General features: G+C 47.2%; 11 protein-coding genes, 1 long non-coding RNA gene, 3 other non-coding genes and 2 pseudogenes across 19 annotated transcripts; 8 read left to right on the top strand and 9 right to left on the bottom strand.

Annotated features, from left to right (window-relative positions):
- Window positions 1-21,375: 21,375 nt before the first annotated feature.
- On the top strand, window positions 21,376-25,562 carry LOC120663008 (YTH domain-containing protein ECT1-like). The gene is made up of 9 exons (XM_039942047.1): window positions 21,376-21,458; window positions 21,900-21,943; window positions 22,042-22,165; window positions 22,265-22,329; window positions 22,541-23,005; window positions 23,364-23,903; window positions 24,012-24,224; window positions 24,486-24,632; window positions 24,937-25,562. The coding sequence occupies exons 1-9, from the start codon at window positions 21,428-21,430 to the stop codon at window positions 25,150-25,152; spliced, it is 1,845 nt and encodes a 614-aa protein (XP_039797981.1). The 5' UTR covers window positions 21,376-21,427; the 3' UTR covers window positions 25,153-25,562.
- Window positions 25,563-26,037: 475 nt separating this feature from the next.
- LOC120663032 lies at window positions 26,038-28,250 on the bottom strand. Its single transcript, XM_039942063.1, has 7 exons — window positions 27,775-28,250; window positions 27,298-27,352; window positions 27,083-27,157; window positions 26,905-26,996; window positions 26,694-26,775; window positions 26,491-26,574; window positions 26,038-26,377 (listed from the first exon to the last, which is right to left on the bottom strand). Exons 1-7 carry the CDS (start codon window positions 28,098-28,100, stop codon window positions 26,258-26,260), a joined length of 834 nt encoding a protein of 277 aa, XP_039797997.1. The 5' UTR covers window positions 28,101-28,250; the 3' UTR covers window positions 26,038-26,257.
- Window positions 28,251-30,942: 2,692 nt separating this feature from the next.
- LOC120663023 (2-oxoisovalerate dehydrogenase subunit beta 1, mitochondrial-like) lies at window positions 30,943-35,323 on the top strand. The gene is made up of 13 exons (XM_039942060.1): window positions 30,943-31,380; window positions 31,608-31,719; window positions 31,921-31,956; window positions 32,620-32,679; window positions 33,133-33,190; window positions 33,300-33,397; window positions 33,664-33,753; window positions 33,851-33,919; window positions 34,002-34,088; window positions 34,500-34,595; window positions 34,685-34,762; window positions 34,878-34,964; window positions 35,039-35,323. The coding sequence occupies exons 1-13, from the start codon at window positions 31,184-31,186 to the stop codon at window positions 35,072-35,074; spliced, it is 1,104 nt and encodes a 367-aa protein (XP_039797994.1). The 5' UTR covers window positions 30,943-31,183; the 3' UTR covers window positions 35,075-35,323.
- Window positions 35,324-38,466: 3,143 nt separating this feature from the next.
- LOC120663042 (NADPH-dependent aldehyde reductase-like protein, chloroplastic) lies at window positions 38,467-39,931 on the top strand. The gene has a single exon (XM_039942074.1). The coding sequence runs from the start codon at window positions 38,766-38,768 to the stop codon at window positions 39,573-39,575; it is 810 nt and encodes a 269-aa protein (XP_039798008.1). The 5' UTR covers window positions 38,467-38,765; the 3' UTR covers window positions 39,576-39,931.
- A 224-nt stretch (window positions 39,932-40,155) lies between these two features.
- On the bottom strand, window positions 40,156-42,401 carry LOC120663014. The gene is made up of 2 exons (XM_039942054.1): window positions 41,219-42,401; window positions 40,156-40,451 (listed from the first exon to the last, which is right to left on the bottom strand). Exons 1-2 carry the CDS (start codon window positions 42,309-42,311, stop codon window positions 40,351-40,353), a joined length of 1,194 nt encoding a protein of 397 aa, XP_039797988.1. The 5' UTR covers window positions 42,312-42,401; the 3' UTR covers window positions 40,156-40,350.
- A 1,315-nt stretch (window positions 42,402-43,716) lies between these two features.
- LOC120694987 (probable CCR4-associated factor 1 homolog 9) lies at window positions 43,717-45,000 on the top strand. The gene is made up of 3 exons (XM_039978320.1): window positions 43,717-44,028; window positions 44,146-44,427; window positions 44,485-45,000. Exons 1-3 carry the CDS (start codon window positions 43,717-43,719, stop codon window positions 44,998-45,000), a joined length of 1,110 nt encoding a protein of 369 aa, XP_039834254.1.
- Window positions 45,001-46,163: 1,163 nt separating this feature from the next.
- LOC120694986 (gibberellin 20 oxidase 3-like) lies at window positions 46,164-47,494 on the bottom strand. The gene is made up of 2 exons (XM_039978319.1): window positions 47,013-47,494; window positions 46,164-46,800 (listed from the first exon to the last, which is right to left on the bottom strand). The coding sequence occupies exons 1-2, from the start codon at window positions 47,492-47,494 to the stop codon at window positions 46,164-46,166; spliced, it is 1,119 nt and encodes a 372-aa protein (XP_039834253.1).
- A 1,177-nt stretch (window positions 47,495-48,671) lies between these two features.
- LOC120662992 (zinc finger A20 and AN1 domain-containing stress-associated protein 9-like) lies at window positions 48,672-51,576 on the top strand. Of its 2 annotated transcripts, XM_039942032.1 has the most exons (3): window positions 48,725-48,814; window positions 49,677-49,726; window positions 50,598-51,576. In XM_039942032.1, the coding sequence occupies exon 3, from the start codon at window positions 50,611-50,613 to the stop codon at window positions 51,100-51,102; it is 492 nt and encodes a 163-aa protein (XP_039797966.1). In that variant the 5' UTR covers window positions 48,725-48,814; window positions 49,677-49,726; window positions 50,598-50,610; the 3' UTR covers window positions 51,103-51,576. The 2 variants fall into 2 exon arrangements, with proteins under 2 accessions (XP_039797974.1, XP_039797966.1); XM_039942040.1 differs by lacking the exon at window positions 49,677-49,726 and having other exon boundaries at window positions 48,672-48,814.
- A 735-nt stretch (window positions 51,577-52,311) lies between these two features.
- On the top strand, window positions 52,312-54,039 carry LOC120662985. The gene is made up of 2 exons (XR_005670242.1): window positions 52,312-52,964; window positions 53,155-54,039. It is a non-coding gene; the product is annotated as an uncharacterized LOC120662985 (long non-coding RNA).
- Window positions 54,040-57,025: 2,986 nt separating this feature from the next.
- Window positions 57,026-59,117, bottom strand: LOC120662975 (putative cytochrome c biosynthesis ccmC-like mitochondrial protein). The gene has a single exon (XM_039942019.1). It carries the CDS (start codon window positions 58,076-58,078, stop codon window positions 57,356-57,358), a length of 723 nt encoding a protein of 240 aa, XP_039797953.1. The 5' UTR covers window positions 58,079-59,117; the 3' UTR covers window positions 57,026-57,355.
- Window positions 59,118-66,642: 7,525 nt separating this feature from the next.
- Window positions 66,643-69,233, top strand: LOC120662947 (zinc finger A20 and AN1 domain-containing stress-associated protein 9-like). Of its 4 annotated transcripts, none has more exons than XM_039942000.1 (3): window positions 66,678-66,771; window positions 66,963-67,098; window positions 68,489-69,233. In XM_039942000.1, exon 3 carries the CDS (start codon window positions 68,502-68,504, stop codon window positions 68,994-68,996), a length of 495 nt encoding a protein of 164 aa, XP_039797934.1. In that variant the 5' UTR covers window positions 66,678-66,771; window positions 66,963-67,098; window positions 68,489-68,501; the 3' UTR covers window positions 68,997-69,233. The 4 variants fall into 4 exon arrangements, with proteins under 4 accessions (XP_039797927.1, XP_039797934.1, XP_039797944.1 ...); XM_039942010.1 differs by lacking the exon at window positions 66,963-67,098 and adding an exon at window positions 67,439-67,729 and having other exon boundaries at window positions 66,695-66,771; XM_039941993.1 differs by lacking the exon at window positions 66,963-67,098 and having other exon boundaries at window positions 66,643-66,771.
- Window positions 69,234-79,246: 10,013 nt separating this feature from the next.
- LOC120696343 lies at window positions 79,247-79,327 on the bottom strand. The gene has a single exon (XR_005684120.1). It is a non-coding gene; the product is annotated as a small nucleolar RNA R12 (small nucleolar RNA).
- Window positions 79,328-79,706: 379 nt separating this feature from the next.
- LOC120696405 lies at window positions 79,707-79,793 on the bottom strand. The gene has a single exon (XR_005684176.1). It is a non-coding gene; the product is annotated as a small nucleolar RNA SNORD24 (small nucleolar RNA).
- An 86-nt stretch (window positions 79,794-79,879) lies between these two features.
- LOC120696342 lies at window positions 79,880-79,963 on the bottom strand. The gene has a single exon (XR_005684119.1). It is a non-coding gene; the product is annotated as a small nucleolar RNA R12 (small nucleolar RNA).
- Window positions 79,929-80,162, top strand: LOC120662936 (annotated as a pseudogene).
- Window positions 80,163-80,919: 757 nt separating this feature from the next.
- On the bottom strand, window positions 80,920-84,202 carry LOC120694985 (annotated as a pseudogene).
- LOC120662928 (protein PYRICULARIA ORYZAE RESISTANCE 21-like) lies at window positions 83,809-85,519 on the bottom strand. The gene is made up of 3 exons (XM_039941979.1): window positions 85,369-85,519; window positions 84,771-84,849; window positions 83,809-84,684 (listed from the first exon to the last, which is right to left on the bottom strand). Exons 1-3 carry the CDS (start codon window positions 85,384-85,386, stop codon window positions 84,221-84,223), a joined length of 561 nt encoding a protein of 186 aa, XP_039797913.1. The 5' UTR covers window positions 85,387-85,519; the 3' UTR covers window positions 83,809-84,220.
- Between the last annotated feature and the right edge of the window lie 52,699 nt (window positions 85,520-138,218).

Here is a 138,218-nt window from a genome sequence, read left to right as displayed (position 1 = left end):
CCGGTGGGCTGCAGCCGCCGTTCGGAGATGTACCCCTGTCTGCTCCCCAATTTGTCGCGAATCGGCCTCCCACCGGCTACCTTCTGGACCCGGCGGGGCCTTGCGCCGCCGGCTCCTGTGCCACCCCGACGAGGCCCTGCTCCACCAGCTGCCGTGCCGCCATAGCGAGGCCATGCGCCGCTGAAGACCCCTTCCCGGCGACTCCAGATCCCGCGGCGGCGGCGCCCCCCAACCCCCCCCCCCCCCCCCCCCCGACCAGATCCGGCGTCGGCGTCCACGGATCGAGAGGCAGAGGCACGGATCGAGAGCGGTAGCGCCATGGCTCCCAGATCCCGGCAGCGGCGGCGTCGGAGGTGGGCGACGGCCGCGAGGACCCCGGCGGCGTGCGACGGGACAGGGCTCCTGGCAACGCGCGGTGATCCCTGGCCCCCAGTGGCGAGGACCCCGGCTTCCCTGGCGTCAGCCGCCCGGAGGACCCGCGCCGGCCGCCGCCCCCTGGATCTCGGTGGCGCTCCTTTCAGGCTGAGACAGCGGGCCATGCAGGCTGCACCGAGCGGCGGCGACGGCCCCTGCAGCGGACGACGCGAAGCTTCAGCCGCCGGCCACTCCGGCGCCGGTGTTGCCGACCCGGCGGGGCCTTGCGCCGCCGGCTCCTGTGCCACCCCGGCGAGGCCCTGCTCCACCAGCTCCCGTGCCGCCATAGCGAGGCCATGCGCCGCTGAAGACCCCCTCCCCCCATCTCGCTGGCCTGATTCATTCAGGTTGAGATGCGTTTCTTTATCTGCTAGTTGCTTGTTCTTGATCTCGCATGTGTAGGAGCTTAATTTTATTTTCAAAACTCTTTTTCCTTTTCGTTCTAAAAAAACTCTTTTTCCTTTTATATTTTCCATTTGCACAGATAGATCTTGCTGCAATTGAGATCGAGTACACATGCAGGTCTGTCAAACAACCACGAATTCAGCTTTTAACTGCAATATCGATAAGTAATATATGATAGAAAGCTGGATTATTTCTTTTCATGTGAAAGCACGTTGAGCCCAGATCTCATTTGGCCTTGCAGCTTGCTATTTCTGCACAACTATTTAGATGCATTGGTACTTGAATCTGGACTATTTTATTTATCTACTCTTAGTTTATCTCACTTCTGCGCTATCTGAAACATGAGGAGTTGTTGCATCTCAGTGTTGGTTTTGGGCCTAATCTTCCAGGGCGTTGTTGGTGCAGTAATGAAGCTAACTGCTGGTGCTGGTACCATGTTGTGGATATCTATCATCTGGGAAGATTGGCTAGGAGTATCTTGTGCTGTGCTGCCTTTTGTTTAGGTGCCATGGTACTCGTCGGCAAGCTTGGCTAGGCATCAGAGGTGAACTCTATTCTTTTGTTGAGGCAAAGGGAGGAGCTGGGGGACACCACGGCGGCGGCCGGCGAGGGGCCTAGGCATGGCCGACGGGGAAGAGGTGAGGGCAAGAGCACCTTCGGTTTGCATGGAGAAGAGACAGGGAAAGGATGAAAGAACGTTCGCCCGTAGAAGCTGCGAGAGAGGAGTTTTTGGATGGCTAGTGTAAAATATTTTGTTATAATTATATAACTAGGTGTACAGACAGCGCATTTGCGCGGCTAGTATTGAAAATTCAAAAATTTGCATGTCGTTGTGTCCTTACTTAAAGGTTGTACTATTTTTTTACCATACATCATCATGTTCATTATCGTTAATTATGTCTTATTGTTGATTAAAACAATTCAACTATGATCTACCTATAATAACAATTTGAGTTGTTGAGCTTTAATAATAGGGAATGTATTAGGTGCAAATCAGCCTCTCCGTGCAAACTATGAAAACTTCAATCTGAGCTATCGGATCAGAATCCAAGCGATGGGCGCAAGGGGTGGGAGGGGGATTTGCAAAAGTGTGATTACCCAATCCAATGGTGGGTTCAGATTGTAAAATTACTCAATCCCTCGTGCCCCTTGGATGTCGATCCAATGATACAGATTGAAGTTTCCAAAGTTTTTACAAATAGATTGGTTTGTGCCTAATACATTCTCTTAATAATATTATGCAGATAATTATTCTTATTTTCATTTTATTTTGATTGATTGTTGTTAGCTTTAGTTTTTATTAATAGTATATATTTGTAACTAATACATAGCTAAATGGTATTTTATATTTAATTTTTCATAATGGCATTGGTGGGTGATTTTTAATTAGGCACAGGGGTATTTTAGGCTAATTTTTATCGTAATGGTAGTGGTGGGTAATTTTTAATTTTCTATTTTTCTCTGATTAATGTGGGAATTTCTAGGCCTTGAGAGCGAACGTGGAGGCTTCGTTTGTTGGCCAAATAATAAGATAATAGATTTTGATTCAGATTTAGGGGTTATTTTAAATTTTAATAATGATATAATTGGCTAATTTATATACAAATGTAGGGGTTATTTTACATTATTTTTATAATGACATATGTGGGTAATTTACACGAAGATTAGGGTGTTACTTTATTCTTTTTATAATAGCAAAAGTAGGTAATTTAGATACATGTTTAGGGTTACTTTAGTCTATTTTTATAATGGCAGAGGTGAGTAATTTATTAGGAAAGATAACAGATTCAACGACTGTTATGATTAGAGTTGTCATATTGATGGCCAGATATTTCCGATTTTTGTGAAATTTTTTAGAATTTTTCTTTTCTTGAGTGTCCAACTAGAATTCTAGATGGCTTCATGTGAAGGCTTCAAAAGAATTTCTAATTAGTAATGGTAAGATGCCAGTTTTCTCATAGTGCCACTAGCACATCTTCTGTGGCACGCATGGGTATTTTGATTCTGGCAATATGGCATCCAATCAGCTTATTATAGTCCTGTGACGATATTAGAGGTAGCGAAAGAAGAATTAGGGGAAGTAAGCAGGAACTAGAGGAAGGACGAGACAGATTGGCGAGGAAGCCACGAGGACAGCTTCTATAAGTTTGTTACAATAATGTTCGTGTCTCTTTCTGCTCATCATCTCTGGAAAACTCTCATGAGCTCAGAGTGTTTCAAGCCCACGCACCTCCTGTGCGCCTGTTGTTGGGCTGGACGGCCCGGTTGCTGCGACGCGGCGCAGGCCCAGGTGGGGTGCTCACCGGTCCCAGTCTTTGCCACTTGCATCCATCAGATCGGCACTTCGGCCACCCATCTGATCCTTTGTCGCCCTTGAACAGTGGTCACTCTCAGCGACTGTCCTCTGGGAATCCAAAGATCTCTCCATATGCGTACTTTCATGCCATCTCCTATTCGCCAGAGATCACGCCTTGCTTCAAAAGCTCGAGGCCGTGTAAACTAGCTTGCCAAGTAACCGAAGGATTAGAGCAGAATGAAGTGTCGACCAGACACCCACTGATCAACTGATGCGAGGCATTAAGCTTGTCATGTTCACGTGTATGCACAGTCCACTGATCTGATGCACAACCTGAAATCCAGTTCCCTGATGTATCCCAATCCCATCTTTTTTTTTGGTGACATGTGGCCTTGTCATGAGTGTTTGGCAATGGTACTGAGCAACCTATCTCCCTCAAGCTAAGCTACATATATAAGGAGCAATATATGGACTGAATGGGCATCTGGTGTGGTCTATATATGAAAATCTTGAAAAAGGCATACATTTACGTCGTGCAAATAAAATCGCTCTCTCAAGCAAAGAAAGTCATACATTTATGTGGAGACATTATTTGCACAAAGCAAGAAAAGTTGTGCTGGCTGTGGCGGCGGCAGCAGCTGCTGTAGCTGCAACTGAGGGGTTGTTTGCTGCAGCTGCAACTGAGGGGTTGTTTGGTTTTAAGGGATAAACTTTAGACCATGTCACATAAAAAAATTAATATTTAAAAGTATTAAATGAAACCTAATTACAAAACTAATTGCAGAACCCTTGGACTAAAATGCGAGACAAATCTAATGAGGTATATTAATCCGTGTCGGTACCCCAGAACTGGGGTATCCTCTCTTGCTGTGTCTAGGCAAGGGCCTTGTAGTTATCCTTGGCTACGCCCAAACAGCCGGACCCCTGTGGTCCGGAGTCCTGTTTCTCTCGACAACGGCCCCGGACCTGTCTCACAACTGGGAGAGGTCCGGGAAGTGCCGCGTGTCCCTGGAGAGGCGGGCGCTCAGCCCAAACAGCTTGGGCTCCGGACCTCCCGTGGAGCCCGGACCCCCACGGAAATCCCGGACCCCTGATGGGGTCCCGGACCACCTATATAGTAACCGGACCCCCCACTAAGGAAAGAAGTCGACGCCCTGCCTCGGGGTGGTCCGGAGCCAACACGTGTCTACAAGTACGGACACATGTACAAGGCCGCTTGGTCTCCTTACTAAGCCTCACCCAACACAGCATTCATTGTGGTAGGTGGACGTCCGCATTGATGTAGCAGAAGCCGAGGCGATTATTTGGCCAGGGGGCACTATTGATCGCGTATTACCAAGATAGTGGAGCTGCTGGCGCCGCTCACGCCGCGCCTGCCAGTCTGCCATAACAGATGGATACGACGGCTCGGCTTCGCCCATTATGACGCCTACATAATAGCCTCAGCAGGCCACGCCGCAAGCTACGTTACTCCAACGGGCACCTAGCTGACGGGACAAGAGAAGACCCCCCTTCGTCAGAGAGTCAGCAGGATGTAAAGCATATCGGAGGAAAGATTCGCTACCACTGTAGCCGTTAAATTACTCTGCGCAGTACGCTGCACAGTCACGTTGGGCCCACCTGTCGGGGAATCAACGTCCTATGTATCCGCTCCCCTTGGTCTATAAAGGGGGGACCGCTAGAAGAAAACCCAGGCTGGGTGAAGGCCAAGGCCTGAAAGAGGATAGGTTCACACACAACCAAGAACAATACATCTCCCAGTGGACGTAGGGTATTACGCTCCGGCGGCCCGAACCACTCTAAATCGTGTGTTCTTGTGAGCTTCCTCCCAAAGCTAGATCAGCCCAATCGCCAAGGTACTTCCCAGAGTCCTCCCTCACTGGGAATAGGCGGGTGCGCTCCGCCACCCGGCTGTGGGTACCCTACAAATCCCTCAACAATCCGTAATTAGTGAATGGTTACTGTAGCAAATCGTGGATTAATTAAACTCATTAGATTCGTCTCGCGAATCAGCACTCATCTGTCAAAAAAATATTTATAAATAGATTTTATTTCATACCCCTAAATGATAAGATTTCTTTTGATGTGATAGGAGCTTAAAAAAAGTCTCTAGAAAACAAACAAACAAACAGCACCTGAGCCATTCGGCTTCTCGTCGAGCCATCGCAGGCACCTTTCCGCCTCGGGCACGAGCCCTCTGGTGCCGCCCCTCACAACCGGACCGACGAGCCACACGCGGTGGCCGAGCGTCGTGTGGTGAGGGCGGCGCACTTGACGCCGTGAGAGGAGAAGATGACGGCCATGTCAGCGACTCGAATGAGGTGGCCCAGCGCGACAAACGGGAAGAAGAGAAAGATGCAGTGGCTGCTGCTCATCGTTGGAATGGAAGCTTGGGATGCTTGCTTGGCAGCGGCCTTCTTTGGAATCCAAAAGTTTATTCTTTGCTGCCAAAATTGGATATATTCCTTTACTTCCCTGGGATGTCGAACCAGTTACTGCTCCATATGAATCCTCTGCTGCATGCAGGATTTACAAAACAGAGCTGAATTTACAAAACTGCTCCATACGAAAAGGATTGAATTTACAAAACGGAGCTGAGCCGTATTAAATTTGCGCAGCTGCATGAGTGTCCTCTTCGTGGGGGATCTACAAATCAGAATAGGACTGATGATACGATCGCTCACCGACTGCATACTTGAAGATATTTCTAATTTCTTTGTACTGTCTATATTCATGTTATTAGACGAACGGTGACACCGTGACAGACCAGACGGAACGTTGTGACTCTTGACGAAAGGAAAGAAGTCAAATTACTATCAAACCCTTAACGCCATTAACTGGATTTTTATAAATGCCTTCCATAGATCAAGCCAGAAAAAATTTATGGTGAAAGTACCTCAAAGTAGTAATCTTTGGTACTTCACAATCATTGTAACAGAGTTTTTTTTTTTACGATGTTTGTGAAAAATAAGAGCCATCCATTGGCAGAATTGTATGGTGGTTAAAAAATATGGGACAAAGTATTACAATAGTGAGCCCGAATTTTAATTTAATTTTTCATCTTTAATAAAGGGTATAAGGGTAATTTTTCTATGTGATCAATAAGTTCGGCAAAGCCTTCATGATGTGCAGCTTCAGTTGCAGCTGGACTTGCAGTCAGCAGATGTCCATTCAAGCACTGCACTCATATTCAGACTTTCCTGGCCCATGTGATGACTGCATTGCTCATTCATTCCACAAGCTCATATGTGTGGCATGCCGGGAGCTCCACTTGTAGAAAAAGCAGCAGGAACCGGTTCTGAATCTAGCGTCTGTACCGGGCAAGAAAAGTTACTTGCTGTTCGCGTGTATACACACGGCTCACGGCTGCTGCACTTGCCCTTCAAATCACATTTCCTCATGTCTCTCAATCCCATCGATGTTGTCTACAGGTCTGTGTCCATGACTATGTACATGTGACTAGTTGTGAACTGTGATCGAGATTGGAGAAACCTACTATCTAGTAGCTAGAACTGTGCCCTCGTCAAGGTCATGGGAGTAATACATGGCTCTCTTCTGCCCAACCGGCCAGCTGCAAGTTCGGCTGGCTGCTTATATGGACGAGCCTCCTCCACAACAACTGCAGAGGAACCGGTTCCCGTTTATATACACGATGGACGCATTTATCTTTCACTTCGGTCCGGTAGTTTAGTTTCTTTATTGAGTCAGGGAAGGTCAGTCTGAGCTGGACCTCTTAAGTCTGAACCCGTATTATAAACTTGGTTGGGTCTCTGATACGGGTATTGTATAACATGGTAACTTTACCAACTACTCCAATCCTAACAATAGAAAATGAGAAGACAAAAGTGAATTATAGTCCTTTTACTTTAAAAACAGTGAGGATTTGAAGAAATATATATCTTTATATTCTCCTAAAATTACCATTAATTATGCTCCATTGTTCATTGAATCAAAATAAAGCTGAAATGATGCTGTATGGGTATGGTCTCCATCGCTTTCAAGCTGCATATATGATAAAATGTAACAAAGTTTAGTTCTCAACTTGTAAAAGGATTGATCAAAACAAAAGTTGGAGATATGGATCATTTGCCCCTCACTACCCCATCGTAGTTCTGCTACTGATCGATAGAATGTGCATGTTCAGGGTCATACCAAAGTTTTCGAGTCCCTGGTGCGAAACAAAAAGAATGTGGCCTATATTTAGAAAATACAAAAAGTAGCCTAAATATATTTGAATTTGATCATATAACTTCACTGACAAAAAAAATCTATCAAGAGAACCCTTCTATTCAAGAGTACCATGTGTGTGTATAAGTGTCTATGTCGATGTACTATACATAGGAAAGGAGTCCATGAATTTTGTGGAAGAAAGGAATTGAACTAGCAAATTTGCGAAATCAATGCGACATTTTCACCAGAAGAGAAATCAATGCTGACATTTTTATCAAAAGCCAACCAAAACAGATCTGCCTCTAGGGACTCAGAGCACCGCTCTCATCATCTGATTACTACATTGATATGTATGTGGTAAGCACGTCACTCATCGTGGAGAGACATCTGTCATACGTTTGTACCTCGAGCAGCTGTGCAGTGGACTCGTTTCCTTCCATTTTGCATGGCCATGGCAGATTCACTTTGGCCCTGTTTGTTTCCAATTATAATCGGCTTATCGGTGGAAATAAGCGATAGTCCTACTAAATGTCTCGCTTATTTTTGCTTCTGTGGTAATCCGCTTTAGAGATTTGAACTACGAGAAGCGAGAAATTTTTCACATCTCTCAGCCACGCTTATATTATAAGCTAAGCAAAAACAAATTTCAATAGGATTGCTAGAAAGTGGTCTTCATGATATTGCAGTTACCTCAGCAGTCAAGGTCCATGTCATGTTCCCTGACTTAAAAAAGGTCAATCATTTTGCCCTAGAACAAACTTTGATTGAGGTTCTGTATCCTTTTAACGTAGTTGAACATAAGATACAGGAAAAACTTCCATTAAGACAAAGTGGAAACAGGACATGCATATGTGAGTATATCACAGAATGGATATAAGGTGGACATAGCAATAGATTGTTTGATTATTTTTGGACATAAGCATACTTTTTTTATTTTGAAGTTTCAGTTCAATTCTTTATTAGCCTGGAGATATTCAACAATAGTGTATCAGTAATAAGAATCTAATGGACCAGGTAGAAAACCTGCTTGCTTAGATGCTTATGTCCTCTTTCATCATAATCATTTTATCTCCAACATCAAATGATGTGTCCACTGGTTTACTTACCACATGGAAACCATAGTTCAGACGGCAAATATATCACCTGTGGACATGCTACCCACAGTCCAATTCAATTGGCGGTACATACGTGAGGCAGCCTATTTAATGTTCAGACTTTGGCCATAAGATAAATATTTAAATATTTAGATGTCATGAATATTTTGAGTACCAATCAGTTCTAAACATGCAAAACCATCAGATCATCTTGTAAGAATCGATGGACCAAGAGGGGGGGGTGAATTTGGCCTTTTTCAAAATTCTAAAGCAATAAAAGCAACCTTAACCTATGCAATGCTAGTGAGGCTCAATTCACCAACCGGCTAACTAAGCAAACTACACAAGCTTCTAAAGAAAAGAAACTAAGTAAGGTAGAGCTAAGTTATGATCTCTAATGTCAAGCACATGAAAAGTTGCATGAAAGTAAATGCTTGAAATGAAAGAGTGGGCAAGAGACAACCGGATTTTTCCCGTGGTGTCGATGTGTTGGCACACACCCCTAATCCACGTTGTGACACTCACTAAGAGTCTTGTCACCTCCCATGTCACCGAGACTTGGGCGCTCACTAAGAGTCTCCGTTCACCATCCCGGCGTGGTGGAGCTCAAGCCACGTACACACTTCTTCGGGCTCCCACAATCCTTGGCAAGCTCCGGAAGAAACACCTCCAATCACCAAGATCGTCTAGGTGCTGCCAAACACCAAGAGTAACAAGCTCCTAAGCCTTCACTTGACCTACACTCAGTTGGCCCTAGCTTAAGCACACTTGCTATACTTGCAAAGGATGAGTTCTTCAAGGTTGAAGCACAAACTAAGCACTAGATCTTCTCTCTTTTGCTCAAAGCTCTTTCTCTTCTTCTCAAGGGTGGCCTCAGGTTTTCAAGGTGTCAAAGGCAACTGAAATGAGCCAGGGGGTACCCTTATATAGAGTGGAGGAGGTCACATAGCCGTTGGAAGTTTTCTGTAGAAAAACCGTGACCACCGGAAGAACCGACGGTGTAGAAAGTATAGGCATCGGTTCAACCGGTCTCTCTATGTCCAATTAGTAACCGTTGGAGTTCTGACACAGTATCCACGCTTGCGTCATTGCACAGGTGCATGCTCCGTAGGGATATCGGTTCAATCGGTGCTGAAGAGGTTCACTGATCAACTCAAACAAGCGTTCTGGAACAAAGTACATCCAATGCACCGGTGCTTTGATTCTGAAGCGTCGGTTCAACCGGTGCTAAAGAGAAGTTGAAGTCCACCAAAACATGCTCTCTGGAACAAAGTACTTCTAATGCACCGGTGCTTTTCTTGGGACCATCGGTTCAACCGGTGCTATAGAGTTTTTGACTTGATTTCTGCCTGCTTCCAGAGAAGATAGACCGACAGAGCATCGGTCCTTCCGCCATGCATCGGATGCTCCGATGCTAGGGCACCGGTTCAACCGGTGCTGCTGTTTTCCATTGTTTTCAGCTGTTTTGACTTGGATTCGAATGTGACTTTGATTGTTTCTTCTTCCCCGAGTTGTGTTGACTTCTATTGACCATATTTTGCTGTTTTTGAGTGAGTGTGCAAGATTTCTAAGGCCAACTCAAGTTTGATCAAGCTACTAACTCATGAACCCCTCTTAATAGTACGATCAAGAACTAGAAACTATAAAACATAACTAAATCAAGTATCCTTCAACTCCTTGTGACACTTGAGACTAGAAAGGTCCTTAATCTTTCAAATTGAGTCCTTGGTACGCATGATTGTTTTGAATTGAGGGGTCTCCTTTCATATTTCATATGAGACTAATCCAGTTATTGAGCTTTCCTTTAAAACACATGTTAGTCACATACGGTTGTCATAAATCACCGAAACTTACCATTAGCATCTATCGGCCTAGATGCGCTACAATCTCTCCCTTTTTGTGATTGATGACAACACAAAGTAGAGATACATACTATAAGAAATTGAAAGCGAAAAACAAGCATGCATTACTTGAAATAAAGCACATGTAGGGACATGTCAACACAGAGCATACACAATATCCAAAAAACATGTCCATACACAAAAACCATGAAGATCCAAACACGCCACAAACCACCAAGCTCCCCCTATCTCTACTCCCCCTATCTATCTCCCCCTTTGTCAACAAAGCACCAAAAAGGAAGGCGATCTAATCTTGAGCTGGAGAAGGCGGGGTCTTCCGGCTGGGTCCGGTGGAGAACTGAGCGGCGGAGTCGTCGGCGTCGTCGTCCGTCTAGTCGTCATCGACCGAAGAGGACTTCTGCTCGACCGGAGTCGTCGGAGCAGCAGAAGTAGCTGGTGTAGCGGTAGAAGCTGACGCGGCGATGACCGTGGAGTCCGTCGGAGGAGCAGACGTGACGGGAGTCAGGTCTGGCTGAGTAGGGCGCACGACGGACAGACGGAGCACCTCAGGCTGTGAAGGTGACTCGAAAGTGAGGGACTGAGCCGAGGGGTGCTGGAGCTGGTGTAGAACCTGCTGCTGCCTGAGGAACTCTGCACGCTGCTCGGCTGTCCAGACACTAGGCTGTGGAGCAGGAGCCGGAGCAGCAGTAGGAACAGGACTGGCAAACAACCCGGTCTGAAGAAGTGGTGACATCGAGAAGGATGACAGAGGTGTCTGCACAAATCCGCCAACAGGTGGAGGAGGAGAAGTGGGGTCGAACTGGAGCTGCTGGGGTGTAGGGAGCTGAGGCTCAGGCAGTCCAGTGTGACGGTACAGCTGTCCGAAGCATCCCGAGAAGAAGGTAAACATCTGCTGTTGGATCTGGGACTGCTGCTGAAGCTGTAACCTCATGGCCTCCTGCTACTGCCGAATCCCCTCAAGCACTAGAGTCTGGGCCTCCTGCTGGCGAGCCTGCTCGGCTTGCATACTCAGCTGAGCTGCAGCAAACCGGTCCTGCTAGTCAGATAGCCTCTGAAGAATAGTAGCGAGTGCATCGGGCTGAGTGACCTGAGCAGTGGTGACTGGAGGAGCAGGGGCTCGTGCTGCACCGGAGGATCCTGCCTCATCATCATGAGCTCCTCGAGGGACTGTAACAGTGGGAATGAAGTCCTCGTCATCCTCCGAGTCCTCTGAGTCAGTGATCAGGTAGTGTGGGAGCTGGGCCTCTGCTGCTGCTAGTGAAGCGTCCTCGGCTTTCGGATCATCTGCAATTCTGCCCTCAGCCAAGATACGCTCATCCAGAACCCGCTGTGCTCGACGCTGGCCTCTCGAGCCACGACGACCGTCTCGAGGAGTAGCAGGTGAGTAAAAACTAAAGTGTGTCCTTGACTGCTCCAGCTCATCCATATGCTCATTCTGACTGAGCTGAGCAAGTATCCAGCAGATCCAATGAGCAAAAGGATGGCGACGGTGAACTGTCATCCCATCCAGAATCACATCCTCTAGCTCGCAGATAAAAAAGTCGACGAGGTCAAAATCTCGTCCTATCATGATATAAAGTAGAAGCCACTGCTGCAGAGCTGTGATCCCCTCATTGTATCCAATCCGAAACAACAGACTCTTACTCAAAGCTAGATGTACTGAGTGAGCTACGTGAGTAAGTCTGTCCGGGGTCCTCGGTGTGCCAGGCAGGAAAGGCTGCTCAAAGAGAACGCTGATCTCCTCGTCAGATGGGACGTGAGACTCATGAGGACGACGAGGAGGCACCGTGCTGCCATAAGCCTGATAGTGCACGAAGTGTGGCTCCTCGGCAATCTGAACTCCAAGCAGTGTAGCTAGACGTGCTCGAGTCAATCTGTAATGCCTCTGCTGGAACATAAAATCTATGAACTGTCGGTCCTCCTCAACAAATAGGGTGGCGTAGAAAACGCGAACCCACTCTCTGATGTACCGAGACCTCTCATTCAGTAGAGCTGGCAAACCCTCATATCTCTCAAACAAGGGGAGGATAGGAGTGCCTCCTGCTGCCACGCGCATAGCCACCCAGTGGAGCATTTTGTGCTCACTGATCTTGATATCCATCTGGGTATAAGCGTGGTAGAAAGACTCCTGGAGCAGAGTGTGAAAGCGACGGTCAACTCCAATATCCCTCTGCTCGGGAAACCACTGCTCCGGGGTCACGTATCTCAGTCTCTTGACCCTAGGTCCTGGAATACCCCTGAGATCAAATAGCTCAACCTCGGGCAGCTCCTCACCACTGTCCTAACCTCCTACCTGAGTGTCACTGCCGGTGTGCTGCTGCTGCTGTGCATGACCTGCTCCTCTCTGAGTACTACCACCTCGAGTCCGTGGACGAGTACGGGACTCAGGTGAGGTCTATGCTGTCTGAGTACGTCCTGAGCGACGTAACTGCTGCTGTGGCTCCCCCTGAGTCTGAGGATCTCTGATCCGAAGTGATCCCTGCCTGTCTGCAGCATCTGCAACTGCCCCAGCCTGCTCTCGCTCGCGGTCCTCACGGGTGCTCTTCTTCTTTTTCTGCACAACCACCTTGCCTTTTCCCTTCTTGTCACCAGCCATCTGACATGGAAGCATAACAAGGATTCGATTTATGACATGAAATCCAGTGGATAACCTCTGAAAGAACATCCTAATATGGATCTCATCAAATCAAGAGTCAAGATGTGTGTGTGAGAGGCAAGGGTCATATGTGATCATGTGTGTAAAGGATAGGAAAACGAAGATACACCACATGCTAGAAGAGCAGCACTATACCCTTGCAAATCCAAGACTCGGTCGAGAAGAAATCGAAGAAACAGCCTAAAAGGCAATTTCTCGAACACCTTGTGTGCACTTGAATCAAGGGTGGAGAGAACTTGAAAAGGCCTTGAATGCACGCGCGTGGGAGTGTGAGGAGGGTGTGCTGGCGCTGCAGGCGACGGCGCAAAGGAGCAGTAGCGGCGTACAGGCGGCGTAGACGCGGAGTTGGCGGCGCGAGCGTGGCGCGGGCGCGTGCGAGCGGCGGCGAGTGGGCGCGCGGTCTGTGGCGGAGCGGCGCGTGAGAGGTGGCGGAGCAGCGGCGCAGGGGACTAGCAGCGGCGGTGGCGTGGAGCGGTGAGCACAGGCGCGGCGGCGGCGGTGGAGCGGGCGTCTGAGCGCGGTGGTTCACGTGGGAAGGAGGAGAACGTGAGGCTGACATGCGGGGCCCGCGGAAAGGTTAAGTGAAATAGGACGTGCGGGCCCGCCAACCCTAAAGCACCGGAAGTTCCGATGGTTCAGAGAAAAGAGCATCGGTGTAATTACCGGTGTAACTTTGACCAGATCTGATTGAGAAGAAAACATGGTCAACAGGGGCACCGGGAGAACCGTTACTAAGGCATCGGAACATCCGATGGGCGTCGGTGCAATGGCAGGAGTAAGGTCCAGAGACACTGCAAGGGCCATTTCTCCACGCAGTAGCACCGGTTGAACCGATGCTGAGGCGTCGGTTCATCCGCCAACCATCGGAAGTACCGGTGGCCTTCGGTGTAACGGTCGGGAGTTGTTCCAGAGGCGATGCAGAAACCGAGCCACGAAGACTTAAGCACCGGTTGAACCGATGATGCGAAAAACCAGGCGTCGGTTTAACCGGTGGTTAAGGAAATTTTTTGCTGAACTACTAACTCTACTTCTGATCCAAATTTTCAAAACCAAAGCCATAAACACCCAATTTGGACCATTTTCGAGAGACAGCCTCACCCCTCAAACACTCATACTACATGCTCGCAAGCTTTTACATAAACATAGGCAAATTAAGAACTAAGCGAGGATTAAGCACAAAAACCAAATGTATAAGCCACTTTGCCTATGAACTTAGTGTAAGGATCACCGGGGTGTCCGACCCTAGAGGGGGAGGGGGTGAATAGGGTCGCTAATCGCTTTTCTATCCTAGGGCTCAATCTAATTGCATAAGATAAACTTAACACGTCCTACACATGCTAGTTATTACTAAGGTTTATCTATGCTACCCTCTACTTACCCCAAAAGACTTGCCACCTATAGCCAATTCTAATCAAACTAACTAGGAAAGTAAAGGTAAGCAAGAAAGAGTAAATGCGGAAACATAATGCGGTAAGTAAAGCGGTAAGGGAGAGGATATGCAAACTCCCGTGAAGACACCAAGACACACGATTTAACGTGGTTCGGTTAGGACACCAAAGTCCCTCCCTACATCCACGGCCACTTGCTCACAAAGAACAAGTGTGATACCGAGTCTCTTCGCTTGATCACCGTCTTGCCACGCCTCCAAGGCTCCCGACAAGTAAAGGCTAAGTGACGCCAAGTCACAAAGACGAGGTCACCGCCACCGTCTATCTCGAAGCGTCACCACGGCACCGTCTTCACTATCTTGGAGCTTTAACACCAAGTAGGGGCCTCCTTCCCCGCACAAAGTGTCGTTGCCACTCCACACCAAGTCGGAGGGTCACACGACGTGTACACAAGGTGCTTGCCGCAGCAAGGCTTTCTCTCAAGCTAGTTCTCTCAAGAACTAAGCCTAAACAAGCACTAAGCACTCTCACAAGTGTGCTTAAGCCTATATGATGTACAATGAAGCTCTATGGTGGTTGGAGATGATCTTTAGCTCTTGTATACTTTCTTGAACTCCAGCACACACAAATGACCCGGCCTTGGGGGTATATATAGGCAGCACAAGCAAATATAGCCGTTGGAGAAAAGCTGACAGAAATGTGCTTAACGCCGGTTAATCCGACGTACCCCAAAAGCCATCATCGGTTCAACCGGTGTATGTAAACTGCCACTTAAAAAACTAGCCGTTAGCAATTAACCGGTGTATCGCCGGTTTAACCAATGCAATCAACCGGTGTATGTAAAATTAGCGTCGGTTTAACCGGTGATTGTAACTTCTTCACGTTCCTCCAAAAACCACCTCTCTGGACAACTGAACCGATGCAATTGACCGATGCATCGTCGGTTCAACCGGTGTATGTAATTTCCTCGGTCTTCATCTGCCAATGCACCGACGTATATAATTTCTGTAGCGTCGGTTCATCCGGTGTAAAACCCTAGCCCGCAGACCTTCTCTGTGATTGCACCGGTGAGTTCATTTTGCCATACGTCGGTTCAACCGGTTTAACAGCGGAACCCCCGTAGGGGCGGCCCTTCGGGCCTTGCTACGCCTCTCTTCTCTTTGTCATCACTTGAACCTAAAAGCCTGAGAATAGTCATCTTAACAATCATATTAGTCCAAGTGTTGTGTGTGTCATCAATCGCCAAAACATTATATTGAAATATGGCATGAGAGGCCATTTTTGCTACACTTAGAGATTGAAACTTTAAGTTCGATAGGATGTGACTCAATAGGCATGAAAGCGTAACATTGATCTTATCACCCTTGTAGAGATGATATATCATATTTAGCATGAATTCTTTCTCGAAGTGTGATTTGCTCCCTTGTGATGCTACTACCGTGATGCAATGCCAATGCAATGCTTAGAAATAAACATGGATGCATTCTATATGACTAGCACATGCATTGCACAAGTTTAAATCTATCTTGTCAAGTTTGAACCCTTGGCAAGCTTCTTCATGATGAACCATTCTTCATGCCATGAGCGAAACGAAGACCACCGGCTCATGCAAGACCCATGTTCATCACTATCTTGACAAGGTTAGACAAATGTCCTATATGAATGCAATTTTCTATATGACAAGGCAACTTACATGACGTTTGCCGCATCTAATACATTAAGCTCATTCCTTAGCCTAACAAAAGTACTCTCGTCTAAAGGTTTTGTGAAAATATCCGCCAATTGCTCCTCGGATCTCACACCTTGAAGAGATATGTCTCCTTTAACTTCGTGATCACGCAAGAAGTGATGGCGAATATCAATATGCTTTGTGCGAGAGTGTTGAACCGGATTTTTGGCAATTTTTACGGCACTTTAATTGTCACAAAGGAGCGGGATCCTATCTAGTTTCACACCAAAGTCCAAAAGGGTTTGCTTCATATATAGGATTTGGGCACAACATGCACCGGCCGCTATATATTCCGCTTCCGCGGTGGACAAAGCCACGGAATTTTACTTCTTACTCGACCAAGAAACTAGAGAACGCCCAAGCAAGTGGCAACCCCCGGAGGTACTCTTGCGATCCACACGGCTTCCGGCAAAATCCGAATCCGAGTATCCCAAGAGATCTAAGCTAGCGCCTTTGGGGTACCAAAAGCCTATGCTTGGGGTGTGCTTGAGATACCGAAGGATCCTATTCACAGCCGAGAGGTGTGATTCCTTTGGGTTTGCTTGAAAGCGGGAACAAAAGCACACACTAAACATTATATCGGGCCTAGATGCGGTAAGGTAAAGCAAAGACCCTATCATAGAACGATAGAGGGATTGATCAACCAATTTACCGTCCACATCCAAGTCGAGATGCCCATTTGTTGCCATGGGAGTCTTGATTGGCTTGCACTCATCCATCTTGAACCTCTTCAAGATATCTTTAGTATATTTTTCTTGATGGATGAATGTCCCTTCCTTCATTTGTTTGACTTGAAAACCAAGGAAGAAGGTTAATTCGCCAATCATGGACATCTCGAATTCCCTAGACATCATGGTAGCAAACTCATGGCTTAGTGAATCATTAGTTGAGCCAAAGATAATATCGTCAACATAAATTTGACAAATGAAAAGATCCCCGTTGACGTCTTTTGTGAACAACGTTGTGTCCACCCTCCCGATCTTGAAGCCTTGCATGATTAGGAAGTCACGAAGCCTCTCATACCAAGCCCATTGAGCTTGTTTGAGCCCATAGAGTGCCTTGTGCAACCTATAAACATGGTTAGGATTCCTCGGATCTTCAAACCCGGGAGGTTGCTCAACTTAAACAAGTTCGTTAATAACGCCATTTAAGAAAGCACTTTTCACATCCATTTGATACAACTTAATGTTATGATGTGAAGAGTAAGCAAGAAGGATGCGGATAGCTTCAAGTCTTGCGACCGGAGCAAAGGTTTCACCAAAATCTAAACCTTCAACTTGAGAAAACCCTTTTGCCACAAGTCTTGTTTTGTTGCGTATCACCACCCCATGTTCATCTTGCTTGTTTCGAAAGACCCACTTGGTGCCGATGATGTTCTTGTCTTTCGGAGGAGCTTCGAGGACCCAAACTTCATTGCGGGTGAAGTTGTTCAATTCTTCTTGCACGGCCATCACCCAATCCGAGTCCTCAAGTGCTTCCTCTATGCTAGTGGGTTCAATACAAGAAACAAACGAGTAATATTCGCAAAATGAAGTATGCTTAGAGCGAGTTCTTACTCCCTTGGAAGGACTACTAATGATTTGACCAATTGGATAATCCTTGGAGATGCGGCCATGCTTCACTAGCGGTACTTGCGTGGATCCTTGTTGGGGTGGATCTTGTGTGACTTGTGCTTGTGGTGGAACACTTTGCTCTTCTTGTTCTTGGACTTGGGGTGTTGGCGTTGGCACATCTTCTTGAGGTTGTGTATTATCTTTGTCTTGATCTTTATTCACTTGGGGTGCCGTAGAGGTGCTTGGTGTAGATGAGGAAGGTCCTCCCCCTTGATCATTGCCTTCATGCACCTCTTCCGGCTTGATATCCCCAATGGACATCTTCTTCAAAGCTTCATCAATCTCATCATCACCTATATTATCATAGCCAACAACCTCCTCTTGGGAGCCATTAGATTCATCAATCTCCACATCACATGTTTCTTCAACTAACCCGGAGGTTTGATTGAATACTCTATATGCTTTGGAGTTTGATGCATAACTAAGAAAGAAACCTTCATCACATCTACTCTCAAACTTACCGAGCCTTTTCTTCTTGTAAATGAAGCATTTGCAACCAAAGACTCGAAAGTAGGATATATTTGATTTCCTCCCGGTGATGAGCTCATATGGAGTTTTCTTGAGGAGTCGGTGGGGATACACTCGGTTGGATGCATGACACGCCGTGTTGATTGCTTCCGCCCAAAACTTCTCGAACGTGCCATAATCATCCAACATTGCTCTTGCTAGGGTGATGAGTGTCTTGTTCTTTCTTTCCACCACTCCATTTTGTTGAGGCATGTAGGTGGCGAAAAACTCATGCTTGATGCCCTCTTCATCGCACCATTCTTCAATCTTCATATTCTTGAACTCGGTGCTGTTGTGACTCCGGATCTTCACAATTGGGCAGTTGTACTCCCTTTGAGCTCTTCTTGCAAATGTCTTGAAGAGTTCCGGAGTTTCACCCTTATCGCCTAGAAACATAAGCCAAGTGTAACGTGAAAAATCATCAACAATTACTAGGCAATAGAGGTTACCACCAATGCTCTTGTATGTAGTTGGACCAAAGAAATCCATGTGAAGCAGCTCGAGCGTCTTGGAGGTAGACAACATCGTCTTGATGGGATGATGTGTTGCGACTTGCTTCCCGGCTTGACATGCTTTACATAGCTTATTCTTGTCAAACGTGACATCCTTCAAGCCGCCGAGGAGGAGGGGGAAAGGAGGACGAGGTCCCGCGGCGCCGCGGCGCCGGCGCCGACCTCGGTTGCCCTTGTCGGCGGCGGGTAGGAGGCGGTGGGAAGGAGGAGGAGCGGAGACGGGTATGGCGACGCGCGAGCGGCGCTCTGACGGCGGCGGGAAGGAGGAGGGGAAAAAGAGGAGGACGGCCCGCATGGCGCCGGCGCCGAGCTCGTTTGCTGCGTCGGCGGCGGGGAGGAGGAAGGAGGAGGAGGAGGAGGAGCCGGGGATGGGGATGGCAGGGAGGAGGAGAGGTGGGTCGGCGGCGGGGAGGAGAGCAGGGAGCACGAGATGGCGGTGGGAGGAAAAAGATGTGTGAAGATTTTTACCGCTACAGTACTGCGAATGTCAGCCGCAGATTTACCATCGGACGCTGTAATTTTTTTTTACTATCGTGGCCACGCCGAGAGGCCACCGAGCCGAGGGAATCATATATAGGCCCTGTTATCCGACCCTGTAAACCCCGTAAACACAAAAAAACGTTACATCAAATATTTCGACACATACATGGAGTACTAAATGAAGTCTATTTATAAAACCTTTTCCATGGATGGGCTGTAAACACGAGACGAATCTAATGAGCCTATCCTGGTTATTAAAACGACGTTTTCACGACGTGAAACGACGTTTTCACGAGAAAACGTTCTTGTGAAACAGACGTTTAAACGTTAAAACGTCCGTTTAAACGTTAAAACGTCCATCGTTTCATTAAAATCTACCCTCCATTCGTTTCGTCGATTTATCGTTTTAATAAGCTTGGAGCCTATTTAATCCATGATTTGCAATAGTGATGCTACAGTACCATCCACTAATTATTAATTAATTATGGATTAATTAGCATCATTAGATTCGTCCCGCGATTTACAACCCATCCGTGCAAAAAGTTTTATAAATAGACTTCATTTAGTACTTCAAATTAATAAGATTCCTTTAAAAAAATTTTGCAACGGAACTAAACACTACCATAAGAATATGACCACAGGAAAGGTCACATACTCACAGTGTCATGGTGTGTCATGGCTAGGGTTTTAATTTCCGACCGGTCTCCGGTAACCGCCGGGCTCCGGTACCGGTATACCGGTCCGGTTTGGCCGGTTACCGGTCGGAACCGGTGGAATTCAAATTTGAATTCAAATGGCGCAGTTCAACCGGTTCGTACCGGTATACCGGCTGGTTAGACCGGTATACCGGCCGGTTTGACCGGTTTACCGGCCGGTTTGACTGGTAACCGGTCAAATTCAAATTTTTTTCTTTTTTGGTTTAAATTCAAATGCCCACAAAGGATACTAAATAAATATTTGTATAACATATTTTAGTCTAAATGAACCCTCCAACCCTCTTTTGTACTATTTTTATATTGTATTTGTATACTTTTGTATGCACGTTTTTTTGTTTAACTTTAAATCCCCGTAAACTATACTAAATGAACGAATTTTTGAGAAAATTTTACTCCATTAGATTCGTCGCACCTTGAAGTATTTTTAAGAATTTTTTAGAAATTTTTCATTTTTTGAATTTAGATTTAAATTTTAAATTTAGACCGGTCCGGATCGGACCGGTTCCCACCAGTTAGGTGAACCCTGCTCATGGCTTTCACTTGAGATGCTAGCCACCTCAACTCCCAACTTTATTTGCACACCTTCCACATGATGGAAAAAAATACATAGCTCCCACCATCACGCAAATTGATAGCAGTGTACATACTGCCACAACCATGTGGGAGGCAAACAAATTAATTGCTGCAGGTTTTAATATGACGACAGAAGATCGGTGAACTTGAATTTCTTGATGTTTTTATTAACTATTTTCACCAGGTTTATTTTCCTAATTCGAGGTACAGTAAACAATCTTTTTTTAAGAAAATATCTTGTCTTTTTTTTGAGGTGTTAGTAATCCTGTGGCTGTGAAGTCACATTTGTTGGGCTCCTATTTTCCTCCAAGCTAAAATGGCCAAAACAGATGCTTCGAGGCCTAGTGAGTTGACTAGTCAACACGAGGCCAACTGCTAGTGAACAAGACAGGTGGCCATCAAGTTTGACCGAGGGGTTGAAAAGGAGAATACTGCTACTGGTACTTTAGGGCTTTAGGCCTTAGTATTAATCATCTTTTGGGTGTGAGAGAATAACAAAGAGAATCAATTTTATTCTTAATCAGAATTATTGTTGCCCAAATGTACTAGAAAAAATGCATTTGGCAATATTTCTAGAACGTTCCACCTTGTGGGTTGAGTGATTATGGATCCATAGACATTTATGTTCCTATTAAGTCATCTTTTCCTTGTGAGATGTTGCTAAGATATTCTACAAATCATATTAATTAAGTAAAATAAATATCATTTCTAGAATATAAACACGTACTGTCGTCATGGCACGTTATTATAACATAGTTGTTAGTTTAACTAAACTATTATAATTTCTTTAGTTCCAATCTTTTGAAAATATAAAAAAATTGGGTGAAAAATTTCATCATCATTGATTATTGTATAGAAGAAGAAAAATAATAGAGAGCAGAAAAAGGATAATAATGATAGGGGCGATCAGATCTGGGCCGCTAATTATTTAAGAGCAGCCCTCTCGGTTCCCTCCCTCTCTTTCCCCCCTCCCCGTTTTGCCCCCACCCAAACCCTAGCAAGACCTCCCAACATGGCCGCCGCCGCCACCGCCGCCGCCGACCGTATCCTTAAACCCTACTGTGATTCCTCTCTTCCTCCGTCGTTCTCTCGTTTTTCTCGGTTCAGAGTTCTTGATGCTCGCGCGGATCTCGCGGTATCTGGCTTTCGCGCCTCCTTTCCTCAGTGTTTTTGAGGGGTTTTGCTCGTGGAAGGTTCGAATCTTTTGGGCTCTGTGCGTGGTTTGTTTTCGGGTGAGGCGGGGTTGTTGGTGCGTTTGATCCCCCCGTTCGTGTGTTTCTCTGCGTTCCTTGCCGCGGCGATTGAATTCGGGATCGATGCACTAATGTTTGGTGGAAAAAATGGATTTTTTTTCGATGTTTGAGGCTCTTGCTCTATCGGTGATGTGATTCATGCGTGTTTCGTTGGTTGGAGCATGAGTTGAGTGGTGAAATCCATTTCCCGATGTGTTGGCTTTTGGTTTGCCTTGACCTTTGTTTCTCCAGAGGCTCTGGACACAACTGGCGACGTCTTGGCGACCAAGGAGAAGGTAAGGCCCGCGCGAATTCCTCCGACCACCGAGTGATCCTTGACTTTCTGTGTGCGTGGATTGGAATTTAGGCTGGTTGATCTGTGGTGTTGTTTCAGGTTCCGGCGAAGGGCGTGGTGGCGGCCGTAGGGAGCCTGCAGCAGGAGGTGGAGACTTTACAGGTGCAGGACTACAAGGACGCGAGCATGTACTATGGTGCTTACCCAGCTTACGCCTACGGAGGTAATGATCTTTTGAGCTCTCAGTGTTCGGGGCTTGAAATCGTAGTGAAATGTTATGCAAGCAGTTTGTTCATTCTCCTTGTTTTTTGATAATCTGCAGCCTATGGTGGCTGGGGGGATTACTCCACATACTTGAGCCATGAGGGAGCACAGACACCAACTTCTGTGAGTGAATCTTCTTTGTTTGATATATTGTTTGGGGGACCTAAGGATCTAATTGTCATGTGCTTGGTCCTTCGAATGCATTCAGATTGAATAATTCTCCAAATTATGTTTTTCAACTTTGGACTCAATTCGGATTGAATAATCCTCCTGATTTTCATGTGTTTGGGTGTATTTGGATTGATAATAATGCTATATTCATTGGAATGTGTAGGGTGCCTATGCTGATATGTACTATGGCTATGCTCCATATGGTGTTGCAGCGTTGGGGCATGATGGTCAGATTTATGGGTCTCAGAATTACCAGTACCCATCGACATACAACAAGCAGCAGAATTCCACTGACAAGCTGTCATCCAATGTTAAAAGTGAAAAGGTCACTCCATCGCCACAAGGGGATGTCTCCACTAACGGCATTGATGGGGTGAAGAGTCTGAAAAATTCGAACTCGTCCCTGAAGTCAGACCGGCCAGTTTCCAATGGTTCGTATGGCCGATCTAGTGCTCGTTCTGGTAGCTACCAGAACCAGACTAACTGGTCAGCCTATCCGTATTACAGTAGCGAGATGTTCTCTGACAAGCAGCAAAAACTTCCCAGCAATCGCAATTCAACCGCTTTCAATACTAAAACCAAGGGTCAGTCTAGGAATCAAAACACGAGACAGTATCCTCATCTCATGGTAAGCTTTGTTGCTCTTGATGTTTACTAAAATTGTTTTAGTTTGGTTCATTCAGGATAGAGTTGTTGTGCCATATGCTGACTTTATTTTGGTTCAACTGTTTTATTAGTATATTTTTTGGTTGATCCTACTCATGATATTTGCTGTTTCTTGGTTAAGGAGTGTTAACTTTTTGGGGGTGCTTTTCCATGAATCTGTTTGTTAGTTATCACTGTGGGCTTGGCATTGCATTGAGTTGCATGGCCAACTAGGTTCTGTAGTGGTTGTGTTTCCTGATCCCAAGCAACTGCTGGGATTTACTATATTGGAGTTTAATAAACCTTTGTAACCATAAGATTATTTCTTGTTGGGCCTGCAGACGCCAACTTCACCAATGGGATCCCCATCGATTTACTCAGCTAATGGAATCTATGGGTACGACTCATATGGACCTGGCCTTTGGTATGGATCGCATATGTATAGTTCTGGGTTATATGGTGGATGGAATGGGCTGTATGATGGAAAGTACAGGCCCAGAAGCAGAGATAATGGGTACTATGCTTATGGCAATGGAAGCCTAGATGGTTTCAATGAGCTGAAAAGAGGGCCAAGAAGTGGTCTGTACAAAAGTCAGCAATGGCTTGGAGCTACTACTGAAGTGCCTGCAAAAGAGCAGGACCTTCCGGCTACTAATGGCTCACATGCTGCCGTGAAGAATCAGTATAACCTGCCTGACTTTGCGGAAACATACTCAGATGCTAAATTCTTTATTATTAAATCATACAGTGAGGATGATGTTCACAAAAGCATTAAGTACAATGTGTGGGCTAGCACCCCCAATGGTAATAAGAAGCTTGATGCCGCTTATCAAGAGGCTAAAGAAAAATCATGTGAATCTCCTGTCTTCCTTCTTTTCTCTGTAAGTAATATATTTCTTTTTAAAGTAACTCATAACTTTTTCTATTGATGCTCTTAAATTCGAAATTATTCACTCTGCTAATGCTTGCAACATGTTCTAATTTTCCAGGTGAATGCCAGTGGTCAGTTTGTTGGCCTCGCTGAGATGGTGGGTCGCGTTGATTTTAACAAAACAGTGGAGCATTGGCAACAGGATAAGTGGACTGGTTGTTTCCCTGTCAAGTGGCACATTGTGAAGGATGTTCCAAACAGCTTGCTGAAGCACATCATTCTCGAGAACAATGAGAACAAGCCAGTGACAAACAGCAGAGATACACATGAGGTTAGAAGAACCACTGGCCAATTTTTGTTTGAACCCCAGTCTGGGGCCTGCAACAGCAGTGGACATTACCATTAGAACTTCATCATAGAAATGGTGTAGGCCAACCTATACTTTTCATTTTGATGCTTTTTTATTTGCGTGTTGCACTATTTGCACCACTCAATCACTAGCACAACCCTAGAATCAAATGCTTGATACTTTTAAATTTACTACTTGTATCTTGCCTCATTGGGTTTTGTGTTTCTTTTGTGTTGATCACAGGTGAAGCTTGAGCAAGGCCTTCAAGTGCTTAAGATTTTCAAGGATCATGTCTGCAAGACATCCATACTGGATGACTTTGGCTTTTATGATAACCGTGAGAAGATGATGCAAGAGAGGAAAGCAAAGCAGCAGCAGTCACTGAAGAAGGTATGGAGTAACTTAGCTTGCTTTAACTGATGACTGCTTTATAAGTTCTACGCCGATACTCAAATTCTGTAGATTCTTATACAAGATGCTCAGATGTGCTTTCTACAAACTATTTGAATGCACTGTGTTAATGATGAGCATATAATCAAAATACTAATTTTCTTTCTTGCCTTAAATATGAAAGTAACTTTCCAATGTATTTCATGTTTCCTGGTTAGTTCTTTTTTATTAAAAATAAAATTCGGATCATTTATAAAACCCCACCATTATTATTTATGTAGCTGACACTAGAGTGTGGTTCTAGGTCATCGATGTGAAGCTGCCAAATGCTGCCGATGCAGAGAAGAAAAGTCTCGAAGGGGAGACTGTATCAACTGAACTCGCTAAGGTTGAGGTTGAAGTTTTGAACAAAGAGCCTTCACTTGACAAAGGAGAGAAAAATGATGCAAAAGGAAATGGTGTTGCCCCAGAAGATCTGAAATCTCCAACTGAGAAGTTGGCAGGTGCAAATGGCTGCTAATTAATTTAGTCATCGCCTCAGCCATTGCTGGTGGTATGGGGCAAAACCTATAGGTTGTGGGGTTTGAGTTTGAGGCAATTTGAGATCCCATTAAGCTTATTTCTTGTTCCTGTTTCCTACTTCCCCATAGCTTGTTTCATAGGAGCTAGAGGTTTAGCTAGTTGCTTGTGTTTGGCGATAGTTGTGGTCTGTGTTCTGGCATATCAGTTATTTAGGAATAGAAGGATGATTAACTGGGTTTTCCAATGACGGATCTTGGGTTTGAGGAAGTATTCTCATTTACTTTCCACCTGTTTCTGAATTTAATTTCCTACCTCTCTGGACAAGTTTAGCTCTTTTTATGTTGGCTGGTGTGAGAACCTGAGATGAACCTGGGAATTTAATCTAGCAATTTACATATCATTTGTTAATGTGAAAATTGTCTACAACTAAAAGGGCGTACTCAGTGCCGTAGGCTTCCCGCACTGTGCGGGGTCTGGGGAAGGGTTGTCTACTTGTCTTTAAGCCCCAAGCCTTACCCACACAAATATGCAGAGGCTGGGGCTCGAACCCGGGACCTTCCGGTTACAGACGGTAGGCTCTGCCGCTGCACTAGGCCCGCCCTTCCGAAAATTGTCTACAACTCTGCATGCGAAATTTCTGCAATCTGTCGCACTTTGTTATTGTGCAACCCAAAGCAGGTTGAGATGATTTGGTTGTAATTTTCCTTCTTTGCCAAGTGATGTACTTGCAATTTTACTAGCAATGCATATGTTAAATGTATGCATTGCATTTATGATGTGATTTATGATGTTCGCTTATGAGTAGATGCAACATTTAGTTTGATAAGCATTGGGGCTTTCCCAAGTTGTTAGGCTGGTTTCTGCACCAGCTTCACTGTGTACATTCTTGCAAACAGTTCTGTGAGCCTTTATTGCTGACCATTGTCATGTACAGAACTTGCCATGGAATGGGGGCATGATATATTAGTCAGTTTGATGTTTTCCTACTGCGAATTATTGACATGTACAGAAGTTATGATAGAGTAGATAATTGAGACTTTTGGCTGCGCATGCCTAGTAATATTACAACCAGATGGCTGGTTGATCAGGTCTGGAGCTCCTGATTATGGAGATGGCCTGGAGAGGTACTGCAGCCACACTTCAGGCAACCCCTGGCTCCTCCTGAGCGTCCTGAATGCGGATTTCGTCAAGGGCACAGCCATAATGTCGTACTCCTGGGGTGCCTGCAGTGCAATTGACCAAGAATTATTGTTCATCCACATTTGCAGTTGATTGCTGCTGTACATAACTTTGGAGCAATCAGAGGATTAAAGGGAGAACGTCTCATACGTCATACCCTGGGTATCTTGCGCAGCTTCATGTTTGCCTGCTCCAGTGTCTTCTGACCCTTCCTGGAGTTGCATCTTGAACAGGCAGTCACCTGAACAATTCAAAAGAAGCATAAACATACAACTTATAAGAATTCTAAATTATTTTCCTTGATATAGAATTCAGAAACCCCAGTCAAATGAGTTTAGTCGAAGCACTGGATTTGCGTACCAAATTTTCCCATTCCCATTTACCGCCACGTGAAATAGGAATGACATGGTCAATAGTCAAGTTGTCCCGAGAAGAGCAATATCTGCAGCGATTGCGGTGAATCAGTATCTGATCACTAGGGAAAAAAGAGAGAGAGAGGACTTTCTTCACACAATGCGACGTAAATCCTAACATCCCTTCTATCACACAAATTTTGAGCCATGAAACTTACTGACAGGTGAATTCATCCCTGAAAAGAATGTTTTTACGGCTAAGGCTTTGCTTGACTCTTCTTCTCTTCACTACCTGCAGGAGCTGTGGAACCTGAAGAACAGAGAAGGAACATGGCAATGAGGAGATAACACCAACAACTCAAGAAACAGAAGCCATAATATATATGAGATACACACCCTTAGAACTGCAGGGATGTAGAAGGATCCGCTAGGCGAAGAGACTGTCTGATCGTAGTACTCCAGTACATCGGCCTGCATAGCTAAAACGATCATCGCATTATGTGTCGAAAATGTAAAAGAAAAAAAAACATTGCATACAATTCGATCAGCATAGATCTGAATGAGGAACAAGGAACGACGATGAAGCATATGGTGGTATCAGGGAAGCTAACCTTCTCCATGAATTCCAGGCAGATCGCGCGCTTCCAGCAAACAACATTGACAGGCCTGCAGGGCATAGTTTCAGAACTCTTCAGGATCATAGTGCAGAAATAACTCTGAATTTATTCGTAAAATAAAGAAAAAGTCAGTGACTACTTATAAGGACATTGGAGCAAGAAAGGCCCCAAAAAGTATGGAAGAAAACACCAGTATTTTTAGTAACTTTAAACCATAGAAGCTGATAAAGATTTCACAATTTTGATTTGCTAGTTGCTACCTACAAGGATATAATAATCCCAACAGTATTTTATATGATTTTTTGACCCATATTTTGATGAAAAATGGTTGAAAATTGTGGACTCTAGACTAATGTCAGATATGTGGACCCAGAAATTAAATGATACACAAGCTATATGATCAGATGAAGATCAATTTTTGTGGCAAGTGACAACTGACAACAAAAACAAAAAAAGTTCTACTACGGCTACCTGTAGGAGATATCAAGAACCAGGCCCCTGAACCCGGACAGCTCGTCGGCGGCGAACTCCTCATCTCCGCCGTCCACGATCACCACCTCCGCCGCCTCCTCGTCCTCCTCCGCATCGTCCTTGGTCGGGCTCCGCCCGCCGGCGGACCTGTTCCTCCCCCGCGCGCGCGCCAGCCACACCGGCGGCGCGGGCCTGCTTCCCGCGGCGCCAGCGCTGCTGCACCACAGCGCGCCCTGTGGCCCGCTCCGGGAGCCCAGGCAGGGCCGCCCGAGCGGGCCGCGCACGTCGCGGCGAAACGCGAGCGGCGCCGCCACCTTGGCCGCCATTGCTCGATCGGGCGCGCTCGCGTGTGATCGCGGGACCGGAGGTGAGCGAGTCGTTGAGCTCGTTTGATCTTTATGTTGCTGCTTTGTTTGTTTGCTGGGTAGAAGGTGGGAGAGAGAGCTTGGAATGGAGTGCAGGGGAGGTAGAATGCCCAGAGCCACTGGTTCTTTCGGATGCATGCAAGAAATATCTCTCTCTCCCTCCTAATTTTTTTTGTGACCTGTTTTGTGGCATTTTCTCTAGATGAAAAAAAGGCGGTTTTTCTTCACTTCAGAAGCCGGGGATTTAGATACATGAAAATAGAGAGAAAACTACAGAATTTTGGCATCGCGTAGATTCCGCCGCACTTCCATGATGCGTCTTGAATTAAAAATGATATAAGATCTCATGAAAACATTGCTTCAAAAAAAAGCATGACATGTATTTCATTTTTTAATCCGTTTGAGAGGTTCTACGTGCAAAATTGGATTCTCATGTTTTTTTGGAGGAAAAAAAAACGTGCATGTCAGATTATCTATCAAGATGAGAACATAAGTGGGAAACGAAAGAGCACACTAAATTTAGAACTTCAAAAATTATATGATTCTCTTTTGAATAAAAATAAATCGAACATGTTTTCCATATTGGATTTGATGACCTGATAATTGAGGTATGTTCTGTAATAAAGTCCAAATATGTTTTAATTTTATTGTTGTATGAGCTGTGTCTAAACATTTTAGTGAAATATACAAACTTGAAATCTGATCACTGATCCAAGATGTTCTCCAACAGACTCTGACTCTGTATTCTTGATGAGTTAGCTAAAAGAAATAGAAACATCACTAAAATCCGGATCCAATAGACTTGCTATCTTGCTTGGCTAGCTATCTTGTTTTGTATTACTCCCCCTCCTTAGGCAAAAGTGCAGAATCAGTCCTGCTCGTCATCTCCTCTGCACCTCGCCCGGTGCCGCACCACGCCCTGCTATCCCACCGCCACGCCTCGACCCTACCGCCGGGCCGCACCTCGCCCTGCCATCCCGCGCACCGGCACCTTGCCCCCGTTCCCCGTTCTAGATGGAGGCCGGCAAGAGAAGATAATGAAGGGGAAAGATAGGGGATGAGGTGTGGGACCCACATGTCAGGGTGTGTGGAGGAAATTAAAGGAGCTGTTGTAATTTGGAGAGTGAGAAATAGAGAGTTTGTTGAAGTAACCAATGCATTACGGAGAGGAATTTTTTTTAGAGAGTCCAATCGAGAGTCAAATAGAGAGCCACATATAGCTACTCTTTTGGTGATGACATTTGTATTATCTACTCACTTCACTTCAAAACGTACGTTGTTAAAGGATTGTTACCTACATTTTCAAACATTGGTTAACAATACATAGTCACTTTATCTACTCACTTTTTTATAATATACTCCTCTACTTTCAAATTATAGAAATCTACTTTCAAATTATAGAAATATGTAGACGACGTGTTCATCATAGCCAGAAAGCCAAAAGATAGTTAAATATTTCTTACAGCTCAGGTGCTAATTACACAGCACATTAGGTAGCCAACCACGCTCTTTTTTTTCCGAAAGACCCGGACAGATTCCGGCATGTATTAATAAGGAGAAAGCAGTTTACATGAAAAACCAACTTAGAAAGGTTCTAAGTAGGCGGAGCATCGGAAAGCTCCCAACTGAAAAGAAATCAAAAGAGATTACTCGTTCGTTACTTGGATTCACAACTAAAGCGGCTAGGTTAGCCAACCACACTCACTCAACTACCTATTACAACAAAGGTTTTCTGATGCAAATTTTAGTTTCCAGTACTACAGGCTACAGCCTATAGGAGAAGGGAAAGACCATCACACTCAGGCCTACTGAGACTGATTTAAGAAAAATAATACGAATCTACTTGGGCGGACCCAGTCAAAATATTAAGTGACCTCTATATTGGGCTCTACGTGGATCCGCCCTACACGTATGGATCTCGGGCGTAGATTCAAGTGCCCTCTACGTTCATATGCTGATTTCCTAGAAATCGAAAAATCATATTACTCCCCTCAAGTATCAACAAAAATGTAGATAACTCATAAAATTATTTCTTAATTCAATTTATCCCCAAGCTATATCAATTGGTCCAATTCACCCCTTAATAAGATTTATCATTTTTATTTATTCATGTACAAGTGAAATCTTGAATTAAAAATTTGCAGAATTTTTTATTATTATTCTAATAAGGTATGATATTTAATAATAGATTAACCCTTATGATACAAAATTGTAGAAAAAATAATAACAAAAAATTTATAATATACTTTTTGACCTACATTGTTATGCCCACCACAACCTTGCAAAATTTAAAATTAAGATTCCACTTACATATGGAAAAATAAAAATTAAATTGTATTAGGAGGTAAATTGAAGCAAATGATATAATTTAGCGGCCAAAATGATCCATGAGATAGTTAAGGAGATTATCCAAATTTTGGCTATATTCGAGAGGGGAGTAATTTGAACTTTCTCCTTCTCAAAATATATAATTCAAATTTTCAACTCTATTACAACATTTGTGCAAATTGACAGTTGACTATGATCCCCGTGGTCCGAGAACATATCATGTCCTGATATTTATTTGATGGAATCTCGAAACACGCATAGCATGCGATGCTTTCAGCACTTAAAATGCACTCAACTCGCACTTCAGAAAAAAAAAGGACAATAATTGGATCAGCTGAGCGTGATCCACATGACGCGAACGTGACTAGTTGAGAAAAAGGATTGAAGTCAAACGTGAAGGATTTTACCGACTAAAGAAATCAACTGCCAAAGAATTGCTCCGACTCTCTCTCTCTCTCTCTCTCTCTCTCTCTCTCTCTGTGTGTGTGTGTGTGTGGTAGGTTGCAGTTGGAGATCAAGGCGAGGCTCGTACGAAAGCGAGGAGGCATGGGCGAGAGCTTATCTCTCCACGTCGCTCGCAGGTGCGGGTCCAAGACGCAGTGGCAGTAGGCTAGGAGGAGCAGCGTGAGCTGCTTGCCCAAGAATTGCTCCCACTCCCGGCTGTCCGGACTCCGGACAGCGCAGCTCTGCTCGGAAATTTCAGTTCTTGGAGGTCGATGGCCCCGAGGGCGTTGAGGGAGGTGGGGAGGAGGAGGGGCTGGGCGGCGGAGGTCGGGCGGAGGTGCTTCTCCGGCGGGAGCGCGGGGGCGCCGGTGGCGGAGCCGAAGGAGGGGGGAGCGGGAGGAGGGAAGGCGGTGAACCTGTTCACGGCCGTCAACCAGGCGCTCCACATCGCCCTCGAAACCGACCCGCGGTGAGTGAGACCGCCGGCGGCGGCCGGCTTCTCGCTCCGCTCCTCTGTTCGTCAGATTTCAGCTGAGCTGCCAGTTAGATATCATCTCGATTAACACACCTGAACATCGAACATTCCGATTCACTTTTCGAATGAAATCCCCTCCCTTCCAAAGATGCAATCCACCGTACCCAGGGGTGCTATGCGCGCAGTTTCAGTCAGCTGAAGATGATTTTCGTTTCTGACAGTGCTTATGTCTTCGGAGAGGATGTGGGTTTCGGCGGCGTGTTTCGCTGCACAACAGGGCTCGCCGATCGGTTTGGCAAGAACAGAGTGTTCAATACGCCGCTATGTGAACAGGTGAACCTTTTGCTTGTGGTGCATTTGCTGACGCTTGTGCCAATTTCTCTGTAGTATCAGGAAATTCAGTAGTGAAATCAGGCTGAGAAGCCACTTGTTTCTCAAATAAAATAATGTTACTCTTGATTCTACTGGCCCTCTAGCATAGTTATTGATTTTGTTACTGGCACTTCATTTTTCCTGATCAGTTCTGCTCAACAGGGTATTGCTGGATTTGCGATTGGCCTAGCAGCAATGGTAAGTTCTTACAATGTTTAAATCTTCTATTTAATGGTTACTTGAGAACATCATGGGAAACTCTGCTGAAGTTATTGTATTTGTAAATTTAGACCACAACTTATAACACAGAAGGAAGAGAGGACCCTTAGCACAAAAAATTACAAAAGAAATTAATTTATTCAACACTAGATACTAGATAGTCCATGATGGGGTTTGTGCCTGTTGCAAAGTTTCAGTACGAACACCTTGTAGTGATTAGGCCAGCTCATATAATTTTTTTAATCGATAAACAGTACCAAAAGTTTTTTTTGAAAAGCTATCTCTTATTCAAGAGAGTCTCATACTCGAACTTTGAGATTACAAGAGAATGACATGTGGGGTCATTCATGTTATGAGCTATGTGCTAAGAGCCATATCATTGGAAGGGTTGTCTCTTAGAGTTGTTTGGAGCTAGGTACTAGCTCATAGCTTTGGAGGACGCCTTATAGCATATAACGTGCTGCAGCCTGAATACTTTCTAGTATGAGATTATTTTAGTTTGCCATGGCACTCGGTCAGACTCGAGCTATCTTTCTAATTACATTTCACTTATTGTCTTCTGACATCTTTGCATTAATATAGGAATGAATAAAAACAAAACCATCCTAGACATGCTTAAGATCTCTTAACTCTTAAATGCAGGGTAATCGGGCTATTGCAGAAATCCAGTTTGCGGACTATATCTTTCCAGCCTTTGATCAGGCATGTCTCTGATTTCATTCATTATTGTCTTACCAATGAAAGTTCTTTTTGCCATTCTGGATTGCTACTGCTACTTTCAAATACTCGCTCTGCTGGACCTCATGATAGTATATCTCTATCTCAGGAAGTGTCTTATTTCTTTGTTCCAAGCAGCTGTTGAACCATTTTTCTTTCTTCTGCATAACTTTTTGCAAAGCTTCATTTCAACTCTGTTGTTTATTTGGTAGTATCTTTATCTCAGGAAGTATCTTTTTTTTGTTCCAAGCAATTGTGGAACCAATTTTTTTTGCACAATCAGATCATTCTTCTGCACAAGTTTTTGCAAGGCTTGATTTCAACACTGTTGTTTATTTGACTCTGTTTATTTCCAATATAAATTATTGTCAAATTCAATGCATATGCTTGTTTAATCTATACTTTGTGCCAACCTAAGTCATATGACTTTTGTTGCAGATTGTTAATGAAGCAGCCAAATTCAGGTATCGAAGTGGAAATGAATTTAACTGTGGAGGTATTTCTTTTCTCTCAATGTTTTGAATGACCTTTCACCTTTTGAGGAATCAGACATTATAAAATAAATTTCATCCTGGATTCTTAATCAGAATATCTGTCTTTTCTAGGCTTAACAATTCGAACTCCTTATGGTGCTGTTGGGCATGGTGGTCACTACCATTCACAGTCACCAGAGGCTTTCTTCTGCCATGTTCCTGGACTCAAGGTTAGGTTTGCGACTCTAGCATACTCCCTTCATGAACTATTATCCCTTTCCAGGAAAATGCAAAACCAACCTTTTCCTTGATCTTCTTCTGAACACGTTTTCAACTGTGGCAGAAATACTTGCTTTATGCAGTTAAAATGTGACTATTTTTATTTTTGAAAAACCTTAAAATCGAAGCCTTAGAATATTCAATATTCTATCTATGGGTATATGTCCAAGAATACATTTTACCATGTTCCATCCTACTAAGAACATGAAGTTTTCAGGTTGTCATACCACGAAGTCCACGCGAGGCTAAGGGATTACTGTTGGCTAGCATTAGAGATCCAAATCCAGTTGTATTTTTTGAGCCAAAGGTGGAGAAACTTCAAATACTCAAGTTCTATAACAGCTGCGTCTGAATATTTGCTGTGCTTTGCAGAGACTAAAACTACCTTTCCTGTCTTTCTTTAGTGGCTGTATCGTTTGGCTGTTGAAGAAGTACCTGAGGAGGATTATATGCTACCCTTATCTCAGGCAGAAGTGAGTATATTTATATCTCATTATTGCACTGGACTATTGGGCATCATAAAGTCAAAGTACTTATGCAAGTTATATACTTAAGGTGATTAGGAAAGGCAGCGATATAACACTTATTGGCTGGGGAGCTCAACTTGCAGTGCTTAAAGAAGCTTGTGAAGATGCAGCAAAGGTCAGTTATTTCCACCTGTTATAATTTGGGTAAAGTCCAACAAAACCAAATATTCTGCTTTGCTTTGTTTTGACTCAACAAGGACAGAAAGGCTAATGAGCAGCACTGGATGAAACATTTAGTTGAAATGCACATTGCTCATCTAGAAAGACATATTTTACTTATAGGTGCTAACTCAGATCAGAATGGAATCTGCAATTGTGACTTGGCACTTCTGATGTACTGATGTTGCCTGCATCAGTTCTGGCAGTGACGTGGTTTTTTTTTTAAAGAGCATTAATGACGATAAACTGCACATGATACTTGTGTTTTCCTTTTAGTTTCTTGATTGTTTCTGTAAATTTTGATGTCCAACTCTCCATGATGTTCCTCGGTTTTCCTTGGACTAAAGCTTACACTACTATGTAGCAGGATGGGGTATCTTGTGAGCTCATTGATCTGAAAACTCTGATACCGTGGGACAAGGAAACGGTAGAGGCCTCAGTAAAGAAGACTGGAAAGCTCCTCGTAAGTATCTCTCTGCTCATGTTTATATTCACCGTTTATCATTTGGGTAATAATTGTTATTAATATTCCCTCGAAAAATACTGTAACAGGTCAGCCATGAGGCTCCAATCACTGGGGGATTCGGTGCGGAAATTGCTGCATCTATCACCGAGCGCTGCTTCCAAAGGGTACTATATCTTCAAATATCATGATTCAATGGAGCACAAAAAAGAAATGGTTGGTTGCATACTTGCATCACCTTGAAGCTCATCCCATCACATTCTTCGAATTGCTCTGTTGCAGCTCGAAGCGCCTGTGGCGAGAGTCTGCGGCCTCGACACTCCTTTTCCTCTCGTCTACGAACCATTTTTCATGCCCACAAAGAACAAGGTAGGACCCTGACCAGTAAGTAGCTTACCATCCTTCGATATGTAGCTGTACTGTCTAACACAAGTGTATTGCAGGTCCTGGACGCCATAAAAGCAACTGTAAATTACTGAATTGCAGGACCGAGCTACTTCCCTTCATTTTCCATGATAGCAATTAGCAGACATAAAGCTTCCGTTCTTCATATGTACATATGCACTCTTATTATATTGCTGGTCACCATATGCATGATCTCAAACAGCTTATTCAGCAACATTAGCAATAAAGTTGCAGGATGCAAATATGTAATAATTGTTCTGCAACAATAAGCCTGGCTCCTTATCAAGCAATACAGTTGAAATAACATTGAAGAGTCCTTTCTAGAGCTGAATTCAGTCACTGCCTAGTATCGACTTGCAGGACAGCAGCTGAAATAACATTGAAGAGACCTTTCTAAAGTTTATGACTTATGAGGGGGGGGGGGGGGGGGGGGGGGGGAATGGAGTCTGTACTGAGGCCCTGTTTAGATCTTTACACTTATGAGGGGGGGGGGAATGGAGTCTGTACTGAGGCCCTGTTTAGATCTTTACAGGTTTTTGCAAAAAAACCGTAAACGCATTAAAGTGAAACGAAATCTTGCTAATTTGAAGTACTAAATGAAGTCTATTTACAAAACTTTTTGCATGGATGGGCTGTAAATCGCGAGACGATTCTAATGAGCCTACTTAATCCATGATTTGCAACAGTGATGCTACAGTAATCATCCGCTAATTATTGATTAAACATGAATTAATTAGCATCATTAGATTCGTCTCGCGATTTACAACCCATCTATACAAAAAGTTTTGCAAATAGACTTCATTTAGTACTTCAAATGCCATCTTTACATCTTTACACAATTTTGCAAAGGCACCGTATCCTATAGAAACCAGCCCACCTGTGCAAACTTTGGAAACTCCAATCTACACCGCAGGATCACCATCCGAGGGCACTGGACAGAGGTGGGGAAAATTTGCACTCACCCCCCCCCCCCGCCTCCGTTCCGTCCGGCGAGCGAAGCGCCGTTCCGTCTGGCCACCCCATTCGCCTCCGTCTGCCTCCGTCCATGCCGTTTCCATCCAGGAGGTGCGCCCCCGTCCGCTGCCGGCGGCCTCCATCTCCAGCAGCGACGCCGCCCCTCAGAAGCTGTACAGCGCCGTCGGCATCCGAAGCCCTGCTGCCCAGCCGCACTCCGAAGCCCAGCAGCGCCTCCGCTGCCCGATTCCCCTCCAGCAGCGCCGCCGGCCGATTCCTCAGCAACGCCGTCGCCGCCCGATCCCCTCCAGCGCCGCCGCCATGGACCGCGAGGCCATGGATGTGGTTTGGCGCTGATTTAGCGCTGCCCGCTCTGGGCGCCCCTCCCTGCGGATTCTACTGTTCCCCTGAATGTTTGTAGGCTTCAGCTGTGCCTCTGAATGTTGTCTCTGTTGTAGCTCAATGGATGTACAGTTTTGTTCAGTTTGAAATGGGAAAAAGATTAGATTTTGTCCTCAAATTGTCCAGTGCAAAATGAATGTCTGAGAAATTTGACAACCCAGAAATGATGTATCCTCATCGCTCTCCCCGGTCTCCCAAACTTTGGAAATTTAATGTACTCCTAATAACAGCTTTAAACAAGAAGTTGCAGCATACCTCTGGGAGGTCATCAAGTTGAATATTTGGTCGGTAGATTGTTTGTTTAGCCTAATGACTTGATCCCACACTTCTGCACAAAAGTTTGTTTCCTTTTCCTATGCTGCAAAAGAAAATGCTAAGTTTTCAAATAAATTTTATGACATCACAATAAGATAGGTGCACAGCCAGTGAGCCAGGAGGACTGATGGATAGTACAAATTAAACTATAGCCCGGTGAGCTAAACCAAAAATATGCTAAAACTCTGAAAAAAATTGTAGTAACTATCCTTGGTTGAACCCTGAAAAATTTCTTGTTCTACATCACCTCAGGACATCATGCTATCAGTTGCTTGATTCAGAAACTATGCTAACCATCTGCATGTTTGCCTTTGGCGATAGTAAGCAGTTGTCGTGTTATACTGAAATTAGTGTCATACTAGCTTGATTCATTCTAGGTTTGGAAATTAGTGTCATACTAGCTTGATTCATACTAGGTTTGGACTGAACACATTTCAAACTAAATCATTTCAAATGACAGAACACAATCCAATTGCTGGAGCCTTCCTATTGTAAACCAATTCTGCAGATCCTGATTCTTTTCTTCAATGACACATGTTTGTTTTCATATTGTGAATAATTAAATCTGAACATGTATGCTCTTGTTATGGGTACATGCTGCCAAACTTGAGTAAAAAAAAGGTCAATTCAGTTTGTTGTATACTATCAATTTCAGAAATATCACAGGTGAACTGCTGCCAAAATCTGAAATGCAACAAGAGCTTCTTATCTCAGACATGTTTCCCATGGACAAATTTCATTCATATGCAAGAGATGGTACATAGTTTGGCATCAGCTACAATATTTTGAACAGCTACAATCTGAATTGCAACAAGAGCTTCACTATGCCTGTAATTTGACCACTTCAAAATAGCGCTAATTTCAACCAATACAGAAGCATTCCTAGCTAAGGCATCAGCTACATATTTTAATTAGCTTGTACTCCTTCAGTGTTCTCAAAATGCCGTAAATGAGCCCAGTCTGATGAATCCCTGCTGATTGCACTGATTGCACAGCAGACGGAGTGGTGAAATTGATGCCCCGTGCAGCAGGCTGCTCAAACAATAGCAAAACGTGTAAGATTAAATTGGATGATGCATAACATTTTCACTGGAACTTCCAGAGGAAGAGATCGAGGTACCTTGGTACCTGCAGATGGAAAGAAATGCAGCAGAGGTTCAGTTTCATTGGGGAGGCAAGGGCCTGGAGTGCAGCTAGCCCCGGGAGGCCGAGCTACTGCCGTAGCGATAGCTGCCGCTCGTACAGCTAGCCTCATCAGGCTGCGGCGGTGCCCTCTGCGCCGGCGAACGGGCGGCGGCGACCTTGGCGACCAGAGGGAGTCGGCGGCGAACCGAGGGATCCGTCCCTGGTGGAGGCGGCGGTCTTGTTGGCCCTAGGGCACGGAACGGAGGGGAGGCGGTGGAGGGCGGTGGCACTCCAGGCGAGGCAAGGGCGGCGGCGCTCTGCCAGGAGCCGGCGGAGGAAACCCTAGGCGGCGGCGTCTTGGGGAGAAGAAGCGCGACGCCCCCTGCGCGAGGCCCAGAATGAGAACGGAGGGGAGGCCGCGGCTGACGGAACGGAGCGGAGCGGCTGACGGAACGGAACGGAGGGGTGGAATTGCAAGAACGCCCAGCGAAGGTGGGGGGAGAGGCGGGCGTCAAAGTGTAAAAATTCCCTAGATTTGTCCGGTGCCTTCGGATGGGGATCCGGTGGTCTGTGTTGAAGTTTCCAAAGTTTGCACAAGAATCTTGATTTTCATAGAATATGGTGCCTTTTGCAAAATGAACTAAACACCCCCTGATTACTGAAGGACAGCAGCTGCAAACACAAACGCTGGCAAGTGGCAGGAAATGCACCAGTGCAAGAGGGGTCAGGCATCCCGGAGCCCCGGACAGGGCAGCATTCGATGCGACGGACCACGGTTCACGAGAGGGACTTGGTTGTTGGTTCCCCAGCGCTTGGTCCCCAGCGCCACCACGTCGTGCACTCGTGGTCTGGACGCAACCGCCGAGAGCACGCGCCGCACAGCACCATAGAACGCCAGACATCGATCGCCGCTGTCTAGATAGCGCTGGACGGGCACGAGAAGCGAGCAACGCAGAGCCAGCCGATAGGATGGCAGACGCTGACATTGCCGCCGTGGCCGCCGCCGGCACCGGCACCGGCACCGAGGTCCCAGCCCAGCCGCTGGCGGGGCGCGTGGCCATCGTGACCGGTGCGTCGCGGGGCATCGGGCGCGCCATCGCGGCGCACCTCTCCTCCCTGGGCGCGAGCCTCGTGCTGGGCTACGCGTCGCGCGCCGACGAGGCCGACGCGCTCGCCGCGTCGCTGCCCCGCGCCGTGGCCGTGCGGGCGGACGTCGCCGACGAGGCCGGCGCACAGTCGCTCTTCGACACCGCCCGTTCCGCGTTCGGCGGCGCAGGGGCGCACATCCTCGTGGCCAACGCCGGCGTGCTCGACGACGCGTACCCCACCGTGGCGGGCACCGCCACCGAGTCCTTCGACCGCCTCGTCGCCGTGAACCTGCGCGGCGCGTTCCTGTGCCTCCGCGAGGCGGCGAACCGCCTCCCCCGCGGCGGCGGCGGGCGGATCGTGGCCGTGACGTCGTCCGTGGTGGGGAGCCTCCCGGAAGGGTACGGGGCGTACACGGCGTCCAAGGCGGCCGTGGAGGCGCTGGTGCGGACGATGGCCAAGGAGCTCAAGGGCACGCGCATCACCGCCAACTGCGTGGCCCCGGGGGCCACGGCCACGGACATGTTCTTCGCCGGCAAGAGCGAGGAGATGGTGCGGCGCAGCGTGGTGACCAACCCGATGGAGAGGCTCGGGGAGCCCGGCGACATCGCGCCGGTGGTCGGGTTCCTCTGCACCGACGCCGCCGAGTGGGTCAACGGCCAGGTCATCCGGGCCAACGGCGGCTACGTGTGAATGCTATACTCCATTATTCCGTACTGTGTAGTAGCATCTTTGTTAACCTTCTTTGCATTTCCATGATCTTGTTCTTGTTGATGCCTTCTTTGCCCTGCACTGTGTCGCCATCTTATTGTCTTCGATCCTGGCATTTTCTTTAGCAATGGTGGATTTCACTATGTATCGTGCGAGACTTCAGGTCATGCCCCCACTCTCATCTCTCTGCAAGCTCCGCCGCTGAGTCTTTGGCCTCTTGTTCCTGCAGTCACAACATCCCAACGATCAAGTTCACCCAATTTGCACGTAACACGCCTGATTTGGAGGCATCTATGTAGCCTGATCTGTTATGAAATATAGTTTGATTTTTTATGTTACATATATTAATATTTCTTCTCTATAAATTTGATAAATCTTAGAGCCTGTTTGGAAGGGCTAAAATTGAGTGCTAAAGTTTAGCACCTATTGGCACTCATATTTTTGCTAAACTTTTTTAGACTTGGCTAAAGTTTACCCTACTCCATCATTACACCTCGGTAGTGCTTTTAAGTTTAGCACTTAACTTATTTAAAAAGAAACATTAGCATTTGGATCCTACATATTCTGCTCCGACTGCATTCATCAAGCATCAGCACAACACTAGCTGAATTAAGATCAACTCCAAATCTCAAACATAGTTGTCACTGTCATAAAAAATTAGTGAGGAAAAAAAATAAGGTCTATAATTGGCCATGGTGTAGGTTACACAACAAGAGATTAAACTACCTAACAGTATACTAATAAACATTGTAAAGCATCAGCCTTGCAACATGCGGTGGTGGATCTGTAAATTGGCCAGATATCGCCGTAGTGAATAATTTGTCTCCGCTAGCAGTGGCAATTTTCTACAAGCATAATCTGGAAAGTACCAAGCATACAAGTTAAAAGAAAATTCTATACTGTTTAACATTTACCAGAGAGCAAAAGAATGTACAATCAAAAATATTAGAACACCAACTTGTGGTTAACGAAAAAGAAATTTAAAAAATTCTAGCGCATCTTGCCAAGATCAATATTGTCCTTGATAAGTCACACATGACCAAAAAGACTAGGTTAATTGGTTAAATGTGATGTTACATAATCACATATTCAGTTTTCAAAGCAAAAGTATCATCTATTCCCATATATCTGAAAAAAAAAAGTTCTCACTAAGAAACATTTATTCCCATATCAGAACAACTGAAGTCTCAGAAGTGCCTCTTCTAGTAATTTCCTGCTAGGACAATCAAAGAGCTACCATGCATAGAAGTCTAAAAAGATATATAAAATTTTCATAAGGAGGAAACAGTAGGGATAGTGTCGTCCATGCCTAATATCTTAAAGGATGGTAAAATAGCGCACAAGATAAATGGTGATTAATTAAAAATGGCTAATGGCCCGGTGCAATTCAAAAGGTTCACAAGATTGGGCTTTACAATATGAGAAAATGTTGCTAAAATAAAAATGTTTCCCGTGAACAGGTGGAGCCTGACAAATAACTGCATGTGAGGTTTCATTGTCTTCTCAAGCACGTCTAAATTTATTTTGTTTCAATTAAAATCCACAGATCAACATCAGAAGTTCAGAATAGCATATAGACCATAGGATGCAGGATTAAGAAAAGGAGCAAAGGGCTAGAACCATACCTGGAGTGTAGAAGCTCACGAAGGGTAGGACGGGACTGTAGACTGGTTTGGTCACCTTTCTCGCAACCCCTGACTCGAGATTGATAATGAAGGTGCCCAGGGAGATGACGCCCACGAAGATGACGTTGACACCCTCAGCATAACCAATAACCTTCATCGTCATCACCTTGTTATTAGGGATGGTAACGGGCAACACCGCCCGCAGCTCGATCACCCTGCGCTGTACCCATCCTGCAACTCCATCCCCATTCACCATCCTCGACCACAGGTAAAGGTTGGAGGCCCTGGTGCTGGTGCTGGCGAGCCCAAGCAAACCGTCCTCGGCTGGCATGAGCACAACGTCGTCCCAGCAGTACTCCAAGCCTGCAGGAAGGTCAATCGTAGACAAGCAATGGCTGCCCAAGTCATACTTCAGAATCTTTTTGCCAGCACGCAGTGCAAGTACAAAGTAAACTCCATCTCCGACGAGGGCACCACTGCGCGGCTTGACACGGTCGTAGGGATACTTGACATCGACGCCTAGGTGAAGAGAAACCGATGGTTTCCATGCGCCGACCTGCGATGAGTACACACTCGCATCCACACTGTCATCAATGTGATTGGTGTTGGTGGCCGCACATACCACAAGGAAGGGACCGCCGCGGCAGTCGCAGTGGTCGCAGCCTGCAGCGGCGCAGAGCACCACGGCGGACCCGCACGGTAGGTGCGGCTCTGGCAGCTCCTCCCGCACGCCGGCGATCGGATCCCGTACAAGGAGATTTTGGGCGAACCCCTGCCGGACGAGGACGCGCCCGTGGCGGGAGTCGAGGACGGAGTACAAAGGGCTGCAGTCGAACGCCGTCTTGGAGAAGGGGGAGGCCTCCGCGACGGAGAAGAAGGCGGGGGAAAGGTTGCCGTCGTCGAAGAAGCCGAGCAGCGGAGGGGTCCGGTGGAAGCGGCGGTAGCGGCGGAGGAAGGCTGGGTCGGAGAGGACGCGGCGCCACGGCTTGCAGACGAGGGACGCGCGGAAGAGGCGCGCTGGCTCGTCCGGCGGGAGGCGGAGGAGGATCTCCACGATGACGTCCTCGTTCAGCTCCGGCGCCGCCGCAGCCATGGCGTGCTCGTGGTCGCCGGGTCGGTGAGGGTTTGGGTGGCGACGGGATTGGGGAAGGGGAACAACTCGCTGTCAAGGAAGAATTCGGATGACTAATTAGGGATTCGAAACCATTTAGAGATTCGAAATCATTTAATTAGAATTAACACCTGATGAGTAAAGTAGAAAAAATGAAATCATATAATAACAAAATACATAGTGTATATACATTTATGCTAATTAATTTATTTAGGGATTATTGCTGCATGTAGCAACGGGCGGGTATATTTGCTATTCGAGTAAAAAAACACAATTGGCTCAAGGTAACTGCACAGTTTCAAGCATGTTCCAAAGTAAGTTGAGTTAGGGATTAGCTAACTGTACAGTTTCATGGCGCAGTTAATCAGATTGAAAACTATGTATTTGTGTCGGATGAATTTTATGGTGAACAAACTTCTCTCGCATCCCATCAAACATTCAAACTCTTTTATTCCCTCTTCTTGTTATGTCAACAAAATTTATAATATGGCATATAATTTAATGTCGTGAAACTCCCAGGCCAGAAAGATCGACCTACAGCACGCTAGGGTGGTGAGACTCTGTATGACATCCTGACCCAGGACTTAATAGAATTAATAGGATACACATAAAAATAAGTTATGACTTCTTTATCGGAAGCTGATCTGCAAAGAACTCTGAGGTTAAGCGTGTTTGACTCAGAAAAATTTGGGGACGGGACGCAGTAAATTACTTTTTGGCTGTGTTTGGTTGCCCGTGAAAAAAATTTCGCGAAAACTTTTCGCCCATTTGACCACTAATTAGAGATATTAAATAAAGTCTAATTACAAAACTACCTCCACAACTATGATACTGTAGCAGTTGATGTAGCTAATTAAACCTTTAACCATATGATTAGAGGATGATTAGAGAAATGCAAATTATAGATTAATTACGCCTATTAAATTCAGCTCGCAAAATTGGACCTGTAAGAAAATTTCACAAATAAACTTTGTTTAGTACTCCATATATATATATTGGTCTTTTGTGAAAAATTTGTTCATGGGCCCAACCAAACACGGCCTTTGCCAGAGGAACCTGAAGACGGGTACGAATACGTGGCGCGTTATCCACTCACGTCGGCAGAAGTTTCAATGTTTAGATCCTCGATCGTAACGTACTGCACCGAGTCGGACACGTCACCCGAACACGACACGGGCGCGGCCAGACGCCACGGACGACCGTGCTATAAATCGCGCGCCCCGCCAGCGCGCTCGTTCCCCCGTAGCAACCCGACCGATCCTGGTCAAATCAGATTAGATCCTTTTGGCGCTCGCGCGCGAGCGCGACACCAAGAAGATCCGATCCCGCTCCCGCCGCGGCGGCGCAACCGAGTCCGCGGAGGAGGGACCAGCCGGGCTCCCCGGCGATGTGCGGCGTTCCTGCCTTCCCTCCGATCGCGACGCGCTACGCCTCCATGCCGCCGGCGCCGGCGCCGCCGTACGAGTACGACGTGCTGCACGCCTTCTCGATGGGTTCGGCCGCGCCGTCGAAGCAGCAGCAGCTGTTGATGATGGCGGAGGCCGCGCGGGGGCGTCAGATGATGAGGACGCAGCGGCTGCAGTTCGCGCCGCCGCCGGCGAAACCGGACCGGCGGGGAGACCTGGCCGGCTCGCCCGCGATGGCCGTCCCGACTCGGATCAAGCTCCGCTGCGTATCCGAGCAGCCGCCGGAGCCGGACGTGATGGACGCGGGCTCCTCGGCCCCCTCGACGCCGTCCGACTGCTCCTCGCTGGAGATGACACCCTCGCCGCGCGGACCGCTGCCGCTCTCCTCGGCGGCGCGGCGGATGCCGGCACCGCCGCCGCCGCCCTCCCTGACGGCTGCGCCACCGCGCGTGGAGGTGCGCCGGGTGTGGGCGCACAACTTCGACGCGGAGGCCCGGCTGATTGAGTCGCTCCTGCCCCGGTTCCGGTACGCGGCGGTGGACACGGAGTTCCCCGGGACGGTGTACCGCCCGGCGGGGGCGGCGTACACGCTCACGCCGGAGCGGCGGTACGAGCTGCTGCGGCAGAACGTGGACGCGCTGGACCTGATCCAGCTCGGCCTCACGCTGTTCGACGCCGGCGGCGGGCTCCCGGCGGCCGGCCCCGGCGGCGCCGCCCCGCGGTGCGTCTGGGAGTTCAACTTCCGCGAGTTCGACGTGCGGCGCCACCGCCACGCGCCGGAGTCCATCGCGCTGCTGCGGGCCAGGGGCGTCGACTTCGACCGCACGCGGCGGGACGGCGTCGGCGCGGCGGAGTTCGGCCCGCGGCTGCGCAAGTGGCTGCGCGCCGGCCTCGGCCGCGGCGGCGTCGTCACGTTCAGCGGCGGCTACGACCTCGCGTACCTGGTGAAGGTGATGTTCGGGGGCGGGTACAGGATGCCCGGGTCGGCGGGGCAGTTCGAGGGCGTCGCCAAGGCGGCGCTGGCCCGGCGGCGGCTGTTCGACGTCAAGGAGATGGCGCGGCGCTGCCCGCGGGACCTCCGCGGCGGGCTGGAGAGCGTCGCCGTGAAGCTCAACGTGGGGCGGGCCGTCGGCGAGGCGCACCAGGCCGGCTCGGACAGCCTGCTCACCTGCCACACCTTCATGAAGATGCGAGAAAGCTACTTCGACGACGACGACAAGCTCGCGAGGGTCGCCGGTTTCCTCACCGATGTCACGGCGTGCTAACTGCTGCCGCCATGTATATTTTGCTCTTGAGTCTGCTGTAGAACATGGTTAGGGTTTATTAGGATGGTCTGTAAAACATTTTCATTGAATCTTTGTGCAGAATTGGACAACTTTTCTTGGGTTTCTTTCATTCTTTCTTCTGCCACTACTTCTAAAATGGCATGCAAATTTGTGCCTCGCTCCACAAGGCCACGTATATATTTACAATTTGCTAAAAAGAACGACGGTGAAGTAAAGAGGTACGATTTCAGCACTACAAACGAATTTTGAACTTTTGAACTTGAAGAAACCTCGAGAGATAGAAGGCAAATTGGCTTTGGAAACCTGAACATTGTGGGTTGTGATAGCTTGTCAACAGGGCAACAAGAGGCATAATCCATCAGCTCTTTGAAGGAGGTAAAATCTTCTCATTGCACCAAGAATTCACAATGATATGTCATGGGATTGTCAACATTGGATGAGGCCCACAAGCCCAATAAAGGAAACAAAAAATAATATAAAATGTCTCAAAGGTCCCCTAAAAAAATCCCAAAGGTCGTTAAATGAGCCACCTTTAAATGGATGGAACATACGAGCCAACTTTGTGCAGGAAAAAAAAATACAGCAAGGGTATATATATAGCACTTCTGGAATATAATTGTGGCACCGTCTGCAAAAGAGCTCATGTGACCTACCAATTTCTTTTTTTTTTCTTCCCCTTTTTAGCAAAAGCTTTCAGATCTATATTATACCCTTGGTGTGTTTTTTTTTTTGGTTGTACCTATGTTTGGGTTTGGCAGCAACATAGGAAGCAGTCAATGCAAGCAGCTGTCAGATCAAGGTCATGAGACGACCTTTTCATCTCGAACCACACGAAATTAGCACATGACCTACAGTCGCGCTGTGCCATCACATGACCAAACAGCATTGAAGATCTAGCATCTTATTTAGCCAAAACCAGCATTGTTCATATCACCACAGCACGAGCAATCAAGCATTGAAGATTAGCCAAAACCACGAGGTACGGTTACTCTCGATTGTCGCCACGGGAGTCCTTAATCCTTATTCCACCATCTACATCCATGGAGATCTAGCATCTTATTTAATTCACAACTAGCATACGTCCATGGATGCGTCGTCGCCGGCCACTGCTGCCTGCTGTGAGGTTGAGAGAGAGAGAGAGATCACTTCTCCTGTCCACCATGGCCATGGTCGCCATCGTCGCCGCGGCCTCGCGCGATCGACGCCACGAAGGCGTCCATGGTGCTGGCGTCCGACCGGTAGTGCTTCTGCGTGAACTCGAGGAACTCGCGCCAGGTGAAGTCCGGGTACGCGCGCGGGCGGCCGGCGGCGGCGTCCAGGAGCGCGTCCGGCGGGCGGACGACGCGGTCCAGCGGCGGGTTGAGGAAGAAGGTGAGCGACCTGCGGGCGGCGCCGCTGCTCACGACGGCGCGGTGGAGGCAGCTGGCGTGGCGCCCGTCGGTGAGCGCGGCGAAGGTGTCGCCGATGTTGACGACGAACGCGTCCGCGCGGGGCCGCACGGCGCGCCACTCGCCGGCGCCGCCGGCGCGCACCTGCAGCCCGCCGACGCCGTCCTGGTGCAGCAGCGTCACCGACGTCGGGTCCCGGTGCGGGCCCGTCCCCAGCGTCAGGTGCGGCTGCCGGCACGGCGGGTAGTGGTTGAGCCGCATGATGGAGTCGCCGCCGGCGAAGAATCCCCGCAGCGCGCCGCGGTCCGGCAGCCCCAGCGCCGCCGCGAGCACCTCCGTGACGTCCAGCGCCAGCCGCGTCATCTCGTCGCAGTACTCCTGGTACACCTCCCTGCATTCCATCCGTGCATCATGCACATAAGGTTAAACTCCATTTTGCAAGGATAAGCCAATCGAAAAAAGAATTTTTGCAAGAATTAACAAGTTCTGCGTCTGCATTTTGATTGGGTTTTGCAAAAATTTTAGCAGAATTTTAATGATTGGACCTAACACGCTGTGCAGCAGGGGTTTTGACGCCGGAACTCGATCACGGACGTAACGTACCCCATGTGGCGGTACTCCTCGCCGAGGACGCCGACGAAGTAGTCGGCGACGGCGCGTCCGCTCCCCGGCGCAGGCGACGCGGGGCAGTGGAACGACAGCGTCTCCTTCCACGGCAGGCTGGCGTCGAAGCGGCCCGTGAAGCTGCTGGCGTAGCCGTGGCTCTCCCCGGGGCGTCGGCGCGCGCGCTGCTTCTCGGCGAGCGGGCGCGCGTAGAAGGCGTCGCAGCAGCGGTAGGCCTCGGCGATCAGCGCGGCGCCCACGCCGTGGCCCACCACCTGGAAGAACCCGTGCCGCTCGCACGCCTCCGCCACGCCGCGCGGGAGCTCCCCGCCGCCGCGGAGGAACCCGGCGAGGTCGACCACGGGGATGTCCATCTCCTCCACGCCGCCGCCACCCGCCGGCCGCTCCTCGGCCGGCCACACGAACTCCGCCGGGATGCGCTCCGCCCGGCTCAGCACCTCGGCGTCGAACTCCACCGCCATGCCGGAACCGGCGGCCCACGAAGCGGCTTGGCTGCCTGGAAGCTGGAGGCGGAGGCCCTGCACGCTGCAAGCCTGCGCTAGCTAGCTGCACGGCTCGCCGGCGCCGGCCGGAGCGGCCATATATAGCGGGACGGCTCGTTTTGGCGAGGATTAAAAGGGCGTCGCCAGCTAAAACGGGCGCAGGATCGCCGTGATCTCCTCCTGGAAGGCATCTGCTGGTGCAAATCCAATTGCTAACCCGGTGGGTTATCTCGTCTTGATTCATTGAAAACGCTTTGCTCCCGCGGTTTCTGAACAAAGCTTGAAACTGATCGAGTTGGGCGAGTGGTTTTCAATGAATAACCATGCTCAAGCTTTGTTTGGGCACTGAATTTGCACCAACAAAAGCCAGTAACGCATGCCGGCTTTTGTTTGGGCACTGTGTGAATTGTGATTCTGTTAAGCATGAGCTGGAGCTGGAACAGCAAGGGAAGTGTGAAGCCTGACGTAGGACGTGTCTATCTTGTTGCTTGAAGACAAGCATGTATTTACGGTGCATGGATTCTGAATAATCGAGGGTATAAACTGTTGAAGAAGACGATAAGAGAACACTTCGATGTAATTTTATTTTTTAAGTTATGGTCTTTTGTACCACCAATGGTTTTGCTTGATATGAATCGGTTATGAGATACTTTTCTGGTGTCTTTCTAAAAAAAAAAGGGTATGAACTGTGTATGGATTAGATTGAACAGATCAGCGCACATGGATAGAGTTGGCTGTATATTCCCTTCTTTCCCAAACAAGATCGAACTGGTTGGACCAGGATGTGAAATGGCCGTTGTGTTCATGCTTGGGTTTCAAATTTTGCATTTCCTTTTTAGAGAGGATTTCGTGTAGTCAACAACGTCGTGCAAGCCTAGGAGAGCTAGCATTGCCCGCTGGCCGTTTGCTATATCTGACGAGAGGCCAGAGTATTCTTAGCAGGCCAGGCTGGGCCTAGTTGGGCCAAACCTAACATATGCGGACCCCACACTACTGGCTGCCTTTCCCTTATTGGGCCTTGTGGCACAAAACCCTCCTGGGCTGCTTTTACCTCCGTTGGCGTCAATTAACTGCCCGATTAATTAATCTAATCCATTCACCCCTCAGAAGATTAATCTAATCTAATCCGACGGTGAGCGCACCGGCGGATCAGGAAAGGGTTCGCCAACGCCTCCCTCAAATAAGCCAACGCCTTCTCCCTTCGCCTTCCTCTCGACGCTCGACCCGGAAAAAAAAAATTATTCTCCGCGGGGGGGGGGGAAGGGGAAAGGTCGCGTGGCGTCTCGGTCTCGCCCACAGGTTGGTGCCGCCGCTCCCCCCTCCTCCTCCTCCTACCCCTCATCCTCTTCCCCGGCCCCAGATCTGATCGCCGGCGCGCGCGCCGTCCGATCTGGGGGCGGGCTCCGCTCCGTCCGCGGCTCGCCGTCGACGGAGTCCGCGGCCCGTCGAATTCCTTTTTAGGAAATTCGCGTGCTGTTTCGTTTCTTGTGGCCGGGTCGAGGCGTGGAGGTTGGTTTCGGATCGGATCTGCGCGAGCTTGAATTGGGTTGACCGCTGTGGTTGGCGGCATAGTAGGGAGGGTCTGCGCCCGCGCGTCTCTCTTCTCCGTTGGGCAGTTTGTGAGGAGGGTTTGGGTTCGCCTTTGGGTGTTGGATGAACGAGCTTTGGTGGTTGGCGGCGGATGGGGGAGTGAGTTCATATCCTGGCCCCATCGTGGCGCGAGTGGCTGCTTGCTCGTGGGCGTGGCAGGGCTCTTGCGTTTGGGGTGGATGAAGCAGCGAGCTTCCTTGCCTTGCTCAATTCTTGGCGTGGTTAGCCTTGGTGATGGGCCATGGATTATGGCCAGAGGTTTCGCGGTGACCTTGGCAAGGTCAATTGCTTGGACGTGTGGATGAGGTTTTGACTACGTGAATTGGGTGTGCGCCTGGGTGATTGCTTCGCCCGTATGCTGCTGGTTGCCTGCCTTTGCTGATGCTAGTTGAGCAACCAAAAAAATCCGTGGCTTCATGCTATGATTGCTTGAAGCAATTGGGTGACCAAGGGTGCAGAGCTTCAGTTGTTTGTAGAGTACCCAATAAGGATGAGATAATAAAGTTAAGTTTGCTCAAACAGAAGACCTGGGGTGCAGGTTGTTGGCTAACAATCCATTGCTGCGCTGCAGGTTTGATGTGCTTGCCCTTACTTTGTTCTGCTTGAGAAGTTGGCAGACAGGTTGATGTCTCTGTCTGTTTTCTGTATTACAGCTTAATATGCAACCTGGATGTATATGCTAGTGGAAAGTAGTGAGGTCAGGAAGAAAGAATCGTCGATAGAACTTTTGATGTTTGCATCAACTTACAAGGGATTGAGGATAGAATCATTGATAATACTTCTGATATTTGAATCAACTAGAAGCTATACTGATTATGTGAATAAATGTTAACACACCCTTGGCCTGCGCCTACTGGTTATTTGAATGAACATGGGCCGTGTTTGTGTTTCAAAGACATCATGGCACCCTTGGATAATTGGCACAAGTTTGTTAGCTTGGGATTATTCATTTGTGATTGTTGCAAGTCAGATTTGTTTTTCAGCTGTTGGTCAGAACTGGTCGCGTCATGTAAAGAGAAAACATGGATTAAAAAAATGCTACGACTCTTTTCATGATTCAACCTCCTGAAGGCGCCGGTGCGTAATGGGGTTCTTGAGCGGGTCGACAATGTAAAGAGGGGTAGAGGTAGACCTAAACTGACGTGGGATGAGTCGGTTAAGAGAGACCTTAAGGATTGGAATATCTCTAAAGAGATAGCTTTGGATAGGAGCGCTTGGAGACTAGCTATCAATGTGCCTGAACCTTGAACTTATTTCTTTCGGGTTTCATCTCTAGCCTACCCCAACTTGCTTGGCAAAAAAGGCTATGTTGTTGTTGTTGTTGTGACTCTTTTCATGATTCAACCCAGCATTCCTAGTTTCCTCTTAGTATCTTCCTGTACAACCTTATAAGTTCCATTGTCTGAATCTGAATCGTGTATTTTTGCCATTTTTTTTACACTTACTGCATGTCCATTTCTTGATAATGAGCTATGGTACTTGTGTCCTGCAGTCCATCGGTAGCAATGGCACAAGAGAGCTGGAAACAAGAGACCGAGGCGACTGGAGTCCACGCGCCTGAGGCCCCTATTCTCTGCATAAACAACTGTGGTTTCTTTGGCAGCAGCATGACGAACAATATGTGCTCGAAGTGCTACAGGGACTTCGTCAAGTTGATGGAAGCCCCTGTAGTGGAGAAGAAGGTGATCACGTCAGCATCTTCTTCCGCGGCACCACTGGAGACAATGCGAGATGATGTGCCTACAGCTGCTGCCACTGAAGCTGTGACTGAGAAGCAAGCAGAGCAAGAGCCCCCAAAGCCGCCCAGCAACCGGTGCCTGACCTGCCGCAAGAAGGTCGGACTGACCGGCTTCCTTTGCCGCTGTGGGGGCACCTTCTGCTCCACGCACCGCTACACCGACTCCCACCAGTGCACCTTTGACTACAAGAAGGTGGCACGGGAGCAGATAGCCAAGCAGAATCCAGTTGTGATGGCCGAGAAGATAAACAAGATCTGATGCATGCCCGTGAAGGGATCGCTGAGTTCATGCCTGGGTTTCGAGTCCTCAAGTTCACTACAATGGATAGGTTCCTTCGGGTGGTGGTCTGGGTTAGCGTGGTAGTAGGGGATCTCAATTGTGTCTATCCTTCTCCGTTATCATGGTTCTATTCTCTGCCGGAATGATGCAGTGGTTTTGCGTCGTCACTTCCTCAGGAAGTAGTTTAAGTCGAGAAGATAAGATTGCACATCAGGTATTGCTTATTCTGGTCCTGGAGGCCTAAGTGTTGTATCGACATGTCATTGGTTTTGTATCGCTGTATGTTATCACTTGTGCTGGAAGTCGCAGCAGGTATGAAGCTTATCTGATCCTGCTACCATCATGTTTATGTGATCAGATGAAGTTATAGATAAGCATATACATATCAAATCTGTTTATTTGTGATGTTGGTCGTAAGGTTTGCAAATAATAAGATGCAGAGCTTTTGATGAATTACATGGGATGAGACATTGTTTTAATTGCTTGGAAAGAAAATAATGCCAAAGGAAATGACTAACAGTTGCATGTTGGCCTTTCATGCCCAAAACTTTTCGTGGGCTTCTTCTCGCTAACCAGCGGATACAGCCCACCGCTGTTGCGAGATAGAAGAGAACCGTGCAGGCCGACATGGTCCCCCGTCTCCCGTGCCCGTCTTGCTTTGCGGCGGCACCCTCGTGACTTGAAGCCCGGCCGTCTTGCCGCTGCCGACGTGTGCCGGCGAGCGCCGACGCTACGCTCGACGGCCTACCGACGTCGACCTGCTCATTTTTGTTTGAAATCAAATGAAATTTAACGGTGTTGTACTGGTAGGCGATGTTTTCATCGACAGCGAGACATCTATGTTCTTGAAATTTTTGAAACTTACTCTTACTAGTGACAACTTACGGTCACCAATTCACCAGATACGGTCAGAATATAACAGGGACAACTTACTCTTACTAGTGACTGAAGGGGATTAGTTGGCTGGATAAAACCTGGTTGTTTTAAGGATTTTTTTTTGGATGTTTGAGTCGATCCATTGGGTAAATTCATAGTCTCCTTTCGCTCCCCCTTCTTTTGCTCAAGCTGTAATGTGCAGCTTGGTTGGCATTCTGTTCTCTTCAGACGGATATGACAAAAAGTAGGATGACCCACCTATCGATCAAAGTACTAGACTTATTATCAATCAACTCAATTGACAGTCCTGTAATCAAGTGGTAGAGCCCTCGACATATGAAGAAGCAATTAACCCTGGGCTCCTCCCGAACCTATCTAGCTTGAGTATGATGGAAAGTCCTCTACCCTTGTTCCAATTTCAATAGAGATTCAATTGCGATTTTATTGATTTCCTATCTTACCATCACAAGCTTGCTTCACCACAACTCTATAGACAGTTTAACACCCTATCATGCTTGGGTTGATTGATCTTTCTGTCCTTATATTTATGATCTTCCATTGATTAGAACCTGTTATTTCGTCTAATTAAATAGATGTCTGGGTTTATGAAAGTGGTAGCTCGGTCTTCAGACGGGTATTTTCTATTCCCATAGATTAGCTTTCCAGACTGACTGGATTCATAGCTCATCGACAGCAAGCAGTGGTACGAACTTCATCAGCGCATGATAAGCAAGCAGTCTTAGTGGCGGACTTCCTCTTTCAAGGAATGTTTGCGGATTATCGTAAAAGAGGAGATACAGAGCCTCAAAAAAAATCACATCAAGCTAAGTGCAAACAGGTGTTCAACAATCAAGATCACAAGAAGATGCTCGAGCCAAGTCATATAGTGGATGCAGAAGAGGTACCAAGGCAATAACAACGATGATCCTCCTGAACAAGGCGCCTTTTATTCAGCTTCATATTAGGTAAAAACAGGATCCATAGGTTTGGCTGCCACAATTATAACTGCTTCTCAACACAACTGATTTATTTACAGATGAATACTATAATGCCAGTTTTTAAGGGCACCACTTCGCATATCTATTTCGATTTCCTATTTTGATAGATAATGGAAGAATTCAAATAAACAAAACTATTGGTTCTATTCTCGTGCAGGGTCGCCGATACTCCTCGGTACCCTCTTGTCCTGGAGCCGGTGGAAAAGGGTGGAATTTCCTAATCCCGTGTCCAAGTAGGCTCAGTTTAGATTTACATAATAAGGGTTTTGAGATTGACTTAGTCTATTCAGTGAATAGGCGGATCGAACTCAAAGCAAGGTGTAAAGCGGTAAGGCATTACGCTGTGGTCAATCTTCAGATATAGAGTAGGTACCGAACCGGAGTCAGAGTGAACAGCGGTATTTCATTCAGTCAGCTTGGCTTTTCTCCACGTTTGCTCATGTCGAGTAATAGAACAGGACTCATGATTCTTCCATGTGCTCTATACGGGAAAGGTTGCATTTTCGATTTATCCTTTTCTTCCAAGGATTTCATAATTGGACGTTGAACCCATTTCATATGATGGGAGTTGCCGGAGTATTAGGCGCAGCTCTGCTATGCGCTATCCATGGGGCTACCGTAGAAAACACTCTATTCGAAGATGGTGATGGTGCAAATACCTTCCGCGCTTTTAACCCAACTCAAGCTGAAGAAACGTATTCAATGGTCACTGCTAACCGCTTTTGGTCCCAAATCTTTGGTGTTGCTTTTTCCAATAAACGTTGGTTACATTTCTTTATGCTATTTGTACCCGTCACCGGTTTATGGATGAGTGCTATTGGCGTAGTTGGCCTGGCTCTGAACCTACGTGCCTATGACTTTGTTTCCCAGGAAATCCGTGCAGCGGAAGATCCTGAATTTGAGACTTTCTACACCAAAAATATTCTTTTAAACGAGGGTATTCGTGCGTGGATGGCAGCTCAGGATCAGCCTCATGAAAATCTTATATTCCCTGAGGAGGTTCTACCACGTGGAAACGCTCTTTAATGGAACTTTCGTTTTAGCTGGTCGTGACCAAGAAACCACCGGCTTTGCTTGGTGGGCTGGGAATGCCAGACTTATCAATTTGCCCGTGCTTGCTGGTGTCAGGGTTGCAGATAAGTTGTTTCGGTGCCATTTCCTTTGTTATGAATGAAAGGCATTTTGGTTGAATAACCAGGTAATTTGTCCTAAGTATAAAATTTTGGTTGAATAACCAGGTAATTTGGTTGTTTTCATACATTCGTCAATTCGTAAATCAGTAGTTACAATAGGTGATTCCGTCCTTTCGGCAGGAAGTACTACATAAGATAGCTGTGGTTTCCTACTGTCCATTCGGCAAGAAGAAGTAAGTACATAGCGATTTCCGCCCTTTTAAAAGTAGATTTGCCTCCCCGGTAACCGCAGTAGCTTGAGTCCTGACAAGTGAAATTCCCAATTCACACACAGAGGTGAGAAAGCTTATGTGTGCCCTTATAGCCGCATAGTTGTTGCAAGGCTTTCGTGAGCAAGGTTACATTTTCTTCCCTTCTGTCTACACAAATAGCATCTCTTTTCCAGATGTTCAATCCACAACTTCCTTTAAGAATGAGTTGGTCTGGTCCTCTTTTTAACGACAAGGTCAAAGACTTGTTGTCCCAATAAAAGGGGCTTATGGTCCTCATCCAGTCCATCCCAAGAACTACATCATATGTTCCCAAATCTATCACCCTCAGGTCTACCTGAAATGAATGACCTTGCAATTCCAGTTTTACCCCGACACACTTTCCTTCACTGCACACTTTAAAACAAAAACTTCTGTTAGGTTCTTATCTTAGATTCCGTCTATACGGAGTCTAGACCTTTTCTTCTTTTACTTCACACAAAAAAAAGAAATATTGAAGAATATAGAATATATTCTAATAAATGGGCAATAGTTAGGAGAGGTGCGCCAGAAGGTAAGGTGGACAGACCAGAGGAGTAGGGGTGCTTCCGATACCACCATGATCGGTAATGGAACGCTACGTCCTTGCTTTCTTTATGCCTCAAGGCTAATTGAATGAATTGAGGTTTAGTAAAAGCCATTCGATTGATCAGAAAGGAAAGCCAAACCTGTAAAGAACTTCTACTATGGATTGGATTGCCGGTGCGCATTAGTCCGACCAGATGATAGATGATCTGCCCGCCTCGTCCTATTCCATTCTTTTTTCTTTGAATGGAGCCTTAGCGAGTTCCGTTGCAGCCAGTTCGAATTCGGACAGTAGGCCTCCCAACTCGCTACAAGGCAAGAACCAACCACTATAAGTCAACTCCAATAAAGAAGCTTGGTGGAAAGAAGGAAAGAGAGAAAAAGCTACGTCTCTTTGATCAGTTATCCTTTCAAAAATAATAGGTTTTGAGACCCCTCTACTCTATTTGTCTAGGATGGGGTTAGGTTTGCTATTGGACGGCTTTCTCGATTATAGGGGCAGACTTTCTTGGAAATGGCTTTATTGCTATACACTTTCCTAAGCTTTATAATAGACTAACTAGCCTGGCTTACTTTCTAGCCTGTCAACCTGCTCTGACATACCCTTCTAGCTCACTTGAAAGGAGAGTTGTTGCTACTGTATGAAAGTCTCGATTAAAGAAAGGGATAAAAAGACATACATTCACTCGGTTTTTGCGTTGTTTTGATGTTTCCTTCCATTCATAAGAAGAAAGAGGTTATCTTTTAGCTCTGGGTCCGACTTATAAATAGGGTACTACTTGACCTTAGGATCGAATCAGGCTCTCCTTGGGATAAGCCAGAGAATGGATCAGCCGGGCGAAGTAAGTGATATGATCTCCAGGATTCTAAATTCCATGCCCGGGGAAGTCTAAGAGGATAAAGGAGGATGTTCCCTGCGGGGCATTTCGCGGGGTTAGGATGTGCATGTTTACCAAATGAGCGGAAGACTTGACGCGAGCCAATGAAGCGCTGCTAAGGCGCTCCGGCTTTCCCCTGTTGAGTCGCTCTTTCCTGACCTTCTAAGTGAGTTCTAGCTTGAGCTGGCATAGTTTGTTCCCTTACTTTAGCTTGTAGGGCAAGGTGGAGAATCCATACGGAATGGACGAGGAATTGAGGTAGGGAAAAGAATCCTTACTCGGAACGAGCCCAAGATAAAAGGTCTAGTCCAATTTTAGTCTTGGTTGTACATCGGTACTACGCACGGTAGGCATTTCTTCCAGTTATCGGGACTTGCACTTGCTTTTTCCGGCCTTAGTGGTATTTTAATGATTATCTTCCCCTAGCCCCGTCCTTCCATCATAGCTTAGTTAGCTAGCTACTTCATTTTGTGCTAAAGCCCCTCGATACATAAGTGCTCTCATTCCTAGAACCCACCCGGGGCGAGTTGGTAACCGTAAACCATTGATCTACGAATTCAAGTGAATGAAAATGTAGATAGATTTTCTCCTACTTCTGTAACATAACTTCTCTACGGATAAGCTTCAACTACTGAATGAAGAGATAGTGAGACCTACCTAGCAACGAGAAATACTAGAACAGAAATTCCTTGCCTTGACTCGCCTACTTCTCCAGTCTTTGATGTTGCTTTCCTGGCTTTCGATTCCTATTCGTCTGATGTGTTGATGCTTGAGAAGAAGCTTTGGCACTGACACCTTACTTTCTTTCGCATAGGGCTTTAACAGATAAACTCTTTACAATACTTTATGCAGTAAAACAAGAGGAAGAAAAGAAAGGATCCATGATGTGCATGTGCCTTTTGGTCTTGTACCAACGCTCTTTAATAACGAGCCTTTCCAGCAATGGGGCCTAGGGACCGATATGATGATTGGTTTAGGTAGGGCGGCTGGAGGTAGGTTTTCAAATCAGTAAGTAAATTAGGGTCACGGCTGGAAAAACCATGTGTTTACAGGCCGCGGAAATCTCTCGCACTCTCAAAAGGTGGGGCGCTTACGCTTAAGTCGATGGAACTTAAGGTTGAAATAACACTGGGAGTCTGCTGCTCATTCTACTGCAAAACCAACCCGGAGTCGTGGGAAAAGAAAGAATGATCTGGAAGAATGGAAAGAATAATAAATTCTTTCCATTCTTGCCTAGTGACTAAGATTTTCACACTTGTTGTGTCTAGGCTGCAAAGATTTTCTCATAAAACACTAACTGAAGTGTTAGAGGGATTCACTTTCGATAAGAATCCAAAAGCAAGTTCCCTATACTACCTTCTTTCCCTCCTCTGTTTCTGTCTTTAAGAGGCAGTGCATCCGGCAGGAATCGAACCTACTTTTTGACCCATTTTGCCTTTCTAGGTTGGTGGGCGCTTTCACCATTCAGCCATGGATGCTTTAGCGAGTGAACTAGGTTTTTATTTGAGAGCGAACTAGGTTTTTAGTGGTATTCCTTCTCGAGCTTCTATTTCTTCCGTTAAGGGAGATTCGGGAAAAGATGGAATAGGAAGACGTGTTTCCAGAACGAACAAGATACGGGTAGAGAAGGGGAAGTTAGCAAAGTTAGACAAGATTGGAATGGGCATAGGAACATGTATTGATGTACCAGATCGGCTAATGCTCCCAGGTTGATGCGATGTATTCCACCAGTTGACTGGAGACTTTATTATTGGTATATCGATCGGTCCAGCACGGATTGAAATAGGAGCCGGTTCGACAGGAAGCTTTTGAAAACGCAGTGCACCCAGGTAAATAAGGAACAAGATGAATACAGAAGTTAAACGAGCATCCCACACCCGAAAGGTACCCCACATAGGCCTTCCCCGAAACCCCCCAGTCACTAACGTAAACAAAGTAGAAAAAGCACCAATTTCTGTACCGGTTCCGGAAGAGCGAAGAAAAAGGGGATGTTTTGTTAATGGGAACAAGGAACTGTTTATAGCTGTCGCGATATAAATAACTATACTCATCCAAGCCGCAGGAACATGTACATACGAAATACGAGAATTTCCACCTTGTTGAAGATCTGGTGGTGCTACCCGAAGACTTAAATGAATAGCCATCGCTGTTAAGAACAACCGAGATCCAATGAGAATTTGCGCGTAGCTTTTTGTCTTTGACATAAAAAAATAAGGTTGTAATAACGAAACTGACATTTTATTTTTCCTTGCCTTGCAAGTGGAACAAGAAAGACTATATAGTGATTTTGATTCTATAAACAATCAAAGGATTTCGCATGCTTTCCATGGAATGACGGAATTCCCCTTGCTTAGTTTTCGCTCCGCTCGTGCGTGGCACTCCTTGCTTGCGGAGCGGCATATCGGAAAAAGAAGGATTTACTTTCTATACGGGCCCGTCCCCTCTTACCCCTAACTAACTCAATGGAGGCCAACTCGTTTTTCGCAAATTCAGGTTCTCCCTGCCCCTGGCATCTAGCCAGGTGTTCATTCTATTATAAAGATGATCCTTAGCTTGCCCCGGAGATAAAGAATCCGGGGGGTATTCTTCTTTTATTTCTTGCATTGCGGCGATGATTGCCGCCCTTTCGTCCGTTTGGGATTGGTCTATCGAAAATTCTGTTGCTAACCAAGTCTGAATGTTCCGGGTGGAAGGATTTCTCCCACCGGTGGCGTAGTGGGAGAAAAAGCCCCTCATTTCTCTTATAATGCTTGGTAATTCGAGTGGCCCCGCGGGCTCGCTCACTATATTTAGTAAGGTGCCCCTTATATCTTCCTCTAGTCCCGCAGGTGGGGCGGCAGGAACCTGGGGATGGGGAGCTTCATTATTATTATCCATACATTCCGCCGCGGTCATGAAAGATGATAGCCCTAAGAAGACAGTAAAAAAAATAGTGAAAAAGCGACTAGTCCGCGCCTGATAACGTGGCCAAAAAAAAGCACCCAAGAAGAGCGTTATGAAAAAAAATAAGAAATTTTAACCCTAAAAGATCAGCGTGTAAGAAGAAGATCTTACCCAGGATCTTAGAGAAGCGGAGTTCGAGACGGGAAAACATTGGAAAAATTCCATTTTATTCAATGAGTAATTCAAAGGAGAAATGCATTTTCGGCATGCGGTCGGTAGGGTTCCCCCTTCCTCGCTTCCGTCCGCTATCCGTTGTGTCATGGCCCTATTATGTATAGGCCGTACTAAGCCAATAGCGAATAACAAACTCTTTCCTGCTCCCAATCCCGAAAAGAGAAAGAGAGACTTTTTTTTTGTTGTGGCGTGGGAGTTTTTTTTCCCAACGAAAAGCCATATTTTGAGAACGTGAACATGAGCGGTAGACTGAACACCTACACAATCTCGATTTTAAAGAGAGAGACTGTCATCGCCATCTCTTTGGACATGCATGTGTTAAGCAAATGGACTGAACTGAATGAAGAGTGATGTGACTAAGCATTTTCGATCTTAGGCGAACGATGGGTTACCGGGTCTACGACCTCGCAAGGCACTACTGTAGAGCTCTTTGGGCCTGACGCTTTATCAATCCAAAATGGAAAGAAGGACTCTACCTATCACCTACGTCAGTTCGAGTCTGGCGAGTCGCTCATTTATTCGGGGGAGTTCCACAGGCCTATCTATTATACGATAATTCTCAGATGCGAGTGCCGAGTTGTTTCAAGTCTATGAATCCTCGCTCAGCTCCAGCTGAAAAGGTCTGATAAGTAGGCAAATTTTCCAGTAGAAAACATTTGTGGGTTGAGTCGGTCAACTGTAAATGTAAAGAACATAAAGGAGATACTTTCTAGCCCATGTGTGTAGCATCTGAGTTTTCCAGCACTATCACTGAACTAGTACCGTACTTTCCATTTAGTCAATGATTAAAACTATCCAGTATTGACGGCTTCTTCCCCGTCCAGAGTAGAAGGCACAAGCCTTTTTAATAGATCGAATTCCCAACTCCAACTCTTTGATTTCCTATAGTAAGTGTTCATTCACCATGATTGACCTTACTACATTTCCTCAGACTCTTTCTTCTCAAGAATGGGGATCTCTTTCTTTATTCATTGCTTTCTGGGTTGGACAGCTCTACTAGCTATACCATACAACGCCCTCCCTGCCGAAACTACAAGCAATACAAGGACGCCTGGCTGCCGGATTGACTGAAGAATTCTTCTCACAACTCTTTCTTAACCAGCCTTTACTTAGTTATTATCCTCTTAAGTGGTACTTGAGTGGGATGGAATACAATAGCTAGGTGGTGAGTGACGTACTGACATTTATGTGCTGAAAGCTAACTTTACTAGAGGATGGATTCTCCTATGAGAAAACACACACTCCTGGGATGACTTCTTTTCTTTCTTCTGAAGTCAGAATTACCAGGCATAACATGATAATTCCTCTATGGCGTGTGCTCCTTTCCTATGTAATGACTTTCCTCCTTTTTCATGCCTCGTGCGCGTGCATAAGCTATGAGTTCCCTGGCCCACCCTAGTTCATCGAATAGTGAGACTGTTCATTTCTTTTTTTAAATGAGTTTACCGAATTGACAACTCTTCTTTTTTTTACTTTATAGAGAGAGAATTTTGCAGCATTTACAATTCATATTACGCAATAAAATAAGAAGAGACAGCTACATGAGTAGGCGAGCATTCATTTGAGCTGCCTTAGTTCTTCACAAGAAGCAAGCCCCTAAGATAATAAGTTGTAGTGGGTGTCCTCTTTCCAGATGCGAAAGGCTTCTTTCTCTCTACTCTTTATATTATAGTGGAGATGCTAAAAACAAATGATTGAAACCTGCTTGCCCTTCTGATTTATTCCTTGCTGGCACTACGCTGACCGAGGGAGGGTTCTGATGAATATTGGTCATCACGCGTGGACTTCTCTTCAGGCCTCGTTTTCCCTTATAGATTGCACACCGGCCTTCGCCCTTTATCTGGCGCGAGCTGACCAGAGGAGAAGAAGGTGCGGAATCAGTCCGCCAGCTTGCTCTTTTCGTGCATGACAGGTGCTCATTCTTTCGAATGGTGGTGTTGCCACTAACCTTTTTACCTGGGAATTGGTGGAATTCAAATCCCTTCGGACCTTGCTCGACACAGTCCTTAGTATGATGCCGATCTCTTAGGATGGACCGAGCGAGACTAAAAGCAAAGAGCACAGTGCTAAAGCCAACAGGCATTAAGGAAAAGAGTGCTATAAGAGCTAAAGTAAAGCATAGTGCGAAGGAATGCATTTTCTTTTTAGAAGGGCAGAGAGTGGGGGAGGAATGATTCTCAGAAAAAGGGTAGGGTTAGGGTATTGGTCCAGTTAGCTCGGAAGCTTTGACCCGGTATCAATCCCGGTTCCAGGAAGACTCCATTCAGAAAATGAATCCTGGGTCCTACTCGGGCCGGTCTTATTCAATTAAACCGAGAAGGGCAGGCAGGTGACGCAAGTGTAAGGTGTGACCCTCGATCTGTCTGTGAACCGAAAAGGAGGTATGGTACTCAAAATCAACTTGTTACTCTGCCTTCCTATCAACAGGAAATGGCTTGCATGGATCCAAAAATAAAACGAAAACCAACAATTCAACAACGTTGCAATGGGGAAGGTCGGATCCTTGACCGAGAGGAGGCCATCCCGAGTTGGTAAGAGGTTGGAAAAGAGGAAAGCAGCTACCTGACCGCGCTAGTTGCTCAATCCGTGGCTTGTGATACTAAAGAAACCAAGCAAGAAAACGGATGCTATGCTAGTTAGCGCTACGAGCAATCAAACGGATATGCTCAAAGGAAAGAACGGACATTTCTACGAGTGAACTCTTCATTCAATAAACAAAGCATGATTGGAGCAAGCTGCCTTGACCAATATACTGGATCTATACCATCTGAGAAGAAAGGGGTGATTCCTACTATGACACCAGATAATCCACCAGGGAATAGTCAATCCTAAACTAGATAAAGCCGAGTATGCGAGGAAGCCTAGGTAGCTGTTTGATCGGAGGAAGCACGGCGGAAGGAGGCGGCTAGAACATTCCCTCAAGGAAGAAGCCATATGTTGTCTTACCATGAGCTGTATCCTTTGGTCAAAATGAACAGAGTATTTATTGCCTTTATTGGATACAACGGGGGGTGGTCCCCATACATCATAGTGAATAAGCTCCAGTGGAGCAGTAGCACGAGAAGTAGATGTAGAAAAAGAGAGCTTATGGTTTTTTGCTTTCCAACAGTCAGAACGGAAAGATTGAGTAGAGGTAGTAACATAAATTTTCTTAGTGTGCTTACGAAGCCGAAGAACATGTGAGGAGGGATGCCCCAAGCGACAGTGCCATACATCTGCTGAGACACGTGAACCTAGGAAAACCAAATAAGATGATACTTATATAAGCCGCTTCTCGGCTTATCGAACTATAGCCAGGTTTGTTTCCCGCTCGCTCCATACGACTAGATATTTCTTCTAGTGTCTTTTTATTTATTGCAGCCGTTTATTGTGTAGATGAGGTTGGGTTGATGATGCCACCAATGGGAGGAAAGTTTAGTTTCGTAATGAAATTCTTTCTCCGGGCCAGAGTAAATAGAGGTGGAGCAAAGAAAGGCAAGGTAGCTGATAAAGAATTTTTTCATTATTCCCCCCTTATTAGCATTCTGATTGCTTAAGAACTCCACAAAGTATGTAAGTTCTGCGACGAGTAAGCCCAAAAAAGCCAGTACCACCTCGAGCTGCATCAATCTTTGCAATTCAAGTTTACCACACCTACTACGACAAAATTTTGCAAGAAGATAGGAGGAAAGTTATCCATTGCACCAACTTCACTTTTACTGTAAACCACGCCCACTGCACTGACACATGTATCAATTATCTAGTTAGTGAGATGCCCCAGCTACCTTGCCCAGCTGAGACCATTGGTTGTTCAAACTGAGGAATTATCTTATTCCGACAACCTACGACTCTAGAATAACAACAGAAAGAACATGTTCAAACGAACTGAACAAAGATGGTTTGATTTCTAGCTCTGCTTGTCCGTAAGTGCTTTCGTCCTTTATGATTGATTTTCCACGACCAAGTACTTAGACTAGGATAGAGCGAGCCTATACAAACTCGAAACTTGCACACTTTGATCATCCGTATGAGCAGTTCAACCAATCAATTTTCGTGTAACTAGAATTGTGGTGTGCTTGAGCTCCATTAATACACCCTCATTGAATCGATGGGTTGCATCTACATGTGCTAGGAGTAAAATATGCAAAGTAAATGAAGCATAACGCTTAGAAACTAATTCTCCTGTTCAAGTGGTACCTCTTTTCAGAAAGAAAAGTGAATTGAAATGAGTGCGGCTGTATCATGCTCCTAAGTCTGGGAAAAGCCAAATTGACTATGAAAGAGATGGCTCAATAGTACCTGAAAGATGAGAATGGGACATACTAATAAAGGTCTTTCATCAAAAAAGCGGATCGATAGGTTCTACTTCGTCTTCTACAAGGTCTCCGCCGGTTAAGATGAGATCATCCACATAGAACAAGACTATAGCTAGCCACATTTCTTCTTGGTGAATAGGCTCGAATCCATAGTGCCCTCTTTCAGGAAGAGTCATCCCAGTGAAAGGCAACCAAGCTTGATTTCAAGACGTTCCTCAGATTCCATGATGTCCTTATTGCCTGCCCAATGGGACTAAAAATGGAATTCTAGGGCAAACTCGATTTTCTAGAAAGTTTATACAACGAAGAATTTCTTACTGTCCACATAAACTAATATATTTTTCAAAATGTACCTTTGCCTCCAACCTTGGAAAGGAGCTTTTTTGATGACTAAAAGTACCGAATGCTCAACCGCACGCCAGTCAAGGCCTTAAATCAAGGATCGGGACAAGGCACAATCGGAGTTAATCGACTCGTCGGAACAACATACACTATATATGAATTGGATGAAATGAAAAATTCGATTTCCGATCGTCACTAGTCCTTAGCCGCCTTATTAGCATTAAAAAAGGAGGATCCCTATATCGATGAAAATCCTATCCTGCCTTTTCCCTCGGTGATGCAGCTCCAATTTCATCTTGTCTACAGCATCTTTGTACAGAATCTCGGCCCGCCTGCCGGTGTCTACCAAGACTCGTTGAACATGAAATCCTACCATCTGAACAGACAAGACTACCTCATCATCATGCTCTGCACGTAAACATAATCTTGATTAGAAAATGTTTTCACTCCTCCTTCTCTTGTCCTCTTCTTGTCTGGCCAAGGAGCTCGTATTGGACCTAGGAAAAAGGGAGCTCTAGCGATGTTCTCTAGCGCTCGTTATCGTCATATCTCATATCAAAGCAATTGATTCGAATTGAATTGCACTTCTGCTCGTAACCACTACGAACCGGAAAGGAAGGAAGCAGCTTTAGAGGAGGGAAGCCATAGATTGCCGTACCGTATCTACAACTATAGAATGTGCTTTGCCTTTGTCGCTAAATCGTATTGTTCGTATTGCGCTAGGTCTTTTTCGCTAGGTTATAAGCTCGTCATTTCTCTATTCGTAGTAATCCATTCGTACGCTTCGAAAAGTAAACCTCCAAAGGAAGGAACCTATTTTTCTAGAAAGGGTTTAACCAGATGCAGACGAATCCTCCTAGATAATTTCTGAAATTCGCTACGCTCGCTACAGGTAAGGGATAGCGCTAGTGCTACGCTTTAATTTCTTTAATTCGCTCTTGCTCCTCATACTCGAACTAGGAAGCAGGGCGTAGACCAATATTTCATTATCAAAAGCATATTTCCCTGGCGTCAACCCCGGAGGGGAACTGGTTAAAACCCTTTGCTTGAATTCGCAATCCCTCTCATCCTTCTGCTTAGACGGGCTTTCTCCCAAGTTTATTTAAAAAGATAGAAGAATAGATCATACTTCAATAAGACAGGCTTTATCTGGTAAAATGCATTCCTCTGCATCTAACTAAAAGGGGTTGCTAATATCTCCCTTGCCACCGAAAGTTCATTCAGCTGAAGTGCGACCAACATGTCACCACCACTTCTGGCGATAGATTGCTCCCCACGCTAGACTGATCGATAGGATCCTTTTGAGACATAATTGCCTTCTTAGGCTAGACTTTCTTGACTAAGGAACTTCTATTCTATTTATTGCTTTCTTTGCTCTTGCTGGTCTCGATACAAAGAAAGAAGATAGGCTTCCGTTCTTCTTGATCTTACGCCAACTCAACTAGATTAGCTAGTGACGATAATAGTTTGTTTCAAGAAATGCTTCATTCACCCGAGGCTCTAACTTGACTAAATACGAGAAATTAGGGGTGGCTGGTTTTTAGACTTAATTACTCCTTGCATGCCCGCCCGGCTCACTACTTCATCTTACCTTGCTTATGAAATTCCTTAGGGCGGCAGGAACGAATGAGACTGACTTTCCTTCTGCAGGTCGTCCTTTCTTATCGGGGATATTGATTTTTTCATGCAGTCCCTGGTCTAATTTTCATACTCAGAAAGAAGGAACTCAACTGGTTTTCTGGGTGTGCCGGTGCATCTGCTATCTACCCAGATGGTAATTCTCTTCAAAATGGAGTATAATAGTAACTTGTGATTTTGTCTGGTATTTATGCTTTCTTCTTTAGTCTCAAATTATGAAATTCAGCGTGGGAGATGTGACGAGATTTCATTCCAGAGGAAGAAAGGGATTATTTCATTGTTGCGGGGACAACATCATCAAAGGTACTGTAAAATGCACAATTGCGATTTGACAATCTAGCAGCATACCTGTGTTCGGTTGGTAATGTCTTCAGAACGGATTTGTAGACTGCTCGATGCCAGAAAACCGAGCGAGTTGGATGGATTGAACAAGGACTCTGAAGACAGCACAAGTCGGCAGCTTTAAGGATTTTTTTTTGGATGTTTGAGTCGATCCATTGGGTAAATTCATAGTCTCCTTTCGCTCCTCCTTCTTTTGCTCAAGCTGTAATGTGCAGCTTGGTTGGCATTCTGTTCTCTTCAGAGTCCTTGTTCAATCCAGCCAACTAATCCCCTTCAGTCACTAGTAAGAGTAAGTTGTCCCTGTTATATTCTGACCGTATCTGGTGAATTGGTGACTATTCCAAGTTACACTCATTTCTGAATTTTTTTTTACAAATATACTTCATTTAGTGCTTCATACATGCGAGATTCTTTTTCCAGAAAACGTGCGCGCTAGAATTCTTGCCGATCCAAACAAGGCCCTTCTGCCCTTGATTGGCATGCTTCCTAGCGCTAGGAATAGTAACATTTGACTGCTAATTACGGTGTCAAATAAAGCCAGTTTATAAAATCAACTTCAGAACTCCCGCGCTAGTGACCCTGAAAAATCTAATAAAGCCTTTGACCGCGCGATTAGAGTATGCTTACTGTAGCACCACTGTAGCAAACCATCGATTAATTATCGTCATTAGACTCATCGCGAAAAGTTACACTCATCCCTAAAAAATTTTTACAAATAAACTTCATTTAGTGCTTTATGCATGCGAGATTTTTTTTTCGGGATGTGTGCGCTATTCCCGAATCCGTCGCCCACCGTGGACCCGTTCCACGCCGAACCCGACCCGACCCAACCCATCCGCCGCCACCCAGCTTCCCCCCGGCGCCGGCAGCCCCGCTTGCACGCGGGTCCCGCGCCGGCCCCGCCTGCCACACGGGCGGCTGCCCGCCTCGTGGGTCCCACCCGGCCGTGCTAGAAGGTCCACACTAATCACCCGGCTAAACACGATGATTAATCCCGCCGCAATTAATTAATCTAACCTAATCGGACGGTAACCGCACCGGCGGATCGGGAAAGGGTTGGCCTTTATAAGCGCACGCCACCCCGAAATAAGCCCTCGCCCTCGCCCTCGCCTTCGCCTTCGCCTACCTCTCGACGCCCAACCCCAAAAAGAAAAATTCTCCTCGCGGAGAAAGGTCGCGTGCCGTCTCGCCCACAGGTTGGTGCCGCCGCCGCTGCTACCCCTCGTCCTCCTCCTCTTCCTCCTGCCCGGCCTCAGATCCGATCGACAGCGCCCGGCCTGCCGCGCCAGCCGATCTGGCGGCGGCGAGGTTCGCCGTTGACGGGGTCCGTGGCTGGCGTGTCGAATTTTTTTTTATCTAGGATATTTGGGGGCTGTTTCGTTTCTAGGTTGGCGGCGGGCTTCGCGTCGAGGCGCGGCCGGTTGGTTCTGGATCGGATCTGCGCGGATTGGAATTGGGTTGACCCGGTGGGTTTGGTGGCACAGGGTCTGCGCGCCTGTGTCACGGAGGATTTGGGCTCGCCTGTGGGTATTTTCCCTTTAATTATTTGCAGATTATTTGCGGTGGTTTGTTTTCTAGGCTGGCACTGGCAGGCGAGACCTCAACCTTTGTGAACAGCGGAGGGGGTGAATCAGTGAAGGATAGCGAGTCCGTCCGCGTGTTTGATGAACAAACTTTGGTGGTTGCCGGCGGATGTGGGAGTCGGTTCATCCTGGCGCCGCCGGGTGCACGCCGCGGCGTGCGTGGCTGCTTGCTTGTCGCAGGGCTCTTCCATCCCTGCGTCACATGCGAGCTTCGTGCCAATTCGTGAAGCAGGCGAGAGATGTTTGCTGATAAGGAAGGTCTCCTGTGGCCCTTGTGTAGGGGGTGGATGAAGCGGCGAGCTTCCTTTCCGTGCTCGGCGTGGGTAGCCTTGATTGTGGCCAGAGGTTTCGTGCTGGCCATGGCAAGGTCGATTGCTTGGACGTGCGGATGAAGGTTTGACTGCCTGAATTGGCTGTGTGCATCTACCTGATTGCAGTTCCGGGCACTGATTGCTTCGCCTGTATGCTGCTGGTTGCCTGCCTTGTGCTGCTACTACATATGCAATCTGTGGAGCAACCAAAAAGACCTTGGCTTCATGCTATGATTGTGTAAAGTAATTGACTAACCAAGGTGTGCGGAGCTTTAGTTGTTTATATAGAGAATAAGGATGTGATAGAGGCATAGAGCGTTGGGTACAGTGCAGTTAAATCCGCTCGTACAGATAACCTGGGGCGCAGGTTGTTGGATAACAATCCCTTTGCTGTTCTGCAGGTTCGACACGCTTTCTTTATTTTGTTCTGCTAGAGAAGCTGACTGCTCAATATGCAGCCTGGTTGTATATGCTACTAGAAAGTAATCTGATTGTGAAGAAAGAACTATGAGTAGCAACTTTTGATGTTTGAATTTACAAGGGACTAAGATAGAATCATGGATACTTTTGATGTTTGAATCTACTCATCTAGTACAAGCTACTGTTGTCCCAATAAAATTTTAACATGCCCGCTGCCCTCCCCAACTGCTTATCTGAATAAATAAAATATGGGCAGTCTTTACAAGCTACGTAAGTGTTCAAAGACCTTGCAGAATGACACATTTGGATACAATTGGCTTAGGTTGAAATCATTCATTTCCAATTTGTTGCAATTTGGTTTTGTTTTTCAGCTGTTACTGAGAGATAGTCGTGTCCTATAAAGAGAACAAGGATTGAAATATGATGTGCCTTTTCATGATTGAATCCAGTAATTCTAATTTCCTCTTATTATAGCCTTGTGCAGTTCCACTGTTATGGTTGTATTTCTTTCTGAATCTTAGTCTGAATCATGTATTTTTGCTATTTATCACTCTGCATGCCCATTTGTTGCTAATGACCTAGAACCTATGTCTGTGCAGCCCATCTGTAACAATGGCACAGGAGAGCTGGAAACAGGAATCTGAGGAGACTGGAGTCCATGCACCTGAGGCCCCAATTCTGTGCATAAACAACTGTGGTTTCTTCGGCAGCAGCATGACGAACAATATGTGCTCGAAGTGCTACAGGGACTTCATCAAATTGATGGAAGGCCCTGTGGTTGAGAAGAAGGTGATCACGGTGGCATCTTCTTCTGCGGCACCAATGGAGACAGCAAAGCAAGATGATGTGCCTGCAGCTGCTGCCACTGAAGCTGTGACGGAGAAGCAAGCAGAGCAGGAGCCGCCAAAGCCGCCCAGCAACCGGTGCCTTACCTGCCGCAAGAAGGTTGGGCTGACTGGCTTCCTCTGCCGCTGCGGGGGCACCTTCTGCTCCATGCACCGCTACACTGACTCCCACCAGTGCACCTTCGACTACAAGAAGGTGGCACGGGAGCAGATTGCCAAGCAAAATCCAGTTGTGATGGCAGAGAAGATTAACAAGATATGATGCATGGTCATGTGAAGGGATCACTAAATTCATGCCTGGGTAGTGGGTTCACTCCAAATGATAGGTTCCTTCAGGCGGTGGTCTGGGTCTGGGTTAGAGTGGTAGCTGGTCTCAATTGTGTCTATCCTCCTCCTTTATCATGGTTTCATTCTCTCGATTGTGTAATAATGTAAATATATTCAAACTGTAATTTAATCCTATTGCTTCCTACTACGATTGATGGGTTTGATGGGTTTATCGCTGATCATGGCTTTCAAGTGGTGTCCAGTCTTGTGGTTACTGTGTTCTGTGCATATCAAGAAGTTACGTTGAAGGAGTTAAGGATCCTGAATAACAGCGTGTGCTTTTTTTACCAGTATTGAAAGCATGGCAGCTTGTGCTGTCGCTTTAATCCGAAAGTTTCTGCTGGAAAGATGCAGTGGTTTTGCGTTGTCGCTTCCTCTGGAAGTAGTGAGACTTGATAAGATTGCGTAGCAGGAACTGCTTATTCTGGACCTTGAGGCAAGTGGTGTATCGACATGTCAGTGGTTTTGTATCATTGCAGATTATCACTTGTGCTGGAAGTTGCAGCAAGTATGAATCTTATCTGATCCTACTAACATCAGATGAAGTAATAGATAAGCATATACATGTCAAGTCTGTTTATTTGTGATGCCTTGCATGATTTGCAAACAATATATGCCAAGATGCAGTTGCCTAGGTTGGAAAGCAGAGCTTTTGCTAAGTTGCACGGGATGAGAGATGGGTATAATTGCTTGGAGAGGAAAACAATGCCAAATAAAGGAAATGACTGAAAGTGGCACCTTAGCCTTTCATGCTGTCAGCCAGTTATAGCTTCGCTTTAGGATGGATCTTAGTAACAGTAAAAAGCAATACTGCGAGATGGAGGCAAATGATGGTGACCCCTTCTTGATTAATGCAAGAAAAGAGGATTGGATCACTGGAATTCATTAGCGATGAAGTTAACACTAGTTTTCTTTCCCTGAAAGTGTGACACTTCAGGTGTCTACTATAATAGAACATGGGATAATATGTGCATTTGTGTGTTTATTCTTGTTTGATATTTAAAAATTTTCAGTGCAAAATCAAGGGCATATGTGTAATTATGCAAAATTACTAGCCCTTTTTTGCAAAAAAAAAATTTATCTTAGGGGGCAAATTCAACTTTATGAAGGGTCTTCTTGTAAATATATTAGTAATCATTACTTTGGCAGCTTTATTGCAAATAAGTCCCAAATTTGTTGAATTTTGCCATCAAAAAGTATTTTTCCTTTATTAATTCAAATTCTTTCAAACCTTTCAAAATACTTCAAAATCCTTCGATCTAATAAAAATTTGCATAACATGAAAGTTGTAGATCTTGAAAAACTGAACAACTTTCATTTTGGGCACTTTTTCATTTGAGCCCTAGAATAGTGGGAAATTTAGGTTACAGTCGAGTCCCTGAACTTTTCCGTAATTACAAATGAGTCCCCAATCTCCTTCTTCAAGCTCCAGCCTCGCCGGAGCTGCGCAGGCCGCCGCCGCCGCGGTTTCCTCCGCCCACCGGCAGCTCGCGCCGCCTCTGGACTGCCACCTGGCCTGCCCTTCTTCCTCTTGGCCCCACCTCTCCCCTTGCTGGCTCTCCTTTCCCCTTGCCACGCCGCGTCGCCGACCTCGCCACCCCTGTTTCTCGTTCCGGCGAGCTCGCCGTGGAAACTGCCCTTCCCAACCCCCAATCGCCTCCACGTACCGAGCCCAAGGCTCCCGCCACCCTTCCAACGCCTCTGCTGGCGCCATTTCTACACGCCACGCCGTCCCACAAGCTCCCTCGCATGCCGCCTCGCCGACCGCCCGCCGGAACACTCCGCCGTCACCGATTTCGTTTCTCCCTTGTCGATCTCATCCCCTGGATCTCTTCTCTTGTTCATCCACTCTCATTCTGAGCTATAAATAGCCCCTGCCGTCTACTATCGCCGACGTACACCGCCACACCCCTCCTCCAAACTCCGGCGAGCTCAGTTCGTCGTCGATCCACCACTCCAAACCTCCTCTAACCACCCCGACCCACTTGCTAGCTCCGCCTTGAGCTTGTGAAGCTCCCCAGCCTCCTCTCACCGCCAGTCCCTCGCCAGAACCTCGCCGTCGACGAGCGCCTTCGCCGCCGCCTACTGCTCCCCGCCGACGAGCCCCCTCCTATCATCCCAAGCCCCAATCAAACCCTCCAGAAGGTGCGCCATGACTCATTGAGTCTCCCTGGTGTGGCAGTCTTGCCTAAATTAATCTGGCTTAAGTGCACTAACCATCACCAAAACGGTAACTAGGGTTAACACGCACTTAAAACGGAGTAATCCGGCAGTGCTGTCGGGTAAAATCCCGATTAAACCACTTGAAACGGGATCGACAAAGTAGTTCAGAGAATGCAACGTTCCACAAATTTTATAGTACAGAGTATGAAATTGAATTATTATTACAAACCAAGTTTAAATTTATAAAAGTATAACAGAGTTCAGAGTGACGAAAACAGACGATAGTCTAGCGACGAAACAAGACGTCATGATGAAGCCCGTACATGACGTCAGCCACAACCCCAGATGTACCACCTGAAAAACAAAGGCACAAGTAAGGCTGAGTATGTTAATACTCAGCAAGGCTTACCCGACTAAGGGTATACTTAGCCCTTTATCTAGACATGCAAGGCTTTTGGCTTGAGGGGTTTGTTTTGCCGAAAAGCAGTAAAGAGTAGATCCTTAATTTCAGGTTTTAGCTTTCAGGTTCTAGTTCAATTAACCATTCTAAATGAGCATCTATCCAATAGCATACATGGTGAAAACAATTATCTTTCATCATCCAACCAACCATATTCATCATCATCATCTTTCACTTCTTACTCTATGTGGCAAAAGGGTTAAGCAGTCCAAAACCATGGGAAGCGGACGATTCGAATCGAATTTGTTAACCTGGCCAGGCAGACCTAACACACACGCATGGGGATCGACATCTCGCTTCGCCCACACGACTTTTCCCCTTTCTTTCCGGGTTGTGGATTAGGGTCACCCACTTCGACTACAAGAATCAACGCCACAGTACGTCGGGTCGTGAGCCTTCTTGCACCCGCATGTGGCCGCATGAGAACAACGTTCAAAGAGGGTGAGGGAAAAGTCCACTCGCCGGGCCGATCAGGTACTTAAGCTTACCGATTACCTTATTTCTCGGCATGTGGTTAGTACGTTCAAAAGGTTAACCACCACTACCACACACTGCGGCCTTATCATTTTTCACTAAACAGACGGGGCATCACAAGTACCACAGTCCCGCCCGTGAGCCTTATAGTTGCAGCATGTAATAAACATTCAATTCCTAAAATTCTCGCGAGTGACAGGAAATCACTCGACTTCTACCGAACCATTAGCCTAGCCAACTAGCGACCTACACATACTAGTGTTCAAGCATATGTACCTAAGATCATGCAACTAAGGTTCCAAACAACTCCTATAAACTTAAATGCACAAGTAGATAGAAACAATAATAAGTTGCATAAATTTAAAATAGATAGGATATGCTCCGGGGCTTGCCTGGAATTAACACTAGGTCAGTGTTAGTTAGAGGAGAATTGCTCAACGAGCAGCTTTCTTCGGTCTTGTACTTCGGGATCCACCCGTCTATCTTCTAGACGTGTCCACCATTCACTATCTTCTGGCCCGGCTCCGATATCACGTCATTCACGCGGTTCTTCTATCGTTTCTAAATGAAATGCGACAATGCATATGTATGAAATGAATATAATGCATTTATTTCTTGATATAGATGGAGGTCAACCAAACTCAAATTGGAGGGTGCTACTACTTTCTTTTTCATCCTGTTGGCCAGTCATTTATAGAGTAGGAATTTTATCTATACTAACTCATAAAATAGCTGGGTGTGTCGCTTTTCTTTTATATTAGTACAGAAAATGCAGAAAAAGTGTTTTTCATCATATTAACACATGGAAAACAAGAGAAAACTATAACTAAAGCTAAAAGCATAGAATAGTGCTGATATTGTTATGAGAGATGCTTTACTGGTTCACTAGTGCGCAATAACATTTTCAGGTCATTTGATGTAACAAATAAATCATAAAAACTCATGAATCTATTACTACTAGTGTACAAAAACAAAACTCTAGGGTAAATAATGCAAGTTCTGGTAATGAAATTTGACCAGTAGGTTAGATCCCTTAAGATGAGCTTGTGGTAAAGTTTTCATAATTTATTGAGCTATATAGCAAGCATAGGAATTTAGATTCCTTTCCTAGGCATTTATCTAACTACAAATCTACAGAGTAAACTACTTAGTTTTAGTGGCTAAAATTTTACATACATGATCATGTTCTGAAAACCAAGCTCTAGTAAAAATATGAGATTTTTCTAATGAAGGAAACTAGGGTTTTTGATTTACAAAGTTTATTCATGAATAAATCAAAAGGACTAGTTATACATTACTAAAAGCTCCCAAAATTTTTCTATAGCATCTAGAAACTAAAGTAAGGCTTCTGTAAAAGTTTCATCTCAGGAAAACTAAAATAGAACCCTGTGGATTTAATTCTATTTAACAAAGGCATAAACCAAGATCTAATGAAACATATAGCTAGAGTTGTCAAAATGTCATAAAATTTTTACAGTAAGCTACTCATATAGGGTTTAGCACACTGTAAAAAAAAAGCTAAATATCATGTGTATAACTTGAGATACATACAAATATGGATAAAACTAATATTTAATATAGAGATACAACTATTGGTCAAATGCAAAAGTGTATGTAACAAAAGTTGTATAGCTTGTTGCAAGGATTCCAAAACATTTGGATTTGTATTTTTATAATTTTTCTACGATTTTCTAGGCATTTTCAAAGTTTGCTGTTTTGAGTTCATGACGTTTTTACACTTGGACCCCTGGATTTCTGTTTTCTTCTCAATGTGGGTCCCTGGTCGGGTGAGGAACAGAGGAGGGAGGGTGCGGCTTTTCCCGGTGAGGAGAGGCTCCGGCGGTGGGGGCCCCACTGGGGAAAAGTGAGAGGGGACCGAGGACTACCTCTAGAAGGTCTTGGGGCTCGATATGGTGGCCTGCAGCGGTGGCTCCACGGAGAGGGGCGGACGGCGGCGGTCTGGACCGCGGCGGCGCCGCTCCGGCGAGGGAGAGAGGGCGAGGAGTGGTCGGGGAGCTTCACCGCGACACGAGGGAGCTGTTGGTGTGGTCGGTTTAGGCCGAGTAGGGGTGAAGGAGGGGGTTCCGCGGGAGACCGGCGAGCGGCGGCGCTAATGGCGGCAGCGGGCGGCTCTGGACACCGTGAGAGGCTCGGCCGAGCGCCTGGAGCAGGGAGGAGAGTAGAGGGGAGGTAGGAGGCTCGATTGCGAAGCAAAAGGGAGGGAGGAGAGCCGGGCAGAGGGCGCAAGCGAGCGGAGAAGTGGCGCATGACACGGCTCGGCACGTCGTCGCCGTGGCGCCTCGAGCGGCCATCCTCGGCGTGCGCGCAGGGAGGGAGTGCCGCGTGGAGAGGCCGAGAAGCTACGGGAGGAGCCAGGGACGGGGCGCGGCGAGGGCACGGCGCGTGGCCGGCGGTGGACGGCGTCGGCACGGCGTCACGGTGAAAACAGAGAGGAAGGAGAGAGAGATGTGGAGTGAGGGCAAACTCGTAAATAACTCGAAGTTCCAAAGTGCAGTTTGTAAATTCAGTTTTTCTCCTTCTATATGGCCCCAAATGAAAAACTTTTGAATACCAAACTTGCTCAAAATTTCGAGATCTACAACTTTTGTTTTAGGCAAGAGTTCATTTGAAGCTTTGTTTGAAAGATAAAATTTGAAACTTGAGTACATTTGAAAAGGTACTATATGCTTCGAAATTCAAATTTTTCTCCCATTTTCGTGGGATAACTCGAAAAACTTTGAACACGAAAGTTGTTCGTATTTTGAAAACCTACAACTTTGGTTTTGGACAAAAATTCATTTGAGCATTAGTTTAAAATTCATTTTTAAAACCTGTTCGTTACGATTTGAAAGATAATTTAAATCTTTGAATACTACGGTTCAAATGACCTGTCATTTTATGTTCAAAACTTTATTTTCTCTCTTTGACTTCAACAAGACTTTGGTTTAACATGACTTTAATGAGATGCCTATTCAATTTCATATGTATACTTGCATTGGATTAAAAATTATTTAAGGTTTCTGACCTATGCACATATACACATACACATGCATGCACACATAAATGTATTCGATTCAGTTTTTCTTAGTTGATTTTGCATGTTATCATAGCTGATTCTTCTTGCTTAGCATTTTAAAACTCTGGGATGTCACTTCTGGCCTCTTTCCCGTCGCCGCCAGAATTTGGCGAACTTCCTCCCTGTTCCCTTCTTCCTTGGGCCAAGGACCCAAATGCAAAGGATTGCAATTATTCTAGGGTCCTTCCTGCAAAAGTTTATTTCCCTTTTCTTTTCTTTTTCAGTGAACTTCAAAAATTTCTAGGAAATTGTAGAAAAATTAGAAAAATACCAAATTAATTTTGTTTTGCTCCTTGTAAATAGCTCTACAAGTTTGATATTGTGCAGTTTTGCTAAAACGTTATGTATTAAATTCTAAAAATAGGATTAACTAATAGCTCTTTTTAAGTGTATTTAATGTTTCAAAAGTAATTTGCTTGTGAGCTTTTAACCACATGCTCTTTTGAGTATGTCAAGCTCTATAAAATTTTTCTACACCCATTAGTAAACTATAACTTTTACTTTCAAAATTTTTCTTTCTTTATTTTAAATTGTGTCTATAAGAAATTATTAATTTCTTATGGATTGTTTTATTGAAATTAAAACTCCTTTTCATGCTATTTTATGGAGTTTCACCTTTTACACTTTTACTCTATTAACAATTGCCTAGTAAAGTAAAAATTATTAAGATTTATCTTAATATTTACTTTATTGGTTTGCAACTTTATAGTGAAGGAAAGCTATACTCAAGCACTTCACTAATTTTCAAATATTGCATTTCATATAGAAGTTATCCCGCTAGCAGACGGCACCTACGAGCTCACACAGGAACCAAACGGGGTTTTCTCTGAAGCTCAGGCCAATATTGTTGAACTAACCGAAGCTCCGAACTCTGATTCGGAAGACCCAAAATCCACTGACTCCATAGACATCTCTGAAGGCAAGCCCCGGTGCATAATCCTATTATTTCAAATTATGCAACTTATTGTTAATATTTACTTGTGCATTTAAGTTATTAGAGTTGAATGAAAACCTTAGATGCATAATTCTAGGTTCCTATTAATTGAACACTAGATCTGAGTTCGAATAGTTGCCATGCTAATAGGACCGGTAAAAGTCGAGTGATTGTCTGTCACTCGCGAGCTTTATAGGAGTTGATTGTTTACCTTCTTGCAATCACTATAAGGATCATGGACGGATTTGTTGAAGTCCGTCTATGTCGATAAACTTGTTAAGGTCGCAGTGTGTGGTAGCGGTGGTTAAGCGTTTGAAACTACTAGCCACATGCCGTAAATATGGTACGCGGCAAGCCTAGTAACTAATCGGCCCGGCAAGTGGACTTTACCCCACTCTTTCTTAGAGATAGGAAGTTAAAAGTAAAGTTATGTTATGTTGCAACAGCCACGAGTGCAGAGAAAAGCGGTTCTCTGTAGTCGGGGAGAGTGGCCCTGATCCACGAACCGGAATGAGAAGCCAACGGTTGCTTGGGAGTGACTCGACGGTACTCCAAGCGTGTGTGTTAGGTTTACCTTGCAAGGATTGAAATTCGATTCAGAATCGTCCGTTTCTCGCGGATATTGAGACTGCTTGATCCCTTTGCCACATAGAGTAAGAAGTGGAACATTTATGATCTTTAATTATGTTGAATGAGATAATTTCTCTACCATGCTTGTATAGATAAGTGCTTACCTAGAATGGTTAATTTACCTAGAATCTGAATGCTAAAACTTGAAATTAAGGATCTACTCTTTGTTGCTTTTCAGCAAAAGAAACCCCAGAGCCTTCACAAGCTTTGCATGTCTAGCTACAGGGCTATGTTATACCATTAAACGGGCCAGCCTTGCTGAGTATTAGTATACTCGGACTTGCATTTGACATTGATTTCAGGAATGCCTTCTTATGACCAAAACACTAGTATGACTTGGCCTAGTGTTTTACCTGTTGGCTGGTCAATGGAATGGGAACCATCTTCAACCAGTTTTGAACCGACTGAATGATGTCATGTTCGGACTTATCATGACATCTATCCCACGATGGTTGTACATAGTTGTGTTTTACCTTCCGCTGCAAGACTTCTTCCTTATAGTTTGTTTCTGTGAAACCTCTTTAGTTTTCTTCGGAATAAAACTGTAAAAGCTAGAGCTTCGGCTTGCTAGTTTTAAGGCTTGATGTAAATTATACTCCTTATCTAAGTAATGTAAAATATTGTGGAATGGTTGTATCTCTGACTCGCCTTCGAGGGGATGTATACTTGTGTTACGATCCGATATCAAGTGGTTTCATCGGGATATTACCCGACAGACCAATGATTATACCGGTTGAAGTGCATTTAAATGTTTAGTGCACTCGAACTGGTATAATTCAAAGTGGTTCTGCCACAGAAAGGAACTTTCAAGTTTCCAAAGCACCACGCTCTGGCTCTGTGGACAAGGAACGGTTCTTGTGAAAAGCCTCCATGCTGAGCGAAATTCAGATGGGTTTTTGTCCGCCCAGCTCTCTATGACGAGGCAACGTATTAGGTGCAAACTAATCTCTCCTGCAAACTATAGAAACTTCAATCTGAGTCATTGGATCAACATCCTAGGGGTATGGGGCCCTTGGATTAGGTAATCAGACTTTTGCAAATCCCCCTTTCCACCTCTCTGTGCCCCTCCCCTTGGATGTTGATCTGATAGTCCAAATTAAAGTTTTCATAGTTTGCACGGAGAAGTTGATTTGCACATAATATGTTCCCCTATGACGAACCTGAATTCTAACCGGCGCATGTTGCCCCATGAAGAGTATTTCTAGTTCAGAAAAGTTTCACAAAAAAAATCCAGATCAGATCAGAAAATCGTGTTTGGTTTCATCTTTTTTGCAAGGTTAACAGGAGAGTATGCTAGAACATGGTTCGACCATCTAACACCTGACGATATTTTTTTTAGAAAAAGGAAAGTTTCTGATCTCTGCAACCACGCACAATCAATTCTTACAGAAACCTCAACTCCAAAGCTGATCACAAATAATAAGTAAAAGTGTACACCAACTAAAGAAAGTAATTAAAAGCATATTCTCTTATTGCTTCTCTCCATCCATTGTTGCCGAAGGTTTCCAAAGCAATGACCTCTAACGCTTGAGATGGCAACTTTTCTTCACGTAGGAAAGATTTTTCAGCTTGAGATGCCTGGTTGGAGCTGAACTATTCTAACTTCTGTATATTAATGCATTCATAATTCATAAATACTATTATTTCTCTTCCTCCACCCACGTCCTATTCTACACTGATTAGAATTACTGAAGTTCAGTAACCGGTGGAGACTTGGTAAATTTAGTTCCAGTATTTTGATGATCATTTTTGCTAATATTAGAAGGTGGGTGTAGAAGAATACTATTATACACCTAGGTGCAGAATAGCATTGCCATATTAATCCAGATAAAAGTCTCTTGTTTTGTTTCTCAAACATTAACTTAGTTTTCTCTGAACATAGGTGCACTCAGGTTCTTAGAATTCTAAGTCGTTCTTTTTTCTTGTAAATCACAATGCAAAAGTTAGCACATGTCTGTGTCGCGCTCAACTTGTGAAGCGCGTGTAACCAAATATTTCCCTTCAATCATAATACTAGATGCGCAAACTCTTGCATATTGAAAAAAAAAAGTTTGCATATAGTTCTTTTTTGTAAAAAGTTTCCATACAGTTTGGTAATCAGAGCGTAGAGGAACTAGCAATGTTTGCCCATGCGAGCATTTTCATCACGGTTCCATGCAAGGAACTAGCCACGAAGCCACCTTGCTTCGCCTGAATGATCAGGAATTATGCCAGATTTCGATTACCTTTGATCTCAATTTTAATCTCCCGTGCTGCGGACGTCAGAGATCTTGGTGATTCGTTATATCAAAGCGTAGGCGCTTAGCAGTCTTTAAAAAAATCAGGCCAAGCAAACATTTTCATCACGGCACCGACCCTAAGTACTATCTACAGGGATTCAGGGGTGCAAGTGAAACGCAATAAAAAAGGATTTTTTTTTTGCCAAAACACAAGAACCCAATGGCATGTATGAGTCAGAAGTAGCTGGTTAAGATTTCATCTTTCGTCTAGAAATCAATGGGAATCCGATTGATTTTCTGTCATCCTCACCATTACCGTTGGTGCTTGGTTAAAAAAAAAGATGATAAAAATATAATATAAATATAAAAATATATAAAAAATCACAAGTTAGAAAGGCCCGCTCTGTTGACTTATCAAATTTTAAATTAAGTTTTTTAAAAAAACATGGTTTTATTCTATTATGAAAAAGGATTTGCATGTATTCCTAGGAAGCAACATGATTGACAGTGTCCGTGATCACATTCTACAAACAGTCAACCGGTATACGCACTTCAGCAACTCTCGTGTTCAAAGAGCCCATTAGTTCTTCAAACTCGAGTTTTCCAATGGCCCCATCCAATAATACAAATGGACAGAAAATGAATCCACGCTGAAGAGCAGAGTGAATCCAGGACGAGTGATTACAGAGGACCTCAGAGATCTTGGTGGTTCGTGATCATCAGGCGGGGCTCTCGCCCCATCAAGAGTAGCAAATATTTTGATCACATCACCGGCCCGACGAAATCACAGCTGCACAACAGGCACAGCAAACTAAAAAAAAAACTGCCTCCACGAAATCAGCAAACCAATGGCATAAATATCGCGAGTCAGAAGTAGCTGGTTAAAGATCTCATCTTTCTGGCAGAAATCAATGGGAATCCGAATGATTTTCTTCGTCATCCTCGCCACATGCCCACCGGCGTCGCAACCAAATCGCACGAACAAGAAAAACGAAACGAACACCAAAAGATTACGACAGAATCATCGGGAATTTGCCTGCCTTGTCACCGGCGAATCCTGGGAAGAAACAGAGGACGGCCGGAGCTTAAAAAGCAGGCGGGAAGGACTAGGAAAGCGACCTCCCCTTGGGTTCAATCTCGCCTAAGGATAGATTGCCCGCCGCACCGGATGCAGCGCCGGACAATTGCAATGTTAGGCAAACCAAACAAGATCAATCAACCAACCAAAGTAGCAACCAACGACGCAAACGAACGAAACTGAACTGAAACCAAGGGAACAAGCGCAGATCGGGATCAAACGATGGGAGCAGGCTAGGGTTCATGGGGCGCGGCGATGAACCCTAACTTACCAACGAGAGCGGCGGCGGCGGCGGCGGCGATGGGAGGGAAGGCCCTGAGGCTCTAGCACTATTTGTAGGCGCCGGAGCGGGTTGAGGTGGTGTGTAGGGTTTGGTTTGGGTTCATTTTGCCGACGGCCCGTGCACGTGGTGTCCGGTCCACACACGTAGGCCACAGCTCCCGGCCCATGTAGGAAAGCCTGGTACATGTTGGTTTCCATGTTAGGGCTTTGTTTTGGCTGGGCTTCACCTGGTTCCGGCTTCAGCCCGTTGCTTTCGCCACGCCGCCGTGCTCTCAGTGTTCCTTTTTTTTTTTTGAAGCCTGCTCTCAGTGTTCCTGGTGGCACTTGTGGCCGCGGTGGCGCCCGCCGCGCGGGCTCGCCTGTCGCCGCGACGTTCTACGCGTCGTCGTGCCCGGCCGCGCTCGCCACCATCAGGACCGCCGTGAGGGCGGCCGTGGCGCTGGACAGATGCGCCAGCGGCTCCCTACTCCGGCTCCACTTCCACGACTGCTTCGTGCAAGCAAGTCCACTGCTGCTGCATACTCCCAGCTTTAATTTTAATCTCAGACCTCGCCTAGCTTCGCACATGCCGATCGAATGACCAAGTAAGTGTGTCGTCTGTGCGCCAGGGCTGCGACGCGTCGGTTCTGCTAGCTGGACGACACGGGCAACTTCACCGGGGAGAAGCGCGCGGCCGCCGGGTCGCTCACGCTCAGGGTGTTGCGCGTCGTCGACACCATTCTCGCCGTCGCCGCCCGTGACTCCGTCGTCGCAGTACGTGCGACGAATGGCCGGCCCATTCACTTCACCACCCGAGAAGGAGAATACTCCTGTGCGCGTTGGAATCGCCTGACCTGCATGCCGGCCATTGTGTTGTTGAACCTTAGCTTGCCCTTGCATGCAGCTCGAGGGCCATCATGGACGGTGCAGCTCGGCAGGAGGAACTGACTCCACCACGGCGAGCCTGTCCACCGCCAGCACCGACCTCCCCTCGCCGGCGTTCAGCCTGAGCACGCTGCTCGCCGCGTTCGCCAGGAAAGGCCTGAGCAGCACCGACATGGTCGCTCTGTCAGGTACATACGTGCGCGCACGCGTCACTGACCAGCTAGCGAGCGAGCCCATCATAACACCGGCCGGCTCATCGTCGTCGCCGCAACAACATGCGAGCGAGCATGATCACCCACGTACGCTAGCATGCATGTCCTGCATATATATGTTTGCAGGGGCCCACACGGTGGGGCAGGCGCAGTGCCGGAGCTACTATACCGGGCCAGGATCTACAACGGCACCGACATCAACGCGGCGGCCTTCGCGGCGTCGCTGAGGGCCGGCTGCCCGGCGGCCGCCCGCGGGGGCGCGTCGGCGCCGCTGGACGCGCCCACGCCCAAGGCGTTCGACAACGCGTACTACGCCGGCCTGGTCGCGCAGAGGGGGCTCCTGCACTCTGACCAGCAGCTGCTCAGCAGCGGCTCGACGGGCGCCCTGGTCAGGAGCTACGCGGCCAGCCCGGCGCGGTTCAGCGGCGACTTCGCGGTGGCCATGGTCAGGATGAGCGGCATCGGTGTCCTCACGGTCACGAGGAGCAGCGGACAGGTCCGGCGCAACTGCCGGAGGGTGAACTAGCGACCCAGAAGGTTCTGCAGAGCATGCATGCGAGTATGAGTGTGTTTGGTTCTGCTTTTGAAACTGCTTTTGTTTTTCGAAAAAATCAAAAGGCAACTAAACATACTAGCTTCCAAAAACTGCTTTTTACTAAAGCTACTTTTCCTCTAGTATAAAACTAAAAGCAGCTCTCTCCCCCTGCTTTTACTTGCTGTGGAGTTGAGCAACTTCGAAAAAAATTATCTAACCGTCACCTTCAAAAAATTAATAGCTTTTCAACTTCTTCACAGCCTACGACAGTTTTTCCACAGCTTACAGCTCACAACAACTTTTTCAAAAACCATAGCTCAACCAAACACCCTATGTATCTACAACGGGAGCAGCATCTCAACTGCAAATATGATGCACCAAATTCTGAAAGGGTTTCTCTAAGCATGATTATTTTCACTTCGTGGTTAACCTACTCTGAACCACCTTTCTGGTGAGGCTGCAGGCATATAGGAGTATGATATATGTACTTTCACATGTTGCATGTTCTGATGTTGAGATCAAGTCCCGTCGCAGATATGGAAAGATGGGGTTAAGGTTTTACTCGACGGTCCAGGCATGTACGGATTTTCTATAAGTTAATATTGTTACCCCGTACAGATACTCTTCCCGGATTGGTGATCGAGCTGCTAGTTGTCTATTCAAATCTGTACATGCAGCCAACTAGCTAGTTTGCAGATTCCATGGGTTAACAGACAAACATACAGTACTGTCACAGGGCTGTGCCGGCATAAATCGGGGTCCTGTGCGAAAATCTAAAGTGGGGCCTACTAGACAAGCTAAATAGAATAATAAAATACCAAAAATATTATAATATATTATAAAAATGAAATACATCAAGAATGATACCTTTTATTTTTGGTTGTATAATCTTTTACTGAAACAACTTCATTCTTGTTGTGTTCCTTGCCGCGGCCCCCGGTGGCGGACTAGCGGTAGGGGTGGTAATGGGCATGGCTCTAGTGGCCTCTTCACAGCCCAACAAAGCCTTTAAATTATTTAGTTTAAAATTATATAAGATTAGGGCCTGGCCCTTTTAGGGTCCGGCTTTTAGACTTTCTAGTTCAAAATCTTGAGCCCTTTACCACCCCTAACTAGCGGTGCTTGCAGGTTGCGGCGCGCCCCTGGTCCTGCCGATTGCCAACTTGTCCTCTCCGTCTGCTTGGCCGGAGTCTCGTTGGCGTCTCCGTCTCAACTCTCGAGCGAAACTGAAGATGAATTGGCAGAATCGCCAAAGTCGGAGGGCACTGAACAGGCGGCCGCCGGCCGGCCGGACTTTTTTTTTTGTTTTGGGCTGCACGTTGTTTGTGTTTGGGCTGGCCGGACCTTTCTTTTCTTTTGTGCTGCACGTCATTTGCATTTGGGTTGCGTAGGAAGGACCAAAGCAGGCCAAAAGCTCAGAACAAGTTACCTCAACCCATAACTAGTTAATGAGCCATTTCAGATTCTGGGGCCCCAGAAAATTGGGGGCCTGTGCGGGCGCACGGGCCGCACGCCCCATGGGCCTGGGTCTGTACTGTCACAACAAACACACGAGCTCCAGAATCAGAAGATTAAGATGGACCAAGCATTTTACTGCAGCTAAGTACTCCCTCCGTTCAGTTTTAACTGGGAACTTCTCGTTATTAGTGATATTGACTATCACAATTCATTCCAATAGCAAATATAACTAGCTATTGTTTATGAACACTTGAATTTTTAAAATATAACTATCAAAAGTTAATGAAATGAGTCAATAGCAAATATAGCTAGCTATTGTTTATGAACATTTGAATTTTTAAAATATAACTATCAAAAGCGAATGAAGGAAGTAGCAAACAACATCTTTCACTCAGACACATATATACCGGCATGGCCTGGAGCAGGATATTACAAGCGGCGGTCTTGATCAAGAGAAGGCGTCAAGGGATAAAATAAAATATGATGTCATCAAGAGCTAACTGACTTGCACAGTGGGAGAAGGCACAAGCAAAAACCAAAAACTGCAGGCATTCATGCATAAACAACAACGCATAAACTCGAAAAAAAAACACAACAAAGCATAAACAAGAGCTTTCTGATCCCTCTTTTTTTTCTTTAATTTCCATGAGCACTGGCCATGGTGGTGTCGCTGTCCAATGTCCATGGCCCATGGCCATCGCCGTTGGGGGTCCTCCGCGCAGCACCGTACCGCTGGTGGTGGTGGCAGTGCGGCATCCGCCAGTGGCCGCCTCATTAGTACCACCCCTCGATGCTGTACACCGGCACGCCGTAGTACGACGACGGCGCCTCGTATGCATGGCCGGAGACGACGGAGCTGGCCGGCGCGGGCCAGACGGACGGCACGCCCTGCGCCGGCGGCCGCGTGGTCTGCTTGCCGCAGCTGCAGCCACAGCAGCAGGTGCAGGGGGGCGGCTGGGTCCTACCGTTGGGGCGCTCCACCGGCAACATCTTCTTCAGGAGCGGGCGGATGTCGACCGCCTGCGGCGCCGCCGCAGCCGTCTTCCCTCCGTCCTCCTCCTTCTCCATGCCTCCGTCCCTCTTCTCCTCGGGCGCCACTTTGACCTCGTACATATCCTTGATGATCCGGCCAGCCTCGCAGTAGAGCTTCCGGCGGACCTTGTCGGCGTCGAAGGGGCCGGAGATCGTCACTTCATTCTTCTTCTTATCAAACATGGGAGGTTTGATGTTCATCTTGTCTGCGCAACCCAATCGGTCACAATTAACCATGATCATCAGCAGAGAACCGTTAAACGGCAGCTGACAGGGTTATACAATACTGTACCTTGGATCTTTTGGAGGACCCTTCTGATCTTCTTGTTGCATCTCTCGCACTCAAGGTCAACCTTGAGGACCATGGTGACCTGCGATGCGACCAAAGGGTTAATTGGTTGTAAACGGAGTGCTATTATATAGGAAGTGATGTTAATTTTAGAATGGTAGTTCTTGCTAAGATAGATATGGCCTTAGAGCGAGCAGGCAGCTCAACCCATTAGAGACGGTCTAGCGCATGTTTCTGAAGGGACGTGTATAGTGTCTTCTGAAATCAGGAAATGAATACCAGTTTCTGTTGCTACTTCTCAACTCTGTTTTGAATTACTGACCGTGTTAAAAGCAGACTCTGCTGCTCCTAACAGGAGAAATAAAGAGGTGACACAAAAGAAGAAGAAAAAAAGGAGATTAAGCACCGTCAAATCACTAGGAGCTGCACGTATGCTAAAATGCTAATCCTAGGAACGGAGTAACAAGACCGAACATTTCTGTTCTTCCAAACAGAACTGGCTGTCAAATAAATCTGAGAGAAATCAGAACCACAAAACTGACTGCAAGAATAGGAAACGAAACGAGCGTCAACCAGGCAGGTGCTGTCCTCCGATCCTTACCTCCTTGTCCGCCGCCATGCGGATCGGATGCGCCCCAAGCTCCGTGACCTTGCCGGTGCGGGCTCCGGACCCCGGGTCTGGCGGCTGCAGAGAGAGAGGAGAGGGGAAGAGGGTCTACAGTTCGCTCTGAACTTCTGTAGGCTTTGGCCAATTGAGTAGGTAGGATTGGATAAAAAACTCTTGAGTAGGTAGGATTGGATAAAAAACTGGTATCTCGTGCGCTCGCTCGGCTCATCTAGGCTTCTGGACAAAATGAGCCGAGCCGAGCCGAGCCGAGCCGAGCCAATATTTTGGCTCGCTCTAGAAACGAGCTAGCTCGAGCTGGTGCGAGCCAAACGCGCTGATGACAGTCCACTTATCAGGATTTCGCCCATCCCACTAAAGTGCCAAATCCTAGTCTTTCCAGCTCTCCCTCCCATCTCCCATCACTTCCGTCCCGCTGCCACTCTCCCACGATCTTTCTTCCAACTCTTCCAACGCCCGGGCTATGACCTTCGAGCCGCGTCGTGCCACATTGCGTGATTACCTGGAGAGGAGGCGTTGCGCTACTGCATCGGGCTCATGAAGAGGAAGCGCTACCGAACGCGTCGGACATCGGGATAGTAAGATTGCGCTGCCGCGTCGAGACTCGAGCGCATGGAGAGGAAGCCCCGTCAGCCGCGTCGGTCACCGGGAGAGGATGCACTGCACAGCCACGTCGGGTACCGAGAGTCTAGAGAGGGAAGTCACGGTCCAGCCATGTGACTGCCTCGCCGCCGCCACCGCACGTTGTGCTCCTGGGACAACCTGCGCTCCACCACCGCGATCGTCACCGCCGCCACACGCCGGTACCCCGGCCAGATCGTCGCCACAGGGGACTGGTGCTCCAAGGTTGAGCTCTGCTTCCTCTGCATGCTCTCGCTGCCATCGACCGACGGATCCTCCACTGTTGGAGAAAGCAACATTGGTACTAGCACGTTAGTGCCGGTCAATAAGGAGCCGGCACTAACGTGCATGAACAGGACCCGGCGGGCACGTTAGTGCCGGCTAGAAATACCAGCCAGCACTAACATGCCACCCCCAACGGTCATCACAGTGGACACAACGTTCAGAAGCCAATTTAGTGCCGGCCGGATATTCTAGCCGGCACTAACTTGGCACGGGGCACGTTAGTGCCGGCCAATATATCTAGCCGGCACTAAACGGCGCCACTTTGTGCCGGTTAGACCTATTAGCCGGCACTAAGTTGCCCTTTATAAGCACGTCTTCTTCCCCCCAGCCCGACCCAACCATTTTGGCCGAGCTCCTCCTCTCTCCATGGCGTTTTAGAGGGGAGTTGGTGCCCATTTTCTCTAAAATTTGTGTAGATTTCACCCATCCAAGTGCACCAAAGGTTAGTAGCTTCTTCCCCTCTTCTTGCACGGTGTTTATTTTTTTGTTTCATGCATTCTAGATAAAGAAAATAGTGATTTTAAAGTTGAGGAAAAATGAGCATAATTTTTCGATTTGTTCATTAATTTGAGCAAAATAGAATTGATTTGTTACTTTTTAGAGAAGGTTTACTAGATAGTTTGACTATAACACATTTAGAATAATTTTTTTTGAATTATTTCACGGGGACACATTTATAGTAGAATTGTCTCTCAATTATAATTAGGTATTAATTACTAGATTACCCTTACTAACAAAGGGTTAGATCTTCTCTATACAATATACAACTAAGTGGTGGTATTGTACACCGTAAAAGACCTCAATTATAAAAGTGAATCAACAAAATATACTTGTTTCTAAAAATAAAAGTCCAAACACTCCAAGACGTCAAATTATAACAAAATATATTGGTTAAGACTGTTGTTTAAATTCTTAATTGGGATTCTTTCTGAAACGACGAATGACAATTGGTTCTCATCTGCTTGTCTGACAAAAACTTATACGAACTATTTCTGTTGAACAGTAGAATGCATTTCTTTGTCAACTTGACTCTCCTAATTTCCGTACAAACTTCTGCTATAGTGTATACTGACGGCACCTAAGATATTGAAATACAGTGTTTAGAGCTATATGAATAAGTGTAGGTTAAGTATATCCACGACATTGAGATCATGAGTTTAACTTCGCCTGTGCCTTACGAAAATCAGGAAGACTATGAATTTTCTAGTATTAGAAAGCAAGCCAGTGAAAGTTACAATTTCACTCTGTTGCAATAAGCTGAATTAAAATGAAATAGACTATACATGTCAATCATATCTCTGTTCCTACAGCAATTAACTTCCTATGGGTGGACTTCTAATTTATTTTTTCATCTACATTTATTTGTGTTCATTCTTTTAGCGACAATTATCCCAATTTGAGATATGTAGAATTGTTTTTTGTTTTTATACGGTAATTAATTACAGATGGATCGGCAATGGATGCACAGAAGCCGGAGCACCTCGGGGTGGATTCAGGGTTTAGATTCTTTTCTCAAGGCGGCAATGGCAAATAGGTCGCCAAAGGGTTTAATGTGTTGTCCATGCAGTGTTTGCGAAAATAAAAAGGAATTCCAGAAAAGAGATACTCTATGGAATCACCTGGCCTTGAATGGTTTCATGAGTAACTATAGCCTTTGGACCAAGCACGGCGAAGTTGGAGTTATGATGGAAGATAATGAAGAAGATGACGATGGTGATAACAATCTTCCAGATTGGGCATGGGTTCATGAAGCATGTGGCTTTCAAGATGAACCAATGGACGAGGATGAAGCAAATGTTGCACAAGAGGAGCCACCTGACGAGCTAGGTCAGGCGTTGCTTGATGCACAGAAAGACAGTGAGACTGTGAAGGAGGCATTAAAGTTCGAGAAGATGTTGGAGGATCACAAAATGTCGTTGTTCCCTAGTTGCAAACCGGAGCAGAAGAAGTTGGGTACCACGCTGGAGATGCTGAAATGGAAGGCAACTAATGGTGTCACCGATAAGGGATTTGGTGAGCTATTAAAGATTGTAAAGAACATGCTTCCTGAGGGTAATGAACTGCCGTCAACAATATACGAAGCTAAAAAGATGGTTTGCCCTCTTGGATTGGACGTGCAGAAGATTCACGCATGTCCTAACGACTGCATTCTGTATCGCGGCGAATACGAGAACTTGGAAGCTTGTCCTGTTTGCAGCGCATTACGGTATAAGATCAGGTGAGATGATCCAGGTGATGTTGATGGGCAGCCGGTAAAGAAGAGAGTTCCCGCAAAGTTGGTGTGGTACTTTCCTATAATACCACATCTGAAGCGCTTTTTCAAAAACAAGAATAACGCTAAGTTGATGCGGTGGCACAAAGAAGACCGTAAGGAGGATCACATGATCAGACACCCAGCAGATGGGTCCCAGTGGAGAAACCTGAACCGAGAGTATCCTCAATTTGACAACGACCCAAGGAATATAGGATTTGCTTTAAGTGCGGATGGAATGAATCCGTATGATGAGTTTAGCAGCGCTCATAGTACATGGCATGTGACCCTATGTATATTCAACCTTCCTCCTTGGTTGTGCCTGAAACGTAAGTTCATCATGATGCCAGTGCTTATAGAAGGGCCAAAAGAACCTGGCAACGATATTGATGTGTTCCTGCAACCCTTGATGGATGATCTCTTACTGCTCTGAAAAGAAGAAGGTGTACGTGTGTGGGATGAGTATAAACAGGAGTCCTTCAACCTCCGAGCTTTACTTTTTGTATGCATCAATGATTGGCCTGCGCTTGCAAAACTTTCGGGACAGTCGAACATGGGATACATGGCCTGCACCCACTATTATGATGAAACCGATAGCATTTATTTGAAACACTGTAAGAAGTGCGTGTACATGGGTCATTGCCGATTCCTTCCTACCGATCACCCCTTAAGAACCGAAGGGAAGCATTTCAAAGGAGAGCCAGAAAGTCGTCCTAAGCCTCTGTTCCGTAACGGAAAGCGTGTGTTCTCGATGATCAAGGATGTGAAGGTAGTATTTGGAAAGGGTCCCGGTAGCCAACCTGTTCCCAAGGATGACCAGGGACATGTTCCAATGTGGAAGAAGAAGTCTATATTGTGGAACCTACCTTATTGGCAAGTCTTACAGGTTCGCAACGCAATTGATGTGATGCATCTGTCGAAGAATCTTTGCGTGAACCTATTAGGCTTCTTGGGAGTGTATGGTAAGTCAAAAGACACATTGGAAGTAAGGCGCGACATGCAGCAGCTAGCTGGACGACAAGGCTTGCAACCCGAGAAGAGAGGCAAAGGACGCCACTATTTAAAACCTGCCAGCTATAATCTGAGCAAAGAGGAGAAGGAAAGTATGTTCGATTGCTTGAACAGTATCAAGGTCCCGTCTGGGTACTCCTCAAATATACAGGGCATAATAAATGTGAAAGAGAAGAAAATCCAAAACTTGAAGTCCCATGACTGCCACGTCCTGATGACACAATTACTTCCGATTATACTGAGGGGTGTTTTACCGGAAAATGTGAGATTGACAGTTGTAAAACTTTGTGCGTTCATGAATGAAATTTCGCAGAAAGCAATTAATCCAAATAATCTAATAAAGCTGCAGAAAGATATTGTCGAATGTCTTGTCAGCTTCGAGATGGTCTTCCCACCTTCCTTCTTCAACATTATGACACACCTTCTAGTTCATATTATGACAGAAATAACTATCCTGGGTCCTATTTTTCTACACAATATGTTCCCTTTCGAGAGGTTCATGGCAGTATTGAAGAAGTACGTGCGTAAACATTCTTGCCTAGAAGGATGCATTGCTAAGGGCTATGGAACAGAGGAGGTCATTGAGTTTTGCATTGACTATCTTTCTGATCTCAATCCGATTGGGCTCCCCGTGTCACACCATGAGGGGCGACTAAAGGGAAAAGGCACACTAGAAAAGAAATGTAATGTGAACATTGTTTTGAGAGAAAAATCACACAAGATTTTCTCTGCGTGGGAAATAAAGAAGATGCGGGCGTGCCAGTGTATATAGAAAATACACAAAAGAAACAAGAGACAGGAACACAAGTTTTACTCATATTTTTATAAAATACAAATACAGGTTCCCATACATATGTGCGCGCTCCATAGCCTGCCGTTGGGCAAATCTAACTTGGGCGAAAGTGGTCTTCTAGTTCCCGGGGCCTCGGAAAGCTCCCGGTTAATTACCTCCGCAAGACTAGCTTGCCGGAGTACCTCCGATTAAGCTGCTATGGTCGTCGTCGTCTTCAGTCTTCGCTTCATGTTCTCCATGCATGATGGTGGTGGTGGTGTCGATGTGGGCGTCGGCATCGTCATGGCCTCGTCGGTGTCCATGAGCCGGTGTAGTGCAGCTGGAGCATCAGCAGCACCCGCCCGTGTCGTTCGGCCTCGTCGGTCTCGAACGGCGTGGTAGTCGTAGTAGTAGGATGTCGGTGCGTGGAGAAGACTTGAAGCTGGACCGAGTCGATGTCGCAGCAGCTTGGTCGAGGTAGAAGCTGTTTGACGAAGAGGGTGTCGCCAACCCATGAGCATATGTGGTGGTGGTGGTTGGAGCATCAACGCCACCCGCTCGCCCGTGCCGTCTAGCTCACCGGTGTCGGACGTCGCGTAGACGGAGTTGGTGTAGCGCAACTGGAACATCAGCTTAATCGTCCGCCTCGCCGGTGTGGGCCTGGCGAGGTCGCAGTGGGGTGACGATGCGTGGTTGAGTCAGGTCGTTGAGACGCTAGCTGATCCTCAAAGAGATGGCAAGGCATCTGTGCACTTGTGCGTGCTATACATGATCTCGCATGTGAGCGCACGTCCAGGCACCGAGGTGCAGATCCTCCGGCTGCTCCGCGCGGGCGCGGCTCCTCGGGTCGTCGGCGCGTGACGGCATCGTGCGGCAGCCTGCCATCAGCGTCGCCTCTCATCCTGGCATCTTCACGGCAACGGCGTCATCTGGTCGGCGCCAGTTTGAACGGGCAGCATCGGTCATGCCGCCGGCCTCAGCGTCTTCGTGGTGGCATAGTCATCGGATCGATGCCGGGCTTGAGCGTGAAGCGCCGGTTGTGCCGGTGCGCACTTCGGTGTCTTTGTGGAGGCGTAGTTGTCGGTCGATGCCGGACTTGAACGTGAAGCGCCGGGCGTGCTAGTGTCGCACCTCGGCGTCTCTCGTGGCGGCGTAGTTGTCGGTTGATGCCAGGCTTGAACGTGAAGTGCCGGTCGTGCTGGTGTCACACCTCGGCGTCTCCACAACGGTGTGGTCGTCGTCGATGGATGCTAGGCTTGAATGTGAAGCGCTAGTCTCGCCGCGCCACGCCTCGGCGTCTCCACGGCAGCGTCATCGTCGAGTCGGTGCTGGATGTGCAGTGCCAGCCATGATGGTGCCGTCGATGATGAGAAGGTGGACGTCGATGACGCCGCTTCACCGGCAGCCAAGCCGATGTGGCCGTCGATGATGAGGGGTGCCGCGCCGCTCCGCCGGCAGCCGAGCTGAGGTGGTTGTCGATGTAGAGGGGTGCCGCCGGCAGCCGAGCTGAGGTGGCTGTCGATGTAGAGTCGGCAAGCCATGTTTAACTCGTAGGGCGTCTCGTGTCTGCGTGCTCGCGCAGAGCCGAAGTGGACTTGCAGTGGACGATCGACACATGAGGGCGCCACCGGCCTGGCCTCCAAGTGGATGACGCGCAGGAGGGCGCCGCCGGCCTAGCACAGAGGCTTGTGACGATGGATGCCGGCCGCACGCCACCCTGGTGCTCGATGGAGGAGGAAGGGCGCCGGCAGCCTGCGGCGACGATAAATGATGGATACGAAGGGGACGACCACCTCTTCTGGCTCCTCCATGCACGGGGTCCCTTTCCTCCGCTCGTTAAGGCGAGCAGGAGGTGCACAGCGTCGGCATCTCCGATGGAGATCGGCTGGCGGCGCCTCGCCGGTGGCACCTTCGCCCGCTGCTCCCGATCCCAAACCCCGGTGCGTGAGGGTGATGAGGATACCGCCGGCGCGTGGCCGTCAGTCGAGGTTGGCGGCGAACCGGGCAGTGCCGCGCTTGACTTGTTCTGCGTCACCGATGGAATTTCGATGGAGAAGATCAACTCCGGCCGAGGGGGCCGCTGACCACCCTGGAAGTCATCGGCAGTCCCAGATGGCGAGCTTGATGGCTCCCAGATGGCGAGCTTGATGGCGATTGACGATCTGATAATGGACGGCGCACTCGACGACGGCCGGCGATCCTGGCTTCTGGTGCGGACGCCGTGTGTGTGACTCCGGCGGCGATCTAACGAACACGCCCGCCTTCCTGGCTTCTCCGCTCGTCAAGGCGAACAGGAGGTGCGCGGCCACGGCGTCGGCATCTCCGGCCGGAGGCACGCCTCGACCCCCGGCTCCTTCGCATGGCTGCCCTCCTGGCGAAAAAGAAGAAAAGCCCCCTGTGTTGGTGATGCAAATACGTAGATGTAGCTTGTTCTTCTTAGCTTCCCACGCCATGCATGGGCCTGTAGCTTCTTAGCTTCTTGCCAACAACACGAGGTGGCTGGTCTTGCACTTGTGGCAGCCTGGACTTGCACGGAGCTCGTAGTCATGCGCCAAGATGCAGATCGACTTCTCGGCTTCATGCACGCAGCTCCTAGGCCTTGGCGTGATGGCATCTTGTGGTGGCTTGACGTCAGCCCCGCCGGCGCCGTCGAGCGGCGCATCTCGCTACGGCGCTCTCGAGGCGACGCCGTGGGCGGCGGCACCATGCCGGCCTCGTCGAGCCGCGCTCCAGCGTCGGCGGCGGCCGGTGGGCTGTGCCTCAGTATCTCCACGGTGCTGTGGTCGCCGGACGGCAGCCCGCGGGCTTGATGGCGGCGGGGTGTCGTCGCCGGCCGGACTCTCATCATCAGCTTGATGTCTCCACCGTCAACATGCTGGAACAGCACCTCGGCGTGTAGAAAGACTGATAGAAGATAGAAGATCAACCTACACCTCAAGAGAGAGGCGGCCATGGCTGCCTTCTTGCTTCCTTGGTGTATTACTCGGTATCTACATGATGTAGACACGGTGGTCGGCTCCGCTTCAAGATCGATCTTCCTTTGCTCTGCGGCGCCTTGCCCGGCGGCCGAGCCGTCGACGGCATCCTGGTGGCTCTTCCCTCCGTGGAAGATTCCTCCAGCGAAAAGCCTGATGATGGATGGCAAAGATTCCTCCAGCGAAAAGCCTGATGATGGATGGCAAGCAGGAGGTGCACGGCGTGCTCGACGGCCTCCCTGGCTTCTCCGCTCGTCAAGGCGAGCAGGAGGTGCACGGCGTCGGCATGGCGATCGGCTGGGGCGCGACTCGCCCCCTCCTTCCTGGCCCGGCTGCTCCGGTCGAGGAAAAAAAGCAGGCCCCCAGAACCAGAGACGCATGGGCCTTTATATAGAGAGGGATTAGGGTGATGCGCAGCCTTGGCCTCCCACCCGGCGCCGCCTCTGGTTTGTTGAGAAAAATCTGCAGGCTTGCTTATCCGTTTGGCATGCAAAACGGAGCGGCACATTGCGATAAACACCGCGGGCCGCCATCCGGGCTCTCTGCATCATGGGCCTGGTGATCAAGGAAGCTTCCAGCACACGTGAGAAGAGTAAGAAGCTAAGATTGATGTGCGTGCATGAGTATTTCCATCCCGGCCCCATACGCGCAGACTTCGCACGTTTTGTTACTGGCCAATAAGCCGAGTCATTGCTATGGCAAGAGGGTTTAGGGGTCTGATGTTTCTAAAATCTTCTAGGCCGCGCCGGCTGCCTCGCGGGCTCGGCCATGCATACGGCCGTTCTCGTACACGTGCACCGGCACTACATGCGTAGATACATGAGCTTCTCATACATGTAGGTGCATGCATGGAGCTCATGTACGCTCTCTTGATTTGCTTGGGGCTCCACATGCTAGCTCCCGTAACAGGAAGTCCATACAGCTAGTGCTTAGTTAATTGCTTTGTTTTCTTCTCCAAATTCTCATATAACCCGTACATGCTTCATGCAATTTATACAATTGTATTCAAAGTGGTTGCACAAAATCTCGTCAAACAAATGCCCCCCACCGAGTTGAGGTTGGATACGAAGTTGATCCGAGCTCAACTTGGTGAAGAAACAAAAGTGATGTATATTTACCGGGCGCATCAGCAAACCATGCAGCCGGATGTAGTAGTTAAAACTCCTTTTAATCTTCACGATCAGCTTCCCAATTAAGATGCTTTCCGAAGCCAACTCCACAAAAGAGCAATCGAGTAGAGTAGAATTGGGCCAAATTGCATGGGCTCCACAGTAACTATCTCCTTGCGTATGGAGTTTTTTTTTGAAAAATAAATCCTTCAGGGAGTAGAATTTGTGGGAACTTTATTTGCCTGCAACGGGGCATTGTTTGCACCCTTTGATTATATTAGCACATAATGGGCAAATCATGATTGCTCCTCTTCGAACAAGCTCGGAAGCTCCATTGTAGTTCTTTTACACACATATTTAATTTCCAAGATGCTAGCACGTGACATTGTGACATCCTTTCTTTTCTTTTTCTTTTGCTTGGGCACATTTTGCCATCAAGATGCGTGCGACAGGCTACGCTGTGGCCGTGGTAGTAGTCTGTCATCGCACCCACTGAGCTTTGCCGCCAGCAGTCGCCGTGGTCTCCGCAAAGGTGCTGGCACACACCGTGGTAGCCCGGCTGCCGTCCCCTTCATGCTTGCGCCACTGAAGTCGTGGCTGCGAGCGCTGGGTTCATCACGCTGCCGCTGCGGGTATAGAGGTATCGCTGCGAGTATAGAGGTAGCTGAGTCGCCGTTGGCCCATGAAGTTTCTGGCGCCGCATGCATCGGGGCGGCCTGACTGTGATCAATAGCCTTCACTTGCATGCTCTCTCAGTTTCTTGACGGTCCTAGGCTCCCAGCACCCTTGGCGCGCACTCTCGATCAGCGCCGCCATGCTGATACAAGCGATGGTTTGACCTCTCATGGAGGTCCACGCCTGCCTCGGTCATTGCCATATTGCCTCGAATCTCCTATAAATATTAGCACGTAGGAGAGAGACAGGAAGACCGAGAGAGATGATAGAAATAAAATAAACTAAAGATGCACATTGGGAGGATACTTAGCGAATGTTCTTGCTAGCTTTCCCAAGTATGCTCGGGGGCTCGTGTTGGGGCCGTGTAGCTGCTACGGCATTGGCCAACAAAACACCTTGCCTCCAACTTGCGATGAAGAAACCATACCGCTTGGTGGAGATGTCTTTATCAATCCAGTCACGACCACCTTGCTGTTGTGGTGCCAGCCGACCGAATTGAAGGGTTTCACAGCTTGGCGCCATCCCGCACTGGTGCGCCGCACTGCTCCCATCAAAGCAAAGCGAAAAGAACCTGCAATGCTTAAGAAAATAGCATACACGTTGCTTGTGCACACTGGTTAGCCATGGAGAAAAGAAAGCATCCAATGCAAGCTGGATCGAAAGGGACACATTTTTGTTGGATTTTGGAAAAAATGTTGGCTCTCCCGCCGAGTGTTAACCATAAGAGCAGGTTAGGATCGGACTGCCAAAGGATTGAGTCATCTGCTGCCGTATGATCATAGCGATGATGGGATCAACCTTGCCACCTGAGTATATGTGAGTGTTGACATCATGCTTCCACGACTCTGCTGGAGGTGATGGGAACTATAACTTGAGTCTCCTTCACATTGAGTAGTACCACAGCCTGCTCGTACCCCTTGGCATAGAGACATAGGTGTGGCTGCTTTGGTACGGGAGGCTATGGGATAACGGCTAGGACTTTTTGCCATTACTTTTGCCGAGGATGATGAACAACAACCTTCCTCCTTCCACTGAGATCGGGCTTGCTTGATGCTTGAGCTGGGACCATCTTCTTTGGAGGCTGCTCACCATTTGGACTTGAGAATTATCTTCTTGATTTTGATTTTTTTACTTGATTTGGTCATCTTCTTTGGAGACCTCTTGAAACTTGGATCTTGAATCTTGAAGCTTGCCACGATCTCAAGGAATTTGGAGAGCTGCCATTCACCTATGTGTGTCTATGTGAATCCTCGCAGGCATTATTTTCTTTTGGTCCCTTGTTTTCACCTTCCAGGGATGGCAAGTGGCTGCACACTGAATGAAACTTGTGTTACACCAGGTAGCCCTTTTCTTGCTCTTCTCCTATAGTCTTCCCTGGAGAGTGTTGCCCCCAGACCGAGAAGCGCGAGGAGCATGGTCACCTTGCTGCTTAGGAGTAACTCAAGTCGTCTTCCCACTGCCTCCAGTAGAGCACGCTCGGCATGAGCTGCGCACAGTGCATGGAGGGGCATCGGCTGCAAGCTCCACCTCGAATACTTCCTGACAAAGTCCTGAGGCAGTTCCAACCTGCGCTGCAGCTGAACACTCCATGGGGATAGCCATTTGTCTTTATTTTGGACGCGTGAGGTCCAGTTTTTTTTTTGCAGAAAAAAAAAGAGACCAAGTAGTGCAATGGTGAATGCACACTGATCATCTAAGAGGCAAAAGGATTTATGCAAAAAAAAAGATATATATGAACCTCATAAAGCTTGGATGAATGTAGGAGGTGTAGTCGGAAATACCATCGACAATATAGATGACTGAGGAGACGTACTGCTGCCCCCCGTGTCAGAAGTTACGCCAGAACATCATTGGCGCCACATATGGACGAGAATGCAAGATGTTGCCCAAGTGATGCTGCCGTGGAAGGTCATGCATGAACACCGCTGGCGGTGTGGATGACCAAGGAGGCACACTGTTGCCCCCAGTATCGAAGGTTACACTAGAATGCCATCAGCGCTGCATATGGTCGTGGGGGCGCACTGTTTCCCCAAAGCTGTTGATGAACGGGACCACGCCGGAACACCATCGGCGGAGAAGATGAGCAAGGGGATTCGTTGCTGCCCCCAGTGCTGTTGATGTAGAAGACCATGCCGGAACGCCGTCGGCGGTGGTGATGAGCGAGGGAGTTCACTGCTGACCCCAGTGTTGTTGATGTAGAAGATCACGCCGGAACGCCATCGGCGGTGGAGACGAGCGAGAGGGTTCGCTGCTGACCCCAGTGTTGTCGATGTAGAAGATCACGCCGGAACGCCATCGGCGGTGGAGACGAGCGAGAGGGTTTGCTGCTGCCCCCAATGCCGTCGATGTAGAAGATCACGCCGGAACGCCATCGGCGGTGGAGACGAGTGAGGGGGTTCACTGCTGCCCCCAATGTTGTCGATGTAGAAGATCACGCCGGAATGCCGTCAGCAATGGAGACGAGCAAGGGGTTCACTGCTACCCTCGGTGCCGTCGATGAAGAGGACCATGCCGGAACGCCGTCGGCGATGGAGATGAGCGAGGGGGTTTGCTGCTTCCCTCAGTGCTATTGATGTAGAAAACCACGCCAGAACACTGTCGGCAGTGGAGACGTGCTAGGGGGTTCGCTGCCACCGGTGTTGATGACGAAGAAGATGACGCCGGAACGCCATCGGCGGTGATGAGCAAAGGGGCACATTGCTGCCACCAGAGCTATTGATGTAGAAGATCATACCGGAACGCCATCAACATTGCATATGATTGGGGGGAATGCTAGTTGCCCCCAGTGTCGATGCAGAAGGTCAAGCCAGAATATTCATTGGCGGTGTAGATGTCCAAGGAGGCATGGTGCCTCCGCTCCTAGTGTTGATGTAGTGGAAGACACTGAGATGCTGCCGGCGATATAGTTGAGGAGGTGGTGCCGCTCCAGGTGGTGTTGATGTCGATGAAGATGCCGGGTAGCCTTCGGCGCTATAGACGATCGAGCAGATGTAGGGCTGCTTCTTGTGTTGTTGGTGTAGAGGATGCCCCTGGGAAGCCATCGGCGGCGTAGATGATTGAAGAGGCATGGTGCTCTTCGCTTGTGTTGTTGATGCAGAGGAAGACGCTGGAAGCGGTCGGTGATGTAGATGACCAAGGAGGTGAGGTGCCGCTCCTTGTGGTGTCGATGTCGATGAAGCTGCTAGGAAGTCATCGGCGGTGTAGACGACTGGGGAGGTGAGGTGCTTCTCCCTTTGTTGTCGATGTAAAAGACGATGCCGAAGAACGTCGGCGCCATAGGACACCAGGGAACTGTGGTGCCGCCCCAGTTGTGGTTGATGTTGAAGGCGGCGCCGGAAGAACGTCAGCGTCGTAGGTGCAAGGTGCAATGGTGTAGACCCAGGTGTTGATGTAGAATATGACGCTAGGAGACGCGACCAATGGCTTCAGTCGGAGACCGGGGAAAGTATCATCTCCCTCCCGGTGTTGTCATTGTCGATGATGGCGCCGGTAGACTAGCAACGTCTTGGGACCAGGGCGGTGGGGTCCTGCCCCCGGTGATGAGCGTGCTGACGAAGCCGTCGGCTTGATGTGGACCTCAGCGCCGTTTCTAGTGATGTCGACAGCTTGGCGAAGTCTGGACCTGGGAGCCTGCATGGGACGCCAGCAGAGCAGTCATGGAGTGCGTCCCTTGGGGTGGGTGGTGTCGGGTAGCTTGAGGTAGCATGGATGAAGGTGGAAGGCTGATTTGGCAACGTCCATAGCGCGTCTCTGGCTCGGCGGCGCTCATTCAACGTCAAGGCGTCGCCGCTATGTGTGGCTTAGTCAAGGGCGCTGCACGGCTGCCTGCCTCCATGGATCCGAGCATCCGAGCGTTCTCCTCTCTTCGCGTGGCCATTTCTGGCCAGCAACTCCTCACAAAGACATGGTTTGCTCATGGATGAGCTTGGACGACGGCGGCGGCATAGTGGCTTGGCACAGCCGGGGCACGCGCATCACTGCGCTCCCGCTGTCCAGCCGTCTTGGACATATTTGATTAGCCTCCTCGAACCATCTATGCTGCTACAGCGTGGGACTCTAGGTTTCCCGCCAAGGTAGTGCGGCCTCCCGAGCGCCTGGCCGGCTGCTTCCATATGCGCCACGGACTACCCCATTCTTCTAGATAGTGCAGCATAATGCTGCTACCAAAGTCTGGCCAACCCTCGTAAATCTGGTATGACAGCATGTATTCCCTCAGCATCGGCGTAGCAGATCTGCACCCTGCTTGAAAACGAGGCACCAATGTTTAGAGAAGTGTCGGTCGCAGCCCGCAGTCTTGACGATGTGCGCGTGATGGTATCTCGCGGCAGCCTTCCTTCACGCCATCACCTGGTCTTGGTGTTGCTTCTCATCTTTCCGTCGTCCTTGGCGCCGGCTTAGGACGTGCAGCGCCGACCTAGTCATGCCGCGCTTCAACGTCGTTGGTCTGGCGGCTGAGCTCAGGTGTGCAGCATGGGTCTTGCCACCGGCTGCCTGTCTTAATCACCAGCTTGGCGCCTTGGCCTCTCCATCGTTAGTGTGCTTGTACGGCACCGCGGGCGAGCGCCAGCAATGTGCGTGCATGCAATCAGCTGCAAAAGAAGATTGAGGGGGGCAGAAGATCAACCTGCTGCGCCTTCAAACATGAATAGGAGCACCATGGCTTTCTCCCCGCTACCTTGACTTGGTCCCTGGCCTCTGCTCGGCACCGGCGCAGTTGCCCGCCGCCGGCTTGATGCAGTCTTGACGAGGAAGATGAAGACGCAGGTGTGACGTGATCTCTTCGGCTTCCATTACGTTGGCTCTCCATCCTTACTTCTTCACGGCAGCCTCGTATGCGTGTCTGTTGATGTTGGGCGCGAATGAAGTCAACGGAAGCTCGGATGATTCACAAGCGACTTTCATGGCTTAAAGATGAAGTCGGCACAATCCTGAAGGAGATGGAGAGCTCCTCTTGACGCAACAGTGGTGCGCGCGTCTGTGCCCTCTAGCCGGAGCATGTACGTCTCCATGCCACCACCATTCTCCTTGGCCATCCTTTAGCTCGGTGTTGTTGGATCGGCATCAAGGTTGACGAAGTCGCCATCCCATGGGGTCAACGCCTGGCCTGTACCACCACGAAACCTCAGGCAGCCTCGGTGGAGGCTTGATGGAGCTGCCTAGCAAGGGGTTCGATGCTGGGAGTCCCGGTTAGGGACTATCCACCCTCCATGCTGTCGATGTAGATGCATGATGTTGCTACCCTGCTAGCTGCAGCATGGGGCCGACTTCGGTAGTGCCAGGACCCCTAGCCCCCCCCCAACGTGAAGATAATGAGACTCGGCCTTGACGGAGTTGCACTGCTTCCTACCGCCTTGGGCTCTGCATGAAAACACCACAAAACAAGGGAAGTGACCCTAAAAAAAGGACCACTGTTGGGCTATGATGAGAGGAGCCTCAAATTAGTGGAGGCTTCCAAAATAGCACCAGCTGGGGTTGGCACTTTTTCAACAGGTGTTGAGGGTAGGTGCACCGTCCGGTGATGCTGATCTGGGTTGCTGGGAAACTTTGTCGCCAAAGCCTAAAAAAATACTTTTTCAACAGGTGTTGAGGGTAGGTGCACCGTCCGGTGATGCCGATCTGGGTTGCTGGGAAACTTTGTCGCCAAAGCCTAAAAAAATACGGGCCTTGACTCTTGCTTCCTTGCTCGTGCATAAGCTGCACACACACATGCTCAAGGCAGCGGGTGGCAGCTTCATGCTATTACTGTCATTTGGAGCCGTTGCCATGCGGCTTCCTATGGTAGAACGTCCTTGAGCTTGGTGTGGATGGCCCATCATCAAGGTTGATGAAGTCGTCGGCCCGCGGGCTAGCATCTCGCTTGCATCGTGAGTACACGTCGGGCAGTCTCGATAGAGACTTCATGCATGTGGCAAACAGCGTCCCTGCAGATGCCAGCTTGATGGAGCTGCCCCCAGCGACTGGTTAGGGACTCGGTGCAGGGAGTCCCTGACACGGACCATCGATAGCGCACCTGTCAAGCCGGTGCTGTAGATGTGCGCCGACCGGTGATGCTGGCACTCTGCTCGCCATAACGCGAAACTGACGTAGTGACTTCAGCGGACCCTCATGCTTGCGCCACGCCGAAGGAGTGCGGAGACGTTCCTTGTCACGGTTGCCTCATCATGGGCTCATGGCAAGCATAGTCGGCCCTCAGCATGGAGAGAAGCCTTGGCCTTGTCAGCAACACGCTCCCTGCTTTGCCCAAAGCACAAGCATCCATCTTGTTTCCTGCACGAAGAACACAAAAGGAAACCAAACTGGGAAGGAATAATAACCACCCAGTCAAGTTTTGGGCTACCGTAAGAGGAGCCTCAAACCATGTGAGGCATCCAAAATAGCACCAACATAAGACCGAGCAAGACGATGACGACGAATATTTTCGCAGCAAAGATGGGAGGAGAACCAGGTCCCACTGGGCGTGCCATTTTGTTTTGAGAGAAAAATCACACAAGATTTTCTCTGCGTGGGAAATAAAGAAGATGCGGGCGTGCCAGTGTATATAGAAAATACACAAAAGAAACAAGAGACAGGAACACAAGTTTTACTCATATTTTTATAAAATACAAATACAGGTTCCCATACATATGTGCGCGCTCCATAGCCTGCCGTTGGGCAAATCTAACTTGGGCGAAAGTGGTCTTCTAGTTCCCGGGGCCTCGGAAAGCTCCCGGTTAATTACCTCCGCAAGACTAGCTTGCCGGAGTACCTCCGATTAAGCTGCTGTGGTCGTCGTCGTCTTCAGTCTTCGCTTCATGTTCTCCATGCATGATGGTGGTGGTGGTGTCGATGTGGGCGTCGGCATCGTCATGGCCTCGTCGGTGTCCATGAGCCGGTGTAGTGCAGCTGGAGCATCAGCAGCACCCGCCCGTGTCGTTCGGCCTCGTCGGTCTCGAACGGCGTGGTAGTCGTAGTAGTAGGATGTCGGTGCGTGGAGAAGACTTGAAGCTGGACCGAGTCGATGTCGCAGCAGCTTGGTCGAGGTAGAAGCTGTTTGACGAAGAGGGTGTCGCCAACCCATGAGCATATGTGGTGGTGGTGGTTGGAGCATCAACGCCACCCGCTCGCCCGTGCCGTCTAGCTCACCGGTGTCGGACGTCGCGTAGACGGAGTTGGTGTAGCGCAACTGGAACATCAGCTTAATCGTCCGCCTCGCCGGTGTGGGCCTGGCGAGGTCGCAGTGGGGTGACGATGCGTGGTTGAGTCAGGTCGTTGAGACGCTAGCTGATCCTCAAAGAGATGGCAAGGCATCTGTGCACTTGTGCGTGCTATACATGATCTCGCATGTGAGCGCACGTCCAGGCACCGAGGTGCAGATCCTCCGGCTGCTCCGCGCGGGCGCGGCTCCTCGGGTCGTCGGCGCGTGACGGCATCGTGCGGCAGCCTGCCATCAGCGTCGCCTCTCATCCTGGCATCTTCACGGCAACGGCGTCATCTGGTCGGCGCCAGTTTGAACGGGCAGCATCGGTCATGCCGCCGGCCTCAGCGTCTTCGTGGTGGCATAGTCATCGGATCGATGCCGGGCTTGAGCGTGAAGCGCCGGTTGTGCCGGTGCGCACTTCGGTGTCTTTGTGGAGGCGTAGTTGTCGGTCGATGCCGGACTTGAACGTGAAGCGCCGGGCGTGCTAGTGTCGCACCTCGGCGTCTCTCGTGGCGGCGTAGTTGTCGGTTGATGCCAGGCTTGAACGTGAAGTGCCGGTCGTGCTGGTGTCACACCTCGGCGTCTCCACAACGGTGTGGTCGTCGTCGATGGATGCTAGGCTTGAATGTGAAGCGCTAGTCTCGCCGCGCCACGCCTCGGCGTCTCCACGGCAGCGTCATCGTCGAGTCGGTGCTGGATGTGCAGTGCCAGCCATGATGGTGCCGTCGATGATGAGAAGGTGGACGTCGATGACGCCGCTTCACCGGCAGCCAAGCCGATGTGGCCGTCGATGATGAGGGGTGCCGCGCCGCTCCGCCGGCAGCCGAGCTGAGGTGGTTGTCGATGTAGAGGGGTGCCGCCGGCAGCCGAGCTGAGGTGGCTGTCGATGTAGAGTCGGCAAGCCATGTTTAACTCGTAGGGCGTCTCGTGTCTGCGTGCTCGCGCAGAGCCGAAGTGGACTTGCAGTGGACGATCGACACATGAGGGCGCCACCGGCCTGGCCTCCAAGTGGATGACGCGCAGGAGGGCGCCGCCGGCCTAGCACAGAGGCTTGTGACGATGGATGCCGGCCGCACGCCACCCTGGTGCTCGATGGAGGAGGAAGGGCGCCGGCAGCCTGCGGCGACGATAAATGATGGATACGAAGGGGACGACCACCTCTTCTGGCTCCTCCATGCACGGGGTCCCTTTCCTCCGCTCGTTAAGGCGAGCAGGAGGTGCACAGCGTCGGCATCTCCGATGGAGATCGGCTGGCGGCGCCTCGCCGGTGGCACCTTCGCCCGCTGCTCCCGATCCCAAACCCCGGTGCGTGAGGGTGATGAGGATACCGCCGGCGCGTGGCCGTCAGTCGAGGTTGGCGGCGAACCGGGCAGTGCCGCGCTTGACTTGTTCTGCGTCACCGATGGAATTTCGATGGAGAAGATCAACTCCGGCCGAGGGGGCCGCTGACCACCCTGGAAGTCATCGGCAGTCCCAGATGGCGAGCTTGATGGCTCCCAGATGGCGAGCTTGATGGCGATTGACGATCTGATAATGGACGGCGCACTCGACGACGGCCGGCGATCCTGGCTTCTGGTGCGGACGCCGTGTGTGTGACTCCGGCGGCGATCTAACGAACACGCCCGCCTTCCTGGCTTCTCCGCTCGTCAAGGCGAACAGGAGGTGCGCGGCCACGGCGTCGGCATCTCCGGCCGGAGGCACGCCTCGACCCCCGGCTCCTTCGCATGGCTGCCCTCCTGGCGAAAAAGAAGAAAAGCCCCCTGTGTTGGTGATGCAAATACGTAGATGTAGCTTGTTCTTCTTAGCTTCCCACGCCATGCATGGGCCTGTAGCTTCTTAGCTTCTTGCCAACAACACGAGGTGGCTGGTCTTGCACTTGTGGCAGCCTGGACTTGCACGGAGCTCGTAGTCATGCGCCAAGATGCAGATCGACTTCTCGGCTTCATGCACGCAGCTCCTCGGCCTTGGCGTGATGGCATCTTGTGGTGGCTTGACGTCAGCCCCGCCGGCGCCGTCGAGCGGCGCATCTCGCTACGGCGCTCTCGAGGCGACGCCGTGGGCGGCGGCACCATGCCGGCCTCGTCGAGCCGCGCTCCAGCGTCGGCGGCGGCCGGTGGGCTGTGCCTCAGTATCTCCACGGTGCTGTGGTCGCCGGACGGCAGCCCGCGGGCTTGATGGCGGCGGGGTGTCGTCGCCGGCCGGACTCTCATCATCAGCTTGATGTCTCCACCGTCAACATGCTGGAACAGCACCTCGGCGTGTAGAAAGACTGATAGAAGATAGAAGATCAACCTACACCTCAAGAGAGAGGCGGCCATGGCTGCCTTCTTGCTTCCTTGGCGTATTACTCGGTATCTACATGATGTAGACACGGTGGTCGGCTCCGCTTCAAGATCGATCTTCCTTTGCTCTGCGGCGCCTTGCCCGGCGGCCGAGCCGTCGACGGCATCCTGGTGGCTCTTCCCTCCGTGGAAGATTCCTCCAGCGAAAAGCCTGATGATGGATGGCAAAGATTCCTCCAGCGAAAAGCCTGATGATGGATGGCAAGCAGGAGGTGCACGGCGTGCTCGACGGCCTCCCTGGCTTCTCCGCTCGTCAAGGCGAGCAGGAGGTGCACGGCGTCGGCATGGCGATCGGCTGGGGCGCGACTCGCCCCCTCCTTCCTGGCCCGGCTGCTCCGGTCGAGGAAAAAAAGCAGGCCCCCAGAACCAGAGACGCATGGGCCTTTATATAGAGAGGGATTAGGGTGATGCGCAGCCTTGGCCTCCCACCCGGCGCCGCCTCTGGTTTGTTGAGAAAAATCTGCAGGCTTGCTTATCCGTTTGGCATGCAAAACGGAGCGGCACATTGCGATAAACACCGCGGGCCGCCATCCGGGCTCTCTGCATCATGGGCCTGGTGATCAAGGAAGCTTCCAGCACACGTGAGAAGAGTAAGAAGCTAAGATTGATGTGCGTGCATGAGTATTTCCATCCCGGCCCCATACGCGCAGACTTCGCACGTTTTGTTACTGGCCAATAAGCCGAGTCATTGCTATGGCAAGAGGGTTTAGGGGTCTGATGTTTCTAAAATCTTCTAGGCCGCGCCGGCTGCCTCGCGGGCTCGGCCATGCATACGGCCGTTCTCGTACACGTGCACCGGCACTACATGCGTAGATACATGAGCTTCTCATACATGTAGGTGCATGCATGGAGCTCATGTACGCTCTCTTGATTTGCTTGGGGCTCCACATGCTAGCTCCCGTAACAGGAAGTCCATACAGCTAGTGCTTAGTTAATTGCTTTGTTTTCTTCTCCAAATTCTCATATAACCCGTACATGCTTCATGCAATTTATACAATTGTATTCAAAGTGGTTGCACAAAATCTCGTCAAACAAACATCCCTTGTAGTGAATTCAGCCAAGCGAACTTCACGGTTCTTCAGAATTCATCCAAGGTGGCTCCATATATTGACGAGCACATGAATATTATACGGTCCGAAAATCCACAGAAGAATCTTGCTTGGATTACACGCCAACATATAAAAAATTTTGACGGCTGGTTCAGACGAAAATTATTGGGCAACAACACAGTTGATCAGGAACTTCAATGGCTGGCTAGGGGACCATCAATCACCGTCCAGCAATACCAAGGGTACGAAATCAATGGGTATACATTTTACACGAGAGCTCAAGACAAAAAAAGCACCAATCAAAACAGTGGTGTCCGTATGTGTATAGTAAACAGTAATGGAGAAAAGAACAACTACTATGGTGTCATAGAGGAGATATGGGAACTTGAATATGGACCCATAGTTGTCCCTCTGTTTCGTTGCGAATGGGTGGCTGGAGGAGGCGTAACGAAGGACCGGTATGGGATGACCATAGTCGATTTTAAAATGATTGGATATAAAGATGAACCATTCGTTCTAGCCAAGGATGTGACTCAAGTGTTCTATGTGAAGGACATGTCGAGCAAACCGAAGAAGAAGTCGGATAAGACGTCTGAAGCAGACAAGGCTGGAAATGAGCCGAAATGGCACATAGTTCTTCCAGGAAAAAGAAAAGTTGTTGGAGTTGAGGATATTTCGGACAATTCAGAAGATTATGACCAGATTGATGACCTTTCTCCATTCTCAGTTGACATTGACCCTAGCATCCTCTTATCCAAAGAGGACACACCTTACTTACGCCGTGATCACGCTCAAGGCACTTTCGTCAAAAGGAAGATTATCAATGTTCCAGTAGATAATGATAATGAGTAGTAGTTTTATATAAGTTATATATTAATTGAATTCTCTGAATTAGTGATGTAATGTAACGCAGCGCATCGTATTTATCTCAATTCTCGATACTATTTGTCCAATTATGACACAATATCATGTTCAGATAATATTATATTTTTGCATGGTATAAATATTTTTTACACTCCCTAATTTTGCATTACTAGAAAAATTGAAACATTAAATTACAAACAAATAATCAAGTAATATGCGAATTGATTACATCATTGTATAGGCTACTATTGAAAAGTTTTTTGAATATTTTTGCATGGATCAAAATGAAACATTTTCGATTTATTACGAATTAAAGAAACATATACACATATAAACCATATAAGCTACACATAATTGATAATGGTTGCATATTCGTTAAATTACTTCGATTACTATTATTAGTGTGTAGATATAATTAACAATATGCTAAAAAAATTTAAGATATAAATTTTTGTTATAATATTCTAATTATTAAGCCTATTATGAATAAATTTTTGTTATATTATTGTAAATATTAAAAAATTAGGGTAAAATGGAATCAGCGCGGGCAATTTTGGTTTCGCGCCAGATGGGAACATGTTAGTGCCGGCTGGTAAATCTAGCCGGCACTAACTGTAGAACGTTAGTGCCGGCTGATATTTCCAGCCGGCACTAACTTGCACCATCTGACGTCACGGGGTCAGGTTAGTGCCGGCTGGAAAGGTCAGCCGGCACTAACGTGCTGCTCTGCCCCCAAAACAGAGCCCCGGCACCCACACTTGGTTATTTCTTCAGATCGACGTGCCTAGCTAGCGCCGCCGCCGCCCTCGGCTCGTCCTCGCCGCTGCCCCGGCCGCCTCACCGACCTCGCCTGCCGTCGTCCTCGTCCTCGCACACCCGCGCCGCCCCGGTCGTCCGCCGTCCCGGCGGCCTCCCCGACACGACGCCTGCCCCCGCCGCCCCGGCTCCTCGAGCTAGGTCGTCCTCGCGTCCCCCTCCGCGCCGGCGCCCCGACCTCGTCGCCACCGTGCCTGGCCGGCCTGCTGCCCCCGCGCCGCCTCGACCTCGCCATCCTTGGGCCCGCGACGCCGCGCACCTCATCGTCGTCCAGGCCGTGCGGCCGCGCGCTTCCTCGCCTCGTCCAGTCCGCGCTGCCACCCCTCCTCGTCCCCATCGACGCCCCGGCCAAGGTTCATCTGAATTTTCATATAATTGCTAGGGATCATAATCAAGTTTGTTCACAAATACAAACTATTTTCCGTTAACATATTTGCTACTTTATGGCAGAACAAATCATCAATTCTGATCTTGCTTGGCTGTTTATAGCTCTGACCTTCCACCAACTGACAAGCAACAAGTCAAGTGATGTATGTTTCTTCCTGACAGTTATGCAAGCAGTAGGCAGCCTTGCGATTTCCTACTGATCTTAAAAAAAGGATTTCCATTTGGAGTGTCACATGGACTTTTAATATTTGTTCCTGCAAATATGTTGATTGAAAAATTGATTTTTAATAATCTTAAAAAAGGATAAACTGCTGAAAATGACCAGTCCCAAGCACATTCTTACATTTCAGTACCTTCTTAACCATTGTTGCCTAATGCACTGTCGCTCTCACAAAGAAAGCTGCATGTACAATAACGTGCAAACATTATGTAGTTAGTTGCAGAGACAATATGTTCACTAGATTTGCTACATGCATGATCACCGAATAGATAAAGAACGATTATGATCTTGTAGAGCTGTTCATATCTCAGACCTTCCACCAACTGAAGCAGCAATTCTACTGATCTATTTTTCTTCCTGACAACTATGCAGCAGTCAGCACTCTTGAGGTTTCTATGTGCATTTTGACAGGGACTTCTGATATTTTATTCCTATGCATTTATATTACGTGAATAATAATTTTTATCTTATAAAAAGATAAAATGGGACCACAGCACTTACTGTAGCCTTGATTTTGCTTTTGGTTAAAAGGGTGATTGTTCTGAAATTCTGATCGTGCAATGCGGAAAAGGAGCATCCTGAAACTTTAGTACCTTTTTGAAATGGTTGCTCATGAAACAACTTTAAACAAGGTTATTTGATGTGTTATGTTCCCTGGTTTTGCAGGTTTCTATTTCAATTTATCAACTGTCCAGAAGCTGAAATTTAAGTATTTTGGAAAAACCTCAATATGGAGTTTTTAAATAGAACTAAGTAAATACTTTTACATCTTACCATAGTATTTCGTTGAAGTATAAGATAACTGAATAAGGCTACCAAAGTCCAGGAATCTTCATGAATACACAAATAATTTATTCTTGTGACTTGATATTTTATGGGAAAACTATATTTGGGCAATCATGTGTATAGTGCCACGTAGCAACTCAAGAATGACCAAGCCTTAGTTTACCAGGTTTAGCATTTGCTGGACTTATTCTCTTATCATCTACTACAGCTTCATGACGAAACAGGGGTATTTCAAATTTTCAGTCTATGTCAGAACAAAAGGACTAAACCCTCAAGATATTCCATTTCTTTCCATGCAGCTGTTCCTGGTTTACCAATTGTTGGCAATCTTCTTCAGTTGAAAGAAAAGAAACCCCACCAAACCTTTACAAAATTGGCTGAAATTTATGGGCCAATTTACACTATAAAGACAGGTGCTTCTTCTGTAGTTGTGCTCAATTCAACTGAAGTAGCCAAGGAGGTTAGTTGGAAGTTGTGTGTTTTCATCTTTTTAGTTCTGTTACACACATCTTTGTGAGTTATTGCGATACATTATTTTCCTGAGATTCAGGGAATTCGTGGCAAATGGACCTTTTGTGGTGTTACCATGATCGTTGCATCAGAAACTCTACGTTTTCAATTCTTGCCCTTCTAGTGTTTTTCTTTTCAATTTGACTTTCTAATGGTGATCTTAAAGCAAATATTTATAAGAGTTCTGTTCGCATCCTAAGATCATAGTTTAAAAGCTGAACTGATGTTATTATTGCTACAATGTTTCTCATGATCCTGATTGCATCAATTACCCTACAACATGAACCAAGACATACATAATAATAGTCCGATCTCAATCAAGTGTTCAATGGCTCGATGTGTCACCTCCCTTTAAATTCAAAAGTGACATCTATAGCTTTCTGCAAACCAAATTCTGATCCTTTCCCAAAGCATAAGCATAGCTATGCACCATTGCTACAAGCCAAATTTAAGGAAGTTTGGTCATAAAGAATCCAATGTCACCGTAATTTTAATTTTTTTAAATAGTTAAATTTAGAAACTTTATAGTTTTTGCCCTGGTACTGAACAATTAACGCTAACACAAGTTAAGACTATCATTGGAGTCTTTAGCAGAAGAAGGGAAAATACATTTTCTGCATATTATGAAATCATTCAAAAAAATCACTTCCATATGCCTAGAGTCAAAATAGAATCAGGGGATGCATCAAATATTTATTTTATTGTTTCAGATAGTGGAAATGGATCGTACAGACTTCCAGGACGACTTAATGCACGAGCTCATTCGTGGTAATACCGAGTACATTGCTCCAGAGTTTGATGGGGCCGAGAATGATGGCACCCAATTTTTAAACTTGCATTATCATGGCGACGAGGGTGAAGATACTAATGGGGAGGAAGAAGAAAATCTCGACGAAGCCGAGGTATAAAAGCTTTGTCAATATATATGTGATTAGAATTTAAATATATACGCGTGGACAACTTGTATTAATTTTTAGATATTCTTTCAGGCATCAGGATCGACGAAGTCTAAACGGAAACGTGGCTCCAAGAGAAAGATGGTAGGATGTACGACCATCACGGAGATCGACGAAGCAACCGGCGAGCCACTAGCCCCTGGTCAAATTAAGATGACATTTGTAAATCAATTGGGATATCTTGTTAGGGAAAGCGTCCCCATAAAGTACAAGCTTTGGAAGAGAAATAAAGTCTCTGATCGACTTGAAGATATCGTGCCAGATTCAGAGAAAGATTTGTTATGGAAAGAGGTGTCGTTGCACTTCAACTTTCCCCCAGGCAAAGCTGACAAAATAAAGGGATGGGCATTTAAGAAGATGGCAATTCAATTCGGCTCGTTCAATAAAAAATTGGTGGCAAACTTTGTCAACAAGGGCCTCACACCAGATTTTGATAAAGTCTGGAAGAAGCAACGAGAGTGGTGGAATGAATTCGTGAATTACAAGCACAGTGCTGACAGCATGGCAGCCTCGATTCAAGGCAAAATGAATGATAGCAAAAAGACAAACTTCCATAGACTTGGGCCTGGAGGTTATAAGGTTGCTGTTCCGAAATGGGAAAAGATGAAAAATAATTTAATTGTAAAAGGAATCGTACCGCAGACATTGAGTTGGCACAAACGAGCAAGGTATTACTTCTATGCTCATGGAGGCACACTAGACCCCGAGACTGGAATGCTTATGACTAGCGACGTACTAAGAGAGGCTGCCCAAAGACTCGACGACGCAATGAGGCGTACGGAAGAAGGAACCTTCCAGCCCAACAGAGAGAATGACGAGCTGACTTACGCTCTTGGGAATGCGGAACACACTAGACAGACCCGAGGCGTGGGCGTAGTTCCATGGAAATATGGCTTTTCCGGAGATCTCGAAACCTACCGAAGCCGATGCAGAAGCAAGGCAGTAGTGACAGAGAAGATCCGTAGCCTAGAAAACCAGATAATGTCACTTGAGGCAACAGTTGGGCAACGCTCGGACCAACCAGCTGCCAATGTGGAGATCAGCCCCCCTTCTCAGCGTCATAGCAGTGTTGCTTCCACAGAGCACCCTAATTTGGGTGCCGACAGGCCGAGGGACCCCATTGATGACATCACCGTTAGGACCCAATGTGAGCTTCTGGTTCTTTATGGGAAAAAGCTCAAAGTTTGTGCTGAGGGTTATGTGGAAGTCCAAGAAGAAGGCGGGACAATACATTGCCAGCCGATTCCTGAAGGATTCGCCAGAGTCTTTGTTGACCGAATTACTGAAGAACGCTGGGAAGACATGGACCTCCCGATCCCTATAGGTCCTGAAGAAACAGAACTATAACATGCCGTACACACATGGATCGCGTGGCCAAAGCGCGACATAAGATTGGTGCAAGCAGCCACAGATTCCGCTCGGTGCTCAAGGCAAAGATCACCAACGCCAGCTGACAGGAATCCTAGTGTTGGCCCACCTTCTCCACCGTCTGCATGGGACCCCAGCATGGATCCGCCATCACCAGCCGCACAGGATCCGCCATCACCAGCCGCACAAAGCGAGCCAATTCCGGCATCATCACCAGCCGCACAACAGAATCAGAGTCAGCGACAGAAGGCATACACGGTACCTTCGGTCCAGCCATCTCATAAGCAGCAAAGAAAGAAGAAAGCGAAGGCTCCAGAAGAGGAAGAGGCAGAAGAATCGTTTCAAACCTTCTTGCTGAAGCGCAAGCTACTGAGGGAGGCTGCGAACAAGAAGCCAGAAATAGATCCAGTTGCAAAGGCACACTTCATTAAACACTTCATTAAAGAGCCCACCAAGGAGAAAGAAAGGGAGTCAAATTATGATCGGCAGATCAGAAAGTGCTACAGCAACCCCAAGAATTGGCGGATTAATGCAAAGACCGTTCCCCAGCTCGGAGAGCAGTCCAAACAATCGATCCCTCCGTTGATAGTGCCGCGTGAAGAATGTCCCGATGAATCAAGAGATCCGTTGACCATGGCTGGGATGATATTGCAAACTGATCTAACAAGGGCTCAATTGCTTGGGGAGACCCTACAGAATGCACGCGGCAAGAAAAAGTTTGTACTTGGTGAACCTTTGATATGGCCAGAGTTGCTACCATTCCTACCAACGAGAATGGCCGAGTTACACAAATGGTATGCCGTGCAATCTAAAGCTAATGAATTAGAGATGTTCCCAGCTCGGATTAAAGATGAGCATTTCTGGCGGGGGGGGGGGGGCAGATGATGTATATATCGAGTTTGCAGCACTTTACGATTTATACCATCAAGACGCCCTTCACAAGTCTCTCATGAGTGTATGGTGCATGTAAGTATTGTCTCTCGTTTCATTATTTTAGCCTTGTGTGTTGACTGATCCCCGTTTTTCTTGTGTCCCGTAGGTCAAAAATTTAAATTTGCCGAAAGAAGAACTTCCATAACGTCGGGTTCTTCGACCCCGATATTATACACGAGAAATCGGTAGCGCAAAAGCCTGAAGAAATAGTCATAGTTATATACAGGGGGTTGCGTAAGAATAGTATGTGTCCCTTCATTCTCTTGCCATACAACCATCAGTGAGTCGTTCTTTGTTAGCCTCTTTTTTTCAATCCCTTCGTATTAATAATATTATTTAATAACTATTATAATCAACATTAATTGGTTATGCGTATGTATATGCACAGCTTTCATTGGGTATTGCTTTGTATTCGGATTGAGGAGCACAAGGTCTTGGTGTACGACTCGTTAAGGCAAGATAAATCAAAGTACCACGATCTCATCGAGGTGGTAAATACTGCATGGAGTCGCTACTTCCGCAAACACATAGGCTTGCCCATAGGTGAAATCGAGCCTCTTAGTTGGGTGACTGATTTTCCGGTATGAATATACTCTCGTTATTAATGTCATTCGCAATAAACATCAGAACAATTCTATATCGTAACCCACATTTGTCCATAGTGTTGGAGACAGCAACAAGGAAACAACTTATGTAGATACTACGTATGCGAGTGGATCAACTCTTTTGCAAGTGAAAAAGGGCAAATGACAGTGGAGGCATTCAATGTACGTGAGCACAATCACATATGCTCATTATTTTAATTCATTATTTTTTATTCTCATGTTTTTATCGAAAAATGTGACAGCGTTGGTGGATGAAAGAAGAACTCATTGAAATGGCTCGGATCAGGGCAATTCAAGAAGCTATATGCGGATTCCTGCTCGATGAAGTCATAAATCCTAAGGGCGAATTTCATGGCGATCTTCGTACAAGCGTCGCCAAAGAAGATCCGACGACGGGGAAGCTGATAAATTACTATAGTTGATGTGCTTAATAATTTGTAATATCTCAAGTACTTTTAAACTCCTAAGTGTTCCATACATGACGAATATATATATAATATTAGTGTAATATGATGTCCTAATATTACTGTGCAATGCAAAGAGTACGACTATGTAGTCACATACGGTAGAAATACGCATACCCATACGTATAAAAATGAAAAAGAAAAAAAACATAAAGAAGAAAAAACATTTAGTGCCGGCTAGTTATACCAGCCGGCACTAACCTTGCTGCCGGGGGGCGGGCGGGGTCGGGCACGTTAGTGCCGACTGGTAATTCGGACCGGCACTAACATGCGCACGTTAGTGCCGGTCAGAGTAGCTGGCACCAACGACTGTCACGTTAGTGCCGGCCATTTAGTGCCAGCCACAGGGACCGGCACTAAGCCGTCCTGTGACCGGCACTGATGTGCCTTTCTCCAGCAGTGCTCAGAGACAGGCATTGCGGCTCGCGAGCGGCTCAAGTTTGATGCCGAGCCAAGCTGAGCTACCATGTTGGCTCGTTGATGAAACGAGCCGAGCCGAGCCAGCTCGTAGTTTCTGCGAGCTGGACCGAGCCGAGCTGAGCCGGCTCAGCATCCAGCCAGTAGCGCCCTTAGTTCTGATCATTGGCCTTCTGCCGTATGATTGTATGAAGTAGTAGGGATCTAGAACGACACAGGGAAACAGCGCTCAGCATCTGTATTTCACTATTTCCTTCCAAAATGCTAGTGCTGTTGTACAACTCGATCGTTCGCCATTCGATTGTCGCGTAGTGGTACGCGCCCAAAACAAAATGCGCAATGGCAGCGTCACATGGCGCCTAGCCTGTGTTGCTCTGGCACGAAAGAATCTTTAGACTAGTCACCATGTGACGGTGCAGCATATCCGTGTGTCAGTGTACACAGGGAACATGGGGATCTTTTGAGTTTCAGGTGGCGAAATGCACCGTACGTTGCTCATCTTTGAGCTCTCTATAGTTTATTCCATCCGGTGACACACTGACTAACCAATCCCCAATCCCTCTAGAAATATGGGAACATGGGGAAGTGGGTCGAGGTGCATGCGGATTAAGGGCAATCGGAACAAAAATATCATAGAAATATCACGAGTATTTAGAAATATCACGAGCATTAAATATGCTGACAATGCACAATAATTATAAAGAGGGAAGACGAGGAGTATTATAGAATATAAGAGGAGTATTATAGTGATGACATCCCTCTAACTCAATTACTTAGTTCATAGTCTTGATGACTGTGACGATAATGTTTCCATTGAAACTGACCTAATTATATAGTGAAAAATAAAGTAAATAGTATAAGAAAAAAAGTAAGGTCTCTGAGTGGAGGCACACCCCACCCAGTCCCAGCTCGTTGAGGAGATTTACGGGCTGTGGCCTGTTTGGAACCGCTTAACTTGCGCTTTGTGGCCGAAAAAAGCGCAAAAACCCTCCAAACGGCGCGCTCTCCACCTGCTTCTGTCGACCGCGCTTCATTCCACCGCCCTAAAACGAACTACACCGCGGAAGCGAGTTTTCACCTGACTCTCACGACCCTACTGGACTGTTCGCCCCCCTTCGCGGCAGACTGCTCCAAGCAGAGCTCTGCCTCAAGCCCTCAACGGCTTGTCACGGAAACAAGCTTGTAAGAAAAGCGTTGCCGGCCGAGGGAAGTGGCTCCAATTCCAAACAGGGTTGTGGGTCACTGCTGTGTAGCAACTCATTCAGTAATAAAAAAGAAGGTACCAGTGCATATTGTAGGAATGACGCTCACGGCCAATAACAGATTCCCCAGTACATGTTATACTGCCACAACACACAGGCTCGGGGCGCACAACTGCACAAGATTACTACGGAGCCAACTAACATTTTACTGCAGAGAGCACACGCTGATAACTCAATGATCTATGTGAAGAATGACAGTGAATATAGATAAATACAGGGAATATATGTTTTGGTTACCAGCAGGGAAATACTACATCTCTCTCGTATCAATTCAAAGGGCGCGCTTGAGCGTCACGATAATACTGATAAACCCAACTAAGGCGGAGGTAGCCCAGGCGATGGTCGTCCGGTACCTGTAACAACGCGCGTACACCTTGACCCACGGCCTCTTCTTCCTCCTGTAGTTTTCAATCTGTACCATGACGCGGGCATAGCAGCGTCCTCGGCGCAGGCTCTGAAGGCTGGTGAAGAAGTCGAGCGCCTTCTTGTTGCTGAGGCCTACTCCTCCCTTCAGGACACCCTTGGTTCGCAGCTCATGCACGTCCTCCTCCCTGTGCATCAACATGCAGAGGAGGAGGAGGTACGAGCACACAGCAGAGTCCACACGTCTCACCGCTTGACCCAAGAAATTCGGGGTGGTGCATAGCTCCAGGGCCGCCATGTTGACGAGATAGCTTGCGCGTGCATCGTTGAGAGACAGCGGCGCCATGGAGAGCTCGTTGAAGATGATCCATTTCCTGTCGAGGCTCATGTCTGGGAGCTTCGTTGTTTCGTTGGCTGTGAGGAAGATGCCCATTTCAGCGAGCTCCACGGCACCGGCGGAAGTTGCCATCGACTCCATGTTCTCTATATCTGAATCTGACACATTGAGTTTGCTACTGCTTTTTCCTACCATGTAGTACCGGAGGAGGCCAAGAAGGTGCGGTACTTCGTAGTCTTCATCCCAGTCGACATGAGGCAATGCTTCGAAAGTCCGGTCTTGCAGACAGCCATCGAGCCACCTAGCAATGAACTTCTTCTTTCTCTCCAAGGGCTCGGACGTGCACTTGTTCATGATGGCGTCCACCACCTGCCAGGGGATCTGGTTCTCAAGCAGCATAATGTCATGAGCGATGTCAGTGGCATTGGACTCGAAGAAATCGAACAGATCGAACAGCGCCGCATCGTAATTCTTCGGGCGCGACCTTTTAAGGATGTACATCACCAAGAAGCAGGCGTCATAGAACATCATTGGTAGGAAGTCGTCGTCGCCGATACCTGCCATCACGTCCTTGTCGTAGAGGTCGCGGGCACAGGTTTTGTCCACGGCAGAGATGACGGCGCCATACAGCTCCTGGACCAGGTGGCCTTCTCTGCCTGCTTGAGCTTGTCGCAGTGGTGGCGGAGGTGGTAAGGGCCGATGGCCACTACCTTCGGTGCAGTACACCAATCACCGAGATCCCGAATGCTTGGAGGGTACCTGTGCATCCTAGTTTTCATCAATTTGGCATCAGCCTTGAACTCATCCTTTCTTTCCACGAACATCTTCGTAGGGTTATTCATATAGGTCTCCATTTGCACCTCAAATGACGACAGATCGTCTTGTGTCGTCGTTCCTTTCCCAGTCGGATCCTGATGCTGTGCGGCCGCAGCATAGTAGTTGTACTCAAGCAGTTGCTGCTGCCCACCGCTAGAGCTGCTGCTAGCAGGGACGGCATATGGTTGCAGGCTCCAGGACGAACCAAATATGTCGGCGATGGATGCATACTGCAAAGGGTGGCCGACGGCAGGAGCCCACACTTGAGCATCATCAACTGGTGCTTCTTCAGTGGTCCCGTTCATCGCCAGCTGAAGCTCGTAAGGTCCTGCCCATGCAGCAGCGGATTCCATATATGCTAGGTCCAATCGCCAAGCTGAACGCACACAATATGTAGTTTGCTGCAATAAGCACTGTACAAAAATTAAAATAATGTAGGAAATGGCGAAGAGTGAAACATGCAGGAGAACGAAACTGCATGCTAGCTAGCACATATATAATCAGAATTGAACGTAATGTACTCATGAGCGGAACATATATTCAGGCTTAGTAATAAGAGATCCAAATATATAGAGAACAGAAAAGAATACCTATAGCGAGCACGGCAGAAGAAGCACAGCCTTCTCGACGCTCCTCTTATAGAGCGTCAGTTCCTATTGTGCAGATTGTCATCGATCCAACGTTGCCCAATTGCTTTACGACAACGTTTATTCAAGCATACTTTAGCCTTGATGCATGCATGCACTACCCCCCACCCACCCCACATGGTTGGGGTCACCACCTCTCACTCACGACAAGATTTACGGTTACCACCAACCACATTGTATCGCCCGCCTGAAAGAGTCCTTTATTTATTGTAAGAGAAGAAGCTTGAGGGTATCTTTAATCTATATAAACACAACCCACTAAGTATTTCTCTCAACATGCAAGCTATCCATGTCATCTAGGAGTCCACTAAGTTAGAAGCCACGTCATCATCCACTAGGACCCTCTATTGATGTCTTCCATCGATCTTCTGTTGCTAACAACATCCATGCATGCGTGAGTACTTTGCTATAAAATTTCTACAACATAACACATAGATAATTAATTGTTTAATAGTCAATATCTCTTAATCAAGATAATATGTTATCACTTATCAAGAATATTTTCTTTTAAAATGTTACCATACAATCACAATATGTTTTTATCTTAAAATGTCACTTTAAAAAATATTTTAAAGATTCCCGCACCAACGCGCGGGGTATCACCTAGTTTTCTATATAGTTGGTGCCATGGTGGCATCAATGTCTGAGGATCTGGATCCACACTGTATACCTTTTACGTACGTACATACATATATACACTAGCTATGATCTTGATTGATCTGAAAACTGAAGTGCCTTGTGGGGAGAAGCATCCACTAGCACGCGATATATACGTCAATTTGGTGCATGCACATGCTCTGAAAATTGATGCATCAACTAGCCTTGTTGCTACTGCACCGGCTTCACAACAACCCCATGCCAATGCAGGTCCATCACTCAAAGCTGTTGCTCAGGCGTTCATCAAGTGGCTCAACGCTTGAAGGGAACATGATTGATGTTAGTTCAACCCGGGGGGGGGGGGGGGGGGGGCACAGTGATAAATAACAAGCTGTACTACTGTCACAAATGTTGTGCAAAAGGGCAAGTGAGCGCTGATTGTACAACAATTCTTTTTTGCAAAATTTGTGAGGCAAATAATCATGTTGGCAGTCAATTGGTCGTAAAAGCACAATCCAAGACCTGTGGCACCATTAATGGTGGATTTTGAAAGAGAAGCTTCGGCTAGAATTAGTAAATGGGCATCAGAACTTCCGGAATTCATAGTGAATTTTGAAAGGAGAACGACCATCAAATCCCAAGTTCTAGCAGACTTTATCGCTGATTGGACTTCACCAACCTTCGAAGAGGAAGCTCTGATCGAACCATGGGTAATATACTATGATGGTGCATGGTGCCACGACGGTGATGGAATCTCAGCAATCATCAAGTCACCTTCGGGAACCAAAATGAAATACGCTGCCCCACTTGAGTTCAGCGACCCAGATCCAAGCACAAACAACACAACTAAATATGAGGTGCTACTGATAGCCCTCCGCAAAATGAAAGCATTGGGTCACCTAAACTTCGTTGTCAAATACGTCTCGTAGGTAATCACAGACCACATCGAGAAGGAGGCAGAAGTCAGAAAACCAGAAATGAAACAGTATCTCGAAGCTGTCAGGGTCATGGAGAAACATTTCAAGGGATTCACTACCATCCATGTACCCAGAGCCCAAAACGACGAGGCTGATAAACTTGCGAAAGCAGCAGCAAGAAAACAACCTTTACCTCCAAATGTCTTCTACGATAAGATCGAGAAGCCTTCAACTAAGCCAAAAAGAGAAAAACAAATCAACGCCATCTTTAGCGAAGATTGGAGAGCCCCCATAATGGCATACCTCCGAGGCCATTTTGAGCCGGCTGATGAATTGGATGAAAAAAAGAATGGCCCAAAGCGCCAGGGGCTACACCATCTCCGAAGGTGAAATCTACAAGTCTGGTGTAACAGCACCATGTGGCTAAGATGCATCCCCATCGATTAGGGGAGAGAACTGCTGAAAGAAATACATTCGAGGCTTTACGGGTCTCACATAGGAATAAGACCCCTAGCAGCCAAAACTTTCAGACAAGGTTTCTTCTGGCCCTCTGCACTAAAAGACCCAGAGCAAATTGTGAAAATCTGTGAAGGTTGCCAGATGATGGGCCCATAGTCAAACAAGCCTTCCGAACCATTGCAACTCATATTCCCTGCCTGGCCATTGCAATGATGGGGCATAGATCTAGTTGGACCACTTCCAACAGCGCAAGTAAACTGCAAATACGTTGTTGTAGTCGAAGAAAAGCCACTGGTCAACATAACCTTGGAGGCGGTATGAAAATTCTTCTGGCAAAATATCATCTGCAGATTAAAAGTACCCAAACAATTGACCGTGGACAACGGCAAGCAATTCGACTCTCAGAATTTTAGAGAATTCTATCACATCGTGGGCATGAAGGTCAACTTCTATCACCCTCAGTCCAAAGAGGCAGTCGAAAGAGCCAATGGAATTATTTTTACCAGCATAAAAAATATCTCTTTGACCAAAAGAAAGGAAAGTGGGCAGATGAACTCCCGAAGGTTATCTGGTCACCCAATACCTCCGCGTCCAGAGCAACAAAATCCACCCCTTCCAAACTGCTATACGGGGCAGAGGCAATGACCCCGGAAAAGCTCAAACACCAAATCCTCAGGACGCAAAGCAAAGATGATCAAAGTCTAAGCAAAGCTGACCTCACAAAGTGTAACACCCTATTTTCACCTCCTTTTCAAAATTTGCGATATAGAATTTTTGAATTTCAAAGTTCAACTAAATTTTGCTTAAACCCATAAAATGGTTCTAAATTTTCTCTTAAAACAAAAACCTTTCAAAATGTTTTCCAAAAGTTTTTGAGTGCCCCTTTAGGTTGTTGTGGTTTTAATAAAAATTTGTGGTTCATGTTGTGCCCCAAACATTTCAAATTCCATTGAAATTGAATTCAAACTCTATTTGAAAAATGTTTAAACCTTAAAACCTAAATGGACCGCCCCTTCCCCTTTTCCTCCGCGCGGCCCGCGCCTCCTCCCGGCCCGACCCGCCTCCCTCCCCTTCCCCCTGGGCCGCTTCGCGCCGCGCGGCCCACTCCACACGCGCGCGCGCCCACGCCGGCCCGCACGCGCAAAGCCGCCTCCGCCGCTCCCCCGTTCCGCTTTCTCCCCCGCGCCCACGCCCCGTGCCCAGGCGCCGCTGCCGCGGCCTTCTTCTTCCTCCAGACCGGCCCCTACCCGCGCCCGCGCCACGTGGCTGGCGAGCCCGAGCTCACCCTGGCCCTCACCTCGCTCGGCCCCTACCCTTCTTCCCCGGCACCTACCCGCTCGAGCTACGCGCCTCCCTTTCTCCTTCTCTGCCCGCGTCCGGCCCCTACCGCCACCGCCATTGAAGCTCAGGGAAGCTTCCCGAGCTCCCTCGCCCAAACCAACATCCCCGGCCTATAAATGAGACCCCCGCACCCCGAAGCTCCTTTTCGCCACAGACAAGCCACTCCACTACCTCCTGTCGAGCTCAATCACGCACGCCACCACCTTCCCTCCCGCCAGCCGCCATTGCTCCGCCGCGCAATTAACCCCTGCAGACCCTGCACTGTCCCAATTAACGCATAGGTGAGCTTCGCCTTGCCCCCACCTTGCTCCTAGGCCAGAACCCGTACCCACTAGGGCTTTCCCCAGGCCGGAACGCCGGTTCTGGCGTGTCGCCGCCGCGCCACCCACAGATCGCCGTGGCGAACTTGCTGCAGGACCCCACAGCCCCGCGTGTGCCTTGCATTGGCTTGCGTTCTCTTCACAGAAACCCCCTAACCGTTTGGCACCCCCGGACCGGCGCAGACACACCCCGAACGGCCTATGCCGGCGAGCCTCGCCGCGCAGAGCCGCCGCTGTCCCTGCCCGCGCTGCCCAGAGCCTCGCCATACCCCGCTCTTGGCCCAGGAGGTTTACCCATGCCGTGCTGAGCCTCCCCGACCTGAAACCCGGTCGAATCAACCCCCGGAGCACCATTTCCAGTGAAGTCCGGCGAGCCCCCGCCGCACGCCGTCGCGGGAAAAGAACCCCGGCGACCGAGCACCGACGCCCCGCGCGCGCGATCAACCGCAGCCGCCCGATCCGAGATCAACGGCCCAGATTAGAAGATATCGGTTCGCCGGGCATTTTTGCTAAAGATCCCCTGAGATTTTAGAAATCAACCCGCAGTCCAACGTAGTTCAAAAATAATTATGAAACAGCCCCTGACTTTATGATTTAGCCCCTGAAGTTTTAAAATATCAAACTCGCCATCCCTGGGGGTATGCTTTCACGAGCAGGCCCCTGGAAGTTTAGTTTTATCACGAATTAGTTCTTGGTTTTTGCAGAAAGGCCCCTGGATCGAGGATATTCTTCGGAATATTCCCTGATTTCACAATTTCTAGGATTTTAAACTTCTACAAGCAATAACTTTCTCATTTTTCATCCAAATTCGACGATTCTTGTTCCAAAATTTTTCTAAAATCAAGATCTACGCAACCATACCAAATTCACTCAAATCAAAGTTCATTTTAAATAATTGTTTGCTTGATTGTTGTGTTTGAGTGCGTTCGTCCGAGCCGTTAGTGACGTTCAACGTACGTGCGTAGGTTCGAACGACGCCGCGTTCGACGACGACCTCGAAGACTCGGACTATGAGGAAGAACCCATTGACGAGCTTGAAGGCAAGTCCTGTCGCCCCTCCTTGATTAGGTTGAACCCAGAATTTTTGCAAACATTAAATATGACCAACAATTAAATTTGACTTTTGTCAAGTGCATGGTGTGCTGTGTGATAAATAAAATAAATCTTGTTCATAAATAGTTATTACCCAAACTTTGTTATTAAGTCGATCCTTGAGCTTTGAGCACCCTGATTCCTTGATAACCCTAGGTCAAAATTATGGTTTCAAATGCTTAGGCTAGACGCTTCGCTAATGCAAAATTATCTTTACAGCATTTTCATATGGTGATTCATGAATGGTTTAAACTCTATTTTAAGCTGGACAAGATATGGCTATGTACCTACTTTGTACATATGCTACGGAGAGCCTTCCCAAGCACAGAAGGATTGTCGTTGTGGTTATCACCTAGCATTTCTTTCGTGCAACCACATGTCCGACCTAGGATGGACTTGGTCATGAACCCATAGGCTTAGAGCCGCAATTCACCTGGAGGCAGGGTGCAACAGACACCAGGAGCGGACCCGGGACCTGTGTGGCGTACCGGAGTCTGGCCCCGGCACGAGACCTGTGTGGCGCACCGTGTCGTGAATTGAATTATATATCCTTTAGCTGTGTGCTATTGGGCCCCTGGTTGTTCCGTGGTGGTTGTGGGCTATATGTCCTATGCGTGTACGAGATCAAGTTGTACTTGACGTAACTCAAGTACATCATGTGGGGAAAGTGTACAAACTCTGCAGAGATAAAATCTATCCTGATAGCCGTGCCTGCGGTCTCATGCATGCTATGGTGGAGTCACAGTGATTAGACTTTCAAGAGTTTTTGTGTGTGTATGTTAGTTGGAAAAGATGCCCGAACTCGGTTACCGAGATGAGGGGCAAAGCTGTGTGGTAATGCCAAAGTGTGGCAGTGTGCTTTTAAGCGCGGGAACTGGCGGGATTGAAGTATCTCCCCCAGGGCCAAACCCCTTATAACGAAATATACTCTTTTCGTATCTCTTCTCTTCCAAAGAAATATAGCAAATTACACACATGCATTAAAATCAGCTTTTCCGCAAAACTAAACCCAAGCCTTCCCTTGCCTTACCCCATGCATCTAATAAAACCTTTGTTTAAAAGATAGGGCTTGCTGAGTACATTACGTACTCACCCCATCCATCATCATGTTTTTTAGCAGAAGATGCAGAAGGCGACTTCGACGTAGATGAAGACGCATAGTTAGGGTTTCGCCTGCACCCAAACTTTTGCCTGCGGTTTTGGGTGATCGCGTAGTGCTTCAGCCGTGTAATAAAGTTTACGGCCTGCGAGCCGTTATGTAAGAACCTTATGAAGGTTTGTATAAGACTCTGTGTTTTATATTGTATGTGATGTAAGACTTTTGTATCATTTCTGTTTCTCTGTGCGTATCAACTACTGATCCAGGGACTGATATGGTAAGCACAGTGGATCTCGGAAACGGGGTCCGACACAAAGTTAGACATTCTGCAAGCTTTGGAAAACCTTAGCAGATATCAGTAAGAAACTCGCAAGTGGAAAGATAGGAAAGTTGTCAAAAGGGACATCAACATAGGAGATTGGGTCCTAAAAAGAAAGCCAAATGTAGAAACAATTGGCAAATTACAATCCAAATGGGATGGGCCTTTCCTCGTGGTCAGCTCCAACAAACCAGACTCTTTTCACTTGGCCAATCCTGAAGGAAACGAGCTACATCACTCTAGGAATGCTGACAGCCTTAAAAAAATACTATGTCTAATCCTGTCATGTAATCGAGGCTGAGTTGCGAATTATGAGCAAACTCAAACCTTCGAGTCATTTTTTCTTTTCTCTTTATTTCATTAATGGGCCGTACTCTTTTCCTCACCAAGGGGAACTCCACATTAAAGGGCTCATGAAGCCAAAACACCTTCGGCCAAAAACTAAAGTGCAATATGCACTAAAAAACCAAGGGTCTGTCGACCCTAAGGAGCTCGAAGCCAAAACACTACAAAATCGATCATGTTCTGTGATGTCATTGTTTTCAAGGGAATTGATTCAACCCACTTGGTGAAGTAATCTGTCACCACCACTACAAACTTATAACCCTTTGAAAGCATCTAGGCCCTCAAGGTATGTTTCGGTGATTAATGACAACCATTAATGTGACTAATGAGTTTGTGCAGCTTAAGGAAATCATATCACTCATTGGATCATGTGGTTATGAAGACCCTCAAATTTCATCACTCAAAAAGGCGATCTAGGTTTTGAAATTCATATATATATGAAGACTAAGGATCCTTCTAGTCCTAAGTGTCATAAGAAGGAGGAGGACACTTAGGTTAGTATAGGTTTTTATAGTTTTGTAGATATCATACTATTAAGAGGGGTCTAAGCCAAGTAAATTGAGCATTGGACATGGTATTTCAAAAATGGATGCACACATTGGTCCCTCAGGTTCTTAGAAGTTCAAACAAGTGGTATTCAACTCATATCTCAAGAAAATTTGGATTTCATTCAAGACTCAAATCAGAACAAGCAAAATCAAGAAAAAGTCTTATCACCGGTTTAACCGATGACATCAATTTTCTATACGTCGGTTAAACACAGTTGCTGAAGGCTGGACACAGTGTTCACCGGATTGACCGACGATGTTTGAAATCAACGTTGGTTCAGTTGTCTAGAGAGTCGGTTTTTCAAGGGTTTTCAGGCTTATACTCACCGGTTAAACCGATGATGGATTTGAGTTAGCGTCGGTACAGTTGTCCAGAGAGTTAGTTTTTTAGTTATTCAGTGGACAACTACACTCACCGGTTAAACCGATGATACGTCGGTTAATTTGCCCAAGCTGTAACGGCTAGTTTTTAAAATGGGCAGTTTACATTCATCGGTTTACACTCATCGGCGTTGCGTACTATTTCTGGCAGTTTTTCTCCAACGGCTCTATTATTGGTTGCTGCCTATATATACCCTTCCAATGGGTCATTCTCATAACTCTGAACATTCTAAAGCATTCATACATCCATTCTATATTGGAGAGCCACATTGGGCTTGAATTCTCATACTTTGTTCAAGCAATCATCCAAGAAGCAAGGCTAGTGATTTGAGTGAGGAAAAGCTTGTGTGCATTAGTTCTTGGTGACTGGTTCTTGCTCAAGTGAAGGCCGAAGCTTGTTACTCTTGGTGATTGGCATCACCTAGGCGATCTTCGTGATCAGGGTGTTTCTCTCGGAGCTTGACAAGGATTGTGGGAGCCCGAAGAAGAAGTTGTACGTGGATTGAGCTCCACCACGCCGGGACGGCGAACGGAGACTCTTAGTGAGCACCCTTGTCTTGATGACTTGTGAGGTGACAAGACTCTTAGTAAGTGTCACAACGTGGATTAGTGGTGTGTGCCAACACATCGATACCACGAAAAAAATCTGGTCGTCTCTTGTCCCTACTTTACATTCAAGCACTTATAATTCTTGCAATTTATTTCATGTGCTTGACATTAGAGATCATAGCTTAGTTCTACCTAGCTTAGAATCAATCTAGACTTAGCTTTGTAGCCTTGGGTAGAGTAGTTTAGCTAGACCGGTTAAGTGAATTGTGGCCTTCTAGTTTTGCATAGGCTAAGGTTGTTTTATACCGCTTTAGAAATTTTAATTAGTCCCAATTCACCCCCCCTCTTGTGCCATCGGTCCTTTCAATTGGTATCAGAGCCACGTTGCTCATTGGATCATTAATCTTCACCGCTTAGAGCTATGGCAAGGATGAGTGGTTCGCCGCCTCATTTCGAGGGAAAGAACTTTGCCTATTGGAAAGTTCGCATGGCCGCATACTTAGATGCAATTTCCCCCGAAGTGTGGATGGCAACCAAAACCGGGTTCACTGGAGACCTCACTACGGAACAAATAAGATGGAATGATAAAGCTAGAAATGCTATTTTTAAAGCCATTAGTGAGGAAGTTTTTGCTAGAGTCAATGGAATAGACCTAGCATGTGACATTTGGAAGGAGCTCATAGAAATTCATGAAGGCTCCACCAAAGTTAGAGAGAAAAAATACCATGTCCTTAGAGCTAAATATGATACTTTCAAAATTCTTGCACATGAAAATTGCAATGAAATGTACTCCCACTTGAATGTTATTGTCAAGGACATTAATGTACTTGATGTGTCCAAAATTGATAGTGGTGCAATCAACCGCAAGATCCTCATGCTTCTTCCGAAGCCGAATTACACCATTATCAATGCAATGCTTCAAAAGGAAGATCTTGAGAAGAAGGAAATGGGAGAGCTTGTGGGCGAAATTCGCGCTCATGAAATAGGGATCCTTGGTATAACCGAAGAGCCTACAACAAGCAAATCAATTGCTCTCAAGACCAAAGCCAACAAGTCCTGCAAGCACAAGATCATAAAACAAGAAACAAGTTCAAGTGAAGAGGAGGACCACCAAGAGAGTACCTCCAATGATGAAGATGATGATGGAGAGCTTGCTCTCATGATGAAGAAATTCTCACGCTTAAGTAAGAAAATCAACAATAAGGGGTACAACTTTGACCCCAAAAGAAAGATGTTCCGGCCAAGGGGAGATCTCAAGAGCAAGATATGTTACAATTGTGGTGAAAAAGGCCACATCTCTCCAAATTGTCCCAAGTCGGACAAAAGAAAGAAAGAAAAGAAGAACAAGCATCGCCATGATTCGAGCGATGGTGAAGAAGAAGAAAAGAAGAGCAAGGGCATGAAAAATGAGAAGAAGAAAAGCCATGACAAGAAGTCCAAGCTCTTCCCATAGGAGAAGGGCAACACCAAGAGAAGCTTCTTGGTGGAAAAGTAAGAATGGGTGACCGATATCTCATCAAGCGAAGAGTTAAGTGATGAAGAAGAAGACATCGTCACCATCGCCCTCACCAATGATGAACCATCACTATCTCATCCCCCTATGAGCCTCATGGACAAAGGTAACACCAAGGTATGTGAAAGTGATGACGATAGCGATGATGAACTTGATCCTAATGAGTTTGCTAACCTCATCAATGAGTATACATCCGTCATCAAGAGGGAAAAGGGCAAAGTCAAGCTTCTTGAGAGCACTCGTGCCAAGTTAGAGCTAGCTCACTCCGATTTGCTTGGCAAGTACAATGACTTGCTCAAGAAGCACAATGAGTCACTTGCACTTGCTAAGCAAGTTGAAGAGAGCCACAAAAAAGCTAAAACAAGAGCATAGGGAGTTGGCTCACAAATACCAAGTGCTTGAGTTTGCATACGAAGCCATTGACCCAAGTCTTGAGAACTCTACTAATGAAAATGTGGTAAAGGTCAATGCTTCTACTCCATGTGATGACCTACTCATTGATGCAAATGCTACTAATGTTGTGCCCAAGCTTGCACCTTCTAGGGAAAAGGAGTTGATGGATCAAGTGGCAAGCCTCAAAGTGAGTGTGGAGAAGCTCTCAAGAGGAGAATACATCCACAAGGAAATTCTCTTCAACAATACCCGTGACTACGGCAAGAGGGGCCTTGGATCTATCCCGGAGCCTAACAAAGGCACTACTCCATCTCCGGAGATCAAGGCTAGCTTCGTCAAAGAAGTTGGTTCATATTGCCAACATTGCCAAGTCACCGGGCAACACACTAGGGAGTGCACTTTGCCATCACACACTCTTCCCACCTTACCAAAGAATTACTCATCTGTGTTTCAAAATAACCATTTTCTTTTGAGTAAGGTGAAGGGCAAGGTGAAGGCCAAATTTATTGGCAAACTCATAAAGGAGACAAAGAAGAAGCTCCCCAAACAACTTTGGGTCCCTAAAGCTCTTGTCACACATGTGTAAGGCCTAAAGCTTGTTTGGGTTCCAAATGCTCAAAAATGATTCTCATGTGTGTAGGTGAACTACAAAGCCGGTGGAAAATATTGGGTACTTGATAGCGGATGCTCTCAACACATGACCGGCAATGATAGCATGTTCACCTCTCTTGAAGACCCCGGCGATCATGAACATGTCACCTATGGTGATAACTCAAGGGGCAAAGTTCTAGGTTTGGGTAGAATAGCCATTACAAAGGATTTATCTATTTCTAATATCTTGTTTGTAGAATCACTTAGCTTTAATTTAATTTCCATTGCCCAACTATGTGATCTTGACTAACGTGTACCTTTGATAAGAATGGTGTTGTAGTTACTCTTGAAGGAGACAAGTCATTGGTATTCACGGGATTTAGGCATGGCAACATTTACTTGGTGGATTTCTCATCAAAGCAAACAAGTCCCATGACATGCCTCTTCACCAAGTCGTCTCTTGGGTGGCTATGGCATAGAAGAATTGCTCACATTGGCATTAGCAACATCAAGAAAGCCCACAAGAGAGGGATGACCACCGGCTTGAAGGACGTCACATTCGACAAGAACAAGCTATGTAGTGTATGTCCAGCCGGGAAACAAGTTGCAACACATCATCCCATCAAGACGATGTTGTCTACCTCCAAGCCGCTCGAGCTACTTCACATGGACCTCTTTGGCCCAACTACATACAAGAGCGTTGGTGGTAACCTCTATTGCCTAGTAATTGTTGATGATTTTTCACGTTACACTTGGGTCATGTTTCTAGGCGATAAGAGTGAAACTCCAGAAATCTTCAAGACATTTGCAAGAAGAGCCCAAAGGGAATACAACTCCCCAATTGTGAAGATCTGGAGTGACAACGGCACCGAATTCAAGAACATGAAAATTGAAGAATGGTGCGATGAAGAGGGTGTCAAGCATGAGTTCTCCGCCACTACACACCTCAACAAAATGGAGTGGTGGAAAGAAAGAACAAAATATTAATCACCTTTGCAAGAGCAATGCTAGATGACTATGGCACATCCGAAAGGTTTTGGGCGGAAGCAATCAACATGGCGTGCCATGCATCCAACCGGGTGTATCTCCACCGACTCCTCAAGAAGATGCCATATGAGCTCCTCATGGGAAGAAAGCCCAACATCTCCTACTTCCGAGTCTTTGGTTGTAAGTGTTTCATTTATAAAAAGAAGAGACTCGGTAAGTTTGAAAGTAGGTGTGATGAAGGTTTCTTTCTTGGTTATGCATCGAATTCCAAAGCATATAGAGAATTCCATCAAACCTTCGGGTTAGTTGAAGAAACATGTGATGTGAAGTTTGATGAATCTAATGGCTCCCAAGAGGAGGTTATTGGCTATGAAAATGTAGGTGATGAAGAAGTGGAAGAAGCTTTAAAGAAAATATCTATTGGGGACATCAAGCCGGAAGAGGTGCATGAAAGCAATGATCAAGGGGGAGGATCTTTCTCATCTACACCAAGCACCTCCACGGCACCCCAAGTGAATGAACATAAAGTCCACCATGTCAAGAAAATGTTCCTACGCCAACAATCCAAGAAAAAGATCAACATGAGCAAAACATTCCACCACAAGTGCAAGTCGCAAATGATCCACCCCATCAAGCATCAACAACACAACCGCTAGTGAAGCATGGGCGAATCTACAAGGATCATCCAATTGATCAAGTCATTGGTAGTCCTTCTGAGGGAGTAAGAACTCGCTCCAAACATGCTTCATTTTATGAACATTACTCTTTTGTTTCTTGTGTTGAACCCACTAGCATAGAGGAAGCGCTTGCGGACTCGGATTGGGTGATGGCCATGCAAGAAGAATTAAACAACTTCGCCCGCAATCAAGTTTGGGTCCTTGAAGCTCCTCCGAAGAACAAGAACATCATTGGCACCAAGTGGGTCTTCCGAAACAAGCAAGATGAACATGGGGTGGTGGTACGCAACAAGGCGAGACTTGTAGCAAAAGGGTTTTCACAAGTCGAAGGTTTGGATTTTGGTGAAACTTTTGCTCCGGTCGCAAGACTAGAAGCTATCCGCATTCTTCTTGCTTACTCTTCACATCATAACATAAAACTATATCAAATGGATGTGAAAAGTGCATTCTTAAATGGCTTTATTAACGAACTTGTTTATTTTGAGCAACCTCCCGGGTTTGAATATCCGAGGAATCCTAATCATGTTTATAGGTTGCACAAAGCACTCTACGAACTCAAACAAGCTCCAAGAGCTTGGTATGAGAGGCTTCGTGACTTCCTCATCATGCAAGGCTTCAAGATTTGGAGGGTGGACACCACGTTGTTCACAAAAGACATCAACGGGGATCTTTTCATTTGTCAAATTTATATTGATGATATTATCTTTGGCTCAACTAATGATTCACTAAGCCATGAGTTTGCTACTATGATGTCTAGGGAATTCGAGTTGTCCATGATCGGCGAGTTGACCTTCTTCCTTGGTTTTCAAGTCAAGCAATTAAAGGAAGGAACTTCATTTATCAAGAAATATACACTAAAGATATATTGAAGAAATTCAAGATGAATGAATGCAAGCTGATCAAGACTCCCATGGCAACCAATGGGCATCTCGACTTGGATGTGGACGGTAAACCGATTGATCAATCTCTCTATCGTTCCATGATAGGGTCTTTGCTTTATCTTACCACATCTAGGCCCGATATAATATTTAGTGTGTGCTTATGTGCCCGCTTTCAAGCTAATTCAAAGGAATCTCATCTCACAGCCGTGAATAGAATCCTTCGGTATCTCAAGCACACCCCAAGCATAGGCTTGCGGTACTCCAAAGGCGCTAGTTTAGACCTCTTGTGATACTCGGACTCGGATTTTGCCGGGAGCCGTGTGGATCGCAAGAGTACCTCCGGGGGTTGCCACTTGCTTGGGCGTTCTCTAGTTTCATGGTCAAGTAAGAAACAAAATTCCGTGGCCTTGTCCACCGCGGAAGTGGAATATATAGCAGCTGGTGCATGTTGTGCCCAAATTCTATATATGAAGCAAACCCTTTTGGACTTTGGTGTGAAACTAGATAGGGTTCCACTCCTTTGTGACAATGAAAGTGCCGTAAGAATAGCCAAAAATCCCATTCAACACTCTCACACAAAGCACATTGATATTCGCCATCACTTCTTGCGTGATCACGAAGTTAAGGGAGACATTTCCCTTCAAGGTGTGAGATCCGAGGAGCAATTGGCGGATATAATCACAAAACCCCCAGACGAGAGTACATTTGTTAGGCTAAGGAATGAACTTAATGTTTTAGATGCGGCAAACATCATGTAAGTTGCCATGTCATATAAAAAAATGCATACATTTAGGACACTTGTCTAACCATGGTAAGATAGTGATGCGCATGAGTTTAGCTAAAGGTGGTGGTCCACTTGTTTTCCTTTAGGCTTGTAGAAAGGCTCATCATGAAGAAGCTTCCCATGGGCTCAAACTTGACAAGTAGAATTTAAATTTTTGTTATGCATTCCTTGTCCTTTAGATGCGCACTTCATCTTTACCCTTATCTCGCGTGTGTTTATAGCTTGCACCATCATTGCATGCGTAAGGGTCACAAAGGAGATCACTTGATGAAAATGAGACTTGTTTTCATATGCAAGATCTTAATTCATGAAAAGTGAAAAGAGCAAAGTGATAGGTGCGTTATTGCCTAGTGAGTCATGTCGTGATGAGTTTGAAGCTCTCTATCTTCAATATTCCTATGACATGGCACATACATTTTATTTGGCGCTTTGTCTCGCTTCGCGGTTTTTCCTTGTGCTTGAAAAGAAAAACTATTAGGCTAGTATGCCATCCAAATTATTTTGAGGGGTAAAATCGCTTATGCGAGTCCATAAACTTGAGTTTAGTTGAATTTTATAAGTTTATTGGACTTATCATATAAGAGTGAGCTGAGTGAAGGTTTTTCGGGTTCACCGGTTAAACCGACGTTTAATGGATTATCACCATCGGTTTAACCGCGTTACTAAGTTCTGTCTCAGCTCAGTCAAATCTAGGCGTTCAATCGGCGTACAGAAAATGCAGAACGTCGGATCAACCGGTGATCGTAATTCAATTCTGACCTAAACGATCAACCGATTACATCAGTGTTCAACTGATGAGTTCAAACTTTATATCATCGGTTCAAGCGGTGTTCAAATGCAAATTTGCTAAAGTATCAGGTGAACTGAACCGACGCAATCAACCGGCATTCAAAACCTAAGCGTCGGATCAACCGGAGATAAGAAAAATTGCGGGGGCCCACCTGTCATATGTATCTTGCTCCCGCAGCCGCCGCCTCTATTCCTCACTCGAGCCCACGTCCTTCCTCGGTTCCACGTCGCCGCCGCACCTCCGCCATGCCCAGCGCCCGCGTTGCGCGCTCACCATCCGCACCGCTCGCGCTCCTGCGTCGCCGCCGCCGAGCCTCACCGCCGCCACCTCATCCCACCTCGCCGGAGTTGGTCCAAGCAAGCAAGCCCACGCACTCCGCGCTGCTCATGCCACCATAGCTCCATGCAATCAAATGCCGCGCTCCATTGCCTTCCACACCGCGCACGCATGCTGTTCGATGAATTGCCCGAACCAGCTTCGCATCGTTTTCACGTTTGCCCTAGCTTCCGCATCGCGTTCTAGCCACCGCTCAACAAGATGGGACGCGAGAAGAGGAAAGGCAAGGAGATCGTGGTTGAGAAGCTGGCCCGCAAGCGGACCAGAGCCGAGAGGGAGGCCAAGAGAGCTGAGATGGTGGCCAAGGTCGCCGAGGAGCAGGCGTCAGGCCATGCTCGTCCGTTCAGGATCCAGGAGCAGCCAGCCAGAGGCAGAGGCAGGAGCAGAGGACGAGGGGGCAGGGCCATCAGGGCCGCGTCAGTGACAATAGCAGATTTAGTAGTTCAGATTCAGATACAGCTCAATCACAGCAGTCAGAGGGGCAGAGCACTCAGGGGTTACCGACTCCACGACGTTCTGGCCGCACTCGGCAGATGTCCCCTGCAGCAGGGTCTCCACCAGCGACCGAGCATCGCACTGGACCGAGGACTCAAGGAGATCACCTGCCATAGGAGCCTCGTAGGTCCGCAGCAACAGCAGCAGCAGCACGCAGAGCCGAGGCCCTAGCGGCCGAACGCGCAGTGTTCCACATGGACACTGTCGTGCGTCTGGAGCCAGGAGTCCTGCTCCAGAACTTGACCAAGGCCAATGCAGCGAAGGTCAAGAGGCTCAGGTGGAGCGTCTCAGAGGAGGATTGGTTCCCAATGGGCCAAGACAGTAGAGTGGACTGCCGGTTCTTGACACTTCTTCAGGCCAGCTTCTACGAGACCTACTAGAGATGATGCCACATGATCTTTCCACATAGGGTCCTGGACTGGGTCTCACTGAGGACAGCCGCACGGGGAGCAGACATCAGAGAGCAGTTTGCTCAGTTCAGAGGGCTGCTGAGGTTGCTAGAGATGGGGCAGAACAGGTATATCGAGGACTAGGTCAGAGTCTTCTATGCCATAGCTTAGATAGCCCTAGAGCGCAGAGCTGTACACTTTATGTTTGGGGGCAGGTTTTTGGCTTGACGAGGGAGGCACTAGCAGGGATCCTTGGTGTTGACTTGGTGGACGTCTCCCTCCATGAGCGGGTATACAGGGATGCAGATCCACCCCGCAGGGCCATGATTGGCGGGATAGCACCTTCATACGAGGATATCTCTCAGTGCTTCCGCCAGCCCTTCCCAGCCTCGTATGCTAGAGTGCCCAGTATGCTCACAGTAGAGGCATATATAGTTCACATGGCACTCAGGAGGACACTGCTGCCCAGGAGTGGCTACTCAGAGGGTTTTATAGGGCTTCAGCAGCTGTTGCTCCTTCACATCCTCACGCATGAGCCTTTTGATATAGTGGACTTTATTTTGGCAGAGATAGAGGATGTGATCATAGATGGGATGGGAGTTGTGCGACAGTTTCCCTATGCTCACTGGATCAGTTTTATCTGTTCCATGATTGTGGCAGAGGACTCCCCCATCAGCGCATCATACCGGCACGATGAGGCTCCCCGGTTCCCAGTCTACTGACCTACTACACCACAGGACCGGAGGAGGGGCAGGTAGGCCGACAGAGCCGCCATGGCACAACTACCAGCAGAGGTACAAGCCAGAGTAGCAGAGGAGGATGAGGCACTTCTTCTGGCTGAGGCCCAGCTCCCCGGAGGAGGAGATGAGATACACTGGTCTGAGATTGATTCAGACTCCTCCGAGGATGACGATTACTTTCCTCCATCGCCAGCAGCTCATGATCATGAGTCAGGAGGACCAGGGCAGCCAGAGCGACCACCGTCACCAGTTGCTACTACAGTGTTAGAGACTCAGGTGACACAGCCCTTCGAGCTAACCTCTCTCCTACAGCAGATAGTCACACAGCAGAGAGAGGACAGACTCGCGCAGGAGGAGGCCAGGAGAGCCCACAAGGCCCAGCTCCTTGCTATTCAGCGGGAGGCTGCCAGAGAGCGAGCTGCTACAGAGGAGAGGTTTGTTGGTCTGCTGCACCGAGTGACTCAGCTCTCAGACGCCCAGTTCCAGCAGATGCAGCAGGGGATGATGGCTATGTTCGGGATGATCTCTTAGCTTTACTCTCACACCGGCATAGCCCCCCAGCAGCCAGGACTTCAGGGAGGAGCCGCACCACTAGCAGTTACACTAGCTCCAGCACCAGTCCCGACTCAGGCTGCCTCTTCAGCGACACCAGAGACCATCTTTTCGATGTCTGATTTGCTTGGGTCTGCTGGTCGTCCAATCTACTCACCACTGCCTGCGACGTCTTTGTTTCATGATACTCCTACATCAGTGCAGTCCGTAGAACTCCCCAGCGCACCACAGGCAGCAGCTTCAGGGGGAGGTGCAGAGGAGTCCTTGCTTCCTCAGTCCACACAGCCGGCAGCGTCAGCAGTGACTAATTCAGAGGCAGACACCACTTCAGCTGACCCGGCTACAACTTCGACGGACCCTCTGCCCGGCAGTGCCAGCACTCGAGCTTCTACCACAGCGACACCACCAGTTAGCTCAGATCATCTACTCCCGTCAGTCACCGAGGGCTCACCGTCAGATGACGACGACGACGACCCGGACCAGTTTGTGGCCGTGCCTCGCCAGCAGGGCCCCTCGACTCGCCTTTTTGGTGCTTTGATGCCAAAGGGGGAGACTTAGGGGAGCTTAGGGGAGTCAGTCAGTCAGGGGGAGGGTAGAGCTAGAGAAAGCTCGTAGTTGCAGGACTTGATCTTTTGTACCTCTTTTGGTGTTAGTTCATGGATATGTACATTTAACTCTTGCGTATGCTATGTTTTGAGACATATCTATGGATTTTGTTCGAGCCATTGCGCTCTTTGGGTCTTTTTCGAGTTAGCTTTTACTTTTCGCGTTTTCTTTCTCGCTCTTTCGTTAAAGTTAATATTTGTGTTGTCATCAATCACCAAAAAGGGGAGGTTGAAAGCATCTAGGCCCTCAAGGTATGTTTCGGTGATTAATGACAACCATTAATGTGACTAATGAGTTTGTGCAGCTTAAGGAAATCATATCACTCATTGGATCATGTGGTTATGAAGACCCTCAAATTTCATCACTCAAAAAGGCGATCTAGGTTTTGAAATTCATATATATATCAAGACTAAGGATCCTTCTAGTCCTAAGTGTCATAAGGAGGAGGAGGACACTTAGGTTAGTATAGGTTTTTATAGTTTTGTAGAGATCATACTATTAAGAGGGGTCTAAGCCAAGTAACTTGAGCATTGGACATGGTCTTTCAAAAATGATGCACACATTGGTCACTCAGGTTCTCAGAAGTTCAAACAAGTGGTATTCAACTCATATCTCAAGAAAATTTGGATTTCATTCAAGAATCAAATCAGAACAAGCAAAATCAAGAAAAAGTCTTATCACCGGTTTAACCGACGACATCAATTTTCTATATGTCGGTTAAACACAGTTGCTGAAGGCTGGACACAATGTTCACCAGATTAACCGACGATGTTTGAAATCAATGTTGGTTCAATTGTCCAGAGAGTCGGTTTTTTAGGGGTTTTCAGGCTTATACTCACCGGTTAAACTGACGATGGATTTGAGTTAGCGTCGATACAGTTGTCCAGAGAGTTGGGTTTTCAGTTATTCAGTGGACAACTATACTCACCGGTTAAACCGATGATACATCGGTTAATTTGCCCGAGCTGTAACTGCTAGTTTTTCAAATGGGCAGTTTACATTCATCGGTTGAACTGACGATGACTTTTGGAGGGCCGTCGGATTAACTGGCGTTGCATACTATTTCTGGCAGCTTTTCTCCAATGGCTCTATTCTTGGTTGCTGCCTATATATACCCCTCCAATGGGTCATTCTCATAACTCTGAACATTCTAAAGCATTCATACATCCATTCTATAGTGGAGAGCCACATTGAGCTTCAATTCTCATACTTTGTTCAAGCAATCATCCAAGAAGCAAGGCTAGTGATTTGAGTGAGGAAAAGCTTGTGTGCATCCGTTCTTGGTGACCGGTTCTTGCTCAAGTGAAGGCCGAAGCTTGTTACTCTTAGTGATTGGCATCACCTAGGCGATCTTGGTGATCGGGGTGTTTCTCTCGGAGCTTGCCAAGGATTGTGGGAGCCCGAAGAAGAAGTTGTACGTGGCTTGAGCTCCACCACGCCAGGACGGCGAACGGAGACTCTTAGTGAGCACCCTCGTCTTGGTGACTTGGGAGGTGACAAGGCTCTTAGTGAGTGTCACAATTCTTGCAATTTATTTCATGTGCTTGACATTAGAGATAATAGCTTAGCTCTACTTAGCTTAGAATCAATCTAGACTTGGCTTTGTAGCCTTGGGTAGAGTAGTTTAGCTAGACCGGTTAAGTGAATTGTGGCCTTCTAGTTTTGCATAGGCTAAGGTTGTTTTACACCGCTTTAGAAATTTTAATTAGGCCCAATTCACCCCCTCTCTTGTGCCATCGATCCTTTCACCCCTGCTGAATGACGGATATATTTGGCCAATAAGATCAATGCCCCATCCCCTGAAAGACCACGGCTTTATAATAGGATTCATCGCCGTTGCAAGGACTCTCTAGATATTCCTAAACTTCTGACAGTCTTGGCAACCTTTATAGTACTCAAAACAATCCTCCAGAATTGTTAGCCAAAAATACCCGTTCCTGCTGATCATCCACTTCATCTTGTAAGCCAATTGATGTGTACCACAGACTCGTTTGTGGATTTCTCCTATCAAGACCTTGGACTCCTCGATGCCAAGCCACTTGAGCAACACACCATCAATCGTCTGATAGTACAAGTCATCCTCTACCCGAATCAATTTAGTAGCCTTGTACCTTAACCTTTCTGGTTACCTTTTGCGAAGGATTCTTCAAATAATCAATAATTTCCTTCCTCCAGTCATCGGCTAGTAGCTCAAGGACTGTCACATCACAAATCAGCCGATAACTAGAAGCATTTTGAGCCAACCTATTGGCTTCTCCGTTGTGCATTTTAGGGACATGCTCTATAGAAATCATCTTGAATTCTTGCAGCAATTCAAGACACTCTTCATGGTAAACTCTCAAAATATCATTGTTGCAATCATATTTACCAATCAACTAATTGATAACATGCATAAAATCCTCAAAAATTTCAATAGCATCAGCCTTGATCTCCCTTAATAATTTTATCTCTTTGAGTACAACTTAATACTCTGCCTGATTAGTGGTCGATGTATTAGGAATCAGCAATGAGAAATCAAAGCGTGCCCCCTAGGCGAGATGACAATAATGCCAATGCCACAACCCTTTCCACATGATGATCCATCAAAAAATAATGTCCACGGAGCTGGCTCTACAATTGAAACCTCTGGACCACAATGTTGAGCAACAAAATCGGCCATAACTTGTCATTTAACAGATTTAGACGATTCAAATTGCAGATCGAATTCTGATAAAGCTAGAATCCATTTACGAATCCTCCCATTTAAAATTGGCGGTGATAACATATACTTAACCACATCATCTTCGCAAACAACGATGCACTCAGCTGATAATAAATAATATCTAAGTTTAGTACATGAGAAATACAAGCATAAATATAATCACTCAGTGGGAGAATATCTAGTCTCTACATCCGAGAGTCTTCTGCTGACGTAATAAATTACACGTTCGTTCCCTTTGAACTCTTGAATAAGGGCCGATAAAATAGCACGCTCGTCATCCAATAAGTATAACATGAACGCATTGTGCTTTTGAGGAGGAATCAACTTTGGTGGAGATACTAGATACCATTTTATATTTTTCGAGAGCTTCCTGCTGCTCTTTCCCCCAGAAGAAATCCTGATTGGC

This window comes from Panicum virgatum, chromosome 2K, assembly GCF_016808335.1.
Source record: "Panicum virgatum strain AP13 chromosome 2K, P.virgatum_v5, whole genome shotgun sequence".
NCBI classification, from domain to species: domain Eukaryota; kingdom Viridiplantae; phylum Streptophyta; class Magnoliopsida; order Poales; family Poaceae; genus Panicum; species Panicum virgatum.
This window is presented reverse-complemented; position numbering and strand designations above follow the sequence as displayed.

What these genes read in the sequence shown, in the direction of transcription:
- LOC120663008 (XM_039942047.1), top strand. Translation starts at nt 21,428, where the DNA reads ATGGCCGCCGCCGCCACCGCCGCCGCCGACC. An exon ending in CGCCACCGCCGCCGCCGACC is followed by an intron (nt 21,459 to 21,899) that starts GTATCCTTAAAC and finishes TTGTTTCTCCAG; the next exon opens with AGGCTCTGGACACAACTGGC. An exon ending in CCCAGCTTACGCCTACGGAG is followed by an intron (nt 22,166 to 22,264) that starts GTAATGATCTTT and finishes GATAATCTGCAG; the next exon opens with CCTATGGTGGCTGGGGGGAT.
- LOC120663023 (XM_039942060.1), top strand. Translation starts at nt 31,184, where the DNA reads ATGGCCCCGAGGGCGTTGAGGGAGGTGGGGAGGAGGAGGGGCTGGGCG. An exon ending in TCTTTCCAGCCTTTGATCAG is followed by an intron (nt 32,680 to 33,132) that starts GCATGTCTCTGA and finishes CTTTTGTTGCAG; the next exon opens with ATTGTTAATGAAGCAGCCAA. An exon ending in GCCATGTTCCTGGACTCAAG is followed by an intron (nt 33,398 to 33,663) that starts GTTAGGTTTGCG and finishes TGAAGTTTTCAG; the next exon opens with GTTGTCATACCACGAAGTCC.
- LOC120663014 (XM_039942054.1), bottom strand. Translation starts at nt 42,311, where the DNA reads ATGGCTGCGGCGGCGCCGGAGCTGAACGAGGACGTCATCGTGGAGATC. An exon ending in CGTGAGCTTCTACACTCCAG is followed by an intron (nt 40,452 to 41,218) that starts GTATGGTTCTAG and finishes GGTACTTTCCAG; the next exon opens with ATTATGCTTGTAGAAAATTG.
- LOC120694987 (XM_039978320.1), top strand. Translation starts at nt 43,717, where the DNA reads ATGTGCGGCGTTCCTGCCTTCCCTCCGATCGCGACGCGCTACGCCTCC. An exon ending in AGCAGCCGCCGGAGCCGGAC is followed by an intron (nt 44,029 to 44,145) that starts GTGATGGACGCG and finishes CGGATGCCGGCA; the next exon opens with CCGCCGCCGCCGCCCTCCCT. An exon ending in ACGCCGGCGGCGGGCTCCCG is followed by an intron (nt 44,428 to 44,484) that starts GCGGCCGGCCCC and finishes AACTTCCGCGAG; the next exon opens with TTCGACGTGCGGCGCCACCG.
- LOC120662947 (XM_039941993.1), top strand. Translation starts at nt 68,502, where the DNA reads ATGGCACAGGAGAGCTGGAAACAGGAATCTGAGGAGACTGGAGTCCAT.
- LOC120663032 (XM_039942063.1), bottom strand. Translation starts at nt 28,100, where the DNA reads ATGGCGGCCAAGGTGGCGGCGCCGCTCGCGTTTCGCCGCGACGTGCGC. An exon ending in ACATCCCTGCAGTTCTAAGG is followed by an intron (nt 26,997 to 27,082) that starts GTGTGTATCTCA and finishes TCTGTTCTTCAG; the next exon opens with GTTCCACAGCTCCTGCAGGT. An exon ending in AGGGATGAATTCACCTGTCA is followed by an intron (nt 26,776 to 26,904) that starts GTAAGTTTCATG and finishes CAATCGCTGCAG; the next exon opens with ATATTGCTCTTCTCGGGACA.
- LOC120694986 (XM_039978319.1), bottom strand. Translation starts at nt 47,494, where the DNA reads ATGGCGGTGGAGTTCGACGCCGAGGTGCTGAGCCGGGCGGAGCGCATC. An exon ending in GAGGAGTACCGCCACATGGG is followed by an intron (nt 46,801 to 47,012) that starts GTACGTTACGTC and finishes GATGGAATGCAG; the next exon opens with GGAGGTGTACCAGGAGTACT.
- LOC120662992 (XM_039942040.1), top strand. Translation starts at nt 50,611, where the DNA reads ATGGCACAAGAGAGCTGGAAACAAGAGACCGAGGCGACTGGAGTCCAC.
- LOC120662928 (XM_039941979.1), bottom strand. An exon ending in GGTCCTCCAAAAGATCCAAG is followed by an intron (nt 84,685 to 84,770) that starts GTACAGTATTGT and finishes TGGGTTGCGCAG; the next exon opens with ACAAGATGAACATCAAACCT.
- LOC120663042 (XM_039942074.1), top strand. Translation starts at nt 38,766, where the DNA reads ATGGCAGACGCTGACATTGCCGCCGTGGCCGCCGCCGGCACCGGCACC.
- LOC120662975 (XM_039942019.1), bottom strand. Translation starts at nt 58,078, where the DNA reads ATGTCAGTTTCGTTATTACAACCTTATTTTTTTATGTCAAAGACAAAA.